The 113,933-nt window shown below is 45.0% G+C and overlaps 10 protein-coding genes and 1 long non-coding RNA gene across 20 annotated transcripts; 8 read left to right on the top strand and 3 right to left on the bottom strand.

The window, feature by feature from the left end:
- Positions 1-771: 771 nt before the first annotated feature.
- On the top strand, positions 772-8,913 carry LOC142899231 (putative E3 ubiquitin-protein ligase HERC4). The gene is made up of 23 exons (XM_076042722.1): positions 772-1,083; positions 1,189-1,309; positions 1,689-1,759; positions 2,026-2,247; positions 2,353-2,444; positions 2,719-2,849; positions 2,988-3,112; positions 3,252-3,328; positions 3,431-3,537; positions 3,651-3,710; positions 3,796-3,901; positions 4,320-4,518; positions 4,940-5,079; positions 5,175-5,288; positions 5,390-5,488; positions 5,766-5,882; positions 6,214-6,354; positions 6,450-6,619; positions 6,762-6,825; positions 6,917-6,987; positions 7,460-7,643; positions 7,736-7,838; positions 8,224-8,913. The coding sequence occupies exons 1-23, from the start codon at positions 873-875 to the stop codon at positions 8,451-8,453; spliced, it is 2,955 nt and encodes a 984-aa protein (XP_075898837.1). The 5' UTR covers positions 772-872; the 3' UTR covers positions 8,454-8,913.
- Positions 8,914-10,357: 1,444 nt separating this feature from the next.
- Positions 10,358-25,388, top strand: snrkb (SNF related kinase b). The gene is made up of 5 exons (XM_076042696.1): positions 10,358-10,824; positions 11,725-12,025; positions 12,254-12,648; positions 20,458-20,599; positions 21,940-25,388. The coding sequence occupies exons 2-5, from the start codon at positions 11,796-11,798 to the stop codon at positions 22,997-22,999; spliced, it is 1,827 nt and encodes a 608-aa protein (XP_075898811.1). The 5' UTR covers positions 10,358-10,824; positions 11,725-11,795; the 3' UTR covers positions 23,000-25,388.
- Positions 25,389-27,407: 2,019 nt separating this feature from the next.
- Positions 27,408-35,906, top strand: pla2g15 (phospholipase A2, group XV). Its single transcript, XM_076042625.1, has 7 exons — positions 27,408-27,712; positions 28,700-28,856; positions 30,012-30,130; positions 30,618-30,716; positions 31,324-31,548; positions 31,972-32,084; positions 34,387-35,906. The coding sequence occupies exons 1-7, from the start codon at positions 27,562-27,564 to the stop codon at positions 34,786-34,788; spliced, it is 1,266 nt and encodes a 421-aa protein (XP_075898740.1). The 5' UTR covers positions 27,408-27,561; the 3' UTR covers positions 34,789-35,906.
- Positions 35,907-36,573: 667 nt separating this feature from the next.
- On the bottom strand, positions 36,574-39,240 carry usb1 (U6 snRNA biogenesis 1). The gene is made up of 8 exons (XM_076042626.1): positions 39,223-39,240; positions 38,968-39,151; positions 38,476-38,618; positions 38,197-38,380; positions 37,794-37,847; positions 37,607-37,712; positions 37,021-37,101; positions 36,574-36,913 (listed from the first exon to the last, which is right to left on the bottom strand). The coding sequence occupies exons 2-8, from the start codon at positions 39,126-39,128 to the stop codon at positions 36,806-36,808; spliced, it is 837 nt and encodes a 278-aa protein (XP_075898741.1). The 5' UTR covers positions 39,129-39,151; positions 39,223-39,240; the 3' UTR covers positions 36,574-36,805.
- An 899-nt stretch (positions 39,241-40,139) lies between these two features.
- On the top strand, positions 40,140-43,928 carry znf319b (zinc finger protein 319b). Of its 4 annotated transcripts, none has more exons than XM_076042639.1 (4): positions 40,140-40,450; positions 40,982-41,042; positions 41,416-41,518; positions 41,634-43,928. In XM_076042639.1, the coding sequence occupies exons 3-4, from the start codon at positions 41,514-41,516 to the stop codon at positions 43,483-43,485; spliced, it is 1,857 nt and encodes a 618-aa protein (XP_075898754.1). In that variant the 5' UTR covers positions 40,140-40,450; positions 40,982-41,042; positions 41,416-41,513; the 3' UTR covers positions 43,486-43,928. The 4 variants fall into 4 exon arrangements, with proteins under 4 accessions (XP_075898754.1, XP_075898753.1, XP_075898755.1 ...); XM_076042638.1 differs by having other exon boundaries at positions 40,140-40,495; XM_076042640.1 differs by lacking the exon at positions 40,982-41,042.
- A 3,894-nt stretch (positions 43,929-47,822) lies between these two features.
- csnk2a2b (casein kinase 2, alpha prime polypeptide b) lies at positions 47,823-56,947 on the top strand. Of its 2 annotated transcripts, XM_076042908.1 has the most exons (13): positions 47,823-49,069; positions 49,376-49,487; positions 49,739-49,840; positions 49,966-50,022; positions 51,033-51,083; positions 51,178-51,237; positions 51,653-51,736; positions 53,290-53,400; positions 53,501-53,602; positions 54,192-54,292; positions 55,613-55,761; positions 55,915-55,998; positions 56,193-56,947. In XM_076042908.1, exons 1-12 carry the CDS (start codon positions 48,966-48,968, stop codon positions 55,989-55,991), a joined length of 1,110 nt encoding a protein of 369 aa, XP_075899023.1. In that variant the 5' UTR covers positions 47,823-48,965; the 3' UTR covers positions 55,992-55,998; positions 56,193-56,947. The 2 variants fall into 2 exon arrangements, with proteins under 2 accessions (XP_075899023.1, XP_075899024.1); XM_076042909.1 differs by lacking the exon at positions 49,966-50,022 and having other exon boundaries at positions 47,824-49,069.
- A 3,653-nt stretch (positions 56,948-60,600) lies between these two features.
- LOC142899349 (uncharacterized) lies at positions 60,601-67,098 on the bottom strand. 4 transcript variants are annotated; one of them, XR_012928726.1, is made up of 5 exons: positions 66,799-67,098; positions 64,798-66,745; positions 64,057-64,696; positions 62,743-62,954; positions 60,601-61,675 (listed from the first exon to the last, which is right to left on the bottom strand). It is a non-coding gene; the product is annotated as an uncharacterized LOC142899349 (long non-coding RNA). The 4 variants fall into 4 exon arrangements; XR_012928727.1 differs by having other exon boundaries at positions 64,057-64,693; XR_012928725.1 differs by having other exon boundaries at positions 64,057-65,152; positions 65,272-66,745; positions 66,799-67,097.
- On the top strand, positions 66,184-88,455 carry fa2h (fatty acid 2-hydroxylase). The gene is made up of 7 exons (XM_076042906.1): positions 66,184-66,495; positions 78,278-78,418; positions 83,210-83,352; positions 83,923-84,023; positions 85,199-85,371; positions 85,443-85,695; positions 86,541-88,455. Exons 1-7 carry the CDS (start codon positions 66,184-66,186, stop codon positions 86,606-86,608), a joined length of 1,191 nt encoding a protein of 396 aa, XP_075899021.1. The 3' UTR covers positions 86,609-88,455.
- Positions 88,456-89,787: 1,332 nt separating this feature from the next.
- ano10b (anoctamin 10b) lies at positions 89,788-98,358 on the top strand. Its single transcript, XM_076042627.1, has 16 exons — positions 89,788-89,930; positions 90,093-90,199; positions 90,834-91,069; positions 91,388-91,561; positions 92,989-93,126; positions 93,663-93,779; positions 93,907-94,023; positions 94,808-95,146; positions 95,377-95,559; positions 95,643-95,698; positions 95,787-95,861; positions 96,554-96,718; positions 96,826-97,017; positions 97,112-97,249; positions 97,339-97,455; positions 97,531-98,358. The coding sequence occupies exons 3-16, from the start codon at positions 90,841-90,843 to the stop codon at positions 97,552-97,554; spliced, it is 2,064 nt and encodes a 687-aa protein (XP_075898742.1). The 5' UTR covers positions 89,788-89,930; positions 90,093-90,199; positions 90,834-90,840; the 3' UTR covers positions 97,555-98,358.
- A 520-nt stretch (positions 98,359-98,878) lies between these two features.
- Positions 98,879-104,010, bottom strand: lcat (lecithin-cholesterol acyltransferase). 2 transcript variants are annotated; one of them, XM_076042628.1, is made up of 8 exons: positions 103,801-104,010; positions 102,778-103,044; positions 101,582-101,738; positions 101,336-101,451; positions 101,110-101,205; positions 100,139-100,363; positions 99,669-99,864; positions 98,879-99,478 (listed from the first exon to the last, which is right to left on the bottom strand). In XM_076042628.1, the coding sequence occupies exons 2-8, from the start codon at positions 102,929-102,931 to the stop codon at positions 99,109-99,111; spliced, it is 1,314 nt and encodes a 437-aa protein (XP_075898743.1). In that variant the 5' UTR covers positions 102,932-103,044; positions 103,801-104,010; the 3' UTR covers positions 98,879-99,108. The 2 variants fall into 2 exon arrangements, with proteins under 2 accessions (XP_075898743.1, XP_075898744.1); XM_076042629.1 differs by having other exon boundaries at positions 103,805-104,010.
- A 1,639-nt stretch (positions 104,011-105,649) lies between these two features.
- Positions 105,650-113,213, top strand: uba2 (ubiquitin-like modifier activating enzyme 2). 2 transcript variants are annotated; one of them, XM_076042872.1, is made up of 17 exons: positions 105,650-105,869; positions 106,598-106,681; positions 106,798-106,868; positions 107,008-107,072; positions 107,174-107,274; positions 107,383-107,504; positions 107,964-108,031; positions 108,165-108,286; positions 108,933-109,032; positions 109,360-109,511; positions 109,839-109,932; positions 110,036-110,148; positions 110,684-110,839; positions 110,932-111,028; positions 111,511-111,616; positions 111,706-111,848; positions 111,974-113,213. In XM_076042872.1, exons 1-17 carry the CDS (start codon positions 105,729-105,731, stop codon positions 112,213-112,215), a joined length of 1,977 nt encoding a protein of 658 aa, XP_075898987.1. In that variant the 5' UTR covers positions 105,650-105,728; the 3' UTR covers positions 112,216-113,213. The 2 variants fall into 2 exon arrangements, with proteins under 2 accessions (XP_075898987.1, XP_075898988.1); XM_076042873.1 differs by having other exon boundaries at positions 111,706-111,790; positions 111,974-112,143.
- Positions 113,214-113,933: the final 720 nt, after the last annotated feature.

Genomic DNA, 113,933 nt, shown 5'->3' with positions numbered 1-113,933 from the left:
GTATGAGTAATGGACTGCAGATCTATTGCAGTTGTTTAACAACAGTTCTGTTAAGGCCAAAAAAAAAAAAGTCCCACAACGTTTAGAATTGAACATCCATACTGATGCTGGCCAGCGTGGGGCAAGGCAACGATGGCAGGGAAAATATGTACATGATAACCAAATGAGCTGAGAAATCCTTGAGCGTGTATTGACGTTCCCTTTCAGCCAAGAGCGCAAAAGAGAATAAGTCTATACATCCACCGTGTGGTCAGTTTGGGGTACTGAAGCAGTCAGTGGATACTGTTGATTCAAGGATCCTAGTTCAGACTTACATCATTTATTGGCATTTAATTAATTATATACGTGTGAGCCTGCAGTTCTGTGTACAATTGTACTGTTCCTGTAACATTATTTATTGAAAGTCACCCAAACAAAGCGAACATATGGCAGACATTCATTGTTTACCCTGCATTTTTTTTTTTTTATTTTTTTTTTTAAATAAAGTGGAGATTAAATGTCAAGTTCATTTTCCTTCACAAATACAGCTGGGTTTATAGTTTGTGAATTTGCACTTGTGCACGTGACATTTGGCTAGCAACTCTGTGTGAAGTCAGGTTAATCAGGAAGAAAAGAAAAACAGAATGCGTTTCATCAGACGTACGTATTTCCAGCCCACTTGGTACGACGACAACACACGTAGCGGAAACGAAAGGAGAGCGGCGTGTTCACTTTCTGTTTCGTTTCTCTTACCTCAGCTGTTCCTCCCCTTGTTACGTTTGGTACGCTTACGTCTTAAGTTTTGTTTTCGTGTCAAAACATGGCTCCAGTTTCGATTCTGGCTATCGGCTCATATAAGTCAGCTGCCGCTCGGGTGCAGCCACTCTGTCGAGATGTTGTCGTGGGGGCAGGACAGCCGGCGCGGCTTTCGGGTCAACGACGACACGGCGGCCGACGGCGTACCCGTCTTCTTTCAACCCGGATATTCTGTACGTGAGCTGGCCGCGAGCCGCGGAGCTCGCGCTTTTGTCTGCGGCGGCGGAGATGCGTTCATGATCCGCGGAGATGAGAGCGACGCCGGGAGGACGGGAACAGTGAAGCACAGTGAGTTTTCTTTTTCCTCTATGTGGAGAATGACTGACTGACAAGTTTGCTTCGTCACTGAGCGAAAACAAAACACTGCTGTCTGTCTGTCTGTCTGCTTTACAGAGCGTGTGAAAGGTTATAAGAAGATTCGGGCCGTGAGTTGTGGCGATGAAACTGTCGTCCTGTTGTCCGAAGGAGGGACTCTTCTGTGTGTGGACACAAATCAAACTTCTCTCGTTCCCAGGTCAGAACCAACTGGTTTACTCTTACCTGGATATGCATTACTACCATTTGTGTTGCTTGCATATACCTGGGAATAAATGCAATGTATTTCATCATTTAACAACAACAACAACAACAACAACAACAACAACAACAACAACTGCTGCTGCTACTACTAGTACTACTAATACTACTACTACGTGTTATGTGCAAGGTGTGGGTTTTAAAGTCTACTTCTAAGAAAAAAAAAATGTGATCGTTTTATTTTATCTTCAAAACAACAACAAACAAGAACCATTAAGGAACAAAACCGTATTAATGGGAGAAGACTATTCATAGTTTATTTATTTGATTATAATTAATTGCAAAGCCAATGTCTGTGATGTTTTCTGATCTTCCAGGACACCTCTGTCCAGCACAAAGGTTGCTCAGATTGCCTGTGGGAGCCAGCATGTGGTTGCCCTCAGCGAAGGTACTGTTGTTTACGAGATTTCTTGAACGAACGAACAAACGTAAAGAGATGTTGCCCGTGCTCACTGCTGTCATAACAACTCTTAGCGGTCTGCCTCAGTCAATTTGGCATCAGTTTGAAAATGCTGTCTAACAAAGGCCATTAGTGGAAGTTGTACAGTGTGAGCAAGGTGCTCATGCCAGGGTGCAGTGTGTTTAATTATTTATCGCAGTGATAATCCAAAACAATATAATTCCCAACCACTTGTCATTGTTGTTTCTCCACAGCTGGTCAGGTGTATGCATGGGGCAAGAACTCCAGAGGCCAGCTTGGTGTGGGACAGTGGGAGCTCTGCACAAGTCAACCCCAACACCTTCGATCTATGTCCCTGATCCCACTTGTTCAGATTGCTGCAGGGGGAGAACAGAGCTTTGCCCTTTCTTTGTCTGGAGGTGTGTTTGGCTGGGGTAGGAATGACTGCGGACAGCTTGGATTGGGAAACAGGACAGGTATGATAAAACAAAAAAATACAAAGAACAAAATTCAATGGCATTTTTAATTGTCTCATGCACTTTTTGTCAAATAAAACCTGACTGATAACAAGTTATCTGTAGACCAACATGTGCCAACCACCATTGATTGCCTGATCATGAAGAAAACTGTTCACATTTCCTGTGGGAGGGACCACACCGTCATCCTCACAAAGGTGAGACGAGAAAGACTGGTGGCAGAAATGGCACCGTCACTGGCAAGCAAATACCCATAAGTAACCTAAGACTCTAGCAACTACGTAGCCATCTGTCATTTTATTTCAATTTGATTGAATTTTTGGTTAATCTTCAGTGTTGGCATTTATCGTAATGACTAAGTCTTTCCCAAAGCATCTGTATTATATATTATTTATAAAAAATAAAAAAAAAAGAAACTGTTCAAAACATCATCACAAATGCGGTGTTTTTTGTGACTTTTCCTTTTTTTAGGATGGTGTAGTGTTTACATTTGGTTCTGGTCAATATGGACAACTTGGGCACAACTCGTTGAATGATGAACTGCGACCTCGACTGGTTGCAGAGTTATGGCGAGCGACGGTCACCAAGATTGCCTGTGGATGGTACAGTGTGGTTACAAGCATAACTGTAGTTCTCTTTTTTTTTTTTTTTTAATACACCTTGTCAGTTAGGCAGTTAACAAAATTACCCAGTTGAAAAGTGAAAGGCTTCTCCTTAAAATGTCTCTTTTTTCCAATCAGGTATCACACATTAGTGATGACAGACCGTAAAAAGCTCTACTCTTTTGGACGTAATACTCATGGTCAGCTGGGACGCGGAGAGGAGAGCCATCCATCAGTGCCACTTCCTGTTCATCTGCCACAAGGTCACTGTTAAGTCCTTTTTGTTAAGGGAAACTCAATTTAGGAAGAAACAGCTAAAACACTGAATGTGTTAAAAACAAATTAGAAGGGGAAACAGTGTTGACTTACATCAATAAATAGCAAGACTTACTGTTTTTTCAGACGCCTGTAATGGTCGCGTGGTGAGAAAAATCTTCTCAGGAGGGAACTGTTCCTTTGTGACATGCTTGTCCATGAAGGTAACAAATAACACAGAAGGTCACGCGTCTGTGACAAATTTTTGTTGTGGGGGGGGGGGGGGGAAATCCAAGCACAGTTTTTCTTTTTTCATTCATCTTCAGAAAGCCAACAAAGAGGCCAGTGTCGACAACGCAACACCGCAGCTTCATGCATTGATCGACAAATGGGTCTCTCAATATGATTCGAAATCACGGACAACTATTGAGCAGTAAGTCTAACGCTGTCAGAATTTTTATACCTCTGATTCATGCATGTGTGTGAAATAGTTGAGTTATTTTATTTGCTGTTTGTTTTTTTTTTCCTCTAAAAATTTTTTCACAGAGAAATCCGCAGCACTTTTTGCTCCGCTTCCTATTTGAATCAATGTTTCCTGGATCAAAGGTAGACAATGTTATGTTGCCTTCACTTATGTTTTTAATTTGTCTAAATTGTATCATTGCACTTACACCAACTGTTTGTCTGACAGAAAAGACAAGCATTTCGGGACCTCTCCCAAGTGCTGCGGCTTGAACTTGCAGCTTGTCCAGGGCGCTTTCGAGAAACTTGCAAAGAACGCTCACCTCCTGTCAGAGGTAGGACACACACGTGTGACTTGGCGCCGGCTTTGTGAGAGCTGTGCATAAAGTTTGAATTGTGACTTAAGGTTAACCCCTTTGGTTAGAGGCCATAAGCCGTTGAGGTGTTTCATTCAGGAACAGCAACATTGCTCCCTGAACTGGACAAGCAGCATTGCACCAAAGATGCAGAAATGCAAAATGTACCTTTGTATACTAGCATGGAACTAAAGTTTGATTTTAAGGTCCACTGACAAAGCAGGTAAAGGCTCGGGTGGTGGCAAAGCTTCTGCATAATGGACCCCTATTATGGGAATCGTTAAATGGGAACTGGTTATGAGTCATAACAGAATTTTAAATATGCAAATCAAAACGAAAGATAAGAAAACTCTGATACAATAAACCTTTGGATCGGTGCGTCATATAATCCAAACAGGTGGTAGCCGCTGCCCTGCAGGTGTTGCACTCTCTTGATGAGAGCCCGGCAGGAGTGGAAGGGCTGAGGATCTTCTTGCTTCTCACCGAGCTTCTGCATGTAACCCAGAGGTCTAAGGACTTGACACAATGGATAGAGTTGACCGATAAGACCGCTGCTGCCATTCAGAGACTTTCTGACAGAGATAAGCAAGTCATAGGTACGACCAGAGAGAGTACTTCCACTTTTGAGATATTCTCTTTCAGACGGTATTTGAAATGAAAGTATTATTATTGAATTAATGAAAATATTGTGAATTGGATTGTTTTCTTGATATATGTCATGCAATTTGAATATTGACCAAAAAAACAGTTCAGAAGTGTGTATATCCCTCACATCTAGGGAATCTAGTCTTCAGAGCTAATAACAACAATAGGAAGCAATATGAAAAGCTATCCCAACCATTGGCAACTATGCGTTCCTAAGCTTTTTTTTTTTGTTAGTTACGTAACGTGGTACAAGCACCCCCCGAAATTGCTTTGTCTGTTAATTGCAAAGAATTATTTTCGTCAGACTCCTTTCAAACCTGCTTCGCTGAGAGTTTCACCAGCACTTGTGTGCTGCATTTTCTGTTGTTGCAGGGGATTGGTGGTACTCGCAGAACCCCACCATCATGCAAAGACATCTCCAAGTGTGGAAGGTGGTCGTGTATAGAAGGCCGACTTTCCCTTACAGCTCTACAATCAAAAATGTTTTGAGAATTTTGGAGTGCATGTACAAGGTAGTATTGTCGTATTCTTTCCCTGTCAAATAAGCTTGTGTGTTCTCCATCACACCCACCTCAATTAACACAGTCCGCTATGCGATTGTTTAAAGGTCAACAGCCAAACGACAGGACGCCCGAGAATCCCTGAAAAGAAATTTGCGATGGAGATACCGCTGTGGACCATTGCACAGGAGCTAACTTTTTGGAATTCAGCAGAAGAACATGTACTGAAAATGACTTATCTAACTGTTTTATGCACTCAACTTTACATGTATTTTTGATACATGTGGTTGCAGCTAATCACTGATGTTTTCTTTTCTTTAAGGACATTGATGACGAGGACTTTATTCTTTTCAACTACACATTTCTCATGGATCTCAGATCAAAGAAAACAGCTTTTGATATGTTTGCTCAATTCACAAAGGTAACTCAAGTCCAGAGCTTTCCACAGGGGAAAACATTCAATCAATGCTGGGTATTAGTGTTTTTGGAGAACACAAACAATCACATATCACATCTCAACACTAATCACATTCATCATGGACTTTTGCAAATGTGATGTTTGGAAAGGTTAATGTAAAAAAAAAAAATACATATCAAAAAGTTTTGAACATGTGTCTGTCTCAACCCAACATGTGAAGTTGTATGTCCATATTAAAACTGACTAACATGGCACCTGAAGACCTGGGTTTTTCTTATAGGCACAATTCATCATCCCAGAATGTTTGGAGCTGCACCTGAGGCGATCCGCTCTTGTGGAGGATGCCTTTGCCCAACTGGCTGCTGTTGATCCTTGCAACTACAATAAGCCATTAATGGTAAACCAGGATGAGGTCGTCACAGCACAATCAAATGAATTCACACTGACCCTCTGTCACGCACATTGAATTGGATTGAATTGAACTGAATTGAATTTCCTTTATTGTCATCATACATGGTGTATGACGAAATTGTCGTGGCATCCTCTATAAACAAACACATTTAAAACAACAAAAGCAAAAATTGCAGCAGCATCCTGTAAAGTGCATAGTCAGTAATAACGTAACGTGAAAGCAGCAGTGGTCAAAAAGAGTAGTTTAAAATTCTGATACAAATAATAACCAATAATAAGTGTGTATCTGACAACAACTCAAACATTGTGCCTCTCAGGTCTTTCTGGATGCAAACACAGAGAGGTCACTTATCTACCAAAAAGACCTTTTCCACCGTTTGTTTGACAAGTTGGTGTCCACTAATCCTGAAATGTTCCAATTCAATGACGCCAAGACCCTGGCTTGGTTCCCAACCACAGTAAGACTTTTTTAATCTGGATGCAGTTTTCTAACCACGTAACTCTCACTTCACGTGGAATTTCTGTGGATCACATTCTACTTTTATTGACCCAGGTAACACCGGAGGACAGGAAAACCTTCTACCTTTTCGGGGTTCTGTGTGGACTGGCTTTGTACAACCGCAACGTCATACAATTACCGTTCCCTCTGGCTCTGTTCAAGAAGCTAGTCGATGCAAAACCGACTCTTGATGACATGAAGGAGTTCCAACCTTCTGTTGGAAGGTCAGTGTAAAACAACCTCTCATCAAAGAAACCTTTCGTTACGTCTTTATTGAGTGGCATTATGTCAGTCTGATAATAGCACTTCATGTACAATGAAAATGTGTCATTTAATCATAACTTACTATTTGTATTGTGTTTTAAGGTCTTTAGAAGAAGTCTTGAACTATGACGATGACCTTGTAGCAAACCTGTACTTGGATTTTACGGTTGGTATTTCACCTGATCAGTGTTTTTTGTTTTGTTTGTTTTTTTCACTTCACTTTTTTAACAGTGTTCTCCCTCATGATTGATTAACAGATTAAATGGGACGGGAAAGAGGCTACACTTGATCCTCAAAATCCTGAAAAGGAAGTGACCAGTCAAAACAAGTAAGAATCGAGAAAATGTTTCATCCGTAAGGGGAAATTTGCAATTTCCATCTTTACTGAATGTAAGGCAATAAGAAATTGGTATGTGAAGCTCTAGGTTAGAGCAACTGCCCTTGAGGCGGACAAACGAATGAACAAAATGAACTTGACCACCTACCTGCCTCTGACACAGAACTTGGCTAAAATACATTAGTGCTTTATTTATTTATTTATTTATTATTTTGGATAAATAAAACAAAACAAAAAGTCTCATGTATGGCAGCAGAATTCTGGCAAATCCATCACTGATAGTTGGTCCTCTTGGAAACAGGACATGGTAACACAGTTGTGTTGCTTTGCTCAGCTGCGCTCTCTACCGTTGAAAAATCACTTATTGCCCCGTTCAAATTCGTTATGCATGGCTTATAAACATATTATCCTTTTTTTCTGACCCTGGCATTTTTTTTTTTTTAAAACAATTCCTCCCAACCAGGAAGGAGTTTGTGGATGCCTACGTGAATCATGTCTTCAACACGTCCGTGCAGGATGTGTTCCAGGAGTTTGAGTCGGGCTTCTTCGAGGTGTGTGACAGTGATCTGGTTGGCCTTTTTCGGCCAGAGGAGCTGCAGGACGTTTTAGTAGGCAAAGACGTCTATGACTGGAACAAGCTGAAACAGGTACACTCAAAATATACAAAATTAGACACTGTTTATTTGAATGTACAAAGTCATAAAACACCTTCTTGTCTATTTTTTTTTTAACTTGTTAGAACACACTTTATGGATTCAACTGTGACGCTGACCACCCCATCATACTGACGTTTTGGGAGGTATTTGATGAACTGACTGAAGATGAGAAAATGGATTTTGTTTGTAAGTATCTTAATTGATCACTGATTTTCATAATATCATGATTGATCATTTGATTATTTTGGGGCTCCTGGAGTTGCTGGTCTGGGGCTGTGGTCTGGGGCTCCAGACTAGAGCCCCAGACCAGCAACAGAGAACTGAAGCAAATTAGTTTGCGATTAGTTTGAATTTAATTCAAATTAGTTTGAATTAATTGAATACATTTGTAGCCCATACGTGAAGCTTACACCGTTTTACCAGACAGATACTGAACTTCACTTGAGTAAAGCGATGCTGAAGTGATAGTATGGATTTAGCCAATCACAAACACAGATAGCAATAGTGACATATATCACCACAAAATGAAATGGAAGAAAAGTAAATTTAAAATCCTCTTTCTCCTTCTCAGGGTTTGTCACTGGTTTCCGGAAGATCCCTGTTTTTGGCATCCAGATTCAGATTCGTCCTAAACTAATCCTGCACGGCTCTCCTGATGAGTACTTCCCAACAACTCTGACCTGTCACTCTATTCTGGAGCTCCCTGGATACTCCAAAAAGAAAATCATGCGAAACAAGTTGAAAGCAGCTCTGAATTCAGAGAGAGTATTCTATGGAATGGCATCTGAAAGTGAATCATAGGGCGCTACCTCAGGGTTATCCGTTTGGTCAAACTTTTCACTGCGACTTCAGCTTTGGGGATTTTTCCAGGTGGAAAACCTTCTCATCTCTAGAGAGATAGATAGATAGACATGCACTCAATACACACACTCAACATTACCTAATTCTATTTACATAAAGTGAATGATTTGGATGACTCTTTACAGAGATGGGGCCATGCCTTGTTGATCTTTTTTAATGGGTGATCAACTTTTTAATCGTTTGCAGGTGCAGGTACAGCTGTTATTATTGTTTGCTTTTATTATTATTATTATTATTATTATTATTATTATCATTATTATTATTATTATTATTATTGTTGTTATTGTTGTTGTTGTTGTTTTTCAGGCAAGTAGATATTACTTGAATGTTTAATGCTTTTAAATGGTGAATATCGCTTGTAGTCAGTGTAACACTCTTATTTTAAAATGATTTGTTATTGTATAGTGAACGCATTAAAATGTGAAACTTCAAAAATATAATCGAGATGTTTGAATCGGTTTTTACGAGGTGTGCTGTGGTGTGTACTTATTGGTTTTCTGTCCGATAACTATCAAGAATTCCACTTGCAATTTTCATCCGTGTCCTGAGATCTAGTTCTCTCTCAGTGTGATTCTCTTTACCAACCACTAGAGGGCATCGAGCACAAACGTGTGACGCCTCCTCGACGTGTGTTGTGTTTCATTTTTACCGTCCACTATTTCGACCTAGAATTTGTTCGCTTACATTGACGTGGAACTGCTATTCTAAGTGTTGAAATGAAATGCGCCGAGTGACGAACTTCTTCACTGGTTGTAGAGAAACGTAGCATCATGTCATGACACGATGAAAGAATATTGAAACTACGACGGAAGCAGTCACGACTAACACAATGCACCAATTTACCAACGTATCACAACATTAAGTTGATTGGCTTCATTAACATTATTGTGAATACGCCGTGGGAATGACCAGAATATACAGTCGGCGTGCATACAAACCAAGACGACGAAATGTGAAGTTTAATCGCATGTGGTAATAACTCTTTCTCGGTATATGAACACCTCAAATGAGCTGAGTTCTAATGGAGATGGGGAAACACAAAGGAAACTGCAAGGAAAACAAAGACCACTAGATGTCCCCATAATCTTGCAGGGTGGCTGGTGAATTGAAACAAAGAGCATCTGGGACGAAGATGAGATCACCGGCCAAGCCGAATGCAGACTTTTGCTGCTTTTAAATCATCATCATCTCACTCCAGAAACAGTGGGAAACACACAGAATGCATCATTTTCTTGAATGCGACAGTGCGAGGGGAACCGCAGTGTGTGTGTGTGTGTGTGTGTGTGTGTGTGTGTGTGTGTGTGTGTGTGTGAGAGAGAGAGAGAGAGAGAGAGAGAGAGAGAGAGAGAGAGAGAGAGAGAGAGAGAGAGAGAGAGAGAGAGAGAGAGAGAGCCATGATATAATACACAGATGCTGGTGTAAACAGACGAACGAACGAGCCAAAATCAACCCGCACTTCCTAAATCATTGAGCCATCACTGTCTGGCAGGCTGAAACTTTACACATCACAGGGAGACGTTGCGTGTCTGTCTCTAATTCAACTATCAGCATTTTAACGTCAAATGTCAACTTTTCATTTTGTTTCTCATCATCCTCGATTATTTTTGCGGCTAATTTGCGCAGTCCGGAAATGTCTTATAATATGTGACGCGTGTCCTGATCAGAAAAAGCCCCACAGGTCACCGAGCCTGCATGGCCTTTGGAGGAACGCACACGTCGTTAGAGACAGTTATATAATATCCTCGGACTTGGCCACTCAACTCATTCAGACCCTTTTATTCCGTCTCTCCCCGCTGTGCTGTGCTGTGCTGTGCTGCGCTGCGCTGCGCTGCGGCTGGGCACGCACGCAAACACGCACGCGGCCGTCTGAGCCGCGCGGGAGCGAGTTCGGAATGCATTGACGTCACAGAAGGGGAGCCGAACACACGCGCCGAGCATGTATTTGGGTTGAGTGGGTGCGCGAACGCGCAGAGAGAGAGAGAGAGAGAGAGAGAGAGAGAGAGAGAGAGAGAGAGAGAGAGAGAGGTGTTCTTCTTCTTCTTCTACTAGTGCGGTGCGGTACGGTGCGGTGCTCCTTCCTCCTCCGCAGCCTCCACACCACCGACCAACCGACCGACCAAGGGATGAAGTAGTAGCGAGGCGCGGGGGAAAGTATGGGGCCGTGCGCGGGACAGCGGACGTGAAGTGCGGGCGAGAGACGGAGGGGAAGGCGGCGCTGACGTATCTGACGGCCGCCCGGGATTCGGCAGCCAAGTGGGAGAAGACGGAGCAGAACCGCGAGCGGCGACGGGATATCTGTTCACGCCGCGCGGTAAGTTGAGCGGCCCGCTCTGTGTGTGTGTGTGTGTGTGTGTGTGTGTGTGTGTGTGTGTGTGTGTGTGTGTGTGACATTACTGCGGAGCTGTCAATTCCAGGTGAGGTTTCTTGCTGCTGGGGGTCTGTCCCCCCCTCGGTACCGTTGAATTAGCAGGTAGCCAGCGGCGAGAAGCACGCGGACAATGTGGCGGCCCATTATGTTAATTGCGTAGAGTTAAAGTACGTCGTCGGCACAGCAGTGTTGACTACAGCGAAGGCTGCTGCTGCTGCTGCTGCTGCTACTGCTGCTACTGTTGTTGTTGTCTCTTGCCATACTGGTGACGCTGACGGGGGAACTGTGAGAAGGAAAAATAACGACAGGTGACAATGATGCGCGATGCTAGCAGGTGAATTTATTATTACCTGGGGGCGTGGGGGGCATATCTCACGGTGACGTCATCAGGCCCAATGCCCCCTGCTGACCCTCTTAAGCCCGAACTAGTGACACACAGACACGCATTTACGAGCACACACAGACACACGCACGCACTTCACATACATACATTATGGTTTCCAGTTGCAGTATTGATCCACGGCCCAGCTTGCCATTTGTGCTGGATGGTTGTTATTTGAGATAGAGATGAACACACACACACACACACACACACACACACACACTCTGCAAAGTAGTGTATCCCACCCTCGGCTGCTCTGTGTAATATGATGTCTTATGCTGCCATCTGGCCCGTTTCATGCTTCATTTAAAACTTGTAATGTACAACAAAAGATGTAAAATGTGGGTCAAATACAGGGCAAATCAGTCACAACGGACCTCATCTTCTGCCCTGTGCGAGAATCGTCGGTTCTGTCATTTTCTTATTGTGTTGTTGTTGTCGTTGTTGTTTTGTCCTGCCAGGCAACCCTCCACCCGTGAAGACCACTGCACCACCATCATCTCCCCTTCGCTGATTTCACTCCATTCCCAACATGGACCCTTCGACGGACGTAGGCTCCGCCCAGGAGCCCAGCAAGAGCTGCATCCCCGCTCGCTCTGACCTCACCGGGCTCTATCACCTGGGTCGAACGCTGGGCAGGGGGCACTACGCCGTGGTCAAGCTGGCCCGTCAGATCAACACCGGTCAGCTTGTGGCCGTCAAGATGATTGACAAGACGAAGCTTGACGTCATGGCAACGAGCCACCTTTTACAAGAAGTGAGGTAAGGGTGAGAACTGAGGACGAGATAATAAAAGGTTGTGGTGTAAACAAGGTTGAGGGCTAAAAAAAAAAAAAAAAAAGGTATTAAGTGTCGGTTGTTTGGTAGATTTTGAGGTCACGTGTGTTTGCAGTTTGTGAGTCCGTTGGAGTCCGAAGCTAAAAATGAAACATGGTTGAACAAAACACATTCAGAACCTTACAAAAAAAAAAACAACGTCTTTTTTTACAGGTGTATGAGGCTGGTGCAGCATCCCAACGTGGTGCGTTTGTACGAGGTGGTGGACACGCCGACCACCCTCTACCTGATCATGGAGCTGGCCGAGGGAGGCGACCTCTACGACTACATCCTCCGCCACGAGGGCGGCGTCGCCGAGGCCACGGCCAAGCGCCACTTTGCGCAGATCGTGCGGGCCGTGGCCTACTGCCACCAGCTGCACGTCGTGCACCGAGACCTGAAGCCGGAGAACGTCGTCTTCTTCCCCCAGCAGGGGGCCGTAAAACTGACGGACTTCGGCTTCAGCAACCTGTTTCAACCTGGAACCATGTTGGCCACCAGCTGCGGTTCGCTGGCCTACTCGGCCCCGGAGATCCTCCTGGGCGAGGAGTACGACGCTCCGGCTGTGGGTGAGTGGCGAGGAATTTGCTCTGAGTTGTTGTCGGCACGGGAAAAAAAACGGAAAGGTTCTTTCTGACGGGGGTTACCAACTTTTCCAGAGACGCCCTTCCCAAACCATCCATCCATTTTCGATACCAGCTTGGTCCTGCAAACTCCACATAGAAAGGTCCCAGGCCGGGAATCAAACCCACAACCTTCTTGTGGTTGTGCCGACCGCTGCACCACCATGATGACCCTTCACAAAAACCAATGTTACAAAATCTGTCAAGCAATATCAACTTTGTAAAAACCCATTTTTATTTCCTGATTTATTCATTAATCTTAATCCCACGACGGAGCAGCCTCAACGTGATTAATTATTCCAGATACTCTATATATATATATATATATGTATATATATATATATATATATATATATATATATATTTCCAATAACATACTTAACCTTGTGTTTACAGCGTCCCTCAAAAACGCAGATCTGTATCAGCTCCCTGCGACGGATGCTTTGTTTTATCTTGCACGGAAGGTGAAGGCTGATATGTTTCATGCGTGCAATCATGCGCGCAAGAATCTGCAAGGCTGTGCGCGTGCGTGCGCGCGCGTGTGTGTGCATGGGATTAATGTGTGCATCTGGGTCAGCCTCAGCCAGAAAGTTAGTCCTGAGCCAACTGGTCACGTTCCGCAGTGAAACCCAAGACCGCAGCTCGCAGCTCGGGCTGTCGGACTGCACAGCACAGCAAGCACTTACACGTCCTTGTGCTGTGTGTCCGTCTGTGTGTGAGTGTGTGTGAGTGTGTGTGAGTGTGAGTGTGTGTGAGTGTGTGTGAGTGTGTGTGAGTGTGTGTGAGTGTGAGTGTGTGTGAGTGTGTGTGAGTGTGTGTGAGTGTGTGTGTGTGTGTGTGTGTGTGTGTGTGTGTGTGTGTGTGTGTGTGTGTGTGTGTGTCCTCAGATAGAAAGACAGATAGCATAGAGGGAAATCACCATGCATCAGTGATTATCTGCAGCCAAGAGGTTGGCCAGCGCTACTGGGATCTGCGCAGCGTCAGAGTGAGAAAAAGAACACTGATGGGTTGTTGTTGGTGGTGGGAGGAGTGGAGGGTGGAGGGGGTGGGGGCTGGGGGGCTGGAGGGGGGGCCCTGCACCTTCTGTCTCAGGGACTTTAGGGGTCTTATCCTCTTATCTGAACCAAGGCTGGATTGTAGTTGGGTGTTGAGGATTTTTTTTTTTTTCAAACATTATTTAAGTGAAAAACTGCATCTTGCCGTGTTCTCAAGGTACCTCCTCCTCTATGATCAGGAAATGTTCTTATCCCAGAGAGTCTACAGCCGATGGCAAGAACTGCCTTTGCAAAAAAAGAAATAAATAAAGAAGGTCAAAGCCAACATAACAACTTTATTTATTTATTTATTTATTTATTTATTTATTTATTTTCATGTTACCTAACAGCGTTGCCTAATTAGCATGCCGCTCTCGTTAATGGGCCAGACGAACAGTCCCTTCACAAATCTTCTTAGAGGGGGGCGGGGCGGGGAGATTCCTCTGGCCAGGCGGAAAAAATGACGCGAAGGCTCTTTGCTCCGCACGTAATCTGCCGTCTGCAGTCGGATCGAACGTGAAAACGCTGACATGTTCCAGGAAAAAAAAAGCGACCTTTTGACTGGTGGGTCACGATGGCTTCTAAAATGTGAGGGTCACAGCATTAAAACAAAATATGTGTCTTTGAAGCCCCACGGTATTTTCGCTCTCTATTGAAATGACTCCTAAACATTGAAAAATGGGTGAAATACAGCTATTTTATGGCTTACTGAACACTAATATAATTTTGTCAACTTCTGTGGGCCGGATTAGGAAGCTTAACGGGTCGCATACGGCCCCCGGGCCGTAGTTTGCCCTTGCCCGGTCAAGACATTCATCTCTTATTGTGAGATGAATAAAATCCCAGGTAATAGGACGGATAAGTGCTTCTTTAACTTTAGGAGGACGCCCCCCCCCCCCCCCCTTCCTGGCTGGGGCAGATTCAAGCAGTGGTGAAGAAACACCTTCATGTGTATTCAGAACTTGGCCGTGACTCACCGGAGTTTCTTTCTGTTTTTTTATTATTTCATCCTTTTCTCCCTGGGTTTCTTCTGTTTCTAAAAGCGACCTCGCAGAGGTGGTGCGCGCGTGCGCGCGCGACTTCCGCGTCGTTACGGCATCCTCGACTTTCTGCCTCAGCTCACCCGCAAGTGCACTTTGCTGTTTTTCAGTGGGCTCTGACATCACTCAACCTGTGGAGACGGGCGGTTATGTCATCACTCTTAAAAGACGTGGACGCGTCCATCGCCTGGCACAAACATGCTGTGTGTGTGTGTGTGTGTGTGTGTGTGTGTGTGTGTGTGTGTGTGTGTGTGTGTGTGTGTGTGTGTGTGATAATCCCGAGCTTCACAGAGGCAGAGATGTCCCTCAGTGATCTCAGCTTAGGAAGGTGACTCATAAACCCCTTTGCTTTGCGCCCCTGCACAAACACAAGCACAAACACAAACACTGACTGCTCTGTTTGGCCTCTTTGATATCGCTGCCCATAAATAGACTCGCTGTTTGGTTCTCACCGCTAGGGCTCTGGACGCCGCATGCGTGCGTGCATCATGTGTTTGGTGATCAGTCATATGATGGGGTCGGAAAACGGCGAGGTCTGCCGGGCTTCTGTTCCATTTGTGTTTTCCTCCCTGGGTTATGTAATAGCCTCCCATTACTGTCTGCGCGCTAGAGCTCCGGGTCGTCATGTTAATGTTAAGACTTCTAATTGGGTGCATGGCTGAGAAAATAGCAAGTAGATGGAGGATTACTACTCACGCTGTCCCTTTCCTAAGCCAAGTGGACTTTTTTTCTATTATAGCGGAGTGATTAAATTAGGCATGAAATGTTTTATTTGTATATTGCTGTGCTTTGCCTGGAAGAAAAATGCAGGATGAAATTGATGGATGTTTTGCGATGCAGAGATTTGCCTCAATTTGAGCAACGAGATTGAATTAGAATGTTGTGTCTGGTAGTTTGGAGTATTTTTTAAAGTAGATTCCTTTTTTTTTTCTTCTTTTGATTTTGTCCAATTTCTCTGTAAAACACTGCAAAAAGGGAAAAAAAAAGTTTTTAGTGTGTTCACACAGAATTTTTGCACATTTGCAGTTCTCTCAATCACTGTTCATTAGACGTTGGTAACGGTTTTCATTAAACACTGAAGTGTTGTTAAGCACACCTTGAGTGATTTTTGTGCACTCGCAACGATCGCAGTGCATTCAAGAAGATCCTTCTTTCACTGAACTGGTCATGATGGAGTTCAATGCAGAAATGAGTTGGTGACCCCAGACCTTTAAACGGTGGTGTGTGTATATCTAGATACTGTAGATACTCGCTCACACATTTACTAGAAGTCTATTCATCTGTTCCTTATCACTTACCCTGCCTCCAGCGCTTGTGGTTGCTGAAGCATATCACGGCCATGTATCAGCGGTGGCGCAGTGGTTAGCGCTGTCGCCGCGGCGGCGGGTGGATGGATGGATGGATGGATGGATGGATGGATGGAGCGGTCGTGAGCACTCAGCCGTCAGTACTCTCCCAGTGACATTGCTGAAATACATTAACTCCATTCACAGTCTCACCTGGAAATGTCTGTCTTTTCTAAACGTGCTCCTAGCCTCTCTCTCTCTCTCTCTCTCTCTCTCTCTCCCTCTCTCTCTCTCACTGCCGTTATATAAAAAAAAAGCAGTTAGCAGAGAAAGCCTGAAATCAAAGGCCTAAAAGCCTTAACTTGTTAAAAACCCGTATTTGGAACATGCTTGGAGCGACACTGGGTGGAAACTATGCACCTGTTTACATTGTAAGCCTTAAATAGCCAATGAATGCCGTCGGGACATGTGGCTATAATAAGATGGCCTGCGTGCGTCAGCTGTAGAGGCTCACGGTGATAAACAGCCCCGTTTCTGCTCCCTTTCTCAAAGTGGACCCAAAGCTCTGATGTCTGAGGTCGGGTCGGGATAGAGCACTCTGTCGCAATGACCAGCCACCGCAGAGTGTTATGTATTGAACCAGAAGCATTAAGTTGTATCCTGAATAATGATTTTCCAGCTTTTGTCTCTGGCCGGCTGCCTCATCTCCACCACTCATGCCGGTGAGTCAGAAGTGGCGTTGCCGACGACGACGGCGGCGGCCTGTTGCCCGGTCGAGAGCCGTCAACAGTTGGATGAAAATGCCTTGTCAGTGTTTTGATATAAACCCCAGGGCACCCGGGCTGTTTACATCAACACTGAGGACTTTGCCCAAGATTCTAAAGCCCTTCAGCAGCGCACCCGTAAGACACGTTGGTTGTTCATTAGAGTAGCGCGGAGAACAATTATCCCCTCTGAGTTAACGCAGCAAGCCCCAAAATAGTCCCGTCGCTTCAGGCGAAATTGGCAGAAAACAAAATGTTAAAGAAGAGCAGCAGCGGCGACTCTTGCTGTATTTTAAGGCCCGTAAAGCCGACATTAACAGTCCAGGGGAAAGCACTTTTGGATATATTTTTGGATTTTCATTAGAAAATTCAAAATTCTGCCTCTCAAAAGAGTTGGCAGTAGTTAAAAGTTTAGGAAATTAGCCCTGGCGGGTCATTCTTTCAAGATGCAAGTGTTTGTGATGAAAGAAAAGCTTTCAAATCTGTTCAACAGCCACACGAAGTGCTTGTCTGATTTTAATTTCGGTGAAAATATGGTTCGTAAAAAGATCGTATTAAACATCTTAACAAATGACTCTTTGGTTTATTGAGTGCAACAGCTTTTGAAGCTAATCAAATGCAGTTTCACCAGACATCATATACACTAATACAGATAGTTCAAAGGTTGCGTAACCAGCAGTCGCATCCCTATCCTCAGTTCATAAATAATTGTCTAGCTGCCTGCCTTATCAGGCTCATTGCCATCCGGTTCCAGCAGGGTTGTACCATAATCACCTACATCAGATGCTGATAGGCTTTGTGTAGCTGCTAGCCGGGGGTCACTGAGCCAGTGAACAAAAAAAAAAAAAGCTGCATTTTTTTTTTGTTGATGTGTGTGAACTTGGACTGCTTGGTTTGCCTTCATGGCCTCTTCTGACATAACGCGGTCTTGGAAATAAGCGGTTTCACAGGGGTTTTTCCTTGTTTTTGGATTTCTTTGGCACCGCCATCCAAAAGACATCCCGGCCTGGTTTCTGTTCTTTTCCAGCAGCACAGCTGAAGTATGAGATCAAACTTTTCCAGCACAAAACCTTTGGATCGGAACCCGAAACGCTTCAGCCAGTTTACCACCATCAAAGTATTTTACCGCATGCGTGCGTGTGTGTGTGTGTGTGTGTGTGTGTGTGTGAAAGAGAGTGTGTGTGTGCTGTCAGCAGGCCACTAATGCATGTGGGAATGTGCAATATTCCTCAGCGAGGAGAGAAAAGCACACACAGCTCCCAGTGGCCTCCACTCCCAGTTGCATAACGCTTTGCCAGACTGGAATGAGCGTGCTCGCGAGCGCGCACGCCCAGTTTACATTGTACGGAGAGGACTGAGGGCTTTTGTTTATACTGTGAAGTGGGGCAGCGGCAGAAGTCGCGCAGAGTCATATATGGAGCTGGACGAAGTGCAGGGCTCCGTTTTCCATGATACAGTGTTTGGCTGGCCGGATCCACTTTGTAGGATTGATCACCAGCTGGGGTTTATTTTTATGTTTCTACTCTTTGGAAATACTTTTTTGACAGAAATTTACTTTTACATCACTGCACGCATATTTGAAAGTCTCACAATACTGCATTCAGATTTCAAACGTAAAGGTCAAGTGTGTAACATTTGGCGATGTTGAAGAAGAGACAGCGACGTCATGGGGTTTACATTTTAGATTGCAGCGTCTTTCACTCTCCTTCCCCCTCCTGAGCTTGCCTGTGAGCTGCGGTGGCCTGCGCACCCAAACCTTGTCCACCTTTCTTCTTCGTTGGTTTATTTGAAGATGCGAGCAGTCGCCCTAATTACGAAAGGCGCTGTCAGGCGAGCTGGATTGTCCACGCCGGGCTTCCTTACAAATATGGCGCTGCGAGATGGTAGCTGACTGGGAGCAAGACCCTTGCTATATGTATATTCTTCTTATTCTTTTATTCTGAGAGTAAGAAAATGGAATGACTTTTGTTTATACTGTGATTTTACACTTTTATTAATGTGTCAATTTGCCAATATAAAATATATATATTTTTTTTAAAGTAAAGTTTTTTCATTAATGAATCATATATTTGACTTGAACAAGGCATGGTTGGGACCCATGCTGGTAACGTCACGCGAGTCATGGCAACGCAAAGGAGGAAATTACGACAATATTTCACATGAGTATTTGATGACACACCGGGACTTCCCCATGACTGGATGAGCCATATGGTGTGTGTTATATTTTGAGGTGCAGAAACTTTTAGCAATCAAAGTGCATTTGAATGGGGGGGAGAAAAAAAAAAAACTTCAGAAACGGTTGCAATGTATCCAACTCGCGTAGCAAAACATGGTAAATGAACCCAGAGTCTGTACAGAGCGTTCCGGCTCTTTTGTTCCAGCGTTTAGGCGAAAGACAAGAAGAGACGGAGGGAAGAAGACGAAGAAGAGAGGGATTGTTCTGAGAATAGCACAACACCACAACAAGCCTTCTGTTGCCATGGTGTGTGTGTGTGTGTGTGTGTGTGTGTGTGTGTGTGTGCGTGTGTGTGTGTGCGTGTGCGTGTGTGTGTGTGCGTGCGTGCGTGCGTGTGGATTTCTTGAATCAGCCTCAGTTCACAGTGTTCTCGGGCGGCTGCGGTCGAGGCAGAGTTCTCGTCGGCCTCCTCGCGCAGGCACAGCGAGAGGAGGGCAAAGAGGGGAGGGGAGGAAGGAAAGGGAGGGGAGGGGAAGGGAATGGAAGGGAAGGGAAGAGAGGACTGTGGAGTCAGCACTGTCAAGAGTGCGTGCGTGCGTTCGTGCACTTTGAGTCCGAGGTCAAGAGCACAAAGCCCGGTGCTCTGCTGCTCTACCCCCCCCGAATATAACCGGACATCCAGCCGTCACTCATGGGCTTTTTCTTTCCTTTGGTATGCTGAGAATTCCCCGCACGTCGCCTGAAAACGGATTCATGTGCGAGCTCGAGTGTCCGGTCGCTGCCGCATATAGCAGTCAGTCGGCTTGAGCTGCCGACCGGGGGGGAAATCCCGTCTCGTCAAAGAAGACGCTTATCCATGCAGCAGGCCCTCAGACTTGTTTTCTTGTCATCGTTGACTGCATGCAGCCGACGCTAAACATTCACACGGGAAGGATGCTTTTTATTCTTTTGAGAAACGGGATGCTTTACACGCGTTCATCGCGTCACAGAATCTGTTTGCATCTTGGATTGTTTGTGTTTTATTTAATCAGGAATGAAGACCGGATAGAAGGCGGCCGTCCTCCCTAGAGCGCCCACAGTGGCCCTGTGTAGCATTCTAACTCGTGGCCCCTCAGAGATTCATTTTAGGAGAGTCTCTGAGGAGATGTAAAAAAAAAACAAAAAAAAACAATGAGAAGCAAAAGGACAGGAAGGCATTTTACAAAGTGGAAAGAGCCACACGGACTTCATTTATTCCACATCCTGGCTGTCGCACTTGTCATTCCCGCACAGCACGGCACAGCTTGTCCCATCCGACACACAGACGTGTGTGATTTGAAGATAAACCAACGTGCCCCGCAGAGTTCAAAATGCGATATTAAAAGGGAGGAGGCTATTTTCGGGCTCGGCATGATGATTTTCTATTTAGGGCGGATTCTTCATGCTTGTGTGTGTGTGTGTGTCCGTGTGTTCCAGATATCTGGTCCCTGGGGGTGATCCTGTACATGCTGGTGTGTGGAGCGCTGCCCTTTCAGGAAACCAACGACAGCGAAACCCTGGTCATGATCCTGGACTGCCGCTACTGCGTCCCCGAGCACGTCTCAGGCGGCTGCAAAGAGTGAGTAGCGTCCGTCGAGATGAACCCGGCCTCTGCTCACTGTGGGATTCACTGTCACGACACAGGGAGCCGGCTGTCTCTGCCCATTCATATAACCTGAACTGGTGGTGGTGTGTGTGTGTGTGTGTGTGTGTGTGTGTGTGTGTGTGTGTGAGAGAGTGTGTGTGTGTGTGAGAGTGTGTGAGTGTGTGAGTGTGTGTGTGTGTGTGTGTATATAACTATATAGATAGATAGATAGACATATATAGATATATACATACATATATATATGTGTATGTATGTATGTATGTATATATGTATATATGTACGCATATATATATATATATATATATATATATATATATGTGTTTGTGTGTATATATATGTGTATACATATACTGTATAAACACATGTGTGTATAGAAATAGATTGAAATAATCAAATGAAATACACAAAACACAATAAATATCAGTATGTGTGTGTGTGTATTTATATGTATATATATGTGTATGTATGTATGTGTGTGTATATATATATATATATGTACACACACATATACACTTATATGTATATGTGTGTATATATACACATTTGATTATTTTAGCCTTTCAAATACAAATGAACTGTCATCTGTGAAGCTCTGGCAGCAGCGTGTATTTCCTATTTTTCAGAGGCACTGCAACACACCCCAGCAAACACAAACTCACATGAGCTCATGTGAGTTTCCTTAATTTCCTGTCAGTCCTCTTCCCTTCCTCTCTGACAGGCACATGCCTTGTTTCTCACCGCAGCATCACAACAGCCTCTTGAAACGCTTACCAGTGAGGGACCACCTGTCGGGCGAGTGAACGAGGTGGCGTTTGGTTCAGCGTGTGTTTCATATGGCAGTGAATTGCAGCGTGAGGAAGAGGCAGCAGCGGCTCAGGGTGTACGCCCTGCTGTTCTTTAATATCGCCTTAAACGGCTTCATCAACCGGCTGCTTTGTCAGGTTACTTTGCAATGCAGATCCTGGAACATCTGACCCGGTGCTAGTCATGCGATGGAGTTAGCGATCTGTCACATGACGCAGCGTCTGAGTTTGGAACAGAACAGAAACAAACCTCCTGGATATCAGGAACTCATAAGGGGTTTTTTATTTTATTGGATGTCATGCGTAAAAGGTGACATCAGGTCATTCGCTGCTCAGTCACAGCTCAAAGGAACAATTGAACCAATCACATTGCTGTTTGCATACCCTGTTGTTTGAGCCACGACACACATAATCCCATAGATTCACATATGCTATATTATCCTAACATGACGCGACAAATGAAAACCGTTGAGTCTCTGAATTTGAACACCTCACTCTGCTTCCCGGCAGCCTGATCTCCAGGATGCTCCAGAAGGACCCGACCCGCCGAGCCCCCCTGGAGGAGATCCAGGCCCACGGCTGGCTGCAGGGGCTGAACGACGCCCTGCTCAGCCCGGAGGCCCCCCCGCACTGGCTGTCTGGGACCATGTCCCCCGGCTCGCCCCGCGCCGGCCTCCCGGAGTGCGGGGACCTGCTGGCGGCCAGGTCGGCCCCTCAGCAGCCTTTCCCGGGACCGTGTCAGCCGGCCCTCAGCTTCACGCTCCGCCCTCCGGCCGTGGAGGAGCCCCCCGCTCCCAAGAGCCTGCCTGCGCTGCAGCAGATCTGCGAGGAGGAGGAAGAGGAGGAGGAGGAAGAGGTGGAGCAGGAGGAGGAGGAGGAGGAGGAGGAGGAGGAGGAGGAGCAGGAGGTGAACGTGGACGTGAGTTTGGGGACGGAAGCTCCAGTGATGTTGGAGGTTGACGTGGCCACGAGCGATGAAGGGGAGGAGCCACCAGCGGGGTTGATGGAAATCATGGAGGAGGGGGAGGAGGAGGAGGAGGAGGAGGAGGAGGATGAGGAAGAAGAAACAGGAAGTGAGGACGGCGAGGATGTGATTTCAGATCAGCCAATCAGTCACGGGCCTCCATGCTGTCAGCTGCTGTCGGAGTCCTCCGGTCAGGAGTCGGAACCCAACAACAACCACACCCACAAACCCCCTCCATCCGAAGCCTCACCACCAAAGACCATGGCTCCGCCCCCAAGCACTGCTGCCCCGCCCCCTCCGACCACAACCGTGCTCATCCCTGGCGACAGGGACCCTCCAAAGGCAGGAAGTGAAGGTGCTGGGGAGCAAAAAGCCGAGGCAGGCAGATTCCAGGCCCACAATGCACCTGGGGGCCGGGAGGAGGCGGCGGCGGCGGCGGTGGCGACCCCAAAGGTGGAGCGGGGGGGCAAGCGGCACAGCGTCAAGCTGCGGGAGAGACTCTTCCACTTCCCGCTGTGCGAGAAAGCTCTGGCCTTCAACCTGCCGTCGCACAACAAGCCCAAGATCCTGCCGCTGGCGCAGTACAACTGCTGCCACGTGCTGTGAGCGGCGAGCGGCTAGCGGGACTGGTTCAGCAGCTAGCGGGACTGGTTCAGCAGCTAGCTGGTGACTGGATGCAGAGCAACATGCGGGGCCCCAGGGAAAGTTCTTCTGCAGTCGCGGAGACTTTTTTTGTTTTCGGGTCCGAGCGTTGCGAGAAGCCTGAAGTGGTGGCCGAGACCTCCTGAAGCACTAACGAGCGGTCCGGCCATCGCGCTAACACTCCAATTCTCCACTGCGGTGGAAGCGGACGAGGTTCACGCCACAGCAGTTCCGAGCCTGTGCTGTTGATGCAGTAGAACTGCATCAACCAGACCTCATTTTGGCGACAGTGGACCGACAGGAAGGAAGGAGGGAGGCAGAGTCTGGAACTGCAACACGTTCTTCTTGAATAAGCTACACTCTCTGTTTCTGTCTGTTTTTAAAAGGTGCCTGTGTGAGTGAGTGAGCGAGTGAGCGAGTGAGTGAGGCCACTTTGTCATTTAGATTATGACTGTTAAAAAAAGATCAGCTTTAGCACTGAGTGTTTCATATGTTCCAACACGCACGCACACTACCGGTCAGAGGTTTGGACACGCCCTCTGTAACGATCATGGTCTTTCTTTCACTTTCACTGTTACGACTATTTGCCCTGTGAATTGACACGGAAGGCATCGAAATTATGAATGAACGCGTGGAATTATGTAGTGAATAAATTAAAAAGCGTGAAATAACTCACACATTTTGTATTTTAGATTCTTCAAAATAGCCACCCGCCGTATAAAACATATTTTAGAGTTTGTATTTACTACATAGTTCCATGTATCTCATACATTGATGTCTTCAGTATGCAGTATGCATCTGCAATGTAGAAAGTGGTAAAGAGGAAGAAAAAGAAAAAAAAATTGCATGAAAAGGTGTCAAAACTTCTGACTAGTATCGCGTGTATGTGTGAATACATACATATATATATATAAATATATATATAAATCTCCTTTGAACCAGCTTCTGCTACAGAGTAGCATGCATTTCCTCTTCCCTTTGCACAACCTGCTCCTGGAAACAGTTTCCAAACCTTTTCCGTTTCAGCTCCGACGACGAAAGACTGAGACTGTTGTACGACCATGCTGTGTGACCTAACGCGATAGGAAATGACACTGTGTAATATACGCTTGGCGAAATGACGCTCTGTTTTCTAAAACGCTACATAGTCTTATTGATAAGGTGACCTATCATGCTTCATATATATACATATATATATATATATACATATATATATTTATATATATATATATATATATATATATATATATTATTCACCAGATCAGTAATCGGGTAGCAGGTCTTCCACGTGTTCTCCAACTTTAAAAAGACACCTGAAGAATTCACCACAGTATCAAAGCTTTTTTTTCTTCTACAGTGCCATTTATTGTTGTGTGGTTTTTTGGGTTTTTTTTTTTTAGATACCAGCCATGAGGGTGATCATCAGACTCAGCGAGCTCCTTTTACGACGGTAGTAGTTTATTTCTGCTGTAATTGCGGCGCCCCCTCAGACTCACTATCGCTGGACGCTCGCTCCCTCTGCGTGTTGGTACCTGCAAAACTGAGCAGCTCAAACCAAAATAAAAATGAAGTAAATATAGGAAACATTTCATTTTTTGTTAACGTGGTGAGTAACTTCTTCGGCAGTCAGAGATACGGTTTTATTTTAGGCTACAGCAGGTCCTCACTGTGTCGTTTTTTTTCGTTTCGTACAACTTGACAGGCATATTAGCTCTGAAGAGATATGTGACTCTGCATGTTATATAATCATAATATACCTCCATATGTCTTGGCTCCGACAGGACATTGTTGTTGTGTAGCTGTAAAGTACCGTGGTTGGGCCCCGCTGAACAGTGAAGTGCACACGGTACCGGCCTCGTTCAAGCTGCTCTCTGGACCAAAAATATTCGGGTTCTACTCACGTGGGTTCCTTTCTATATGGTGTTCTTAAACCACATAATGCCTCTTTGTCGTTTCTCCGCATTCCCGTTTTGCACATTTTCTTTCTGTTCTCGTGAAGGACACTGGAGAAGGCCAAAAAAGCTGGACCACGGGCCCCACGCGCTCCTCCTGCAGTGAAGCGAACGCGGCGAAAACAGTTTTTGACTGGATGCTCGCTGCCTCCAATTTAACAGGATGTAACAAGTCAAATGTGATTACAACTTGCACTCGCTTGTGTTTGCCGTGGAAGCATTACATCTGCGCCGAGAAGGGATTAAATCACGTTAGTTGTTCCTCGGCTCAATGCAGCTAAGTCTCTCAAAGCGTTTCTCTGTCGGACGACCTGCATTGTAACTAGGATGACGTCTCTATGAAGCCATGAAGCTATTTTTTTTTCTCTATTTATTTATTAAAATGGATTTCATGGATAACATTGGTGTGTCGAGTGTGCTTTGATGTTTTCTGCCTCCCCTCGCAACACACACAAATCAGAACCACACACATCAGCTGTTAGCTGTAAAACTTTCCCAACAAGTTGGGGGGGGGGAAACACAATAATTAACTGCTGATTTGCGACACAGTTCTGATGAATCCAACTCTAGTTTGAAGGCTAATGTTGGCATAAAAGCTTGTGATGTTTTTAAGCTAATGTGTTTCGCTACACTTTCTCCAAAATAAAATGATGAAGCCTCCAGGGCTACAAGCAGAAATTTCCATGACGTTACTCTTCAGTATTTGACTCACGAATAGGAGATACATTGACTAAGAGTTGACATTCTGTTGTTTATTTTGCCAAAAGGTATTCAATGCTTACGGTCCTGAGCATAGTACCATTTTTATTCTCATGCAAATTGTTTGTCATTTTATTTTGTAAAAACACTCTTTAGTCTGAATTCATAGTTTTTCTTTTTCTGTTTATGAGTTTGTTTAATGTCACGCAAGCAAATGGGAGATCGTCAGATGTTATGATCTGTGACATAACACACACACACACGTGGTAATATTTTCTAATAAAAGATCTCCATCTTTATCTTACACTAGCAGGCCTGCATCCACGTTACAAGAAAATAAGCGGCTAAATAAAAATGGTTAGGTCTGTAGTGCCCCCTGCTGGTTGAAATACGTGGAAACATCAAGCAGCAAAACACTCATGCGGTGTTAAATCTGCGAGCAGATCATCAAATCCACTTTATCAGTTGGCGAAATACCCCAAATCAATAGAAACCCACTTTGCGTTTCGGTTTCACGCGCCACTTGAGACCACGTGACCATTATTAGCTTAATTGGATGCACTTATTTTCTCAGTCATTTCGTTCTTTAAAACACTACAGTGACTTCTTTTTCTTTTTCTTTTTTGTATGCACTGAGTTGCTTAACAGGACGGTGCCGAACAGCCAACCAAAGTCAAATAGCTCACTTGGTCTAATGCCATGCAGGTCTGTGGGGTCAAAAGACCACTTGCAGGTTCATCGGGATCCCTCAAGACACAGCCACGTCAAATTTGGGGCTTCTAGCCCATGAAAAAATGTCTTCCTCCAAGGTGGGGCGTGACAGAGAAAGTTTGAGAACCACTGCTTCATAGTGTCACGTTGCGTTGTTTAATGTGGTTTTCCTTTTCCGCCACTAGATGGCAACATAATATATTAAATTGTGCACACTGCAGTATTTCTGTCTCGCTATATCAAATCAAATTCCTCAAATACAATAAATTTGGGAGCATCTACAATTGAGCGGCAAAGAAACAAAAAAACATAACAGTGTTAGATGACCTGACTCTGACAACAATAGGAAGGCATTTACACTTACCTGAGGCAGACTGCCAAAGATGTATTAATACTTCATTTGAAAGCTTTACTTGACTGGCAAATGTATGTAAATATGTTTTATTTTTTTAATCAGACCATTACTTTGCTGTTGTTGTTGTTGTTGTTGTTGTTGTTGTTGTTGTTGTTGTTGTTGTTGTCTCCAACAGAACATCTGTACTGATGTTGAGGTGTCACTAAAGCGAAATATAATGGAGGTGATTGTGCTGTTACACCAACATCCAAACCGGAAGATGTTAGGAACACAGTTTTGTTTTGTTTTTGTGCTGCCAAGTAGAGACTCTCATCTTTGATCCACTGGCTTGCATGTGTTTACAAATTGTACATTATATAGTGGGTCTACAAAAATCCGTAAAAAAATTTTTTTTAAAAAGCTGCCAATTGCCTGGCAGGCAACTGACGTCATTTCTAGCCAGGCAGGAGAGGACCAGTCAGATTATTTTTTATTAGAACACACACACACACACACACACACACACACACACACACACACACACACATTTACAGCTTGCCCCCCTTCCCAGTTCTGAAAAAAAATCATCCTATCTTGCGCCCCTGGGTCGATTGTCTGATTGATGAAATCAGCGATCGATTACTTTTGCCTTAACTGCTGAAGTTGTTAGCTTGGTATTCCGGACCCCGTGACTCTCGCCTTATCGACCGCTTTGGCGTGGCGTCAAGCCGTAACATCAACAGAAGAATCTGGGGAGAAACCCACAAAGTTCATTGCAGGTATAAACAAAGATGCAGCCATGAGCTGTTGGCAATGAGAGCTCGGGAGCTATGGCGGCTTGTCACTGGGTAACCGCCTCCTCGACGCTGCTCCGGGTCGGTGTGTTGTTGTTGTTGTTGTCGGCTCGGAGCAGTGGAAGACCGTCGGAGAAATGTGTTGGGGACAACTTCTGTCAACCGTCGAGACCTCCGGTGGTCCTCAGTGAGTACTTTTTTAACCGTTTTTGCTACCTGAAGGCAACGCTTGCCGAATACTTTGTTTGAGTTATTGAACAGGCAAACATTGTGAGACATCTCAGGCAGCTAGGCCAAACTCCAGCCAAATGTAAGCAAACTTACACTCCCGTTTGTCCTTAAACATTACATAAGTGAACCTTACACTAAAACCTGCTATTTTCAAATTTGTCTGTGACCACTTTAAAATTCGGTGAGCTAGTACACGTTCAATTTGTTAATTAGCTTGTTTTTTGTTTTGTTTTTTGGTTGTTGTTGTTTTTTTGTCAATTCAATTTTGTTCTGCTTGGTTGGCCATTCCATGTTTTATTTCTCTTTCTTTCTTTTCTTTTCTTTTCTTTTAAATCAGAAAGCTGTTAATGTAGACGTTTAAATTCCCGTATGAAGAAACTCTCTTGACTCTCACGGAGCTTCCCTTTCTTTATGTTGACATTTATTTGTGAGTTTATATTTGTACGAACAACATGCGAGTTTCTTGCGTCGGCTTGTTGACAGTCTGCAGTCCTCTGATCTCATGACCCAGTTGGACACGAATATCACTCCTTCTCTCTGCAATGTCGCGTTCTCGGGACACCCTGGAAGTCTTTTAGCCAGAACAAAAATAATCTCTTCTTCGCGTGAATTTCATTTATCCAGGTTAGGTTACGTTTGTATTCATCTTTGATGTTATGTACCACCGGGTGGAATACGTTTTCTTCTTTTGAGTTACTTGTAAAAACAATAGTGTGACGCCAGATTTAATACACAGATGTGACTCAATTTCCTGTAGTGTCGAAATAGCCGGAGTGAACTGAATGATACATTTTAGAACGGCGTGTCCCTGTTTTCGTATTATTATTATTTTTTTTATGGGCATTTCGTCGTCCGCATTGACAGCCGTACTACTAAAACCACTCGTGTCACATCCAGGTGCTGCCACACTTCTTTAGTCCATTGTTCTTGCTGCTCACCACAGTTCCAGGTGATCTGGGGAACCAGCTGGAGGCAAAGCTGGATAAACCCAGTGTGGTCCATTACATCTGTTACAAGAAAACGGACACTTTCTTCACACTATGGCTCAACTTGGAGCTGCTGGTCCCTGTGGCCATAGACTGCTGGATCGACAACATAAGGTATGGTTTGTTATTTTCCACGAGAGTTGTTGAATTTCTATTTATAAATGGCCACTTCACATTATAGAGGAAGCGGTTGAAAACATACGGCTTCGGGATAACTACATGCGGCCACGTGGTTGAGTTTTTGCACGCCGTTATCAACCTGTTTTGGTCGATTTGACCTTTGAATTCATCATTTATCTAGATGTCTGTTAACAGATTGATCTGCGGTTTGTTTGGGTCTCTTTATCACGTCTCTTCCGTGTTTTGTTTTTGTTTTGTTTTTAAATTTTCAAGTCAATACATTGTGGTGATAAGTGGGGAAAGCCGTGATCAGCAGTCATATGACCGTGTGATCACATGATCGGGCCTTGATGACCGGACGGCAAGGCTCAGCGCTTATAAAGCACGCACAAAAATGTTTTATCGCCTGTACTTTGTCAGCCAACTGAAATGTTATTAATTGACATTTTGCAGTAAGTCAAGTTGATTTGACGAGACAGTAGTCACTCAGTCAAACAGGCTGATTGAGTGATATAATTGCTGAGCTGTTTGTGGAATCACTAACTCAGAAACTTAAACTGGTGCCTGAATCGTGTGAGTCATCTGGCAGGTTTCCACAAGCCTAGGAGCATAACGGATGCAGTTCAGGTTTATTTGTGAGCCACATTTGGTGGCCTTCACATCTGTGAGTCAGCAGCTTTAAGCTCCCTTGAGTGAGATACTAGGCCTTCAGATTACAATTTAGATTGCAGTTCCTTCCTGTAAGTATTGCCTAAACCTGCAGAGAAGGAAACTGTTGTAAAGCTGTAGCGTTTACACGTTTTATACGTATTCATTTCCACTGACAAAGGGAGTTTTCATACATCCCACTTGGATTCATAAATCAAAATATAAAGTGTGGTGCAGATTGTTGTTGAAATAAACAAAAACGAAACATTTTAGACCATTGTAAAGTAACTGCACAGCTTGCGTTATTTCTTTTCTTGGTTAATTAAGACATGTTGACTCACGACCGAAAGAGAGAATAGAGATACGGAAGTAATTTCTCCACAGGTGGGGAAGTACTTCTGCAGAACATGGGAACTGGTTATCCTTCAAGGTGTTTTTTTTTTTTTTAGTGCGTCTGCCGCACAGCCAACACTGAACTATTTCTCCTCATGATCTGTGTAGGCTGATCTATGACCAACTCTCACGTACCAGCTCAGCCCCACCAGGTGTCAACATCCGTGTCCCCGGGTTTGGCCAGACTTACTCTCTGGAGTATCTGGACCCAAGCAAACGCGATGTGGGTGAGTTCAAGCGATGTTTGTCTTGGTTGTAGGCAGTTAGTTCAAGACGTTTCCCATCTTCCCCCTTCCTCAAGTTCTGCCGCTGGGGCGGAACCCTGGTTCCTGTTCCTGAGGGTTGTCCCACCCCATAAACAACAGGTGTTTTATTATGTCGATAAAGTGAAACCCGCAGCGAGTTGTTACTCGAACAACACACTGGGCGTCAGCTGTTCCCCCACTCTGCCATCATGTGAGCTGTTAGGCTCGCCTGGTACCGGAGTTGTGGGATTAAAATGTCTAGGCTCAGACCTCAAAAATCAACCCAGCAGGTGACGGATCGTTGATGACACGACACGGGCCTCTTTTATTCAGTGAGGGTCTCAAAACAAAAGCCAAACAAAACACCCAAAAGAACTGTGAACAAAATGCAAGATCCTCCACAGTGCACTTGCAACACGCTGAAAACCGTCAAAGTTAACATGATACTGTACGACTGTCTGTCTTCCAGGCTTGTACTTCTTCACCATAGTGCAGGCACTGGCTGAGTGGGGGTACACCAGGGATGACGATGTCAGAGGAGCTCCTTACGACTGGCGGAAAGCACCTAGTAAGCATCCACGCCCACAATGGTCCCTCGTGATTATCCACCTGTTTTCCAACAACTCACATGTTTGTCACATGGGTTTGTTTTGTTTTTCTTATTCTCCTTAACAACAAACATGACCTGGCAGATGTAGCTGCTCCATCAATAATAATAATAATAATGATAATGATATGGTAAATGGTAAATGGACTGCACTTATATAGCGCTTTCCAGCCCCTTCACAGTACCCCAAACCGCTTTATACATATAATGATAATGTAAGTGCATTTCTTTTACTTGCAAATTAGTCCAACCAAAAAAAATCTATAATTTTTTTGCCTTTTTGTAACCAATTTTGGAGGTTCCTGCTGGCCAAACCATAGAATGCAGAACAACCGGAAGCTGGGTCCATCTTTTTATATAGTCGGTATCTAAATATCACGAGTTGCTGGGCCTTAATATTGAGACTATAGAAATTTCCCACCAGGTGTTATTTTTTTTCGAGTAGTCAACTCCTGTTGAAATCAATATATATTGTGTATCAGAGGCAAACAAAGGCAAAACATAGGGAACGCAGGGAACGCAGCAAGTGGGGAACTTTATTCATTCATCTTTTCTCTCCCCGCCACAGATGAGAATAAGGACTATTTTCTGGCGCTGCAGCACATGATTGAGGAGATGTCACACAAGGCTGGCGGGCCCGTGGTTCTCATTGCGCACAGCATGGGCAACATGTATACCCTGTACTTCCTCAACCAGCAGCCTCAAGCTTGGAAAGACCGTTACATCAAAGCTTTCATCTCTCTCGGAGCACCGTGGGGCGGCGTGGCCAAGACCCTCCGCGTGCTCGCCTCTGGTAAGTGCCGGAAGCTGTTATGACTACTTTGCGGTTCCAACTGTCCATCCGGCATTGTGAAAAGGAAAACAAAAAGCTTAACATGTGTGTCACACATACAGAAGATGTCATTAAAAATGGATGCGGTCGTGTCGAACATCCAACAGTTTTTCTCTCCAGCCACCACTGCTTCTTCTAATCGAAAAGCTTGAGTAAGCTTATCTTTGACCTGATCATCTGACCAGACTCTATTGATCAGTACATGGTGCACGTTATGTGAGTCTCAAAGCTAATACGTGGATTAAAGCAGAACTTCGATTAAAGCCAAGCCGTGCTGCCGCGAGAGCCGCCAGGTGAAACTCCCTGACAGTTTTACTTCTCTTGTCTGGAAAGGTTTGGGTTTGCTTTCAGTTCTTTGTACCAGTTCCTTTTCCCTGCACGCAGGTGACAACAACCGCATCCCAGTGATCAGCCCTTTGAAGATTCGCGGTCAGCAGCGTACTGCCGTCTCCACCTCCTGGCTGCTTCCCTACGACCACACCTGGCCCAACGATCAGGTCTGTGGTTGGTTTGTTGTCTCCTCCCCACCCCTATCTGGCCTCCTTTAGGGATAAAGGCCAAGAACAGCCACAATGGCTTTTTCTTTGAATATTGGACAAAGGCAATTATGAACTAGCAATCATGGAAATAACTCTTGATAGATATTTTAATGGATTTCCATATCGTCTGCTGTGTACTCACCCCAACTTTAGCAGCACGGTCAATTACTTTTGAACTGCGAAACGCCAGAATCATCTTATCTTGCAATTCTGTCTAATACAAAAGGAAACAAAGCAATCATTTTGGAAGCCAAGCCGCCTTCTTCTCGTAGATCATAGGTGAGGGTGGGAACGTAGATCGACCGGTAAATCGAGAGCCTCGCCTTTCAGCTTAGCTCCTTCTTCACCACGACGGACCGGTACAGTGACCGCATCACTGCACCGATCCGCCTGTCAATCTCACGCTCCATCCTCCCCTCACTCGTGAACAAGACCCCGAGATACTTGAACTCCTCCACCTGAGGCAGGATCTCCCCACCGACCCGGAGAGGACAAACCACCTTTTTCCGGTCGAGAACCATGGCCTCGGACTTGGAGGCGCTGATTCTCATCCCAGCCGCTTCACACTCGGCTGCAAACTGCCCCAGCGCACGTTGGAGGTCCTGGCTCGATGAAGCCAACATGACCACATCATCTGCAAAAAGCAGAGATGCAATCATGTGGTTCCCGAACCAGACTCCCTCCGGCCCCTGGCTGCGCCTAGAAATTCTGTCCATGAAAATGATGAACAGAACCGATGACAAAGGGCAGCCTTGCCGGAGTCCAACACGCACTGGGAACAAGTCTGACTTACTGCCGGCAATGCGAACCAGACTCCTGCTCCGATCATACAGGGACCGCATCCTCATCCACCCCCGGGGCCTTGCCATCAAGGAGTTTCCTGACTGCCTCGGTGACTACGGCCCGGGTAATGGACAAGTCCTCCCCCGGGTCCCCTGTCTCTGCTTCCTCCGCGGAAGACGTGACGGCAGGATTGAGGAGATCCTTGAAGTATTCCTTCCACCGCCGGACAACATCCCCAGTCGAAGTCAACAGCTCCCCACCTGCACCATAAACAGTGTCGGTGGCGAACTGCTTCCCCCTCCTGAGGCGCCGAACGGTTTGCCAGAACTTCTTCGAGGCCAACCAAAAGTCCTCCTCCATGGCCTCCTCGAACTCCTCCCAAGCCCGAGTTTTTGCCTCCGCTACCGCCCGAGCTGCAGCACGCTTTGCCTGCCGGTACCTGTCAGCTGCTTCCGGGGTCCCACGAGCCAACATGGCTCGATAGGACTCCTTCTTCAGCTTGACGCCATCCCTTACTTCCGGTGTCCACCACCGGGTTCGGGGGTTACCGCCACGACAGGCACCGGAGACCTTATGACCACAACTACGAGCAGCTGCGTTAACAATAGAGGCGGAGAACATGGTCCATTCGGACTCAATGTCACCGACCTCCCCTGGGATCTGGGAGAAGCTCTCCCGGAGGTGGGAGTTGAAGATTTTGAATCATTTTGGAAGCCAAACATATTCATTAGCAGTTATCATTTTAGCTCTTTTTATTGGCAGTAAAACATGGTGGTTGCCTCATTGGCTTTTCGATGGACTGATAACCCCTTCACTTTCTCCACCCTAAAGAACCCAGTCAAAAGTTAGCAAACAGCCCCAGAGGTTAGTACAGGGAAAAAAAGGAAATTGAAATCTGGATTTGGACATAAATGTGTGTCAGTTGAGGGAACACAGGGAACTGGTTGCTAGCGTGTTAGCTAAAAGACTGTTGGGATAACCACCTGTTGGCGGGACTGCAACTATTTTGTTGCTACTCAAAACTTGAGCAAACTAGTTTTAAAGGCTAAATGTGTAATATTTTGAGACGTTTAAGAAGAAGCAGCGACATCAAGTGGTTACATTTGGGATTGCAGCGCTCTTTCACTTGGTGCCCTTAAGGACTCCGTACCTTCCCTCTCCCCACTTGCCAGCGAACTACGGTGGCCTGCGAGCACAAAACCTCATCCACCTTCTTCTTCGTTGGTTTATTTGAAGCGTTCACTCTAAATATAAATACGCAGCTGGATTGTCCACACTGGGCTTCCTTCTCATATATATTTAAAAAAAAAAAAATGTTTTTAAGGGTAGGAAGACCAACTTACTTTTATTGAACTGTGAGTGTACTCTCTTTGACTCTAACTCTTGAGTTACTCTCTCTAACTTTGCTTTAACGCTACCTGGAAAGAAACCAAATCAAACAAGTGAGGTTCCTCTTCCTGTCCAACTCCCCTTTCAGGTCCTCATCCAGACGCCTACCACCAACTACACGGTGTTGGACTACGAGAGATTCTACAAGGACATTGGTTTCCAGGACGGCTGGTCCATGCGTCAGGACACGCAGCCGCTGGTCAACGAGCTCACGCCACCCGGCGTGGCCATGCACTGCTTGTACGGCAGCGGAATCCCCACGTCGGAGGCCTTCCAGTACTCGGACAAGTTCCCCGACGTGGAGCCCACCGTGGTGAACGGCGACGGCGACGGCACCGTCAACCTACTCAGCGCCAAGCAGTGCGGCCGCTGGGCGAAGCTGCAGAAACAGCCCGTGTTCATGCTAGAGCTGCCGAAGAACGAGCACGTGGGCATGCTGCAGAATTACACCACAGTGACTTACATCAAGAAAGTGTTGTTCTCCCCCTGATGCTTGCTGTGTTAAGTGTACGGCTTGAAATCACACGCAGAGTAATTTTCTCAACTGAACTGGATCGTCTCAACCCCGCTGCCTCATTGCTGGTGAAAAGGTATTGACATTTTGTACTATAGCTGCCGAATCAAAGTTTCAACTAATTTTATAGCTGTGATCTTGTTTTGTTTTGGGTTTTTTTTTAATCGCACACTTTGTGTCAACATTTTCTTGTGTATGGCTGAGTAATATTTTGAATTTTGTATTTGTTTTACCAAAAAAATTCCTATCTTATCTACTCGATGTGCCACTTTCTGACTAATGAATCAAATTTCAGGCCTTTCTCTTTACATTGTTCTATGACTCTAGTGCTGAAGCAAACTAGTCGGCTAATACTATTTCGAGTGTGTTTGTCAGGGTACAACAAGCAACAACGTGTAACAGGCATTTTATTGATTTTAACTTCAGTTGATCTTTTTTTTTTTTTTCAACAGTTGAGGGTTTTACCGCCGTGTAATTCAGTTCATTTTAGCAACTTTGAAGGCGTTCAGCCACAGGAAACCTTTTTAATAAAGACACATTCAGGTCTTGATGACGTTTGATGGGCTCATTGTGTTCTTATCGTGTTAAAGTTGGGGGGCAGGGGGGCATCGTGTATTTATTTCTAGATGGAGACAGTGGCAGTTAGACAAAAAAAAAACTCTGGAAATGTTTACCTTGGCCATTCATCACTCAGGCAGTCGAGTCCATTTTCTGGTCTTCTCCGCCAAATGACACAAACATGTTTCACCAGGCGAATCAATGTTTGAGCAACCGTGTTTACGTATAGGTTCACCTTGCACATCCAACACCATATTGTTTTAGTATATGCATTTACTTTTTCAAAGGTGTGACTGGAAACCCCTTCAATGTCTGCATTAATTTAGTGATTAAAAATCCTGAGCTGTGTGGTTCCTTTATGCTTTCGTGTTTTTTTTTGTATACTGTTGAAACCTTCTGAGTGTTCAAGGCCCGTGTGGTTGCGCTGTGCCACCGGGCCCTTTGTCGCCCAAACCGGGGTGATGTTCTTCTATCTCTTGTCAATTCAATGTGTGTCATAAACATGTGCTGCAATCAGTCGAGTAAAACGTTTCAAAATGTCACGTACTGTTGTTGGCTCATTGATTATTGAGTTTCCTACTTCCAGGATTATTGGATTTCAGGACAAAAAAAAAAGAAAAATTATGCACAGGTTTGGGAATGAATTGTCCTTGGTTAAGACCAGACCAACTAGTTCAGCCAGTTGTATGAGCAGCCTTTAATGACTGGGTAGTTTTGATTTGATTGCGTAAATCGTAAGCAAAAACCCATGCGGCCCGTTCAGCTATTTCATCCGGCCTGCCAAACTTAAAATTATATTGATAGTAAGTCGTAAAATAGCTGTATTTCATCCATTTTTCAGGGTTTTAAGAGTAATAAAAAAAAAAAACAGCTAAATATCATCATGAGGCTTCAAAGACAATTTTTTTCTCTTCGAAGAAGGGGGTTCACCAAAACACTCCATCCATCTGCTGCTGCTCCGGCCCCAGCATGTGTCCAATTGTTGGGAGGGGGGGCACATTGCACATTTTCTATTCATCCAATAAACCTCACTTGACGACTGGAATATCACTGTGTCAGTGTATCAGTTGTTTGACAGATCAAAAGGAAGTTGCAGATCCAATCACCCAATGATTTATCAAAGAAAATGATGGAATTTGTCAGGGGTGGCCAACCTTTTTTCATTCTAAAATTCTTCACACAAGCACCTTGTAAAGACAAACATTACAAAACCGATCTCTTTATTCATAACACTTGGCTTAGTGCTTAAACATGACATAGAAAAATACAGTAAAATTCTTTTTTTTCTTATCTGTCACTCAACCTTGATAGTCTTTGCAACATATTTGCCACAATTTATACAACTGACAGTTGGATGTCAGTTGATGGAAACTGACATGTTAAACTACTGGTTTAATCCAGCTGTTTGTCCGTTTTAAGAAGATCTGTGCTGTATTTACTGCTTAAGAGGGAAGCTAAAGGTTTTATTTCCTGTCCTGCAGCGTAGCTCTGTGCAGTCCAGGTTCAGCAGAAACGGATCTTCCTCTTTGTCTTCTACGACTCTCTGCAACAGCCAGAAACATGTGGATAAAAACAGTATCAGAGGACGCCAAGGGCAGGGAGGAGCAGCAGCGATGTTGGCAAACGGAGAGAGCGGAGATGTTTCAGTACCTGGAGCTCCTGAACGCATGTGTTCACCTTTCCAATCAAGTCCCCGACGCACCAGGCTAGACTCACGTGGAAGGATGGGTTCTGTGGATGGAACAGAGTAAATTTCACACGGTGGAGGACAGAGATGGCCGTGTGCAAACGTGAGGTTCATTTTTCAGTGATTTATGGTCAAGTGACTCATCAAACAACCAAAGAAAAAACATCAGTCCTGTTAATGGAAGCTGTATACTGAAATGAGCTTACCACTGTTGACTTAAAAACACATTACATCTATCGTAGCGTCCACCTGGGACACAAGCGGTCCCATTCAAACCATCCAAAGTGCATGTTTGATGGTGCAATTGCATCTGGTTTTTCTAAGTACTATGGGAACTGCAAGAAAGTGAAGCATCACTCACTGACTAGAAAGGTTTATATGACATTTCGCCACTGTTCAAAAACATGGGCGAAGTGAATTTTAGGATTGCACGGCACCTTTAAATGATTACCTCATTTCAGCACCTTCAATGTTTTTGCAAGTCACACCATTATTTATACTATTGAACTGTTGGGAGAAAAAAATATATATACATTTCCATGCACTGACCTCATAGAAAGTATCCAGGCCAAACTCTGACATTGTTTTGTCCACTGTTTGAACCAGGTCCAACAACTGAGCATGGCCAGTACACACCTCCAGTGCCAGAAAGGTCCTGCAGCAGACAGGACAACTATGAGGAACCAGTCACATATCTTACAAATGGCAAATTGACAATTAAAGGAATTGACTGTACCTCGTTCTCTCAGCGTTACAATAGACCTTCAGTCTCTCGGCAGTGCACACAAACCTGGCAACGGGGGAAAAAAAAAAAAAACATAGCTAGAATCAACTTCAAATAACATAGAACCAGATATTTGATCAACTCACTGAACCCTGATAAAAAAAAAACTATCCTTCAAAAAGATGGTGTCGGAATTGGACACTATCACACTTTTCATCTTTAAATTTATTCTTATATATCCTCATTTTTCATTTTTATGGGTTGACATTATGTCAATACAACCATTTATATTGTTAATACTGTATGTGTCCAGTTTTATTCCAGAAATGTAGACCCTGCAAAGGTGAGCTGGGATATGGATTTAAAATCCACTGTTCAGTTCTGTTAAAAAAACAAAAACATTCTTGGAGTAAACCTTCTGCAGTTCAGCAGGCCTTTCCTGAGGCTCTGCGTGAAGGGCTGAATCCAGTGATGTCTCAGCACCACAGTCTGTGACACACTCAAGTGGAACTCCTCCTGCGGGTTCAAAACCACAGCGTGGCTCTTGGCTATAGCGAGCAGCTCCTCCAGCAGCTCTACGAATTCGTCCTCAGGATGGTCTGATGGTGATGGAGAGGTACAAAAACACAGCAATTTCCTATTAGTGCTTATCCTGCAGTCAGCAGACCGGGGGTGGGCGAACGGTCGGTCTTACATGGCAGATAAACGTAGGTGGCCCAGTTGCCTCTCTCGTGTTTGAAGGAGCGAATACGGCCACCGTGAAGACTGGCGTCTTCTGTCTGGGAGTCCACTTCCTCTGGAAACATGGATAACAGGCAACCAGGCAGAGGAAGCTTGCTGGTAATGAGATTTTAAAGAAAACATTCAATACATGCTGCAAAACTTCTGAAGAAGAACGACAACAAGCGCGAAACATTTCCTTCATTACATATCAAGAAACTCTTTGTTTCATCTTGCTGGTGAATTCATGTTTTAATAAAGTTTTGACGCACAATTTGAGAGGAGTTAAGGGGAGCAACCTCAGCAATGGACTTTAAATATGCCACTTTTGTCATTTTTTTCTTTGACTGAGAGCCTAAAGATTACATTAATGTTAGGAAATATTGAAGCAAAAATAAAGGTTTACTGTTGCCCCCAGTGGAAACCACAAAACTCCATTCTCGCTCATGCATGCGCACACGCGTACCTTGTTTCAGGCAGCTGTTTCTCGGTTTTGAGTTTTTTCCTCACTGGGAAACTGTCACCACCAGCAGCATCCTTTTCGGGCCGCTTGGATGACCTGCCTTCGGCTCCGGTGTCCGCCTCGCTCTCCTCTTCCTCCGAGCTGCTGCTGTAGCCCACCAACATCCTTCTTCGTCACGACATGTAGCCTACAGTCAACGACAATGACTTGTTATTCAATATTCTCTCCTTTCAGCGTGTGGAAATTAAAAGAACAAACTTTCTGCGCATGTCTGAGCTACTTACTGTGCGCTATTTCCGCAGGCTCGGCTGCTTCCGGTGTAAACAACCGTTTGTAACCAGAAATTAGAACCCATAGAAACACACTCAATTACATTAAGTTCCCCTTTTTATGTGTGTGTGTATATATATATATATATGTATATAAAAGGGGAACTTAATGTAATTGAGTGTTTCTATGGGTTCTATACTATATATATATATATATATATATATATATATATATATATATATATATATATATATATATATTTATATATATATATATATATATATATATATTTATATATATATATATATATATATATATATATATATATTTATATATTTATATATATATATATATATATATATATATATATATATATATATATATATATATAAAAGGGGAACTTAATGTAATTGAGTGTTTCTATGGGTTCTATACTATATATATATATATATATATATATATATATATATATATATATATATGTATATATATATATATATATATATATATATATATATATATATATATATATATATATATATAAAAGGGGAACTTAATGTAATTGAGTGTTTCTATGGGTTCTATACTATATATATATATATATATATATATATATATATATATATATATATACATATATATGTATATATATATATATATATATATATATATATATATATATATATATATATATATATATATATATATATATATATATTGCTGTATGTGATACGCAGACATCTGACCTATCATCGTCGATCTTCAAACATACACACACATGATTAAATGAAATAAATATTGTGTTTTATTGGCAACAATGAGAAACCAGCTGACAGATATTTTTTGTGTGTTGTGTGAGCCCGCGCTCGTGCACGCGTAGCGTGAGCGAGCCAATTACTATTGGTTTATTCATGTTCCCGTGCGCGGGTACGGGCTCACAGGCTAGCCTACTGCTGCTAGCCGACAATTTCCCAACAAAAATGCACGTCGTTTCGCTGCAAGAGAGGGCGAGCCGCGATCCAGCAACAAGTCCAGGCGAAAGCGATAGTTATGGGCTGATTTGGCAGCTATTACGACGACTTCTCGCCCGAGTAAATTAAACAGAAGAGCAATTTGTCGGGCGACAACAAGGCAGCATCTGACCAACCGTTTGCGGATGAGAAAAGGTTCCCCCTAACCGTATTTTTGACGGACAGCGAGCCTGCTTTAAAACTTGGTAATTTAACCGGATTCGTCTCACGGCTCGGATTGGGCTGTCCAGGTTTGTACATGCGGGAAAATTCCAGCTATTGTTTGCGGCCATTGACTACCGAGCGCGGGGCTACAGCGGTTGCACTCGGGATTTTTTTTTTTTTTTTACCGGCCCCCCCTCACCTCCTAGCATGCTAAGGCTAGCTCCCCCTTTGCTTCAGTGGCTGCGGTAGCTTGTAGCTAGGCTACCTAGGCTAGGCTAGGATACCTATTCTGAATAGCAGCGATCTTTGCCTGGATACGATCAACGTTATGATGCGCAGACGTTGCCTTCCACATGTTTGTTGTTGTTTTTGATTAGTATACCTTTACTTTTGCAAACCCGCGAATTACAGAATAGTTTGATGTTACGCGTCGGCGAGGTTGTTTCTGAAAAGCGGAATATTATGAAATCATTAAAAAAAAAAATAGGACTGGTCGGCTTTGTGCATGTTGGACGATCGCTCCCTGACTGTTATCGTTGGTGTTTTGTTTTGTTTTTCTTACATATTATAAGATGCCTTTGATGATGCAAAGATTCGCGTTTGAAGTGATCTGAGCATCATCGTCGACACCCAGTAAGACCAAATTCTCAAAAATATTTTGATTCAACATGACGAAAGCGCATCAACTTCTGACAGTGTCTTTTTGTTGACTTTTTGAAGTTGCTTTGTGCGAGAACTGTGCTGCAATGTTTTCGTTTTAAATGCCCGTATTGTTACTCAGCTGGCACAAGGCGTGCGATATGCCACTGGCGCATCTCGAGATGCTCGGGATGATTTAAAAAAAAAAAAAATTGCTCAGACGTATCTTTTAAAAGCATGCTGACTGTCACACTCCGAGTGCGCTCTCAGGACCAAAGAGATTGTAGGAATCCATAACTGTATGACAACACCGAAGTTGTGATACTTTCCATTCACTTTGATCTTTTTTTTTTTTTTTTAAATACAGATCAATTTGAAGACTAAGACTTTCTCACAACTGTCTTCAAACTGTACCGCTCATCAAATCACCGTTCAAAGCCCCCAGTGCCCAACACTGCTGCCAAAATGGAGTGAGTATCTCATCCAGACTTCCTGATACATGCCGATGCCTTTTACCCGTCATTTATGTTTGCCTCTCTTTCTTTTTTGTGAAATTTTTTTTATTTAAAAAAAAAACCCACACAGTTGGGCCTCGTCGGCTGCAAAACTGAATCCCTACAGCCGAGCTCGCATGTCAGAGGCCTGGCAGCAGCATGCCGTCAACCCACCTCAAGTTGTCCACGCCATTCCTTCGGGGGCCGAGAACGCGCTGGGCTGCGCCGTGTACGGCATCGTTCTGCAGCCGGACGCTGCGTCTCTGCAGCAGCAGCAGCAGCACGGGCAGCACAGCCAACACGGACAGCAGCACGTGGGCGTTCAGGCGCAGCAGCAGCAGCATGCGGCGCAGCAGACCTCCCTGCAGGTGGGCGCGGAGGGCGGACACAAGTGCGGGGCCTGCGGGCACGACATCTCCCACCTGGCCAACCCGCACGAGCACCAGTGCCTGGTGAGCCAGGACCGCTCGTTCCAGTGCACCCAGTGCATGAAGATCTTCCACCAGGCCACGGATCTGCTGGAGCACCAGTGCATGCAGGTGGAGCAGAAGCCGTTTGTGTGCGGCGTGTGCAAGATGGGCTTCTCCCTGCTCACCTCGCTGGCCCAGCACCACACGTCGCACAACAGCTCCAACCCCATGAAATGCTCCATCTGCGAGAAGACCTACCGCCCCGGCTCCTCCTCCACCTCCACCTCCTCGTCCTCCGGCGGCGGCGCGTCCAGCTCTCACCGCGGCCGGGCCGAGAGGCTGTCGGCGGCCAGCAGCTCGTCCATCCTGCCCTTCCCGTCGGCCCGCGACCGGCCCTACCGCTGCCCCGTGTGCCAGAAGGGCTTCAAGCACCTGTCGGAGCTGACGCGGCACGAGCGCGTGCACACGGGCGAGAAGCCCTTCAAGTGCGACACGTGCGACAAGGCCTTCAGCCAGTCGTCGCACCTGCAGCACCACCAGCGGACGCACAGCAGCGAGCGGCCGTTCGCCTGCGCCGTGTGCGACAAGAGCTTCAAGCACCGCTCGCACCTGGTGCGCCACATGTACGTGCACTCGGGCGAGCGCCTCTTCAAGTGCAACCTGTGCGAGCTGCACTTCAAGGAGTCGTCGGAGCTGCTGCACCACCCGTGCCACCCGCAGGGCTCGCGGCCCTTCCGCTGCGCCGCCTGCGGCAAGGGCTTCAAGCGGCCATCGGACCTGCGGCAGCACGAGCGCGCTCACTCGGACGAGCGGCCGCACCACTGCGACGAGTGCCAGATGAGCTTCCGGCAGCCGTGCGCGCTGGCGCGGCACCGCCGCACGCACAAGGACGCCGCCGAGCGGCCCTTCAAGTGCAACCTGTGCGACAAGGGCTTCATGCAGCCGTCGCACCTCCTCTACCACCAGCACGTGCACGGCATGGACAACCTGTTCAAGTGCGCCTCGTGCCTCAAGGAGTTCAGCCAGTCGGGCGAGCTGCTGCGGCACAAGTGCGGCGAGCCGCCGGCGCCGTCGCCCGACCGGCCGTACCGCTGCGAGGTGTGCGGCCGCGGCTACAAGAAGAGCGCGGCGCTGCAGCGCCACCAGGGGTCGCACTGCCGCGAGCGGCCGCTCAAGTGCTCGCTGTGCGACCGCCGCTTCGCCTCCTCGTCCGACTTCGTGCAGCACCGCTGCGACCCGTCGCGCGAGAAGCCGCTCAAGTGTCCCGAGTGCGAGAAGCGCTTCAAGTACTCGTCGGACCTGGGCCGCCACCGCCGCGTGCACTCGGGCGAGAAGCCGTACAAGTGCGCGCACTGCGACAAGGGCTTCAAGCAGCGCGAGCACCTCATCAAGCACCAGAGCACGCACTCGCGCGAGGGCCAGTTCAAGTGCGTGTGGTGCGGCGAGCGCTACAGCGACCTGGCCTCGCTGCAGGACCACACGGTGCAGCACACGGCCGACGGCGGCGTCTATGCCGTGTCCCAGTGCATATGAGCCCCCCCAGGCGGCGGCGGGGGGGGGGGCCATGTTTGGAAACGGACACTCCTCCTCTCGACGACCGTTTCTGCCGTTCAGTCCCGCGTCAGACTGATCGTTCCAGACCCCCCACCACCCCAAGCTCATCGTGTCAGGGCAGCCTGGGTTGTTTATTGCGTTCTTTGTCCAAGTGACACGTGCAGTTATTCTTCTTATCTTTTTTTTATGGTTAAGGTTTTAATAACGAGACTTCATTTCTATTTACTTTTTTTTTTTTTTTTTTAATTCCCCCTCCCCCAGCTTCCTCGTTCCTTTCTCCTTTTAGGCAGCCCCCCCCCCCCCCCCCCCCGCATTGACGTTTCCTCGAGCTCATGAGGCAATAATCACTGTACTGTCATCAAAGGGAGGCCACAGCTGAGGCTGATTTAACAGACCTTCCTCTCAAACCACCCCCCCCCCCACCTGAAACACCCAAAGTTAACCTCACCTTTACTATTGTTTTCTCCCTAGTTGGTAAGTGTAGTGTAAATTACAGATTCCCCAGTGGCATCCGAGTCGCGAGGAGGATGTGGATGTATTTTAGAGTAGCTCGCCTCAAAACCAAAAAAAAAAGAAAAAAAGATTTGTCTGAAAGAAACAATGAGCCATTCATAGAAAACAATATGAAAAACTAACTGCAATTTAAAGCTTAAGATTAAAAAGAAATGCTCAACGGTAGAATTCACAACAAACATACAAGCTCATCTGTCCAGTTGTATGCAAATATTGTAAGGTTTGTTCGACTGACCCGACTCAACCGACCAATCACTTTCAAGCACAGACATCTTAAACGGAGGTGACAGTTCAGACTTACCATGTAAACAAACAAAAACTTTCAGATGTTTTTTTTTTCCCACCTGCTGTAATTAATTGGAGCCAAATCCAAAGAGTTTCAGACTAGAAATATAATAATGCACGGCTCAGCCAGGCAGTCTTGCCCTCACTTCTTCCTCCTGTCAGTCAAGACTCGCTCCTAACCCTCAGCCCAGCTCCCCCTGCCCTCCTGGATCTCAGTGTCTGTGATGAAGCAGTTGAAGTCCTCAGTCTGTGGGAACAAACGCACCGGGAGAAGTTCCGGGACGCTCTGACATGCACGGAACGGTTCAGAGTGTAAGTGCGGCGGCCGACGGTTTTCACGGGCCGCACCGGTGTTGCGGGGGGTGCAACCTGCTGGGGGCTGAACACAAATCCCCGAGGACCAACGGCGATCGGGCCCCTTCGAATATATACAGCTGTATGGAACCTCCTGCGAGTCCTGTTCCCTCAGAGGTCAGCGCACTTATCGTCCCGGAAGTGTCGGTGTTTGACGACGTTCCCCCCTCTGCCTCGACACACTGTGGATGTTTTGCGTGTTTCACTAGACGAGTTACAAATGGGTGGACCCGCCTTTCTTATAAACCACATGTAAGAACCATTTTTGTATTCTTGCTACTTTTTACTATGTGAAGTGTTTTGACAAAAAAAAAAAACAGACATGTTTTTTTTTTGTAGTCTAAGTAGTGATTGTGATGCAGGGACTCACAGAGAACACTGAACCTGTGACTGTGCGAATGTTTGGAAAAAGAAAAAAAAAAAAAAAAAATATATGAATTTTGTCCAGTAGGGATATTCAGACAAGGGGAATCGTTTCGGTGGGCTTTTTTGTTCTAAACGTGTGAACTCTTTTGATCTGTCTGAGCTGATCACGCAGGACGAACCTGCGCTTTGTTTTAAGTGTTTGCTCCACATTTTGAAAGATGCATTAATCCCGTATTTCCCGCCACATGTTACGTTCAGGGTGCTGTCGGGCCCGTCGGCATCGTGTCGGAGCACATGGCTCCTTTAACCTATGTGAATGCGATGAGATTCAAGTTTTTGCTGTAGTCCGGAAAATAACTTGGTTTACGCGTTTCTGTCACCACCATTGTTCTGCATTTCTGTTCTGTCGCTGCCTCTCTCCACCCTCTTCATTGTTCATTCCTGGTATTCCTGCAGTATTCACAGCTCGAAATATGACAAAATTGAGGCCGTTGTGACTGTTTTATTAGATTTTCCTGTTTGTGATGTATGTTTCTTTTTTTTTTTTTTTTTTTGCCTTAAAATTGGGCCAGTAATATCTGTCTTTATGACGCAAGGTCATGTGATTGGTCAGCCATCGTGTTTTTATTTTCTGAATGTGGCATTATAAAAGATTGACATAATTTTTTTTTTTTTTGTCTTTATTCCTACTGAAAATATTAAGCAAATGTTCCCTATATAGAGCTGAATATCTGTACTCCTCCGGTGAGACAGAGGGAGACCAGCGGCGTGTTGAGAAGCTGCTTGCATTTTACTGTTACACAGAGAAATTCATTGCAAAAATTAAAATACACAAGCGACTGTCTTAGTCAAAAGAATGAATCTTAATGCGTGGTGCTTTGGGCCAAAAAGTTAGAACAGAAGCACATTATTAATTAATGATGGTGGGGACAGGCTTGCTAAAGTTTTAACCACATTATTATTAGAATTACAACTATTATTTTTATTGTCAAGTAGAGTGCTAGCACTCTACAAGTGGCAGTTAAAAGCTGAACATATAAAAGTAATAAAAGTCAATCGGAGAACAAGGTGATGAATGTTTTAAAGAAGGTAAACCACAATTTCTGTAGTTAAAAATGAAAAACTTTCAGCCACGCGGTGAAGAAACACAAGAAATTCTCTTGCTTGTGTGCGCGCAGTTTCAGTTAGAATTAGAATTTTTTTAGCCGACACCTTCACCAGCAACGATTCCGGCACTGGCCCAGCCACCCAGTCTCCTGTTCCTGGAGATGAATAAAATCAGACTCAGGGAGTAAAAAGTATTGCCACGTTTCTCTCGGATCCATTCAACAGAGGCTGTCGCGGATGCTCGGCCTGTTTGAGGCACGATGCTAATTTGAACCAGGTTGACTTCTGATTGGATGGGTCAGAACAGATGGCAGGGCTTCTACTCCCTGAAACTTCTTCTACTTTCCTCTTCCTGTGTGCAGCTCAGTCAGAACGCTGGTGTCTCCTGTCCCCATGCATGTTGGTGGTGCTCCTCCATGTTCTGACAGCATTGTTTTCAATCATACTCATTTTTTTTTTTTTTTTTTTACACACACACTTTCTGTGGATTATGTGAATGACGTTGGGGAAAATAAAAAAAAATGTTTGTGGCGATGTATATGGTACATGTAAGCTTGTGTTACAATTATCTCTATGTATGTAGCTTTGAACTACACACACAGTACTAGCAAATAAAACATTCATTTTCCTTAATAAACTGCAATGTGTCAGTAGATGTTTTCAGCGGGAAATCAACGGGGAGCATCCTTGCGTTGGGAGTTCTTTTGATATTGGTTACCTTGTCTTTAAACGTATTATCCCGCTCACGCATGTGCGGCCACAAATCAACTCTACTGGATCTAGGCCACGCGTGGGCAAATTACGGCCCGGGGGAAGAGATGCGGCCCGTTAAACTTTTTACTTCGGCCTTGCCATCCATTTTCTACTACCACTTATCCTGCACTGGATGACCTGTAGCCTATCCTAGCAATACTGGGGTGAAAGTGGAGTAAAGCTATGGGCGCAAATTACCAGTTCATCACGGAGCCAGAACCTATATTAACTACAGTCTTTAAAATACACTTTTAAAAAAAAAATACATTTCTATATAAAACCCTTCAAATTTACCAAGGTGGTGTTCACAGAGGGAAAAAGTGAAAAACACCAAAGCAGGACTGTATCAGATCAACAGGTCTATCTGCCTTAATGATGAGATGAAAATCTTTTTCAGCGTAATAGCAACAGAGGTTGTGCTCCCACCTGGAGAAGAACACATACAGTGATAAAATTGTGCAGAAAACAGCAGTCTGGGCAGTCATGGCAGCACAAAAGAAAAAGTTGATTCTTGCTCAGACAACATATCCTTTGATATCGGGTGTATTGGGTGAATCTAAAATACTTGTCTACCTCCCAATGAAAACACCCAGATTAAAGAAACTTCAAAGGACGAGCATTATACATACGTAACCAGCTTTACCATTAATAAGAGTGACTACATAGTTTTGTTAGCACTTGTTTATAGTCCTTTTTTTTTTTGCTTTTTGATTTATATCATGAAACACAATGAATTTAATTCTGTAAAATTATAGTACACAGTGAATATATAGCCTGTTAACATTCAGTCATTCATTCATTCAGTCATTCATTCATTAGTTTATTGCCTTTACACAAGTGAGTTTTGGGGTCAGGCTTAGGGGTTGGGATATCTGTTCCGGTCTTAACACACCCACACCACAAGAGGCCGCTGTATCGCATCTCTTCTAGTCGAGTTTTTCACACGGTCCTCCTCGCTGTCACCCCGGCGGCCAGCTGCTTTCACATCCGGGCGGCTCGCTTGCTCGCCTTCAATCGCAATCCCCTTTCCCAGCGCTCTCGACCGGGGAAGGTCCGCCCGCGGCTGCCGAACGAAAGCCCTACCCCGTCCCTACCCCCTACCCCGCCCCGGCGGCCCCAAACTCCCGGCACCTCCGTGGTGGGCGTCCGGTGCCGGGCCGCCAAAGGCGTCGCTTCGCAGCTGCGCAGCGCTTTTTTTTTTTTTTTGTTATTCCGCACATGACGAGGGCTCCGCCGACGGTGGCAGCGCACGGAGCTAAGCGCTCCCCGTCGGTGCGACATCTCCGCGCTGAAGTAGCATCTCCGCTTTACGGTAGCTAACAACGTCGATCCGCCGCCGCCGCCGCCGCCGCTGCTGCTGCTGCTGCTCCGCCCCCTCCACCACAACCGATACCGTCACTTCAACAGCTGATTTACTGCTAACGTTGGACCTCCGAGGGCAACCAACCCGCGCCCCTCACCCACCAACCCACCCACCCAGCGCCTGACCATCTATCTGACGGCTAGCGGACGAAGCCCACCCTCTTCAATCGCTTGACGTTTCGGATTTTTTTGGGGCCCGCGCCAAGAGAGGACCTCCAGAGTTTGAACCCTCCGTGATATTTTAACCCCACCGACCCGGTCTCCACCCCAGCGGTGGGTCTTTTTCTTTTCTTTCTTTTTTAAGGGGTCCGTTTCCGCTTCTACTACCTCATCACCCGATGCCTCCCCGTCCCTGTTTGTGAAACTCTGCGGGCTTCCCCGACCCACAATCACCGAGAGGAACCGCCGCCGCCGCCGCCGCCGCTGCTGCTGCTGCTGCTGACGACAATCCCACCGAGGAGCCTCACTTGGCGCGGGCACTGACTTCGGCGTAACCCCCCCGCTGGTTCTCTATCTCTTCAGTTTAAACCCTCAGGAAGCTAGCTGGCTAGCCTGTACTCGACACCCACACACACATACACACACACTCAGCGAACCCAGACTGTCGCTGTGGTGAAGCCCACCACCAGCCACCACCAGCCACCACCAACCACCAACTACCCACCCACCAGGCGACTGCAGCACATCCCCTTGACAGCGCCCGAGCCTCGGCTCTCGCCATGCCGGGTCCCGTGGCCGGTAGCAAGTCCCGAGTCTACGCAGACGTGAACACGCTGAAGAGCCGGGAGTACTGGGACTACGAGGCCCACGTCCCCAACTGGAAGTGAGTGGTGACACCTTTGGCACGTTCAAGAGAAACACATAGGATGTTATTGGAGTTATTAGTGCAAAGTCTCCCCTTCGTAGTTCACACGCAGCTTGTTCCTGCCCCCTCTCTATGTTTAACCTCCCTACACACACCCACACCCACACACACACACACACACACACACCTTCTGCGCTATCATCCATCCATCCAACCAACCATCATCCAGTCAGACCCTCACCACCAAACTGAGCTCAAGCCATCTTCTACCGAAGCGTTCACACTTGTCCCCCCCCCCCCCTCCCACCTCGTCTGTCCCCATAGCAACCAGGAGGACTACCAGCTGGTCCGTAAGCTGGGCAGGGGCAAGTACAGCGAAGTGTTCGAGGCAATCAACATCACCAACAATGAGAAGGTGGTGGTCAAGATCCTGAAGGTGAGTTAGAGCAGCTACCCCTCAATTCCTCAGTTACTAGTACCAAGCGTGTAAAGTGCTTAAAAAGCTCTTATCAGTCACTTTAAATCATTTGCTTGGGACCTATTTAAGTTTATATATTAGCTTTTATAAACTGGTAATAACGTGACATCAGATTTTCCTCGTTGAAAACCTGCTGTTTTTCTAAACCCCTCTCCTGTCGTTATCTCCGCTCGTTTTTTTTTCTCCCCCTTTTGCCTCCGCGGAATCAGCCGGTCAAGAAGAAGAAGATCAAGCGGGAGATCAAGATCCTGGAGAACCTGCGCGGTGGGACCAACATCATCCGGCTGGTGGACACAGTCAAAGACCCCGTGGTAGGTCCCCCACCCACCCACCCACCCACCCGAAGGAAGACTCGCTCGGCCAACGTTAAAAATGAAATGTTGTTGCACTGTGCCGACATCATCTCGCTGCCTCAGGTTGGCTCGTATCATTTCAGATTATACCCGACCAACCTGTGGAGTCTCATACACAAATGGGTTCGTGTTTATCCAAAGTGAGGCTTTTTCGAGAGCATCCTGCTGGGTGTTTTTTTTTTTTCCCTCACTAGTGGGGGCCTGTTCTTTGTATTTTTGGTGAATTCTTTCTACTTATTTCTACTCAGGGTCGACTGCCAAAACTGGTGCAAGTATTTTGGGATGCAGTTGGCACGAGCAGCCAGCATCGCTCTGTAGTGCAGCTAGTGGTCAAGAAGCAGCAGTTGTCGTCGCTGAATCGCTGTTCCCTGTGCTTGGGCTTTATGGAGTCTGATGCTGTAATGTCGTCTGAACAAATGACTTCAGATGAGCGATGTCTTTTTTTTTGTGTGTGTGCGTGTGCGCGTGTGTGTGTGTGTGCGTGTTGTGCGCACCCACCTGCTTTTCTCTCGATCTAGAATGTCACTCACTCCTCTTTTAACTCGACATGTTCTGCATCACTTTTCTGTCGTTCATCAACCTCAACCAAAATCCGGCTCTTTTCGCAGCGACCGTTCACCTGCGTCGCACTGGACGTTTAAAAAACTCAAGTAAGCCAACGATGGGGTTCAGACGATTGTGGGTTTCAGACTGATTTGAGGTGGGCCAATCACGTCGGGGAGGTGCTGATCGTTGATCATGAGTTGCACGCTGTGAAACCTATCGCCTTGGCCTGAAGAGAAAAATTCTGGCTTTGTTTCTAATCTTTTTGGTTATTTGATTCAGTTGTAAATGTGACACTTCACAAGGAGTGTTATTTTTCTATTTTGCTACAGCTGTAAAATAATAAATGAAACCTCCCTCCCCCACACTGGGGTGTGTAACACAGTGGTGGGAGCGGAAACGTGTGCTTGTGGTTGGTTTTTAATCCACTTTCATTCACTGTCACCTGTTCGTCGTCGTTCAATCTGTAACTAATCAGACAGCCAGGTCACCCCCCCCACCTCCTCTCTGTGCATTGTGTTTGTTTTGAATGACTTCTCCTCTTTGATCCCACCCCTCTCCGCTCCACCCCGCCCCCATCTCTGTCGCCTCCTGGTGTCTGCAACAGTCCAGAACTCCGGCGCTCGTCTTTGAGTGCATCAATAACACAGACTTCAAGGTACAGTCCGCACGTTGGCTTTCTCTTCTCGCGCCACATTCGATGTTCATGTCCCAGCCGTTCATTTCTCCCTTTGCTTCCCCCTCCCCCACAGGAGTTGTACCAGAAGTTGACAGATTATGATATCCGTTTCTACATGTACGAACTACTGAAGGTGGGAAATGTGCAGTATTGTATTAGCAGAAATGGCACTGAATGAAAAAAAAACAAACAAGAAACAGGGCTGTCAGTCGATAAAATGTTTTAATCGCAATTAATCACAGAGAGTTAACTCGCGATTAATTGCAAATTAAGTGCAACTTTTTTACTCTGCTCTATATGTAACTTAACAAAAATATTTATTGTGTTTATTGCTCCTAACCATTGAGGTTTACAACTAAAACAATTCCTTTTTACGCCTGCGGGGTGAACCAGGCGTTAATCGCACGTTAAAAAAAACGTGTTAACTTCGACGGCCCTAAAAAAATTTTTTTTTTTTTTTTAAAATCCAACATAATTGACAAGTTTTCATCCAATAGACTATATCTATCCATCTATGTGATGCTTTTGTGTGTGTGTGTGTGTGTCAGGCCCTGGACTACTGTCACAGTATGGGAATCATGCACCGTGATGTGAAACCACACAATGTGATGATTGACCACCAGATGAGAAAGGTAGGTTGCGCCCATGGAGTTTCTTCCTCTCCCCCTCTCCCTCTTTTCACACATCCACTAACACTCCCATCTAATCCCATCTGCTGTTTCAGCTCCCGCCCTTTCTCTCCTTCCAACAGAACTCTCTTATCACCATGTTGTTGCCTCGCACCATATTTAAAGAGCTTTGCCTTTGTGTGTTTGCTCAAGAGTGCTTTTATGCATCACTCGCAATACGTTGAAATACGGTCTTGAGTGAACGCCGCGCAACCTTTTCAAAGTGGACTTTACAGAAAACAACATGGTTCTGGGTGTAAAGCAAACGCTAAATTTCTCCCTCAAAATATCAGCCATTTCATTCATTAGCGTTGTCACACCTGGCGTTCACTGCTGAGATTTAAACACTAGCGGGACCACTGTCTTGGTTAAGACCCCTTTCCAGCCGCGGCTAATGACGTGGGAGCAGGAATGCCCGCCACTGCAGCTTCAGCACAAGTTCAATGAACGAATGAATGAATAAAAATCAATATCTTGAACTTAAAAATAAAACAAAATAACACAATTATTGAAAACCACGTTATATAAAACAAAAAACAAATGCGGTCATCGATCATCTCTAAAACGTTAAAAACGGAGTAAGAAGAATCCCATAATACACATGTACGTATTTAAATATAGACATGTATATTAGCCACATAACCCATATAAAGTCCCCCCTTGCTGTATATCAACCAGGCATCATGGAACTAAGTTGCTAACGTAGTTGCCAACAGCAATTAGTTAAAGAGCAAACAGGCTTGTGGTGCTGACCGGGATGACGGGCCCTTAGAAATTGGACCAGCGGTTGGTTCATCGGACCAACTTGAGGATGTTCTGACCGCTCGCGGGTTTGTCGTCACACGTCCGCGTCTTCTGCAGTGCAGCATGGGGTTGGTGTGGTTAATTATAGGCCCAGAGTACAGCAGATGACACAGCAGGTCTTGGCTCGGCTTCCTCGTGATTGGCAAGCTGCTTCCGCAGCGTTTTCTCACTCGCACCCGGCAACATCAGCTGACGGTTGTGAATCTGCGTCGGCCGGTTTATCCCCAAACGCGATCAGCGGCCGCTCGCGTCAAGGAACGCCCCGGGTAGTGCCCGTCTCGAGGTGACTCGTGTACCGGGTGGGCGAATTCCTTTTTTTGTGTTGCAACTTCTGTGGCGATGCTCACATGCTGGTCGGAAGGAGGGCTTTGGATCGACAAAATGAGATGAGGCTTGAAGATGAGCAATCGCCAAAGATTTTGTTTCCGTCCAGTGTGTCCCTCCCAATTGGAGTTTTCCAGGGGGCAACATTTAAACGTTGAGCTCAAGACTGCAATTCTGTCTCTGCCCACTGGGGGGCGGCAGCAACTCGTGGTGTACACCAGGGGTCACCAGCCGTTCTGAACGTGAGAGCGACTTCAATTGGCGCCGAGTCACGTGAAAGGCAACCAGAAATGTATCGTTTTTATATTGTCGTAAAAAAGTGCAAATATTTAGAGATCATTGTTAGGATTGAGTGAAATTTCACCATCCCGACGCTCTGTGTCTGGCAGCTACGCCTTATAGACTGGGGCCTGGCGGAGTTCTACCACCCGTCACAGGAGTACAACGTCAGAGTGGCGTCGAGATACTTCAAAGGCCCGGAGCTCCTGGTCGACTACCAGGTAGGAGCGCTCTCTCTCTCTCTCTCTCCTCACCGGGTCCGTTTTTGTAGAGGCTTTGAAGAGAGCAACTTGGAACGAAATGGGCCTGGTTGCGTTTCAGATGTACGACTACAGCCTGGACATGTGGAGTTTGGGCTGCATGCTGGCCAGTATGATCTTTCAGAAAGAACCCTTCTTCCACGGACAAGACAACTATGACCAGGTGCGTCTCTCAGCACTCTGTGTGTGTGTGTGTGTGTGTGTGTGTGTGTGTGTGTGTGTGTGTGTGTGTGTGTGTGTGTGTGTGTGTGTGTGTGTGTGTGTGACAGTGGTGATGTGGGTCACTTGGACCTGCCAGAAAGTCTTAAGGAAAACGGTGCGCTGGTGTCTTGCACCACCTTTGTAATGGAATTGGTCAGGGCTGTGTTTCTCAACTGGTGGGTCGCGACCCCAAAATCGGCACGTGGAGCTGTTTTGATTGGGTCGCGGCTTTGTGGGCAGTTTCCCTTGGAATAAAGGGATGTATTCAGAGAGAATATGCTGGGCGTTTATTCTGCAGGACACACAATTCAGTTCAATATTTTGATTTCAATAATCTATTAACTAGACGTGATAGAAAACGGCAATTCTAGCAATTCTATTTTTGTGGAATAAATATCGGTCGCCACTTTTTTTTTTACTATAAGGGGAAAAAATGAGAACCTCTGGGTTTGGTGGAGCTGCGACTACACAGGAAGAGGGCGCTGTCGTTCGATGGAGATCTACTTGCTCTTGACGTCGGTGGGCTTCTTCTCCTCCTTCTTTTTCCCCAGTTGGTGAGAATTGCCAAAGTGCTGGGAACAGACGAGCTGTTTGGATACCTGCGCAAGTACCACATCGAGCTGGACCCGCGCTTCAAGGACCTGCTGGGACAGTAAGGCGTCTCTTCACAGTCATCACCCCGCCCACTTCCCCAGCGTCCTCACTGCTAAAATGAGAAGCTAAGAAGGAGAAGCGACAACATGCAGTCATCTGTGTTTGTATTTGTCTTCTTGTTGGAGAGTCAACATCAGCGCTGCTTCAAGCATTTAATATACAGTATCACCTGGGTTGCATGCTCAAACCCCTTGGTGGTCAACAGCAAAGAGAATCTGAAGTTTCGCCACAAACTATATTTGACTAATTTTATTTATTTGTCAAATTTTGACACCATGATTTCGCTTCTAGATTGACGCTTGATTGATACCAGATGTTCGAAAAGCAAGTTGAACAGCAACAAAAAATACATTGCAATTCCAGAACGACACTTTCACTTTCCATTTTACTGGTGATTCAAATCAGGATTTCCTCTCCAAATAAAATTTGTTGTATTCCCATCCTACATTCTTGGCACAAATGTTGCATTTTGCCATATTTAGATCCACCTTCACGAAGCGGAGCCACACTTTGGACTTCTTTTGGCACGATGCTAATTTTCACCCCTGCAAACTATTTAAAAATGAAAACTTTGAGAGCCATGTTTCCATGAGGCTATTTGATGCAGATGAATGAGGCTGTGAGAGGTGTATTTATGTGTATTTAAACATTTACTCATCTACATGCAGCTGTACGTTGGCATACACAAGTTACTTTGGTAAGCTTATGTGCACAAGTCAAATTTGCGCATTGGTTTGAAAAAACAAAAGCCACCTCAAATCAGCGATACAAACTTTATTGTTGGTTAAAGGAAGTTGTTTTGCGTTTTGTTGTCTCCTCCTGCCCACTCAAGTGTGTAATATTTGGAGATTTTGAGAAGAAACGGCGACATCATGTGGTTGCATTTTAGACTGCAGTGCTCATTCGCTCATCCTCCCTCTCCTGAGTTTGCCGGTGAACTACGGTGGCTTGCACACAAAAACCTGGATACCTCGTCCACCTTCTTCTTCGTTAGTTTGCTTGAGGACGCGAGCTTTCACCCCAAGTACGAAACAGCAGCTTACTCGGCACAAGACCTGTGCTCTGTGTACATTGTAGTATATAATTAATAACCATTCCAAGGGTAGGAAAACTGATTGACTTTTATTGCACTGCGAGGACACACTTTTATTCATGTATTTATGGGCAGCATAATAAGCTTTTACCAATATAAAAATCGTAAATCAGGCCAAATATTACACACTGGACCTTTAAGTTCGTAAAAATCCCCAAATTAATTTTCAAACTGCAGACATTGTGCCTGGGAAGTGAGACGGATGCTGCTTGTGTGTGTGTGCAGACAGAGCAGGAAGCGCTGGGAACAGTTTGTGCAGACGGAGAACCAACACCTGGTGAGTCCCGAGGCTCTGGACCTGCTGGACAAGCTGCTACGATACGACCACCAGCAGAGGCTGACCGCCACCGAGGCCATGGAGCACCCCTACTTCTGTAAGCCAGACGCACTCGGCAACAATGCGGCGGCAGCCTGCTCCGATCGTTGCGGTTCATATTAGCTGTTGTTCATTCACCGGGATTTGCACGCCGGCGCTTGCTCAACCGACTTGAGTTTCATCTGCCGCTCTCCCTCCGTCCCTCCCTCAGACCCGGTAATAAAGGAACAATCCCTGCAGAACTCCGACAACAACATGGTCTCCAGCGGCAACACGACGGCGCGGTGAAATGCAGGTAAGGACGTGACACGAGCATACACACCAACGCTAAGAATAAAAACGATATACACCTTACGAAGACACAATGAACCTCATGCAGTTAGTCTGCGTATCCGTCCCCGTGCCCTCTACCACTTCTTCCTCCTCCTCCTCCTCCTCCTCCTCCCCTGAAGTGACGCCTTCTCTCCGTTTCTCCTCCGTCCCCTGCAGGAGCCGAAGGAAACGGATGTTTGTTACCTCAACTTTGTACCCAGTTGTGACAGTAACTCTGACAAGTGTACAGTGGCAATGGATCAAAGTAACTCTGAACAGTGCAAAACACACACACACACACACACACACACAGACACACACACACACCTACACCCTACACGCACACACACTCAGTACCGATGCAAGCACATTCTCTGTACTACACAAATGCGGACATGTATACAATCGCTCCTCCTCCTCTGTATCGGTCTGCGACTGGCTCGTCCCGGTCGCTTCCTGTCCAGCAGCCTGACCTGGCGAACTTGAAGCTGCCCCGCCCCCTCCGCTCCCCTCCGCTCCCCTCCCCCTCCCTCCCCCCCAGCTCAGTCTCACGTAGGTCGACAAGGACAAACTACTTTTAAAAGACATTTAAGCCCCGCCCCCCTCCGTCGTCATGTCACCCCCCCCCCATCCCCCTCTGCTCGCATCAGCATGGAGAATGAACAGGATCGTGAGCCTGCCCCTCCCTCCACCGCTTGCCCCTCCCCCACCCGCCCCGATCTGTTTACCCATCTGTCTGTCTGCCATCCCATCATCCTGTACCCTGACAGACAGACAGGCAGGCAGGTAGGCAGGCAGGCAGGCAGAAGGAACGTCTTAGCACTACAGTTCTAAAAGCGGCATGGTGGACTCTCTCTAGTTATAATGATGGTGATGATATTGATAATAATAATGATATTAATGAAAAATAAATGATTTTTATTTAGATGAAATGTCTCTGCGTGGCGAGTGAGTTTCTTGATTTTTGTAAAGATTTTTTGTTGCCGTGTGGCATCGATGTGTCCATCGAAGGTGTATGTATGTATATATGTATGTATATATGTATGTATATATATATATATATATATATAGAAATAAGGAAATAAAATATATATACAAATTTTTTACACACCTAAAGATGATGATGGATTCACACAAAGCTGATATCCTGGGAGGAAAATAGGCTCAGATTCCTTTTAAAGCACAGCCACTCCACAGTGCAATGCTATTATTATTAATTTTTTTTTAGACCAATTAAGTGAAATCGGATCATTTTTAATGGCACACCTGGCGTTATCTCACGGCACAGCGGTTGAGAAACACTCGCAGTGCATCATTAATGCAAATGCATGAGGTGTCCCAAAGACGTTTTTCTGCACCACCGTGTGCACGCACGGCCAGGTTCAGGCTCACCGTCGTCTTGTTTCACTTCAACTCTCTTTGCCAAAGCCACTCGAAATTCTCTCTCCATTGAAGGGAGAACTCACGACCGGCTGTGATAAAAAGTGCGGCAGCCGCACAGCTTCCGTTGTCGCTCACGAGTCTGCCGCTGCTTCCTGTCATTTCACAGCTAACCTGCGGCCGTGGCTCCACCCGTCACTTTGAAGCGGCGGACGAGTGAATTCCAGCTGATGATAGTTTTTCTTGCTGCTGTCTTTCAAGGTTAACGGTTCGCCACTTTGAAGAAAGGATCACTCAAAGGGCTCGCAATACGTCTTGATAGCAGCAGGGAGGTTCCCCTGTGCTATTGTGCGTTTGACCTTTGTTGTCGCGTTACTTTTTTTTTTTTTTTTTCCTTTGGCAACTTAACACTTGTTTATATATTGTGTACCCCAGTGTTTTGCAAATCTTTTTGAGCCACGGCACAAGGAACACACAACCAAAAGTATTGAAATTACTTTTATTGTACTGCAAGGACACACTTTTATTCATGTATTTATGGGCAGCATTATAAGCTTTTACCAATATAAAAATCGTAAATCAGGCCCAATATTACATTATTAGCCTAATAAAGACAATATAGTCTATGTATTTCTACTCACTCAGTCTGATCAATAATTTACAAAGTTACAATTTCTGAAGCAAAAAAAAAAATGGATATACAAACACAATCAAGACACTGATATAGCAGCATGATCATTATTCTGCTTTACTGAATGATAAAAAGTAACAAAAATTTCAAAGATTTTTTCTTTTTAAATTGGCTAATGGTTTGACGTAACTTCCGTCAACCCTCACCACCCCCACCAGAGTAATGAAAATGTTGTGGATGACACGTGAACCGGAGCAGGACACCTGCGCGGAGCACTTGACTTGAGAGACACCAATCAGCTGATGACCCCGTGAAAGCCGAGCTCGGCCTGAGAGGAGCTGACGGACGAGTGGAGTGATGGATGTGGGTGGCCGCCTTTGTTTTTGTATGCAAATACTCTTGTTAAGTACTGCGGTTGGGTCCGACGGATCATTATCCGGTTAGACCTTGAATCTCTGAAACTTACTTAGCCCCGCTTACTGCCGCCGCTTCCACATGAACACACGGCCCTCACTGTTTGTTTTGGTCTGTCTTGACTGATGGGGCCATGATGGGTTCTAAAATGTGACAGAGGGGGCCGGAGCAGGAGCAGATGGATGGAGTGTTTTGGTGAGACCCGCCTCATAGGAAAAAAAAAAATGTATGATGGGATAAGTAGAAAACGTGGTTTAATGTCAATTGAAAATGAACAAAAGCAAAGTTGCAGCGAGATATCTATCTTTGAAGCCCCACGACATTTCACTCTTCATTGAAATTACTCTTAAAGCTATTAATGTCATCTCTTCAAGTTCGGCGGGCCGGATTAAAAAGCTTAAGGGCCGCATATGGCCCCCGGACCGTAGTCTGCCCGTGCCTGTTCTAGAGTTTTGCTTTTTTTTTCATGGATCGCTGGACTGACGTCTGAATGGTGAAGTTGATTTGCAGAGGTAAGTTTACACTTTGCAGTTTTTGAGTCCTCATGCTACAGGCCGGCGGTTTGCGCACACGCACAACTCGGACACACACCACAGAGCTGACTTGTACACTGCCCTGTTTCAGATTGAAGTATTTTTGCTTGTTTGGCTGTGACGTTGAAAAGGCGGACTCTTGGAAATCCAGCCAACGACTAGTACAGTGTGAAGCATCAAGTGGTAGACTGAGGAAACAACACCTCATTTCTTAGAACACAGAGCCAGTCACAATTACAGTAGTTTCCTTTGGGCCGCTCCAGTTCCAATATGCAGCATTGCACACCTTAGCCTTTAACAGAGGGCCATCAGTAAAATGAATAAAAATGAATGAAATGCCCTCAAATCTCAATCGGTTGGATGGATTCACGAGTCGTCTTTGTTTTTCAGCCTGCTGTTGCTGCCGGCGGCGCCGAGTATCAGCTTCCGCGTTGTATAGAAACCAGAGCTCCAGCTTCCTGTCCCATACAACCTGACTCCTTGCTCACGTTCAGGCACACCTACCCCCACACACACACACACACACAGACACAGACACATATATAGAATGAGAAACACATACCAGGGTGCACAAGAACACTCCTTGAGTTTTCAAAGCATCTGGACCATGAAACTTTTAACAGCCCGACTTGTGTGATCAGCAGTGGCTACTGATCACAGTGCCGCCAGTCTGAGGTCACACACACACACACACACACACACACACACACACACACGTGTGGTCACCTGTTGGTGTGTTTTTTTCCACAGGATACAAACAAACCCAAACCCTGTGACATTCTCCAATGGGCTCTTTTCCATTTTACCACCGCAGCACACGTGGCACTCATTTCATTTAGTGCACGGCCTTGCACTGTGACAAGTTGTGACTGTTGCAAGCTTCAAACTTATTTCAAAGTTCAAATTATATTCATGAAATAATTCATTTCCGTCCTTCCTCGAAATCAAACCCCATTTTTTAGAACATTCACACGCTAAACACGCATGCAAAAGAAAAAAGAAGAAGGTGAAATCACAAAAACTATCAGCTGCTCATTTCCAGTGTTTGCTCATTGCTTTGCAGCGCGGCAGTCACTCACAGCAAAAGGCTGCTGGTTTTTCTTCCTTACAATGAAGCTCTCATCTCAGCTGACTGCGCATTCATGCAGGTGTTTCCACTTTCAGACTGTGTTTCAGTTTCAACGAGGATGCAGCTCTCTAATGATAGTGTGTTCCTCTGTCTGTGGACAAAACAATCTGTCACCTCGTTGGGGTCATGCAACGGTGAACACTCAACTTAACGAAGGAATAACACACTTCCTCAGTCACTTTCATCCGTAGATGTCACATTGCCGCAGTTAGATAGAAAACAAACTGCTTCCTGAAGTCCAATAAGACGAAAATCAGGCGCAGCTTATTCAGAGTGAAGCGTTTCTCTTTGCTTTTGTCACCGCTTGGACTGAGACTTGTGTGTTTCATGTGATTTATGTGTTTATCCACAAAAGATTCAGAATCTTAAACTGTCGTGTTCAAGTCTATTGATTGGCAGATTCAAATGTGCATCAGCAATAAGCTCAGTAATTTGGTCCATGTTTGTCTTTCACTGTCACAGTAGCTCAAACCAAGACATCATGAAAGGAGGAACAGATTCTTTGTGATGTTATGGATTTTTTAATAGACACCGGGGAAATTCACAAACACAGCACAACACGTGCAACGAATACGTCAGTTGCCTTTGAATTGACTTGAATAGCTTCACAAGTTCTCTCGAAACCTTTTCAATTCCTTATGCATTTATATCATTGATATTAGGAATTGCATACAATTTACATTGGACATTTTCTGAACGATGTAAGCATGTGATAATAAACTGGCAACTTGTCCAGGCTGGAACCCAGCCTTCGCCTAAGACCCGCTGGGATAAGACATGCTTAACGGTTAAATACAGAATGACAGCAGTTCACAATCACTCGGAAAAAGTTTGCCGTCTTGATTTTTACTGCACAGTTCTTCTAGAGGTGCACGGGTGAAGGTGATGCTCAACCAGCCATCGTAGAAAACAACAGCAACAAAAAAGGGAACAGCAAAGAATGACGGGAGAGAATAAAACACTCTCCCAGCTAAACAACAACAAAAACTTAAAGGTCCACTGTGTGAAATGTTGACAGCACGTTTCGTGTTTATATATGCTTGCTCTATGTATATTCTTAAATGTATGAGGACCGTCCTTGAGGTAGGAAAACCAAATGACTTTTATTGTACTGCGACTATACACTTATTTATGTATTTCTGGGCAGTCTGTTTAGCTTTTACCAATATAAAAATCATAACTCAAGTCAAATTTTACACACTGGACCTTTATATCATGAGAAACTTTCAAACAAAAATCTTACATTTTAACGCCCCCCCCCCCCATCCCCCCCCCCCCATCCTGTCCATTTAAATTAACAGGGACTGAAAATCAGTCTGCTGCTAACGCGGCCCCCCATGTCAGGAGCATTGTGCAGTCAGAGGGTCGGTGGCAGTGTCGCCCCAGAGTCACTGTGAGAGTTGGAGGTGTGTTGAGCAGACAGCCTCTCTGCTAGGCTGGAGGTCACTGAGTTGACCTCTGGGGTCAACAGACACGCTTTACGCTGCGTTTGTGTCTCAGGCAGCTGGGACCCGACTTCTTCTCCGCCTTGGTTCCGGGAGACGGCAAAGTGGGAGGCGGGGAGGCCTGTTTCCTGTGGGAGAAAACGCACACACGCACACACACAAAAGCAGAGACACAGGGGTGGTGAGATGAGACGAGGAAGCGTGATTGAGCGATGGTCCTGCCGCTGACGCGCCAGTGATTCATTATTGATGGCCGACTCCGGCGGCCTCCTGTTGACGGGGGCCGCTGCTGTGATCACACTGCAGCAGCCGCAACCTGCGCAAACCCGTTCCCGCGCCTTAATAATTCATCGGCTGTACGCACAAACACACACAAACAACAACATGACACTTTTGATTGGCCACGTATTGATTGTGATTACTCGTCGGGCTATCGGGTTACAATTCAGAACTGTGTCACGAACAAACACGTAGAAGGATGCTTTCTTTCTACCCGTGGTGATCTCAATGCACCAGGAGTCACTTTTGAGCAGATGCAACAATTGCAACTTGCATTAACACTTGTCCTAAACTTGCAAGCGGTGCTGGACTACACCCTGGACAAACTGAAATTTGATGAAATTTGATGAAATCTATTAAGATGAAATTTGGTGAAATAACAGATACAGGACATAGTCCTCTACGTCAGTCTCACACATCACATAAACACATCTTAAAAACCACATTATATACAAAATGTACAATGAATAAAAATAAATAAGATAGATGATTAACCACAAAGTCAGGATCACTAACAGCCGTAAAGTCTTTAGCCAAGCAGCATGGATTCAATCTGGTTTTAAAGGAATTGACAGATGGAACCTGCACAACCTCCTCTGGAAGTGGAAATAATCTTTTAGAAACATGTTTATAACATGTTTATAAAAGATGTTTATAACATGTTTATAACAGTGTGAAACTGAATAATTTTGTATGACACATTTGACATGATCTCACAGTGCACTAGTGTACCCAGATACTGTCAATAGTTTACAAAGATTTTTTTTCTCAATTCTGCCAATGTATTTTATTTTGTATTTTACAGAAGACAATTTAGAGTTGCCAATTAGCCTAATGTGCATGTCTTTGCAATGTGAGGGAGAAGGCGGCACCACTTACAGTAGATAGATATGTAGATAGTGGAGCTTTTCCTCACCTGCTGGCAGCAGCAGTCTCCCTTTGCTGCACCTGCTTCATCCTCTTCAACAGGCAATAAATCTGTCTCAGCGTCAGCTTTGGGGAATGGTGTGTCAGGCGGGGTCGGGGCGGGCAGCGAGGACCCCGATATGCAAAAAGAGACAGGTAGGCGGACCTGGGTCCTTTCCCAAACAGCTGCAGGGGCTGACCGTTGGCAAGGCAGGATGCAAACTGGTTGTCGTCAGAAAAAAAAAGGAAGAAAAGGGAGAGAGAGGTTGGTCAGTTGTCTCAATCTGCCGTTTTAATCAGGCACAATGGAAAGACGGGGAGCACAGCACAGAAATTGAACTAGAGAGCAGGTCACGGACGAGGACGAGAGTCACATCATTATCTAGATTATTAGATTTGTTAATATATTGTTTCATCATTTCAAGGATGTTCACAACATCCATACATGTCAAATTTGAAGTATCACTTCTCAAGATCTTTCAACTATTCTATATGTAAATAATAGATTTTCTGTGATATATAGTATTTTCTTTGGACTTGTTCACTACACTACAGGGTAACTCACAACATCCAACTCAAAAGACTTTAACTTTGACATCATCCTTCTGAATATATTTATTTGGAAGTTGAATTTTAACTAAAGTGATCTGGTTGACTTAACTCAAACATTCAGCTTTGCACTTCTGCACGGACAAATTAAAATGTACTTTTAACAGTCCTGTAATAATCTATTCTCCTGGACGCCCAGTGCTGTAGATCAGTAGTTAAGGTCGCCATGGCAAAAGTTGTCCACAAACACGTGAGTGAAGTCAGAAAATTGTTACGATTTTTTTTGCTCCCAACAACACACACTCACTCAGAAAAACTAGGACCATTCACACTGCGGCAATTCATCTCAGTAGATTGATTTACAGGGGCGACATTTGATCATGTAGATTTGCCTTTCTAACATTGTCTTCTCTCTCTCTCTCCCTCCCTCTCTCTCTCTCTCTCTCTAACACACACACACACACACACACTGAGAACCAGCTTAGCTCTGTCTCCAGCACATAACCACCAAGTTTACTGCACACATGTGTAAACACATTGAAATCCAGTCGCCCCCCCCCCCACAAAAAAAAAAAAAATACCCGTCAATTTCCGTATCCGTCGTGCTTCCCATTGTTGGTGCCTTGCATGTAACATTTATCTTAAAATCATTATCTTAAGCAATCAAAGTGGCCTTGCATGTCGTAGCCCAGACATAAAAAACCTATTCCCCTTCTTATGAATAATTCTTAACTGAAGATGCACACGGTGATCACATGCATCGAAAGGTACTCACTGGGACGACGGTTGCCATGGTGCGCTGTAGCTGCTCTGCCAAAAAACCAAAAAGAGAACTCTGAACTGTTCAAGTTTGACTCAGGCTTCTTATACTTGTCTTCATTTCCAGGCCAAATTATGGACCAATCGTCCTGGAGCGGAGAGAGATAACCCCGCCTACACCTGACATCACAGCTGTGAGGTCAGTACCACACACACACACACACACAAAGCCATGTTTCCTCAGGTTACACTGACGCGGCCCATTATTGAAGGCTCTTTTGTTGCACAGAGTATATTTTTAGAAGTGGCGTTACTTCGGGGAACAAGTCAAAAGGAAAAGAGGAAAGAAGGAAATGAGGAAAATATAAACACAAACAAGAATAGAAAGGACTAAAAGGCAGGAATGTGACATACCCTGACAATGCGGTGCCCCAGTGCGTTAATATAACATTACACATCACTGCTGGGAAGACAGTTAATCACTAACTCTGGTGTGTTTGTAGTCCAAACAGCTGAAACAGGAGAGGAGCGTAAAGTAACAACTCATCTGAAGTTGGTGTCGTTATTTGTATGAGTCAATACTGGTGATAAAATCTCTTTTAATTCTTTTTATATTCAACTTGCTGGCAAGTAATAACTGATGACAGTCAAGCCTGCTGGGTAAAAACAAAGAAAGAAAAAAAAAGTAGTAATAAGCTCAGTAATTTGGCCAATGTTTGTCTTTCACTGTCACAGTAGCTCAAACAAAGCTATTCACCTGAGGTGGGCTGATGCCAAGTTTGTAAACAATATATTAGGAAACATATTGTGGTGCTTGAACTTTTCCAACTTCATTGTTTCGCTCAGGTTTATTCCCTCTACCAAAGTGCTGAAAGAAAACTTTGAGTGCACGTAAAGCCATTTTACACCCCATGAATTCGTTGACTTTCATTTTCCCTCTTTCAAAACTTTGCCCACTTTTGTTTCGCGTTACACGGTCATCCAAAAAACGCAAGAGGGCGCTCTCGCATTGACCGTTATTGCCTTCAAAATGACCAGGAGTTTATGATGTCAGCAGTGTTTACGGGTGTTCAAGTCTTGCGTCGTAGTTGTTTATATATCTTTCAGGCCCTCTGGAATATGAATGCTAAAAATGATAAACAAATAGTAAAACATGCTGAATCACAAATGAATATGAGCGGGGTTTTTTGGGTTGTTTTTTTTTTTTGCTTTGCTTTACCGCTGCACTCACCTGCGGAAGGCAGGCTTTCCGACGTGACCCGAACGCATCGAGCGACCTCATCTGTTCGGTTAAGATAAGGCTGTGTGTTTATTGGGTGCTTTTGTACACACACACACAAAAAAAACACGCCATCGTCTTCCAGTGGAAACAGGTACTAGACTAATCCACGGATGAACAGTCGAAGAGGCAGGAATACATCAGAAAATCAGCGACTGTTATTCCAAATATCTGGTGTTGAGTCGTTTCACACGGAATCAATAAACAAATAATGATATTAAAAAAAAAATTATAAATCGCCAGACACTTGTTTAAAAGACAACGAGGAAGATTCGATTAAAGGCTATACCCGTAGTTTTAACCACGAAGCAGCGATGCTCAACATTTAACAATACTCAGCAAAAGTGTGAGAGGATTTGTTGTTCCGTGCATTGCCCTTGAATTTTAATCCTGTATGTGCGTTTATCTGCATTAAGACATGACGTTGTCTTTACTCGCACCCTGCAGCGTTTTCAGAGCAACAGGTGCATCTGGATGCGGTGCCGCGTTCAGGGAACGTTTCGCAATCGGTCATCGGCCATTGTCCGGGCTTCATTACTCCGCTTGATAAAACAAACGATAAAGTCAAACAATAACCAAATGAGGAAACTGTTTAAATGTGGTGAATTTCTCGGGCTTTGAAAAAGCCCCGTGTTGCTGCTTCGAACGACACGTACGACCGTTTTTACGAGCCTATCGAAGGACCGCAGACCCCGCCTCCTCCACCACCGCCGCCGTCCTCCAGATAGTTATTAAGTTTTGTACCCTCCGGATATTAACGGCGAAGTTGCACCGCCAGCGCGGTAGTCAGCTCGACGCTCCGGTCCTCCAGGGAGGTGACTCCGCTTTCTCCGCCGAGTTTTGCGCCCTTGGCCTGCCAGGTGGATGCCCCGCACGCTCGCCGTCAGGATGTCTCCGTCCACGGCCCCCCGGTACTTTACGGAGCGGGAGGTGGCCCGCCACCGCACCAAGGACTCCTGCTGGGTGCTGCTGGGGACCAGGGTGTACGACGTGACCGCTTTCCTGCGGATGCACCCCGGCGGCGAGGCGCTCATCCTCCGGCGCTCGGGCGAGGACGTGAGCCGGGTGATGGAGGGACCTCCGCACCGGCACTCGGAGAACGCCAGGCGGTGGATGGAGCAGTACTACATCGGGGAGTTGATGGGGGACGGCGTCGGCGTCGAGGACGAGGCACAGGTGAGTCGAAGCGCACCTGTAGCTAGCTCGCCCGACCTCGGGGTATAGTGAACAAACACACGTCCAAAGAGAGCGTTTACAGAGAAAAATGAGCCTCAGTTCCAGCCAAAGGTCAATAAAAGTAGGACTGCTGTCATTTCCCTCTGTGACTTTATCAGTTTTTACCCTCTTTAATTGTGGAAACAGTGGGAACAGGCAGTAGCTCCGCTACAACTTTACACCTGTTATTATTCCGGAAGTTTCCATCATTCTCACCCCCCACCCCACACACACACACACACACACACACACACACACACACACACACACACACACACATACAGCTTTGCCCGAGGAGATAAATATTATCTGCTAGTGCTGTGTGAGTCATTGCATACTTGAAGATTTGGCATTCTTCATAGCTAGCATTTGGAATGCTAGCTATGAAGAAGTAGTGGAGTTAGGGGACGAGGAGAAAAATGACACGCAAGAAGAAGAAGATGAAGAAGAAGAAGCTGATAATCGTGCAGTGTCTGTTAGAAAGGAGGGAGGGGCGCACAGGTGATGGGGTTGGGTGGTTGCAGTGGTGTGTTAATGAATGATTCAACAAGTGTGTGTGTGTGTGTGTGTGTGTGTGTGTGTGTGTGTGTGTGTGTGTGTGTGGGAAAACAGGTTTGTCTTGTCCCAGTTGAGATGGAAGAGAGTCCCGAGTCAAACCTTTTTTTTCTTTTTTCTTTTTTGGAAGGGAAACACAAACCTTTCCATGGCTGGGGGGTGGGTGGATGGGTGGTGGTTAATCCCACCCCTCGTTGGGCTCTCTGGCTGTCTTTACCTGTGTATCCACCCACCCCCCCCTCCCATTGTATCAAACAGGAAAAAAACTCAGAGACTTTGCATACATCTCCTGTCAACAGAGATGACATTTACATGGCTTCCCTACTTTTCTGCCGTGTGTCTGCGCGGATGTGTTTTTTTGCCAGCTGCAGGAATTGTACTGCGCCGTACTGCACTAATTAGCTGAGCTGGTTCAGATACGGCCTCCAGTGAAGGCACTCAGGGCGGCGACTGATCAGAATTTCCAGTTGATAGTGCATATGAACTAATGGTTTCTCAGGTAATGCACAAAGGTTATAAAAAGCCCAAGATGAATTCTGTCTTCTCTCTGAAAATTATGTTCTTGAAATAGTAAGGAACAAAAAAAAATTGAGCGCATTAAAGAACAAATGAATGTGAATTTTAACAATGGAGGTCAAGAGGTGGAGCCCACGAACTGAGCCCCGTGGACATTCCAAAGTTGCTAATGATTTATTGCCCTGACTCTAAATGTGTCCTCGAGGTTAAGCAACTAAACAAATATAACATCGTTCTCTCTCTCTCTCTCTCTCTCTCTGAAGTCACATTGTTCTCTGGGGCATAATTTAAATGCTATTGTTTTTGAATTGACTTACAAATGGCAACCAAATACCAAAACCGCAAATGAAACGTTCCGCTGAGAGGCTTTCGTTTAAGCTAGGAGCGAAACGAAAACAAAAACAAAACAAAACGAAAAACAAGCACGAGCTAAAGGCCATCTGTGGAGTTGTGTCAGATTTCTTTTTCCTGTTGACATGAACTTCAGCTGGTAGGCAGTAAAATAGGAGCAACCAGCATCAGTTAGACATTGAGACACAATTGTCAGCCCCCATCCTGCCATATCATGGTGTTGGGGGGGGAGTGGGGGGGGGGGCATAAAACAATATGTGATATCATTGAAACATAGATGTGGATCTCAACATCCGGTGTCTTTTTTCCATGTTTACTGCAAAGCAATGGCTCCTAGCTACACAGAGTGTTATTTTATTTGTAAAAATGATAATCATATGGGTAATCAGAAGTGATATTTTGGGTCGCCTTACAATTCCTGGGCTGTGCCAGTGCTCTCAGTCGCCAAGGTAAATCAATTCAATTTTGACACCGTAGTAAACTTACCGCGTTCCATAGTCACTCTGATCGATGTGGAATAGTCAAGCAAGCAAAGCTTATTGTGACTAAATGGTACAGGACAGCGCTTGTGGAGATGCTGCCGGGACTTAAACCTCTATCAATGAGGGTCCAGTGACACAATCGCAGAGGTTGATGGAAAGATTAGAAGAAACACTAATCTCCTGTTTACATTAGTTGTAATTGTACACTAGATGTTTGGTCCAAGGGAGGGGTATTTAGCTGCCCATTGTCTTGATGATTGACACTTTTTTTTTTTAGAGGTTCTCTGCCTTTTGCACTTTCAGAAATCATTAAGTTACTGTCGAATAATTTGAAGATGCTTTGGCTCAATGCGTTTATCTGGTTTAAAACACCGGCTTTCAAAGCTTTCAGAAACAAAGTCAGGGAGATACATGTTTCCTCCTCACTAGACTGTAGTCACAGGGTTGTGCCTTACATCTCATAACAGGAACGGCACTAATAAATATGAAAGTAGAGCCTTTTACGTTGTTTGTTGTCAGTGCCTGGTGTCCGTCAGAACTGTTGTGAATCGCACTACCTGGGAAAAACAATGCGAGTGATCCAAACACAGCAGGGCGTTTGTGAACGAGCGACTCCCATTCAAGCTAAGATCAGTGTGAGAAGGCTCCGCAACCCAGACTGTGAGTTGGTGTGTGTTCCTGTTCGTGCGCTTGGAGGTTTACAATCAAACACAAGTGATGTTTACACCGTCAACAAATTGGACTGCTTTAAATAAGGATGTTGAGGGTTTCCGCTCGGCCACAAACTGCCCTTAACGCCTCCACAGTTGTCATTATAAATCCACGAGGCTGCCATTAGAGGATATTTGATTCAAAACTTAAGTTCAGGTGTTTCCATGACCAGTTTTTTGCACTGTAACGTGAAAGGGTGGAGTCAGTGGGAGAAAAGGGACATTTTTGTATTTGTTAATACAAATATGTGGAGCACAACCCCGTTGTTGTTTCTCCAACAGAGAATTAAACATCTCTGGAGCCCTCGGAAGACCTGGGGTGGTCGCCGCTTGCAGACCTCTTCAAGTCTCACAACAGAAACTCGTGCTCTTCTGATCTGTGACCCAATCACGGGCGCGCCTTTGGCTTTTCGCTGTGCTTTTCAGCCATCTTGGTCTGGACAAGCGTTGAGCGATCGAGGCTTCGTCCATCGCCGACGAGGACGTGCAATTCCATACGTTCAAACTGCAGCTCTTTCTCCTTTGGGAACACACTTGACATGGAAATGGATTCCGCAGTATGTCCTGGAGAATGCAGCTCCAACGGGCACATAGTGGCCGGATTGTTTAACTGAGTGGAATCACAATTTGAGCGCACGTCAGTGAATGAATGAATGAATGAATGAACAACAGCGACACTATGGAGGAGCTCAGGGAGGAATGGCAGCAGCATGGACACCAGTCCAGGCTTCTTGGGAGTGCTGGGTAGAGACTTTAGAGGGGATGAGTCAATCCAAGTACAGGTGAAATTGAGAGGAGATTGCTAGGAGGAGGAGTAGGAGGAGAAGGAGGAGGAGGAGGAAGAGGCATTGAACGTGGAGGTTGTGATGTAGGCTGCAGATAAGGAGCTGTGGGTGGAATGCAGGAGGGCGAGTGGGTCACGCTGCTCCAGCGGTGGAATGTCAGACTTTCACCGTGCGTGGGTCCCTTTTTTTTCTCTTCAATGACGCAATTGTCTTTCATCCCAGGGCGAGAGGCGAGTGGAGAGTGAGTAGCGGTGCGGCGGGGCCACGGCCACGGCCACGGCTTGCACAAAGTTCAACGTTAACTCGAGTCGGTCAAAGTTAGTGTTGCAGTACTCGAGATTGGTCTTGGTCTCAACGCTACTCTTTATGGGTCTCGGTCTCGACTCTGAGGCCTTTTTTTACTCTGTCTTGTCCTCGGTCTTGGACTGGATGTTGCTGCTCAATTCAGAAGCAAACTTGAATTTAAAAAAGATACTGGTCATTTTGTTCAGTTTTGTTGTTACTTTTCTTTGATATTTACAGTCTTGGTCTTGTCTTGGTCTCGAACCCCAAATGTCTTGGGCTTGTCTCGATCTCGATACTCTCTAGTCTTGATAATGTCTTGGTCTCGGCCGGTGGGGTCTTGACTACAGCGCTAGTCAAAGTCACCGCGGACCTTCACGTCCCCAACCTGAGAGTCACTCGCCCGTTTAGCCGCCACGTTGTTTACCGCCGGTCACCATGGAGGCTGCCGACATGGCAATAGGCGCTCAGGTGGAGGGCCACAGGTGCTCCCACACCACCACCCACCCACCTATTACCGCAGCAACGCTTGGGAAGGAGAGTGAGAGAGAGAGAGAGCAGGCTGGATGGGAAGTTTCCTTCTTGTATGATTGGCGACTGGCCTTTCATTGGCTGGAGTGACGGGGGAAAAAAAATCAGTTAATCTTCAAACCTGTTTGCCTCGGCCACTTGCGCTGCGTGCCATTCACAATCTTTGCACCATCTTGTACCTTGGTTTCGACACTGGTTCCAGAATGAAACTTTTCTTGATACCGGCGGATACCCCCAAAAATTGCATTGCCATTACAGCACAAAACCTTTATTGTCCTGTTCACTGGCGATTCGAATCAGGATTTTCCCCAAATCAAGTTTGTGGTATTCTTGGCCCCACAATATTATTAGTTGAAAAGAAAAAAGAAAAGAAAAAAAGGATTTCAGAACATTAAATATGTGGCCTTTTTTTTCGCGACAGCTCTTCTCCGTAAAAAAAAATATTTATTGTACTGAAATGACGTCGTAACCGTAGAAGATAAGCATTTTTGGTGCCCAGCAGGTGTGTTTAAGGAAGGTCAGATTTAATTATCGTACCATTCCAGTGAATGGGGAGGAAGAGGACTGTTTGCATTGTTGGGTGGAGTTCTGTGGACAGGCGCTTTCGCCGACGCTGCGGACCGTGACAAAGCAGAAAGCACCTCAGTACCGGTGGTAGTCAGCTGATCGAGGAGCACCTGGAATTCTCAGCAGAAACCAATCTGTGTGTGTGTGTGTGTGTGTGTGTGTGTGTGTGTGTGTGTGTGTGTGTGTGTGTGTGTGTGTGTGTGTGTGTGTGTGTGTGTGTGTGTGCGGCCTGCCGTGCCCCCCCCCCCCGCTGTAGTATTTTACAGACTACTATAACCGCTCTGTAAATATGTCATTTTACTGCCACTTCAGCCTTAACGACCTTAATATATGTGGCAACGACACCACAATGTGGGGCAGCAGCAAAACATACTGCAGATGCATCGCATTACATCTGTTCATCTGATCATCGTTGATGCCAAAATAGAATTGTTCGGCCATCAGATCTCAAAATACAAGACTTGTTGTGCGCTGTTGCGGCGAGGTATGTTTCAAACATTTTTTGGCTGGTTTTTGCGCAAATTTCCCCCGAGGGGCTCGGACTCGTGTTCAAGTCCAATTTTTGCTCCGGAAGAAACCGCAAATACGCATGTGCAAATGTATCCATTAGCTTCAGCTGTATATTAAGCGGTTGTCTTTTTCTATTTTCAGACTGTTTTTAAAATGCAAAACGCGAATGCAAAGCTGAGGTCAAGTTGTCAGCCACTGACCGATAAATGCCCACTCAGATGGTAGATTGACACTTTTTTTTATTTTTTTTATCGCCCCATCTGTAGCTACAGCAGCATGTGCTCCTTAAAGTTTCTTTTGAATTCTTTTATTTTATTTTCAAAGTCTATGTGGCCGTCTAGAGGAACTTTGCGCACGCAAAATTAAATTTCCTGTAAAGGATTAATAAAGTACATCTAATCTAATCAAATATGTGAGTAGATGCAAAGCCCGTTCACGTCATGTGAGCTGGCGTGCAAACATATGGCTGCACCGTGCAGCTAACGTGTAGAACAATATGTCTGTCTGCCTGGGCTTGTTTGTTGCTGTGGTTATGAGGCCTTGAATTCAGTCTCTCCCATCTGTATGGTAACGCGACACCTTTCCGCACGAGCTAGCTGGCTACACGGAGCCTCTGATTCTGGCAGCGCGAGACACACACACACACATATACACATGCACGCGCGCACACACACACTGTCTCACACGCTCCACTGGATGGAAGGAGAGAGACGGAGTAGGAATCTTGAGTCCGCGTGAATCAGGTTTGACTGGTTCTTGGAGTTGGAGTGAGCTTGTTTGTCTGCGCACACGCACACGCACACACACACACACACACACACACACACTAACTCATTCTTTCCTATTTTGGGGATTAATAGAAGAAGTAGTTCCTGGAGCACAACTTGAGGATTCCTCGATTTCACTCTCCAATTCGATGTCCTTGTCGAACGGACCTGGGAAGATGGACGGGACTCGGCGCGTCTTGCATCGTCACTACTCGGTGGAAATGTTTACATTCTCTTGTCATGTGTTAAGTGAATGCGATGACAGGAGGGCGTGTTGTTTAGCTTGCGGGGCAAAAAAGACAATTTGTTGTTTTTGTCCAATTCAACTCGACTCGCAAGCGCCTGCCAGCGCGAGGAGCTTCAAGGCAACCGAGGTGACCGGAGTGTTTCACCTCAAACACGCAGGGAAATGTTTTGGAGTCCCGCAAATATGCTGAAATATTTTATCAACTGGATAAATGCAGGGGAGGCAGAACAGAATAAGTGTAGCACGCAGCAGTTTGACCAGCCTGTTGACGGTGATGTTCTCAGTGCTAAATCAGAAGGTCAGGAAAGAGCATTAAAAAGGACTTAAAGCCTTAAACGTTTGTGGGCCCTTTTTAAATGAGAAGATAAACTGCTCATTGACTGGCCCCCAGTGTTATGTATATAAACACTGGGGTCATTGTTTGACTGCGAGTTGATAAGAGTGAGAAAACCAATGGTAGAAACATTCCTCAGTTCGTTGAAGATTGACTCCCAGATGAGCCGAGGATTTAAAGTTTTGATCATATGCTAAACGGATTGATTCAAATTTTTTGAGTTTTATTATTTTGTTTTACTCTAGAAAGTAAAGTTTATCAAAGCCTCGTGCTCTCTCGTTTGCCGCGTTTTCCTGTGCGCCCGATCGATGTCCGACACAAATGTTCCGACATCACGGATCGTGTTTGGTGTCGTTGAACTCTCGTTGGTGCTACTGAACTTCAGGCTGGCTGGAACAGCAGCACGCATGCTTGATGTTGGTGTTGGTCTCGGGTTGACTGGGTCTTTGAATAAACAAGAATCCCGTAAGGTAAAATGGGAAAAAGGGGCTACAGTACCAGCAAAAGTGTTCATGTAATTTACACATGCGTTTACACGTCAGCGGACGTACGGGGGTCACGTGACCAGTTCACGTCAAGTGAGAATGGCGCGTTATGTTTGGACGGAGGAGGAGACGGAACATTTTTTTTTGCAAGTAATCAAAGGGAAAAATATCGCAACCATTCTTGACAGCAAACGACATCGAAATGCAGATTTACATTAGGAGCACTAAAGGGAAATGACGCCATGGTCTCGCGGGACGAGATTTGACGAGAACTATGGCTCGTGCGCTTCCACTCCGTTCGGTGGAAACACCTGGAAATCGCAATTGTACTTTGTCGAAACTTATCGACGTATCGCTTTTATTTTGAAAAAAAAAACTGTCATGGAAATTCAACTAGGGTTGCTTCCCGGCTATATCCATTGGTATAGAAGAGTGAGGACCACTTGTACCTGCACTGACCAAATGGCTGCTCTCACTGGCTGCGTAACCTGAAACCAGAAGGGTTATGAAAACTCTTTGCAGCACAAAGGTCATTGGCAGAGTCGTTGCCTTTGATGCTCCATTGTGTTACCTCCACAGATAACAAAACACAACTGACCTGCACTACATGTAATATAGATGTGTGTGTGTGTGTGTGTGTGTGTGTGTGTGTGTGTGTGTGTGTGTGTGTGTGTGTGTGTGTGTGTGTGTGTGTAAAAAAAAAAAAGAGAGAAGAGATTAGACATTAAGGTTAAAGGATTATTTAGAGTTCGGTGGTGTAACTTTCAAGTCATGATTCAGGATAACAATAATATCTTTAAATCGTTGTTTGCCTGGGAAAACCATCGGAAGCTGTCACCGTCGCCACCGCATCCGAAAAATGTTGAGATGGTGCACAGCATGGACTTGGTTAAACATTTGTTATGCACTTATTCAGCCTGGAGCTGCAATAAAATGAACCTGCTTAAACGGAAGGGATTATTGCACGCCATGTTATTCCAGTTATAATTATGTAGAAATTCCAGTCGTAATAATAATTAAAAAAAATAAAATTAAAAATAATATTATTTTCATTTTATATTAGTATGCTTATATTTTACGAATTTTATTTGAAAAAATATCTATAATTTAATATTGTTATTAATTCTGATCCAATCCCTCCACTCCAGCCTCCCTCTTCCTCCCCCCATCCTCCTCCTCTGCAGCAGCAGCAGCAGCGGATGGAGTCTGACTAGTTTCTGTGTCACGATGGTACCAGGCCACATCGCCGCCCTTCTCTTGCCGTCTCCTTTGTTTGTTGTCTCCCGTTCTTCCCCGTCACTCCTCCTTCTGGGAGAGGCCTCTCCTGATGTCAGCCTTGTTGACCCAAACCTCACCCCCGCCCTTTTCTTTCTTCCGACAGAATTTCGCTACAGTCTTTCCACCTAATTGCCATGCAAACCTTAAATGGCGGTCCAACAGTGGCCTGCTGTGCTGGGCCGTCTTTGCAGGAGAAAGGTGGAATCACGTCTTGTTAAACCATTTAATGGTAATCAAAGCAAGTTTTGCCAGAAGATATGATGCATTTTCTCCCCAAACGTTTTTGGAAACGTTGATTTCTCACAGGTAGATGGGAGAAATCACTGTGAAAACACTGCAACAAAAAGAAAAAGCGCATTCCAGGTTCTACCAGTCCTCGTTTCCCCGTCTGCACAGCCCACCTTCTCACAACCAAAGAAATTTAACCTGAATTTATAAAGATCCTCTATATGTAACTAGCCTTATGCCATAAGCTTATATTCAACAATGCAAATAGCATGCAAAAAAATAAAATGCGTCGTTGTGAAGTTTACTTATACGCAGATGCAGGTTTGATATATTTTGGAAAAGTCACTCTTTCAAAACTAGAATTATTATTATTTTTATCTTTTTATGAGATGGTATTTTTTATTTTCAATTATTTACAACATACATTTTCCCACTTCAAAACAACACAGAACCTGGGCCAATCAGAACCGTAAACTTAATAGGCTTCAACTGTCTGCCGCTGCAGCACATGTTGAAAAGGACTTTTCAGCATGAAGATAACACATGCGATTACAATAAAACCGTCAAAGCCTGTAGGAAACCTATAGAGATACCCGCACAACCAATATCTACGAATCCAGTGTTTATTTTCCAGCCATGCGAGTCCGTGCCTACAGCGGCAATACGAAAAACTCCTCAGGCTGTTGCTGCATGTGGGTCGACCTCGTTATTTCCCCCCATCTCATCCCTTCCCTCTTTAAAGATTGCATAATAACTCAGATTGACTATAGGCTGGATACCTACAGCTCTTTGACAGCGCCAATAGTAACAGCATACACCAAAAATATATCACTTTGTTTTCTGTTGTTTTAAAGACATTAGACGGTCACGTGATGCTTTAATGATGTAGCCTGAGCCATGGGATTTTCATGGCCATTCTTTCCATCGTCAGCTCCCTGCAGAGAGGCTCTGCGTTGTGCAGGGGGAGACGGTTTGCCTTATTTAATTATCATGCAGTCGACAGTGCATATGCTTGTGTGCGAAAGCGTTCGCCTATTTGCTGCGACGTGAGGTGTGTGCGTGTTTGCGTTACCCGTTTGCAAAAGCCGCCGAACAAGGGAAAGCTTCATCATTGTTTGGCAAATACCCGCTGGGCGTGGCAGAGAGTGGAAGTGAAAAATGCAGCAAATATTGAATCACAGCCCATATTGGTATATATATTTGTCAGAATATAACCCAAAAGATGATTTGCAGTATTTTTTAAGTGTTTTTTTTTCCCCAGCCTTTCAAATACCGAAGCGCTCTCAAAGCTTAAAAAACAGTGAGGTCATAATGACAACAGCAACCTTGCATTACTCACTATGTCGCGTGAGGACGGTTTATGACTGTTGCGAACACAGAGGGTGTGTCGCCGTATCATTGCTGAGATAAAACTTTTTATGTTTAATTTACGGTCTTGAGTGGTTTTATCTTGCTGAGCACAGACGTGGACGGAGGGACAAATTCGGCAGACTGCCTGCCTCACTCTTGTGTCCCTGTCAGAACACACGCCACCATTAGAATCATGGAATGCAGCACAATTATAATCTATCACAACAGGCTTGAACGGACCACACCAGATATATATTTCTTTTCTTGTATGGTGCTCAATTTCAAAATAAAATTGTCATTGCTCAATAACATTTCTTCGTTCGACTTCCAAGATGACAGAGTTCCCAGTGTTATCTAATTTAAAATACACCTTGTGTTTTTATCTCTTTTTAAACGGTGTTTTGCAGTATTTATATAGTAGAGTTTAGCTGATGTCTTAATAAGGTGATAATTGTAATTTTGACATCAGCGATCAGTGAAAAATACAATAAGCTTATTTAGTCTTCACTGAATAACTCATGTGTCCGACTCAAAGTCAGACCATAATTGGAAGTGTTTTGGTGTAATTGTGGCTAAAGATGGTTGATCTGGTGGCGCCGTGTCACTTCCAACATGGGATGGCTCGTCTAAGAGGGAGGCGGGCAGCTTAATGGGGGGGTGGGGGGGTAATAACCTTGCCTCCGGCGGTGTTGAATTGCTACATGTGCATGCACGGCTCTGAAACCAACCAGCTTATAAATATTTCACTTGAACTGATGGGAGCTTCACAGCCTGACAACTCTGACTTCAGAAATCTATTATGTGCTGGACAAAGGGATGGCAGATATTTAACTTGTGTTACCCTGAGAACTGAAGCGTTTGCATTATTGTCATTTTTTTGGATCATGATAGAGATATAAACCAGTTTCTCTGTATGCATGACGCTTTTACTTCTTTTCCTACCATTATAGGAGTTTCTTCTTTGTGTATTTTTTTTTTTTTTGAGCGGGGTGTGGCATCGGGTCACTCGAGTGGCTGTTTCTACTGGGCAAGGGCAGAGGAGCAAATGTTTGATAAATGATAACGCTTGACCCTCACCGCCTTGTAAAGTGTCTGATTTGTGGCCTATTGAGTTACATCTGAACTCAGCGGTGTGTTGTTTAAGTCTGAAATTGCCTGCTGGGGAAAAAAGCAGGAGGAGAGATGACGGTGTTCACTCAGTGGATGCTCAACATTAAAACAATGTTGCCAGTTTCCACTCACTCACACATTTATATTGAATATTACAGCCATCCTAGAGACGTGGTCCTTGCTGTTTCATTTCCACATGCGGGTATCTTGTCCTATGTTACTCTGTATACCTTTCCTTTTTTTAACTACAAGTTGTTTCAACCACCTCATAGTGGACTGTGGACCATGTATGTGGCCTGGGACATGGTTGAAAATCAGTAACTGATGAGTAAAAAATCATTTTAACAGCCCGTCTCTTGGGTGTTTGTTTGGCATTGGCTGTGGAATGACATGCAATGGTGACAGGAACCTTGGCTCTTGCCCACCGCACCACCACCTCACACCACCGCACCTCCCAGTGATCAAAAGTTGAGGTTTATCTGGAATTTGAGAGCAACCCTCAAATACAGTGTGTGGTGATGAAGCTGTTTGAAAGATCTGGCAAATCAAAGAGCAACACCAGCAGGAACCAAATGACTGTATTTAAAATCCTCATTGCTTCTCCCGTTATTTCCTCAGTTACTCACTCACTTGCTTACTTGTTGTTTTTCCTCAGACACTGAGGGAGAGGAGGGCTCCCAGTGAACGGACAAAAGCGCAAATGGCCCAAAGCACAACAGAGACGAAGCTGAAAGAGGACGACGACGACGACGACGACTCTCCAGCCAAGCTCTGCAGCTCTGTGGACTTAGACAAGGTGCGTGCATGTGCGCATTGCGGTGGCTTTAGCGGCAGAGGAGTGACTGGCCATCAGGTTATTCACCCTGCCGGATCTCAAACGCATCCCTGTGCCCCTCGAGTCACACATGTAAAACATATTTTTGTCTTTCCTGTTATTTAGAATTTAGGCTAAAATTTGAGCCGTCTATCGTCACTGTTAGCATTGAGTCGCGTCTGTTTGCTGTCAATTTGGTTGATACAGGAAAATATTTTTTTTTCTAATTTGAAAGCATTTTTTCTTTTATATGCAACATGCATGGAAATTTGGAAGACGATCGGACAACCCGTCTGTGCTTTTATTTGAACTTTTCACTGCCACTTCAACCAGACAACTGTAGCTCCTCCAGCCATCCAACAGGTGCGAGGGTGCGCAATTACTTCCAGTGCAATTTCTGAACTCGCAACCCTCAAATACGACTGTGTGGAAGGATCTACGCTGCCTGCATCCAGTCGCCTTCTGCTTATCTTCTTCTCCCTTCTTGCTCCCCGAGAAGACGATGAAGAAGAAAGAAGAAAGAAATCCGGCTGGTTATGGAATCCATGCAGTTCTATGACCGATTGAAAATGATTATCTGAGGGTGTCAACATGGACGAGTAAAAACCCCTGAACCGAAATCTTTAACTCTTGTCACACATAGAGCCGCCGATACAATACAATACAATGCAATTACCTATTGTTGTCAAAATCAATCAAAGACTGGACGCTTAAAGCCACCTGATATGTCAATCACAGCCCTATCACCATTACTGTGTGCATATCTAATGTCGTCGCAGCCCGGTCCTCATCATGTCTCCCAAACAGGCTATTGTCCTCCCTCGTACAACAAGACACGTTCGCCCATTGTGCGCGTGCAGTTGCGACGGAGGAAACTGTGTTTTCCATAACGTCCTCTGCAATGCACAGCGATGATGGTTTCAACCGGCCCACCTCGTTCGCTCTGTTGCCAGGCACCGGTCCAGCGAGTGATACGCGACTGAGTGTCGTCTCTCGAGTCCCCAGGACTCGAAGCAGCTACGCGGAAGTGTTCACCGCCCTTTGCAACGCTGCAAACCTGGGGTTTTTAATCCCCACAGCCCAGCCGTCATTCTGACTCCTCTTTACAGGGCGTCAATTCAGTTTGACACTTTGATCCTGTTTTTATAAGCCAGTCAACCATAAAAATCCATTTTCTTATTGCCACAAATAAAATTGCTTTGCCAGAGGCAGCTGACATGGGGACAATCGAGAGAGAGAGTCGGGGTGAAATGTACACGCTGCTCATCCAAGAGAAGTTGAGAGCCTATAGGATTGGGGGACCAGGAAGGTTTAAGGCTCAAGCAGCACAGAGAGGGGAAATCCAAAGGGAGACAATAGGGCAGGAAGCACTTTGGGTTGTGAAAGGCAGGCGTGTGTTTGGTCTGAGCTCTCTCTCCACTGTGGACACACAGGGAGTGCCATTGAATCAGATGAAATAGTAACAGCTCCACTCGGTGAGAAAAATGGGCCACGTTTACTCAGTTCTTTGTCGTTACTCAAACCTTTGCTTAGCACTGTCGCGAGCTAGGCTACTGCTACTGCTAGCGGGAGTATCATGCAGCACACTCCCCCTGGGCCCAGCAGTGCGTTGTTTTTACCATTACCTGCGGGGAGGCTAGCATGAAAACGTAAACTGTGGCTTTCATACCATTCTGTATCGTGGTAGTTCTTGAGATGTTACAAGAGGTTCGTTTCCCGTTTTGCTTGGGACTGTTCTCCGACATAATTTGCACTTAGCGTTAGCCTGTACTTTGTCGGACCTGAGGTAGCCGAACCAATTCCAAATCACCGAACTGGTATTGCCTTTCTTCGCCACTATTTCATCCTGCTGGACGTTTTCAGATTCCTCCTCACCCTCGGTGTCAGGGGTACAGTTCTCAGGCACATTTTGGACAGTTTCTTCACTTCCCTCGACTTCTGATTGCTCCTCGCTACTCATTTCTACATGTTCCTATAACTAGATTTAGCGGACGGCTGTGTGTGTCGCCCATCTGAGTTGTTGTGAGCGAGAGGAGGCGGGTGGAGGGAAGGAAGCGCGCCGTTGTTTCTCTGCTGGGATTGGCTGGGTTATCGAAATAACACCTCATGCATTTATCATCGTTATCGTGGAGTTTTTAATCGCGATTGTTATCGTAATCATTTTATCGCCCAGGCCTATTTAAAGTGGTCACAAACATTTACCCACATGCTGCACGAGCACTGTTCCGTCCAGCTCAGAAGTGGATGTTTCAGCAACACATCCAGTGAACAAGAACTACATCAGTTTGGTCGTCTTTTGTCCCATTAACGATAAACACCGACAAAATAAATCTCATTTGTTTGTGTGCATTTGATGCAGCCAAACTTTTTGAAACACACACAATAAAATTCTTTGTACGTTTATGTCTATGTAATGACAATAATCAGGATCGAGGACAATTTTTAAGGGTGTCTGAAAACAAAAAAAAAACTGAAAAAAATGTGTAACAGTAGTTGCAACGTCAACCCATAATGTCATCTTGCCAAAATGTGTAAAAACACTGTGGATGGGTGTGAGTGCAAATACACGTTTGTCTCTGCACGTCGGCCAAGTGTTGAACTGCGAACTTGTCGATGGTGTGATGTGCCTTCACCTCACGACTGCCATGGCTTTCAAAACCTCCCAAATAAGAACTTGTGTTGAGATACCAAACATTAAAACCCTTGACTTGCACAAAATGACAGTGACGGACATAAAACTACCTGTCGCTGCACATTATGAACATTTGAACTAGGGATGCGCCAATACCGATACCAGTATCAGGTATCGGTACTGATACTGAGGTTGACAATACCACCACACAGATACCAGTTGTATATTGTATCGATTATTAGTGACAATTAGTGATGAGGAAATACTGTATAATTAAATACTGTATAATTGCTCGTCTCATTGGTTCATCACCCGGTGCCCCTCTGTATTTCGCACACTGATGTTTACCATTTTGATCAGCACGTAGCGACGTCACAATGACTTCGACGTCAACCCGCGTGATGCACGTCACCTGATGGATCATTTCATATCCCTGCTGCACCGTCAAATGTCTTATTTTCCATCTTGTGAGACCTCACTTCTTCCTTTTCCAAGAAACAAGAAGAAACACAGTGTTACTGAAAGGAGAACAAAGTGGTCTGCCACAGGGTAAACGGTGGTGACTTTTTGACTGGCAAGCTGACCCATTGAGGAAGAACATAAAACCAGAATCTGGAAGCAAAATCTTCCACAGTGTGAGTACGGAAGGTACCGAGTGACTCACGCGTGGTCGTGAAAGTGCGTGTCACACTGTTATTCACAAAGTGAAAATGGCTGTTCAGAAAAAAAAGCACAAGAATAGATTTGTTTTTGGTTTTTTTTGTTTTTTTTACTGTAGTCTCCTTGTTCTGAAAGTCTAGTTTTAGCAAGGTCAACCATGCCCATTATTACCATTAAAACCCAAAGTAAATTGCTTTGCTGGGCCGTGGCGCGTGTGCAAGTCATGATTTCAAAGAAAGAAAAGCAGAAGAGGGAAGAGGAGGGCAACTTTAGATTAGATTCAATATTAGATTCAACCTTATTTTCAATAAAATACGGAGCAACGAAATTCAGTTAGGTATCCAACCAGAGCGCTTAGCGGTGAATTAAATCCGACAAGAAAAGAACAAAGGCGTGACGTAGCGAGTGTAGACGGGGAGGAAGAGACGGGCGTCAACCTCTCACCCTTTTCTCTGTCACCAGTTCTACTCACGCAATGCATGATGCAGCATGATTACCCAACGGGGAGCAGAAAGAAGCTGGACTCTTTGGATTTTTTGCCTGCGTGGTAATATCTAATCCCTTCCATCTAATCAGCGTGGAACCCCTGAATCTACAGGACAGTGGTCTGCAGAGGTGTCGTAAACTAGATTACACCGCGTGCGCAATTATCTGGTCTTCTCCAAATCATCTGCGCACGGCGTGCGTGGCGCCGTCTTGCCGGCCTTGATTGCAGTTCATTCGTCAGTACTTTTACATAAACGAATTGCGCTCAACATGGTTTCAGAAACAGCAATTCAAAATATGCTCTTTCTTTCCCCAATCAAACACACAACAATCGCTTGGGTCAAACACTAAACATTTAGTTTTTGTATAGTTTTAGAGCCCTTGTGCTAATTGCCTGACCTAAACCCTGTAACAGCCTGTGGGTGTTACAGGGTTTAGGTCAGGCAGGTCAGGTTCGTTTTTCCCCTCCAAATCTTTATTTGAAATCTAGTAATGCGAACACGGTATAAAAGCACGTTGTAAAACGCATAATCGCGCCACAGAGAGGTGACTCTCGGGTCAGTTGGCGTTGTTTCTCTCTTCCCACCCCCCCCCCACCCCCCACCCCAAAAAAAAAACGTGTTGCGGACGTGTCCCACGTGAGGCACCTGAGAAGGCTGTCGTGAGCTGGCACGGTCCCAGTCAGCCGCGACCTTTGAACTCGGAAGGTGGAGAGCGATTCTGTGAGACGCGGCACCTCAGATGGAGCGATGCAGTAAAATCAAACAAGTGCAGCCACTTCCTGGTCCGAGCGGGCTTCAAGCACTTTTATTCAGCTCTCTGCTGCCACCTGCTGAAATGAATAGTGTCCCGCAACGCTACTGTTGGTGCACATTAGTGATGGGGAATTGGGACCGGTTCGTTGGCAAACGACCCATCACTCGTGCATAATATTCCCCGTCGGGGTGTCGCTGAGTCTGAACCCGCATTGTCTCTGTCTGACCCTGACCCTCCAGGACTTGGTGGACTGGAGGAAGCCCCTGGCCTGGCAGGTGGGACACCTCGGAGAGAAGTACGACGCCTGGGTCCACCAGCCAGTCGACAGACCCATCAGACTGTTTGGAAACCCCCTCATGGAGGCCGGCACCAAGACCTCCTGGTTCGACACAACACCTCTTCAAAACCTGCAGGGGGGGGGGCTGGGGGGTTGGGGGTGGGGTGGGGGGGATGAGTCAGAACATTACAGGGAGGACAAGATGAGATGGGCAATGTAACTTTTTGTGCATGCGCAAGTGCTTACATTGAAACTGCTATTCAATCAGACTTCATCCTCACGTATTTATTTGTCTCAGACCCGCTCTCTTATTTGTGCGCTGCTAAAGTTTCAAAGTATCACATACAGGCCACCGTGCTTTCAATGCCGTTCAAAACTAAGATGAGATTCATCTCATAAGAAGTTAAGCAGCAGACTAGATTGGTTACATGATGCCTCCAGTCACATTTTCAGCATTGCTTTTTCTAATCACTCTAATCGCATGAGCACCATCGGCTCTTCGTGCCGGTTCCAGCTCCTCTAAAAAAAGAAATACACTGCATCGCTCTGACGTGCGGAAACCTCCTCGCTCTGGGATGAAGCGATACATCCTGTCAAACCCCCGACTGCCTCAAGTCTCACTGGATTCCTCGGCCCTGGCGGTGATGAACTGTGTTGCTGCGTCTCCTCCCACAGGTACTGGGTCCCAATCGTGTGGCTTCCCATTGTGTTTTATTTAAGTTGGTACTGCTACACCACTCTGGCACAGGGGACCTCCAGGATAGCTATAAGTTCAGGTAACACACACACACACACACACACACACACACATTCATATGTTGCCTTGACTAAATGTTAGTTATAATTAGGGCTTTCAAACGATTAATTATTAACGATTAATCGCGATTAAACTCTGAATTTCCAAAGTTAACATAGTTAAATTCTGTTATTATCTTTCCTTTTTACGTCCATATTTATGTAATGTAATTCTAAAAAGTATGTCTCAATTGGGAAACAAATGACCACAAAGAAAGGATTCCCTTTTGTGTTTTTGTTTTTTTTCTGACGTGCATTTAGACCCACTTATTGCACACACATTTTGCTGACTGAAACAAAACATGACCTCAGTCATAAATCCAAAAGAAATATGTTAGGAGGGTGCAAAGAACACTTTTCTTTTATATATAAACACAAAGAACCACAAGGAAGATGGAAAACTGAGTTCTGCCCTAAGCTGAATCGTGCATCTCAGGCAATGTGCTCCAAAAATTAAAGTGAAAGTTAAACTTTGCCCTCGCAACGGCTACTAGGCTACTACAAGTTTCGGTTAGTATACCACGTCCGGTCGGGGGGGGAGGGTAGTGAAGTGTGGTTGCTTCCTGTCTGTATGTGTTGAAAGTCATCGCTACTGCTTGAGGATCTTACTATGGGTGAATGGAAGCGGCAAAAAGGTTTGTGATTAAAATGCGATTAAAACAAATCCAGCATGTTATGCCTTGCATTCAATCTCGTCGCATTCAATGCATTAATGCCGGACAGCCCGAGTCATAAGATTTGCGCAGGCTAGCCAAAAGGGTCGGTTCACGCAATAACACAAAGACAAGCATGTGCGCATGCACACGAAAATGATACCCACCTGCATAAGTGATCTTTGCTTTCATGTTCATGAAAATACCTGCACGTCCACCAACCCCCGACCTCATCTCTCCACATTCTCACCTCGTCAGTCATCCTTTCAAAGGTCAAGTGTGTCATATTTGAAGATTTCTAAGAACAAACAGTGACATCAAGTGGTTACAGGAGGGGCAAATCCCTCTTTTTTTCTCTCTTTTTGCACGATCAGGACACGGAAAAAAGCCAGATTTTACACACTGTGCCTTTAAATGTCCCGGTTGTCTGTGATTGTCACCATCTGTCCTTGTGTGCACGTGTGTGTGTGTGTGTGTGTATGCGTGCGTGTGTGTGTCCTCAGACTTCTCCATCCCGATCCACAAGTACATGTTCCCGCCGCTCTTTCTGCTGGGCTGGTTCTTGTGGTCGTTTGTCGAATACTGCATCCATCGCTTTGTCTTCCACATGAAGCCCCCCGCCCACAACTACTACCTCATCATGCTTCACTTCCTCCTGCACGGGCAGCACCACAAGGTAACACACAGACAGATGCATCGACACGGGTTCCCCTGGTGCGGTGAAACCAATGAGCCGTCTCTCCGCAGTCTCCGTTTGACGGCTCCCGCCTGGTCTTCCCGCCCGGCCTGGCCTCCCTCGTGGTGGGCAGTTTCTACGTGCTCCTCCGCCACACGCTGCCGGAGATCCTGGGGATGAGCGTGTTTGTTGGCGGACTGTGCGGCTACGTGGTGTACGACATGATCCACTACTACCTGCACTACGGCTCCCCGAAGAGAGGGTCGTACATGTACAGCCTGAAGGCCTACCACGTCAAACACCACTTCGAGCATCAGAGATCGGGTGAGCAGGGCGGAGATTGTTCCGTTCATTTTTTTTTTAATCCCTCCCACAACTTCTCACTCAGTACGTTTACACACACACACACACACACACACACACCGCTTAAAAGTGTGTAATATCTGGAGCTTTTGAGGAGAAACAGTGACATCAAGTGGTCACATTTTAGATTGCAGCGCCCTTTACTCAGTTCCCTTAAGGACGCCGCGCCTTCCCTCTCCTGAGCTTGCCATTGAACTACGGTGGCCTGCGCACCCAAACCTGGATACCTCGTCCACCTTCTTCTTCGTTGGTTTATTCGAAGACGCGAGCGTTCACCTTAAATGCAAGACATCCGTCAGGCAGCTGGATTGTCCGCACTGGGCTCCCTTAGAGCTATGGCAGTGCAAGATGGCAGCTGACTGGGAGCAAGACCCTTGCTCCATGTATATTCTTATATATAAATAATGACCATTCTAAGGGTAGGAATAATTACTTTTATTGAACTGCAAGTATACACTTTTATTAATGTATTTATCGTATTAATTCGATTTAATCGGACTTCTGTCCGTGTTTTAGATTTACTAACGGGAATGTGTACTCCTCCTCAACACTAGGGGGCGATATGCGTAATTTCAGTGTGTCGATATGGCCTCCCTTCTCCGACTAAGGCGTATTACATGAAGGAGAAAAACTTGAATTCTAATGGCATTGTCTTGGGTGTCTTAATTGGCGTTGGAGAACTCAAGTAACACATTTACATGTATTGCGCTTCACTTGTCCAGTTGTAGTCGGATTAAGCAAATACTTTGGGTTTTTTGTTTTTTTTCAAGTGTGATGTAAACCTACTGAATATCTTCTTTGCCCAGGTTTTGGAATCACTTCTACGTTCTGGGACTACCCCTTCAACACAGTGATCCCCGATGAGAAATTCTAGCACACACAGAGGCTCTTCTGAAGGGCCACAGGACTTGTAGACCACCTCCTCATGCAGTAACCCTGAAGCCCCTCAACCAGCTTTCACAACCAGGGAGGAGAGTCCCCCCCCCCCCCTCCCTCCCCCACCTGGCCGCTGCACATAATCCATGCGGACACAAGAAAAATGAAATTAAAAGGCCGCTCTCTGATTCCACTCAGCGACTTTTCCTCGCTAGTCTGGATCCCAAACATCCAAACTGTGATCACGTCTGCACTACTGCGAGGCCTCCCAGTGCCATTTGTAGAACCGAACCGTCCGTACTCCTCAGTCTCCTTCACCCACCAGCCAAATCTTCGTCTGATCGATCGCCGTCACATCGCCACAATGCACAGCCGGAAGGGGAGGCCAGGACCAGAAACGAGAGGGGCTTAGGGCCAATTCCAATTCCTCCCTTGACTCCTCAATTCACCCTAAGTTTAGCAGTTTGAGTGCAGACGCTCCATTTCATCCGTCGGAGCTCTACAGGTCCACCGTGGCTGTAGAATCCCACGAGGCAGAATTAAAAATAACCACCCGGAGACAGTCAGAAGGCGGGACGGGGGGGACGGAAATGTGCGCGTTGCGAGCGCTACGTGGATTTTGTCTAAGCTTTTTTTTCCAGAGTGAGGGAGAGTACACAGGAAGTGACGGATGGAAAGTGGAAGTGATAGAAGACGGGCGGTGAGTGTTGAGGGAGTGTTTCTAGAGACTGAGTGTCAAAGAGCCCCGAACTGGTAACTGACTCAGGAAAAACAACTTTCTTTCTCCTTTTCCCCCGATAACAGGTTAGCAGGCAAGTACACCAAGATTTTGCTGACCTCACCAGGCAGTCCTTCCACCCCCCCACCCCCCACCTTAACCCTCACAAAAAATATAAAATAAAAAAAATGAGAAATAAAAAAAAAATCCAATTTGACTTGATGGGTGTTACTGCAGAATGCTCTGTACTGTTAATCATGTGTAAAACTGCATTATACTGATCCGAAACCCCTGAGGAGAATATATTTTTGCAGGTCTCTCGTCATATTTCCTGTTTAATTCTCGGCGTCACTATCGATGCGACAAAGATGTAGAAATTATTTTGTATTTTGTAAAATGCTTTGTACAAAAAAAGAGATTGTCTAATTGCGTGAGTTTAAAGCTATCGGAGGAAAACTGGCGTTTTTATTGGGTAGAATTAAAAAAGAGAGAGATGCATTCACATGCAAAGAAGAATGATAGCGTTTGTTTAATGTGTGTGTTTGAGAGAGAGAGAGAGAGAGAGAGAGAAAGAGAGAGCTGAGGCATGAGGCGGGTCAGCCAGACTTCCTGCTTAGGGGATCTCCGTGTCAAAAGTCACGTGGTCAGTGAGGTGACCACAGTGGGTTTATTATTCCCCATTTTCCCGGGATTAAAGCAAAAATGGTATTTCGGATCGATTCCTTTATCCCTAATTCCTTCCATGTACGAGTCACTAATAAATTTGGAACTGGACACAACCCCCACCCAGGATGATGATGGACGGGCCATCTGACAGGACAGCAGGAAGTGGTGGTCATGACTTGCAGATACTCAGACAGTCTCCTCTATTGACTGGCAGAACAAACCTACTTGGTTTGGTGCATTCGCCCTAAAGAAGGGAGCGCAACGAAAACGTGCTCCGACAGCAAGCACACTGTTGTTGTTGTTTTTTTGGTTTTTTTTTAACACATTTTTTCTAATTTAAAAGAAAAAAAGCTTCTGCAGAAATGACTGATGCAGAAATGTGATTCTATGCTATGCAGCTGCTTGTTTTCTTCCAGCAATAAGAATAAAATCCTCAGAGTAACCTTTTAAAAAAAACAAAAGGGCTGTTTGGTTACCAGGATGTGCAGACGCACGACTTTGTCTGTCTGAGCAACTCTGCACGTCCTGCAGCTGTTGGTGGATGATAGCAGAAAAGGTGTCACGGAGAAATAGTTGCTTCAACATAAACTGTTTTTTGCTTTAGATGGAACCAAAAAATGTTTTTTTTTTTAATGTTTGTAACAACTTCCAGTGATTTTGGCGGCTGCATCAGAAAATAACTTTGCCCGGCGAAATGACCAGCGTTTATTTATGCCTATTTATAAATTGGATAAAAAGGTTGGGTTTGATTCTCACAGTTGATTTTTTTTTTTCTCGTACACAGTGTTGCGGCATTAACTGATATCCCTGCAATCTGTTTACCATAATGTCTTCGAACTTTATGTCGAATGTCTTAATCCAGATGTGTTTGTAAATAAATGTCTGTATATTTCTGACACCACGTTGTGCTCTGCCTCTATTTTATACAAACATTTCCTGAATCAAAGAAACACCGACGACCTAAAGATGCCGGATACTGCATTTAAATAAAGTTTTCAATCCTTTCAGTGACCTTTCTCTCTGCATTTCAGTGCATGCTCAGACTCGCAGACACATTTTTAGGGAGGTGCTAAAATGCTTATGGCACAACTGACCGTGCAAGGTTTGCCAAAAGCTTGCGTAGGATTGTATATACAAAATCTGTCTGTGTGAAATTGAAGGAGCGTTACTTTAGAGCAGTGTTTTTCAACCTTTTTTTAGCCAAAAAAAAAAAAAAATGCCATGCAAGTCTATGGGGGTCAAAAGTCACGACACAGTCAAGACACAGTCACGTCAAATTTGGGGCTTCTAGCCCATGAGGAACCCCGAAACCCTAAACCTAATTCCAGCAGTAAACCTAACCCTAACCCTAATTCCAGCAGTAAACCTAACCCTAACCCTAATTCCAGCAGTAACCCTAACCCTACCTAAAGTTAGTGAAATATTCATTTACAAAATATTATAGATTTTTCACTATTTATTTACTACAAATAAAAATGGTATTAGTTTTGTTGTTTTAGTTTTTTCACGGTGTCTAGGTCATGTGCCTGAGACTGTTGTTTTGAACTGTACAACATTTGGCCTGGAGCATCTTTACACAAGTGTGGGAGACAGAACGAGAGAGAGAGAGAGAGTGAGTGAGTGGTGAGCGAGAGAGAGAGAGGGGGGGGGGGGCAGTTAGGGAGAGGGAGAGAGAGAGAGAGAGAGCGCACACATGTTATTAACACAGTTGAAACCCAGTAGTAGAGGCGGGTGGAGCAGCAGGACCCTGGGCTGCAGCAGCAGCGGCAGCTACTGCAGGCAGGCAGGCAGGAGGGAGGAGCCTGAATACAAAACCAAACAAGCCTTCCACACCCTGCAGTCTCAGGAAGTTCCTCCGCATTCTTGCTGCACATACACACTGACACACACATACACACAGGCAGGCAGGAAGGTGTGAGCAGTATCACCGAGCAGGGTGAGTGAGCGCACAGATTGAAAAAGCTGTCCTTTCATGAAATCTACTTCATTTTGTGTCTTTACTTTCATCTTTTTTTGTGTTTTGTGTCTGCGTGTGTGTGTGTGTGTGTGTGTGTGTGTGTGTGTGTGTGTGTGGGTGTGTGCGTGCGCCTATATGCAGGACTTTGGAGGGGGCGTGTGGGGCCTGCTGGCGGACAGAAACCCAGAGCTTCATCCCTTTTCGCCGAGACAGATGTTGTAAATCTCGACAGCGTCCCGCCTTTCACCGTACGTCGTCTCCTCTGCGGTCGCCGAGCGTTAGGGTGTTGCATAAGCAGGGGCAGTGCCCACCGCTGCCACTGTCCAGCCCGTGCTGCAGCCAATCCTCCCTTCTGTTGCCACCCTGACCGTGGTGCAGCTCAACAAGAGCGTGTCAGCGTTGTGGCTGTCAAGGAAAGGAAAGAAAAAAAAAAAACCCACAGCTTCCTCCTCGCGAGAAACGATAACGTAGCTGAACTACCAGCTCGAGGGCCTCATGCAGTTCACACGGTCATCACGACGCTTCGTCTGACATGCTTAGCTAAGAGGGGCAAAACCATTGTTGCTGATGCCATGACACAACTGCCGACTGACTTTCCTGCAACTGTACATGTTAACAATGGAGTTCTAACAGTTTCATGGGCTGTACCAGCGATGGGGAAAGTGCTTTTTGTTGTTCGGTGAAGCTGGTGAACACAAAACAAGTTTTTCACCTCTTCTCTCATTGCTTCTAAAATATGAATTTAGCTAAAAAAGGGACTGTTAATGTAAAAATCCTGTCCAAGTCTATGTCCAGACCTCTTGTGTGTGACCGTCACTGATAGGGTAATGCTGTAGAGCTGCAGGGGTCATCTTGGGTACTAATGATAACTTTCCTTCTCAGTCTCGCCATGAGCAAAGCAGGAGACTCGGGAGGTGGTGGCGATGGAGTGGACAAGGTTCCGGCACTCACCAAGTTCAGTTCTGTATCCAGTGGACCGGGCTGGACAAAAGTCAGCTGCCCCTGCTGTGTGAGAGAGCGGGTGGAGCCGCTGGTTCTGGTGAAGCTCGGGGGGAAAGTCTGCCCCGACACCAAGAGGTGGCTCATCAAACTGATAGGAAATCCTCAGAAAGATGGAGGTAATTTATTCAACATTTGTATTTACATGTATGTTGTTGCAAGGTTAAGTCACACAGCTGAGGGATGGACCCAGGTACTCCAGGCCAGGCTCAAATAACAAGTAATGCAACTCTGAACACCAAAAAGCGCCTGGATCTACAAGTGTAAAAAGCCAAACTAAATTGTTGTCAGAAAAATAAATACTCAAGTAAAGTTCAGACACCTGTACTTAAGAAATCAGTACTTAAGTACAGTTACAAAGCATCAGTATTTTGTTACTTCCTACTTCTTCCTGGATGGAAATCGACCAATCACGATGCCTCTCTGACTCACAACAGGTGCCGCGTTACTGGCCCATCCGGGCGAGGACGCCACCGGTGACATCATCGTAGTGTCGGCCCCACGCTGCACCTTACTACGAGCCACCGAGGAGTTTGGCCTCTGTAAAATGTACAACAATGGCGACATGGAGGCCTTCTCTTACAATGACAGAGACAACTTTAAAGACTCTGGTATGTTGTTTTTTTTTCTGTTTTCATTTGGCATGACATAAAAGATATAAATCCATTTCAAACCGAAGACAAAATGGACACAATTGATCTATTCAAGAGAGGAAGGGTTGGCGAGCGGAGCCATCTGCCAGGGAAATTATGACGATCCCAAGCATTGGAAAACACTGGGCTCAAAAATGCAGAGTGGAACAAGGATGGATTTCAAGGAAGGCTGGAAGGCTGGTGATCTTTCACGTGAATGATGTGGTTTCGGCTCTCAGTATACCCAATAGCAGACGGCTCCATGGGACTGGAACACTCTCTACAATCAACTTGCAAATGAATTCCGCCGCACTTGAGCTACGTCATAAAAGCTCTTAACTGTTGACACAAAGAAGACAATCGCTCTGAGGCAGTTGGTCATGAGGCACCAAGTCCAAAAACCAAAGGTAGCAAGCAACCTTTGCACCTGAAAGAGGAAGCAGTCAAATGCCAAGTCAAGCTTAGTGAGGCCGTTGGATATGCGGGTGAAGCAGAATACGTTTACAGGCACATGCTGCAGTAAAATGAGTTGTGGAACATCGGCCTCTAACTTTCCAACTGCCCTCCGCAAAGAGATATTCCAACCCTAACCACAACCCTATTGAGTCTAATACCCTGTTCCCACTGGTCAAAATCTGTTTGATCCCACTAACAATCAGCTTTTGAGGGCAGCGGTAAAGGGCCACTGAGCCATGTTGGCTGGAGTCATTCCACTCTATAATCAACATGGGTATTTTCTGGCACACCTCTGAACTGGTGCCCAGTGGAAACACATCTGGGTGAATTAGCTATACAACATAGCATATGTTGTATGGGCTGTAACTTCGGCAAGTCTTTTCCATCTCTCCGTTCGCCTGCGTTCCACTAGCACTAATTTTAACTAACAGCAGTATTCATTTGGTTTTATGCCATTTGCCCACGGCAGAGGCCGTTGCTTATGGCTATTTATATCGGTGGAGGTAGGGCAGCTGTTCCAATGAGAGGTTCACGTGCACTGTCATGCACAAGCATCCTGGCTTTGTAAACAAGATGATAAAATGAGTATGATATCAGGGTTTGATATCAACTGACATAAAGAGCATGTGATGCGACGCTCTACCACAGGAGAAATAACAGACACCTTGAAAGTAACATATTGTTAGCCGAATAGCTTAATTGCCTAAGCAATTGCCAAATTGCGATATCTGCCTAACTTTACCGATTTGCTTGCTAAATGTGTTTTTTCTTGTTTTCCGAAAATGTTCAAATATGACTTAGGCAGCCATGCTATTAACGATATTACCCCTTCCAGGGACGACATCACCCTAGTTCTTCCACCGAATGTTAGCATACTAGAATGTCGGGGAATAATGAGTTACTTTCCAAACTGTGACTGTGCTCTCTGTGGATGTCTATGTGTGCGACAGACAACATGGAGGTCTTCCTGACCCTGGCAGAGCGACAGTACTTTATCAAGTATGTGCTGGATGGTCTGCGGGCTCAAAGAGACCTGAGAATACCTGGCCTGCCTGACAGCCACACACTGCACCACCGAGACAACATCTGTGAGTGCTAACACTAGTTTCACCGACTGATTTTGAGTTCACTTTCTGTTTTTGGGGCATCCAGACAGTCTAATGGAATAAAAACTAAAGCTAAAAGCTAAAAGTATTGCTATACATATTGTTTGGACTTGGCTTAACAATGTCTGTACAGATAAATGTTGAATTGGAAAAGATGCAAAGGAAATTAAGCAACTGTGTTCATAATTATGTCATTTGGAGCACCACCTGAATGCTACTTCAGTCTCAGCCAGCCCATCATCTTCCTGAGCTAACATGCAGAATACGCTCGTGAAACAATGAACCTAGTTTTTGCTGACTACGGCGTTTCTGAATACCATCTGATCAAGGATTTGCTTCAGTCAAGCAGCAGCCGTAGCGTGTGTGCTGCAATATTTATATACGTGAATGCGAGCAAACAAGCATGGCTTGCATTGTTTACCAGTACAACACAGTGCCAATTCAGCCCCGCACTCCACAAGTCACTTTGGGTTTACAGCCTTGCTGAGACGCAGGAGTTAAACTTGTTGTTGTTGCAGGGCAGAAGCTCCAGTCAGCTGGTGTTATTGTGGACATGTTCCCTCTGCACAACCAGGAGAAACTGAAGAGTCTCTGTGAGGCCTGGTACGCTGGGAATCAGTTGTCTCAGCCACTAGGTGAGGGGATGCACATGGAAAATTTGAAAGCACAGCAGATGCTTGCCTGTTTCTGCTTCTGTGTCCTGCTTGGAGCACAATTGAATTTGGTCAGCACTCACACCAGACACTGCACTGCTTTATCCAGATTCAGTCAACGAGTATTTCGGAAACCCTTTGGCCTACTACTTCAGTTTCTTGGATTTCTACACCTGGTCTCTGCTTCCACCGGCAGTGTTGGGCCTGGTCATCACATACTTCTCTGGTAGGTGTGAAGATATATTCATTTATTTATTCATATTCATTTAATTTCTGTTGTATTGTATATTTTGCTTCAGAGACATAGCGGGAACACAAAGTGCCATTATTAATGGACGTTATGTAAAGTTAAAAAGGCTGCTCAAATATTTGCATGTTGCCATTCAAACTGTTAACATGCTAACTTCTGTCCATCAGAATGCATGACAGATGCTCCAGGGAGGCTATGAAAACAGGTTATACAGCTTATGGATGACTGTTTTTCTGTTTTTACATAACAAGAATTCTTATATACCTATTATACCGCAATCTATCCAGATAATGCCAGTGGCAAATGTTCTTTATGTAGATATTTAATCACAGCTAGTTAATGATAACTGTTACCAAAATTATTAATAACAATTTGCAACCAATACCTTTGTCGACCTACATCAACGTAATATTTTGAATGTTGTGAAGTTAAAGTTCTGGTAAGTCCACATAATAATCACAATTTTACCACTTCAACATTGATAGACTTCATGCATAATAATGCTATCTAAAAAAAAAAAATACGCAACTCATAAAGAGCTGACTACATATCCTGTATTCCATACAGAATCACCAAAGACTTACGATTACTATTATTTTTTTTCCAAGGATACAGTGCATCTTGATCCCATATTCAGTACTAACAAAGGGTGTTGATGTTGGCAAGAAAAGCACTGTGGGGCACAAGCTACATGAAAAAATAAATTGGTGTGTGAAACGAAAATCAAAACAACTGATCATGAGGTTCTCCACCCTGGCAGGTCAGGCCCAGAAGGACATAGAAGAGTCCATTTCAGGCCCACACTATGAGAGGGATGACGATGAGTCAGCATCAGCATTCAGCGGGCACGTGGTCCTGGCTGTGTTCAGCATGATCTGGTCCACTGTTGTCATGGAGCTGTGGAAGCGTCGCAGCTCCTCCTTGTCCTACCGCTGGGGGACGCTGAGGCTCACTGAGCGCTATGCCGAGCCCCGCCCGGGCTTTCACGGAGAGCTGGGGGTCAACCCAGTGACGGGTCGCGTGGAGCCAATCTTTCCAGAGTGGCAAAGGGACCTGCGCATCGCCCTGGTGTCACTCCCAGTGGTGCTACTCTTTCTAGGTATAGCTTTCCCTACAATACAATATACCCACAATTCAAAATACAGTCACCTTCCAATTTATAAAATGCTAACTATTTATATATAATTACAGTGTTTGCATGAGATCGATCCGAATTTCCTTTCTAACTACAGCTTGCTTTAGCCAGAGCCATATGAGCTAAAGATACTAATGTCAACAACTGATCAACCGTCACAAAGTCCCCTTCTCTCCTTGCGTGTCTCTCTGCAGGATTTGTGGTCGTAGGGATGCTGTGTTTCTACTGGGGGGAGGCCCAGGTGAAGGAGTTGTTCAAGGACTCGGATTCCATAATGTCTATGATGTGGCTCTACGCTCCCTCGGTTCTTCACGTCATCTACACAAATGTGCTGGCCACCGCGTACAGGGTCGTGGCTAAGGCTTTAACAGATTTCGGTAGGAGGAGTTGAGGTTATTCATCGTCATCTTGGTGTTGGATGTGGGCTCGCTCTCGATCCACCTTTTCTCTCGTCCTTTAGAGAACCACAGAGAGGAGTCTGCTTTCGACAAACACCTGACCTCCAAAGTCTTAGTGGTAAATACCTCCTCTCTATTCCCCCCAGATAGATCATCCTTTAGAAAAAGAAAAAATCCAACAGACTCTGTTCTCTCTCTTTTTGCAGTTCACCTTTTTCAACTACTTTGCGGTGCTTTTCCACATAGCCGTCTTCAAGCAGGATGTGCCTTTGCTTCGAAAGGTAACAGTGAACAGTCGTGCCCTTCAGAAGAACTTCAGGGAAGCTTGTTAACATGTCACGTTCCATTGAAAGCCGGTGTTTCGCATTACTATCCAACTCCCATTCTGATGACAAAGTTCAAAATGTGAGCTAATGTCTAATCAGTTCCAATTGCATTGTGACATTGAAATCGAATAAGTTTGCCTATTTCGACTTCCACCCATTCATCCATTCATCCATCCATCCATCCATCCATTTATCCATCCATCCATGCATCCATCCATCCATTTATCCATCTTCATCCATCCATCCATCCATCCATCCATCCATTCATCCATCCATCCATCCATCCATTCATCCATCCATCTATCCACTCATCCATCCATCCATCCATCCATTCATTAATCAATCCATTTGTTGGGGCACTGGTAGCTAGGGAGGTAGAGTGGGTATTCCAATAACAGCCATCCAATGGGGATTGGTGGTTTGAATCCTGCTCCATCTTAGTCTCTGTCATTGTGTCCTTGGGCAAGGCACTAACCACATTGCCTCCTACAAATGTCTGTGGATGTTTGCTGGTGGCTGGTGGAGCTGTTTGCTATATATCGGCAGCCAGGCTTCTGTCAGTCTGCCAATGGCAATTTAGCACAGCCTCGGACGGATCGGGTATGATTGCAAATTCTCATAATGGTATTTTTTTGTGTTTCTCCAAGCGACTGTCATCGCTGCTAGTCATGAGCCAGCTGGTGAACCAGGCGACGGAGGTGGTGGTCCCGTACCTGGTAGATCGCTTTGTCAATGCCTCCAACCGGGCAGAGAGTGAAGATGACCCACAGGAGGACAAATTCAGGAAGCAGAGCACTTTACCTGCTTACCCGGTCAGTGTGCAGACTTGTTCACAGAAGTTGATTTGAAATTAGTCTGGAATATTGGGGAGATTTTACGTGCATCTCAACAGTGACTTTGTTGCTTTGTTTTGTCACAGGGCTTGTTTGCAGAGTACATTGAGCTCTTGGTGCAGTTTGGTTATTTGAGCCTGTTCTCCTGTGTGTATCCGCTGGCGGCCGTGTTGCTGCTCATCAATAACCTCACGGAGATCCGGTCGGACGCCTACAAGATCTGCCAACTCTTCCGTAAACCTTTCTCCACCCCTGTGGCCAACATGGGCGTGTGGCAGGTCGGCCAAATAGAAAACACAAAACAAGCAAACCTGAGGCTAAAGATATATACAGTATGACAGGGAATGAGTGAACGCTATCACTCTCTTGCAGATTGCCTTCGAGGTCTTGAGTTTTGTCTCGGTGATGTCAAACTGCTGGCTGCTGCTGCTGTCGCCGCAGCTACAGAATTTCTTTCAGGAGCGCAAGTTGAGTCCAACGAACGCCCTGCTACTGAGTGTCTTAGTGGAGGTAAGCTGCGATAGCAACGTTCTGTCAAAGACAATCGCGCACGTGTACGTTCTTGTCTCTGTTTCTCACCACCGCTGCTCTGTCTGCAGCACGTGCTGATCTTGGTTAAATTGATTTTGCGGATACTGATTCCCGACGAACCGGCCTGGATCAGCAAAAAGAGGGACCACATTGAGTTCATGTCCATGCAGGCCTTGAAGCAGCAGGTTTGCTCTCAAACCTTCACATTTGAATTTTTCGATATTTTTCTGAAGCTGAAGAACTTTATATTTGTCTTTTAGAAGCTGCCGTCGAAAGACTCCTGACTGCATTTCAAGGGTTGGGGTGCCGCTTCACGCTGTCATGTGTTGAGCACTGCTACAACCAGAAGATAGAGGGCCGAAGTACCAACTTCAGTGTTTATTGCTTCAGAGGAAAGTGAAGCCTCCTGCAGAGAGCTCACTTCATTGATCTGTGCCTCTAACGCTCGCTGTGTACACTTCTGAAGTGTATTGGCTGCATCGTACCCAACGACATAGAGCTTCAATTATGCACCAATGTTTGTTTTGTGTGAAAACTGCAAGTGCACTTTCAACAGTGGCGAAAGGAATTGTTTGTCTAATATTAGACAGCAGATGCAATGTACTGGTTGTGCCTTTTAAAATGATTGTAAATTGAAACGGGACTGGTGACCGAGCAGTCGAAAAAAGGGTTCGAATCAGGGAATTAAAAAAAAACAAGAATTCCAAACTATGGTACAAGTGGACAATCTCACCAGGTGAGTAATTTATCATGACGCAGATGGGAAGAAATGCATTTGGAGAATGATTGCACAACACCAACAGTATTAGGACTGCAGATCTACTCAACCCAACAGAGCTTCTTCTTTTGCATCTTGGCCTACACCTGCTGGTATGACATTCGTTCACTTATTAAATAACTGAATGAGTAAAATGTCTGGAAGCTTATGATGTGTTTTTGGCAGCTAAAGATAATACCTGGTGGACTTGACAATACCGTGGTGACTTAAAACTAAGATAAGAAAAAGTATTTCAGCATTCACTCATTAACTCATTCAACTCAGCAATCAATCAATCAATAAACCTTTCAGGTAGTGGTGACCGTCAAAACCGATGTCTTATGTTCCCTCCCTTGATGATATCACTCACTCCTCAAAAATCAGTTTGTGGCATGCGTGTGTGCGTGCGTGCGTGCGTGTGTGTGTGTGTGTGTGTGTCTGCCAATCTGTTTATCTGGAGAACTTAAATGCATTTTCAGTTGCAGTTTTCTGATCATGCAGAAACCATGCCCCTCATCATGCCCCTTCCCAATTACATTACGTGTAATTCTACATCCAAGTCAGCAGAGGGCACTTAAGGGCACTTTAGTGGGACTTAAGTGAAAGAACATTGCAATCTAAAAGGCGACCACTTGGTGTTGCTGTTTCTTCTTCAAAATCTCCAAATATCACACGCTTAACTTTTAAATTGAGTTGATGTTAGGGATGTATTATAAGATAGATAGACATTAATCACAATTTTGGTTTCTTTAAATACTTTATTTATCTTTCAAAATTGAAATCATGGAATCAAAAATTCAAAAATCCATCTGGAATGTAACAATTACTTCATCATTCTTTTAAAACAAACAAAAGAAAACGGAATTCCTAAATTCACATCATGTATGTATGTGTGTGTGAATGAATATTAGAAATACAGAGAGCAGCACAACTGTCAAAAAACAACAAAATAATATTTCTTTAATAGCAAATTAATGTGATACACTGACGTGCATTTATCCCTGCATTGAAGTTCTAATGTCACATTACAGTCACATCAAAATACACAGAGCTGGAGTAGCTTTAGTGTAGCATTATGTTTTTAATTAGGAATGTCCCTTTTTCGAACATCAACCTCCGTAGGCGTCTCTGAATGGCCCTCCAGAATATCCTGGATTATGCTGAGCACATTTTCATGGAAAACTATATCCAAATGCGTCAGCCCTCGGAACTCTGTGACATGAACTGGCTTCTCCTGCTGTCCTATCCAACGTTTGCAGAGACCCATGCTGAAGCTACTTACGGTGTCATCCCCATCGGCATAAACGTAGTCAATAGGGTCGACGTTGGGGAACTCCTCATTATAAATGTGGGTAACTGGAGTTGGGAGTCCTACACCATACATACACCACACTTCGACACCAGGGGGGTCGAGATCTCCAGTGAGATTCTTGGTGTCTTCCCACATGTACCTGGAACAAGCAAAAATGACTTTGTGAGAAAAGAGTTTGTGAAATGTATAGACACAAAACCAAAAGGTTCAAAATTGTGTAGTAATTAGTCTGATAAGACTCTGATTGGACAAAAAAAATGTATCAAAAGTTATTTGTAATTTGTATGGCACAGTCAAGAGTGCCTCTTAACAACAAACTACTGCATTACCAGCCATCCTCATAATTGATGTCTCTGAAAAGGCGTTCGTAGTCCTGGTTTGTGTAGTTGTAGGTTGGTGTGGAGATGAACACGTGGTCCTTTGGCCAGTGTTTGTCAAATGGAAGCATCCAAGGATTAGTCATGGCCATCCTTTGCTCCTCTCGGATCTTGATGTTGGAAATCATTGGGATGCCATCATTATTTCCTGAGGTAAATATAAAAAAGAATGTAAAGTTTATGCAAAAGCCATAATTTTTAAGATTATGACAATTATGACAGGAAAAGACACTTTTGCAGGAGCTATTTCTCGTTTAAGTTTGAAGCTTACATGGTTTTTTTTAAGGGGCAGAAATGTACAAAATGTACTCTACATTGTGTTTGCTCAGTAATAAAGATATCAAAGTAAAATCACAATTAATTTCAAGAAGTGCTTTTTTCATTTCATAATAAGAAAGAGAGAGAGAGAGATGCAGCGTCACCTGAAACCAGAACTTTAAGTGGTTTCACAGCACCACCCCATGGAGCTCCAAGGGAAATAAAGCCCTTGATGTACTTGTCCTTCCAGTCCTGAGGCTGGTGGTTCAAGAAGTAGAGAACATAATGGCAGCCCATACTGTGTCCCACGAGGTACACAGGCTCCTGTTCCTTTTCATACGTCTCTTCAACCAGGTCCTGTAGCTTTGTGAGGTATTCTGCATTCTCATCTGTGGATGGACAAGTGACAGGACCACCTATGAACAACTGTTACCCCTGTGGCATAATTCAATCTGTGTGATAAGCTCAGCAGCAAGGGTACTCTTGTAAACCCACAAGGCTATGTCTACAAACTTTCCTTGGCGTAAGGAGCTCGCGGCTCCTAGTTAAAGGTTCACTGTGTAAAATATGAGGATTTTGAGAAGAAACAGCGACATCAAGTGGTTACATTTTAGATTGCATGGTTTCTTTGCTCACTCTACTTCTCCCAAGCATGCCAGTGAACTACAGTGGCTTGCAAACACAAACCCGGATACCTCGTCCACCTTCTTCTTCGTTGGTTTAATTTGAGGATGCGAAGCGCGCTGTCAGGTGGGCTTGATTGTCCTCACCGGCCAGAAGTATGTCAGCGCAAGACTGTACTGCGAGTGTCAACTTTTATTGATGTTTTATGGGAGGAATATTAAGCTTTTTCCAATTCGAAAATCCTAAATCAAATTTTACATACTTTTCAACGCTCTGCATCTATCTGGACTCGGGACTGACAAGATCCCACACATACACAGATATGTGTGTCCCCTTGAGTCTACAGTTTGAGATGACCTGGACTGTACTCACTTACACAATGCTTACAAATTAACCTACTTTACAGTAACGTTGCATAACATTTTACTACGTTGCTGTGCACAATGCTGTGCGCCACACGACAACATTGTCATTCTTTGAAGACTCATGCTCAGTTTGGAATATCACTCACTGGGTGCTAATCTCCAGTCGTAAGGCGCTCCTCGGACCGTCTCATTTCGGGTGTAGCCCATGTTCACCAAGTGTTGCACCATTGTGTGAAAATACCCTGCAAAAAGCAACAACAACAACAAAAATGGAATTCGTGCACGAACTTACTGTGTTCAATGCAGTGGGGAAGTAGGTTCCATAAATCTTTTTAACATTCAATTCTGCCAGCTCATATGCATTTCTCTCACCAGCCAGTTTGTTAGGGTCAAGAAACTCAACGGAGTGTGTCTGCCCAAATCCTGGCGCCCGCACCTGCACCCCGGGTGAGTTTGATGACCGCCGAGTTGTCCTGTTGTAAACGAGCCTTTTGCACAAACATATATACACCCATATCAAGTAATGTAGGTCAAAAACGTCCTGGAGTTAAAATAGCAATTAAAAAAAAAACAACAACATATATTTTCATGCAATTTTATCCAGTCTAATTGCAATACCTGATGTTATCAATCCAACAGTCAACACCTAGAGGCAAGAGCATGTTGAGGTCAATCCAGAGGGGGAACCAGCTCTCTGTTTTTCTGAAGCACAGCCAGTTGACCACTGTTGGCTTGTCTATTTTGGCTTCGAGCTGATTTCCCAAGTTACCAGGCACTGCAGAAAAACACACAGTTAATCACTCTCCAGTGCAAACACTGTATTATTTACTACGGTTTTACCTTTTTTGAGTTAGTAAAAAGTCCAAGGAATCAAATCAAACAATGTTGGACAACATTGCTGTTTCAAATTGGCCAATCAATGGTACACACGCAGGAAAATATTTCTTATTTATTTGGTGCTCTTTTGGGTGTACATGTGGAATGGCCAAGAAGGTAAAGTGGTTATTCACAGTTGCCTCCTGCCAACTACACAAAGTAATGTAAAGCTCTAAATGTGTCCCCTTCCATTGTTTATTGAAGTTATCAGCTTTAAATTTCTTCATTTCCACCCACAACAAGGGAACCTTTTACTGAGAAAAAAATCAACAAAAGATGAGTGGGAATACAGATAAGTAAGGTAAACAGTTGATACTGGGTAATGTGACCTCCTGGTAGCCTCCACATCAATACATTTCAACAGATGGATGGGTGTTGAACCACTTGGCCATAAGGTCTGTTTTGTTTTTTTTAAGAACGCAACCAGTTAGTCACAAAAGGTTATCTACAACATCTGTCTCTGTATCTACAATATCTATAGTATTTCCATCCATCCATCTTCCATCCGTCTTCTATACCCGCTTATTCCCGAGCTCAGGGTCACGGGGGTCTGCTGGAGCCTATCCCAGCTGTCTTAGGGCGAACCTATAGTATTTATATTATATAAAATTAGCTAAATCATGGTACAATATAAAAGCTGGACCTCACTTCACAATGTTCACAACGGCACCCCTCCATATGTACATAACAGTTTTAAGATGCGGTTGCCTACGTGGGAAACACAGCTGGTCAAATAATATCAACATTGTTTGTTTGTTTGTTTGTGTGTGTTATATGTGAAAGAATGAAAATGTGTTTTCCCCCTTGTGCTTATGTGATGTGATGACGAAAGTAACTGATAGGATTGGTTCAATGAGTTACAAAGTTTGGTGTGTGTGTGTGTGTGTGTGTGTGTGTGTGTGTGTCCTTGAAGGCTAAAAAAATATCCCCGGACTTACCAATGATGAGCGGTGGAGTGTGATTACTCGCGGGTGGTTTCGTTCTGGCCTTTGGCGGGAAGACAACGTTGATTATCCAGAAACCCGAAGATTGGTGAAGCCCCAGCAGGAAAACGGCCAGAAACACCGAACACAGATGTCTCACGGAAGCCATGTTTCACGTCTGGCAGCGACGTCCCCCGCCACTGGTTGGCGGACCGCTGGAGGTGGGAGGAGGTGAATTTGTGGTTCGAGTGGCCTCCCCGGCGACTCTATGAATTACCAACTCTGCCGGGGGGGATGAGTAGAGTCACAGTTGGTTATTTTTTAGATCCCCTTTGGATCCCTTTAAATTAGTCAAAATGTCAGCGGCCCACACACGCAAACACTCCCCCGGCCCATGCGCTTGGCAGGAACAAATAAAATGTGTGTAATCTGGCCTATCGACCCATGTCAGTTCTCTGGATGCATTCACTACGGCATGTGAATGATTGACAAGGAGCAGACGTAAATACATTCCGTTATCCAATCAATCACAATGCCAGCAAAAACTGCTATATGTACTGCAGCTGATTTGATATTTTTAATATCATCATGCAATGGTTAGCACTGCCGGCTCGCAGCATAAAGGTTGTGGGTTTGATTCCGGGCCTGGTACCTTTCTGTGTGGAGTTTGTGTGTTCCCCTCGTGTCTGCGAGGGTTCTCTCCAGGTTCTCCTGCTTCCTCCCACACTCCAAAAACAAGCATGTGAGGTGCACTGGGAACTTTAAAGTGACCGTAGGTGTGTGTGTGTGTGAGAGTCCAAATGGTTGTTTGTCTTTGTCTCTATGTAGCCCTGTGATGAACAGGCCACTTGTCCAGGGTGTCACCCTGCCCCTTCGCCCTATGACAGCTGGGATAGGCAAGCCTGAGTTCAGCACGAAGCCAGGATTGAATAATAATAATAATAATAATAATAATAATACTAATAATATTTTTGTTTGTTTTATTTATTTATTTAAACAGTCAGATATATAAATGAGAATGTTCAAGGTGTCACTCACGTGCTGTACAAGAAGAATCGTCAACTTCAGGGCCCTGCCGTGGGCCAGCTTTCGGCTAACGTTTGATGAATCCTGGCCCGTTTTATTTGTTTACGGTCGGTGGTTTTGGTTAGAAATAACCAGAGGGCGTCGTCTGTTAGTTAGCACACTGTCTGCGACACTCGGCGAAGACGAGCGGAGTCGGGAGAACAGAGCGGTTCGTTCGTGCCGCGACCGCCGCTATTTTTGGAAATGCATTTCAGTCTCCGGTCCGCAGGACCCGGACAATGCGTAGCAGGCGGGGCGTTCAGGTTCCAAGCAAATACCTCCTCCTCGTCACGCTGTGAAAGGGAAGAAGAAAAACATTAATTAGTTGTACAATGAGGGACACGCTGGGATCAATTGAACAACAACAAGTAAAGGCTTAACTATGCTGACAGGAGGCTGTTTGAGGGATTCATAAAGTCTCCCTTGAAAAGAATAATAATAATAATAATAAATTAAATACCGTGGAAATAGCATCAGGAATTATGAAGTTTCTTTGTTATTGTGAAGGAATGATGTAACGCAAGGGTTATTAGACTGCTCAAATGGTTGAAATAATCTATTGATATACTCATTTACTTCATGTTCATTTTATTTCTAATTTAAGTCGTTTTTATTGTTTTTATTATAGCATGTTATGGAGGTGTGGGCGACATCATACTGCACAGTGAGCTAACTGGGCTGTTATCGTCATCAGCAAAAAGAAGCATTCCATCACATTAGCTGCTGTTCTTCTGTGGCCGTTGATAGTAAATATAATAAAAGTAGTGAGAATATTCATTCTTCAACTATCCTTCAACAAACCTAAAACATCCAAATGGCAATGTGCTCTGCTTTGACAGCAGCCATTTTAAAATGTAGCAGGTACACAGGGGTTTTGATTAATTAGAGGTAATGAAGGTTCCATGTAGTGAAGCAGAACCGCCACAGCCTCGTGACTCTTTGACCCTTTATTGAACAGACGATGAATCCGTGTCAACAGTAAAAATCCATGTTCAGCTTTTGTTCTCCAGTTTGACATATAGATCTGCTTACGCCTCAACAGTTGAGGTTACCATAGAGCATCAGCTACAGTTCTGTTTCTCCTTTGTCCGATGTCAGGCTCTCAAATTTTGATCATTGCCATGCAGTCTATCCAAAGTATGCATGCAGGTCTTGATTTTTGAGCCAGACTTTCTGCCGTCAACCTAAAACGATAGATTTGCCAGCACACCATTTATATGTGCTAAATAGTCTGGGTGATTGGTTACAGGAATTGCATATGAAAGAATCATTTCAGAAACCTCTGCCATGTATATTCTTTATGCACTGGTCTATTCAATCAGAAAATAGAACTTGTCCTTGTACTAGAGAGGACACAACCTTTGAAAAAAATAAAAAAAAAATAAAAAAATACAGATACAGATACAGATACAGAATTCAATAATAATCAGGAACGCAAGAAACTAACAATCAAATTTTGGATGAATGAACGAATGAATGATGTTTAATTTGTTTTCCTTTTGTATTTTTTGTGTTTTTGGCTGGGAAATACTACTTATCTATTCAATAAGTTTGAATCACCACTCCAATTGGAGCTTTTTATCAATGTTTTTAATGTTTAAAATGACAACGATGATGGTATTTTTGGTGTGGTTGCATCAACCACCTGTTCAAATAAATATATGTTTTGTTTGGTTTGGTTTTACTCCACTTCTCAAACGACTGCGTGAAACACAACTGCAATGCGCATTAACATCGTAAGAGGGCGCCACGCAGCAAAAATGGGCAGAATATGACCGAGGAGTTTGAGTAACCCGGAAGTGGGTGTGACTTGTGTCTGAAGAAGAAGAAGAAGAAGAAGAAGAGGCTAACTGTTAGCCACCCGGGTCTGAAGGCTCTGGTTCTGTGTCTTTCCGATCACCATGGTCCAATTAGTGGGTTCTCTCCGAAAGGAGCTGGCTGACTCCCTTTCCACCTCCAAGGTGCTGGTGGTCGGAGCCGGGGGGATCGGCTGCGAGCTGCTGAAGAACCTCGTCCTTACCGGCTTCAAAAACATCGACGCGGTCCGTAACAATTGCATTTGTTTGTATGTGTGTATGTCTGTTAGCTCGCTGGCTATCATGCTAAGTCTTTTGTGCTGCACAGACTTCGACTATGGAGCCGTGTGAGATACGGCCAAAGACTGTGACGTGGTATTCAAGCTCGGGGGGAAATAAATCACGGGTCTTCATGTCTTCTCCGAATAATCACCTTTGATATCGTTTGCGTTGCAAAATTGAAAGGGGCCCAGCTACAAAAGAAGTCAGTGACAGTCTTAACGCCGCTGCTGTTTGGCGCCATTACTCTTCGTGCCGGCTAGCGAGTTGGCTACATTCATTCACATAAATGAACATTTGTTCACAAATCATTTTAATGCCATTGTGCATCCGGAGAGGAAATTGGATACAAATCTACCAAGCACTTCGATTTCCAGGGGTTTTTCTTCTTTTATTTATTTCAGACAGGCAAATGCTTTTAATAAAATCCTAGTTATTTCTGAGAGACCTGCAGGGGTTTACTGAATAAACTGTAAAACCAATGGTTATAAATGCCCTAATAACGCTCACTTAGTTTACTCAGGTTGACATATACACATAATTGGCGCTAAGAACAGAACCTGTACCTGTACCTGAGCTGACACCAAAAATGTTTCCAAAAAAGAAATTAAAAATACCAATAGTAGAAATATATACTCTCTACCAAAAATATTTTTATCTTACTTGTTTGTTGTTGTTGTTGTTGTTTTTTTCAGATTGACCTGGACACCATTGATGTCAGTAATTTGAACCGTCAGTTTCTCTTTCAGAAGAAGCATGTCGGCAAGTCCAAAGCACAGGTATGCTGAAGCAAAGGCGTGCACACTTTTAATAGTGGCATACACACACACACACACACATCTGAACTGTGCCTGCATTTTTTTGGGGGGGTTAACCTGAGCTGTTTTAATTGTAGGTGGCCAAGGAGAGTGCCTTACTATTTTGTCCTTCTGCAAATATCACTGCCTATCATGACAGCATTATGAAGTAAGACTTCTCTTTTGTTTTTTTCTAAACGTCTCATTTGCTGAACTGTTGCCTTTAATTTGTGACAACAAGCTGCCATTCGTCTCTGTTCTTTTTGTTTGAAACTGACCTCGACTCTATTTTTGTGTCCACACATCAGCCCCGACTATAACGTGGAGTTCTTCAGAAATTATGCGCTGGTGATGAACGCTTTGGATAACCGAGGTATTCACACGTGGCCATAAACCTTGTACACTTGCTGTTCCTGTTGTTACATAATGGCCCATGCTTCAAATGAAGAGATAAAACCTCGTTGTCTCCCCCAGCTGCCCGGAACCACGTAAACCGGATGTGCTTGGCTGCAGACATTCCTTTGATTGAGAGTGGCACAGCTGGATACTTGGGACAAGTGTCAGTCATTAAAAAGGTAGAGCTGTTGCATCTGTTGTGTTTCTTATTGTAATATCTCTTGTCATGATATTCCTGTCACGTTGATGTAAATATTTGCCCGCGTGGCTCTTTCATCGATATTCAGGGGCTGACCGAGTGTTATGAGTGCCAACCAAAGCCCACCCAGAAGACTTTTCCAGGATGTACTATCAGAAACACACCGTCTGAGCCGATTCACTGCATTGTCTGGGCCAAGTATCTTTTCAAGTGAGTCTGTGTTGTGAACTGACTGGAAACGTGAGGTATGCAGGTCAACTAATTCTAGTTTCCTTTGGATTGCGCGTGTGACACCAATCAGTTACAATGGGAATGTGGATGTGATTATTATTTAATTATGATTAAGTAGCTGGAAGATGTACAATGACCTGCATAATAGAGTAAGTCCAATACAGATGTTAATATGTAATAGAACAGCAATAATACTGATATAGCTATTTGATACCGTCTCAAAATATTAATACAATCTACTAAATGAAATCCTCATATTACTACTAAAATATATTACTGGAAAAATGTGGCTTGATAATCAGAAGAGTAACAGTTACATAACCTGCATTGAAATCCATTTATTAAAACTGGATCAGGACTTATTAGAATAACATGTACCGAACATCATTTGTCTTTTTCTCCATTGCTAACCCAACTGTCTGACTGTCGTCATTCTAGTCAGCTGTTTGGGGAAGAGGATGCTGATCAGGAGGTGTCGCCGGACACAGCAGACCCTGAAGCTGAATGTGAGTGGAAACTTTTGAACGCTTTGGATACTTCACAATATCTACATCGTTAGATTACGGCTCAAACCAGATTTACATTAAGACCTGTTGATTGTTGTTTAGGTATGTTTCAATTTTTGTGTCCTGCAAACAGGGAATCCAGAAGACACTGCAGCGCGCGCAACGGCCTCAGAAAAAGACGGAGACATCAAGAGAGTCTCAACCAAGGACTGGGCACGCTCCACAGGATACGACCCAGTCAAGTTGTTCAACAAGGTAACAGAGAAATGTGTCCAAAAATGAGTCTTAAATGCTTTGAGTGGTGGAATGCCAGAGAAAAGCGCTAATCCAATGGTGAAAAGGTTAAAGACCTGGGAGGGTTCTCGTGATTTACATATAATAAAAGGGTAAATGGATCCGTAATCAAAGGTCAGGTGCACTTTATATGTACAGCCAGTGTTAGCGATGGCTTCATGAAGGCAACCTGCATTTATGAACTAAGAAAAAGAATTCTGTTTGAAGTGCTGAGTGCTGTTTGTATCTATAAACCGAGTAGTGAGAAAAGTGGAAAAAATGTGGGGGGTTTTCCCCCTTCTTTTTTTACACATAGAAGTTTACACAATTGTTGTTGCCCAATACAATGACCTCATTTCCAAATTTAGAGGCATACTGTTTTGTCCTCACAAAAATAAACTAGCTTATGATCTGTGATTAGTGTGCAATGCTGAGCCATTATTTCGCTGCAGCTGCTATCGTCTGCATGCCTGGAACCAGGTGATGGACGGCAACATATGTACATATAATAACATATTTTTTTTAATTTTTGAGTGAGTTCAGTCAGCACTTTACACGTAAATGTAGTTATCACAGATGCTCAGGAACAAAATATAGACGATCTGCTCTGCTCCCCACCTCCCCCCAGCTCTTCAAAGATGACATCATGTACCTGTTGACCATGGACAAACTGTGGAAGAAGCGGAAAGCTCCTATTCCTCTGGACTGGCAGCAGCTAGCCAATAGTGGTAAGCCATCATGTTTGTATGTGTCTTAATGTTCATGCGCAAGTCTAATAACACAATGCATTTCCAATAAAGAATCAAAATCCAAACGTTCATTGCTGTCAGTGAAAATGCAAATTTAGTAAATTGCATTAATAAGTGGGAGGTGCTGATTTGGCCATATCTCAAGTCACATATTGGATGTGTAGATGGTTTGACCAGAAATATAAGAGGCTTTGGATCTTTTTTTTTCTTGGGTTTGTGTTTTTGTTTTTTGGTGTGCAAGTGTTTTCACCGTGGCTGCCTGACTTAAGAGTTAATTCATCACCACGTTGTGTGTTTTTCCCCCAGCTTGCCCTAAGGAGGACACTGCAGGATCAGGTTTAAAGGACCAGCAGGTTCTGGGCGTTTGGGGCCAGTGTCAGCTTTTCCAGCACAGTGTGGAAACTCTCCGCTCCCAGCTGCAGGAGAAGGGAGAAGGAGCAGAGCTGGTGTGGGATAAGGTAAGGCAGAATAAACAGATAGAGGGATGGATAGATAGATTTACTTTATTGAGCCCACATTGGGAAGGTACACTGTTGTAGCACTGAAATAACAGTATATAAAAAAAATCAACTATTCAGTAGTTACAAAAACACTCAAATCAATCTATGTACAACAATAAATAAACATGTTTTTGAGAATACATAGCACCTTTCATACGGTAAAAATTAACATTTGCAGAAAATAAATATTTACAACCCTGCCCTTCCCACCATGCATACATAGTACATACCCATTCCATCTCTTCAACCACCAGCCACCTAACCAATAGATCCTCTCTTTGTCAGGATGATCCTCCGGCGATGGACTTTGTTACATCTGCAGCCAACCTACGAATGCACATCTTTAGCATGAACATGAAGAGTCGCTTTGATGTCAAGTGTGAGTTGTCGCCCTGGTTGTGCAGGAAGCTTGTATCTTAATGTCCACTTCTTTCAAGTGCACTTCCACAGCCGGGGCTCACTGGTTGATCTGCTTGTTTCAGCCATGGCAGGAAATATTATCCCCGCTATCGCGACGACCAACGCTGTGATTGCCGGACTTATTGTCCTGGAGGGACTGAAGATCCTCTCTGGGCAGATTGAATCCTGTCGCACAGTAAGTTCAGTCTCTTCGGTGCTCGGCCACAGTAGGCGGTCAATGGTATGTGTGTTTTTTTTGTGTGCCATTGATGTAGCCTGCCACAGGTCCTCCCCCCTTTTCCCACAAGCAAAATGACAGATGGGAAGACAAATAAATCAAAGATGTAGGTCAGAAGAAAAGAAAATCCCAGTAAGGGTGATACAGAGTGCAGCACTTTTTAAAGGAAGTATTTTCAGTGTCATCTTTATGTTAAAATAGTTTCAATGAATAACTTGCTAGCTCATAAAGCATGCCAGAAAGTGTTTAGTTCATCCCTTGTGTTTATGTCTATCTGCAGAAAATTAAAATAAAATTATTTGTAAAGGGGAGGCTTATTTGAGTGGTCTTCAAGACTTTTTTTTGCATTGTGTTCAGAAAAAAATCCCCTCCAGGATATGCTGGGTTTTTTATACCTAAAGCTGTTCGAATGGGAAAAATCATTCCAGAGAAGAAACCTGCAAACTTTGTTGATGCTCCTCTCACTTTCATGATAACTTTCTCTCCCCACCAGATCTTCCTGAACAAATGTCCCAACCTCAGGAAGAAGCTGCTCGTCCCGTGTATCCTGGATCCACCCAGCGCCAATTGCTACGTGTGCGCCAGCAAACCTGAAGTCACAGTGAAGCTTAATGTCCAGAAAACCATGGTCCTTACTCTGCAGGACAGGGTAACTCAAGGCGGCCGTAGTTTAACAGCTTTTAGCAGTCAATGTAAATGTCCTGATTTTTGTCCGTCGCCTTGTTTGCCTCCTGTTGGCAGATCCTGAAGGAGAGGTTCGGCATGGTGGCCCCAGATGTTCAGATAGAGGACGGGAAAGGCACCATTCTCATCTCCTCGGAGGAGGGCGAAACGGAAGGTAAAGGGGGGGAGACTTATTGTGGACGAGTAGCACAAGAACGTGGACGCGTTCGAGTCGCTCAAAGAAGAAGCAGCAGTTTGAGCTGTCGACTTCCTCTTCTTTGGTGGCTGAAAGTGTCCCTGCGGCATCGTAGTTCCACTTCCTGATTTTACACAGACAGCCTAGAGTGCAGCGCACAAAAGTAAAAATTCTGCCGTGTCTGAGAAACTGGTCCCTCAAAATGCAAAGCAAGGGTAGTTTTATTTGTAACGGTATCCTATCAGTACAGACAAACGCATCAATTGTCTGGCGGTATCATTTATTTGCCTCGGGTGAACTGTGGAGTCGGCGAGATGGTTTCAGAAGCTGTAGATGGCTTCTGGGGGAGTCCCATTTGTATGGTGCTTCGATCGAATGTTATTTGTATTTACGTTTTAATTGATTTGTAAAATAAACTGAAACTAAACTGAACTCTGTACTTTTCTTTCCTCGCCCCACAGCCAACAACAGCAAATTTCTCTCCGACTTCGGGATCCGAAACGGCAGCCGTCTGCAAGCCGACGACTTTCTCCAAGACTACACCCTTCTCGTCAACGTCCTGCACACGTACGTGCACGACCGTGCCCAAACTCCTCCCCGTTCGACGTGCTAGCTGTTTAACAACCTCTGCCCATCTTCTGCTTCCCCATCGCCAGCGAGGACCTGGAGCGGGACGTGGAGTTCGAGGTAGTCGGTGAGGCCCCAGACAAAGCCCCGCCCCCGCAGACCCCCCAGGAAGAGGTAAACAGCATCACCAACGGCAACAAGGATACGGCAAAGCCATCCACATCGTCTAAAGGTCATTATGGGGCAACCATACCTCGTTTTTTTTTTTTAGTCACTAGTAGCGTCAGTAGATCACGAACGCGCGGATAATCCGTTTGCTTGCCGCTCAACACTCTTGTCGTCTGCCGTGATCTCCAGCACCTCCGGCTGCGGACGACGACCTGATGATCATCGACTCTGACGACGACGACGACGAGGAGAAGGAGGCGGCAGCGTCTTCGGACCCCGCAGCAGGAGCGGCAGGAGCAGCCGGCGCCACGAAGAGGAAGCACTCGGACGCGGAAACGGGAGAGACGTCCACCAAGCGGGCGCGGACGGACCGAGCGGCCGGCGACGGCGCAGATGAGGACGACGAGGAGGACGTCATCGAGCTGGACTAAGCTCTGAAGGAAGGAGAACTATTTGAACGCTTCCCACCATGTTGACTGAAGACTGACAGTAGGCTTTAATAAAAGAAAAGAAAAAACCCACACCTCTTTTTATGAAGAACAATTTCCTACCCTGGTTTGTCTTTTGTCACGTTGCCCTCCGCCATCCACCCCCCCGATCTGTTTGTGTATCAAAACTCTCCACATTCTCACGACGTGATCCTGTAAATACATCCTGCATTATCAATTGTTTCAAGATAAAAACACCCAATTCTGCTTAGTTGTTTTTTTTTTTTTTTTTTTTTTACACTCTTCGCTGACCCCCTTTGTATTGTTCTCATTCAGTGGTCAGTCGTTATGAAAACAAAACTTGCATTTATTTTGTATTTTTTATATTCATACTGTAATTCTCATGCTACAAAAAAATCTGGCTGTTTTGTGCTTTGGAGTAACGTTAAAGGAAAAAAAAATTAAAACAGCAAAATGTTAATGCGGGTGTCTGAGTTGCTCGTGGCTGTGAGGTGGTAGTAATGCAGATGTCTGTTAAAGCACAGGGACGCTGAATTTTGAGAGTTATGTGTTTTTTCCCAGGTTGCACTGGGGCATGTTGGCTTGCTACCTCTTTACAGTTCTAATTCCAGCTGCAAATCCGTCACCATGCCCCCTCCTGTGCCTCTGCCGCAGTGAGGCATCGGGCACCCTGTGAATTTGCCATTGTAACCCAAAGGCGGAGCGTCGGGGGTTTATCCAGGTGGTAGTAGTTTAATGTTACACTTTTCAAGTTTCTTATTTTGATTTTAGTATGACTGAGTAAAGAGGTCACGGTTAATGTAACAACGGGAGTGAGGAGTCGTCGATGCAGTTTCACTCGCATTTAAGACGCCCTCTCCTTCTGTTCGCCCCTGTAACGGTGTCAAAGTATTTCATGTTTCATTGTGAACACGCGTGTTCGAAGACTAGGGTTGCCCATTGGACCAATCTTGGTGAAGACAATAAACTCAACCAACGCAGGTGCCTCCTGTTTCTTTATCTCCTTCATCTTTGTCGTTCGTATTTCTGTGTTTTTGTGACAGGTGCAGGTTCTCCAGTTCTTCCTCCTGCATTCCAAAGGCAGACAATACCAGCCCTGTAATTAACCAACTTTAACCCTCCCTGGATGGATATTGGCACCGTCTTCTAAATTACAAAAACATGCATTTAAGCATATTGCATTATTTGTTTTTTTCCCCTGGTAGTTTGTAACGCACGTGTATATGAACATTTCCTCTGGAATAACACTGCTAAATCACTTCCTTGGTTCACCCCTATTCCTCCACTGACCTTAGACCACTTACTACTTACTTGGGTTTGCCAGGAGCTGGTTGACCTCTGCGTCTAACAGTACAGTGCAGTACTGTCTTGATTCAAGTATGGAACAGCTGGGGGTGCTGTAACCTGGCCTAAATTCTTCGTCAAGACTGGTAAACTAACATCAAGGTAGTTTTATCCTGTGAGAACCACAGTTTTGCTGCTGTTCGATTGTAAACACTTGTTTGAGGCGTAAAATTATGTTTGAAATTATTATGTTGCACTTATATAAACTATATATGTGCATATATGCTTCCTGGACAAATCATGAGTTGACTGCATTGCTCTGACTGCCTCAAAAGATGTCAAATAATTCAAAAACAAAAAATATAAAATAAATAATAGAACAACTGTTTTGATTTAGGCAACACAAAATACTCAGC

This window comes from Nelusetta ayraudi, unplaced genomic scaffold, assembly GCF_046127955.1.
Source record: "Nelusetta ayraudi isolate G7.1 ecotype Tasmania unplaced genomic scaffold, CSIRO-AGI_Nayr_v1 ptg000071l, whole genome shotgun sequence".
Lineage (NCBI taxonomy): Eukaryota > Metazoa > Chordata > Actinopteri > Tetraodontiformes > Monacanthidae > Nelusetta > Nelusetta ayraudi.
This window is presented reverse-complemented; position numbering and strand designations above follow the sequence as displayed.

Coding starts and splice junctions, on each gene's coding strand:
- snrkb (XM_076042696.1), top strand. CDS start 11,796: ATGGACCCTTCGACGGACGTAGGCTCCGCCCAGGAGCCCAGCAAGAGC. Junction 12,026..12,253: donor CACCTTTTACAAGAAGTGAG/GTAAGGGTGAGA, acceptor CTTTTTTTACAG/GTGTATGAGGCTGGTGCAGC. Junction 20,600..21,939: donor GTCTCAGGCGGCTGCAAAGA/GTGAGTAGCGTC, acceptor GCTTCCCGGCAG/CCTGATCTCCAGGATGCTCC.
- ano10b (XM_076042627.1), top strand. CDS start 90,841: ATGAGCAAAGCAGGAGACTCGGGAGGTGGTGGCGATGGAGTGGACAAG. Junction 94,024..94,807: donor GGTCATCACATACTTCTCTG/GTAGGTGTGAAG, acceptor CCACCCTGGCAG/GTCAGGCCCAGAAGGACATA. Junction 95,560..95,642: donor TAAGGCTTTAACAGATTTCG/GTAGGAGGAGTT, acceptor CTCGTCCTTTAG/AGAACCACAGAGAGGAGTCT.
- fa2h (XM_076042906.1), top strand. CDS start 66,184: ATGCCCCGCACGCTCGCCGTCAGGATGTCTCCGTCCACGGCCCCCCGG. Junction 66,496..78,277: donor GCGTCGAGGACGAGGCACAG/GTGAGTCGAAGC, acceptor GTTTTTCCTCAG/ACACTGAGGGAGAGGAGGGC. Junction 78,419..83,209: donor GCTCTGTGGACTTAGACAAG/GTGCGTGCATGT, acceptor CTGACCCTCCAG/GACTTGGTGGACTGGAGGAA.
- usb1 (XM_076042626.1), bottom strand. CDS start 39,128: ATGTTGGTGGGCTACAGCAGCAGCTCGGAGGAAGAGGAGAGCGAGGCG. Junction 38,381..38,475: donor CACCTACGTTTATCTGCCAT/GTAAGACCGACC, acceptor CATCACCATCAG/ACCATCCTGAGGACGAATTC. Junction 37,102..37,606: donor GCCTGGATACTTTCTATGAG/GTCAGTGCATGG, acceptor TTCCATCCACAG/AACCCATCCTTCCACGTGAG.
- csnk2a2b (XM_076042908.1), top strand. CDS start 48,966: ATGCCGGGTCCCGTGGCCGGTAGCAAGTCCCGAGTCTACGCAGACGTG. Junction 51,737..53,289: donor TTGACCACCAGATGAGAAAG/GTAGGTTGCGCC, acceptor TGTGTCTGGCAG/CTACGCCTTATAGACTGGGG. Junction 53,603..54,191: donor GACAAGACAACTATGACCAG/GTGCGTCTCTCA, acceptor CTTTTTCCCCAG/TTGGTGAGAATTGCCAAAGT.
- lcat (XM_076042628.1), bottom strand. CDS start 102,931: ATGGCTTCCGTGAGACATCTGTGTTCGGTGTTTCTGGCCGTTTTCCTG. Junction 101,452..101,581: donor TGTTGGATTGATAACATCAG/GTATTGCAATTA, acceptor TTTGTGCAAAAG/GCTCGTTTACAACAGGACAA. Junction 99,865..100,138: donor ACTTAAAGTTCTGGTTTCAG/GTGACGCTGCAT, acceptor TATTTACCTCAG/GAAATAATGATGGCATCCCA.
- LOC142899231 (XM_076042722.1), top strand. CDS start 873: ATGTTGTCGTGGGGGCAGGACAGCCGGCGCGGCTTTCGGGTCAACGAC. Junction 2,248..2,352: donor TGGATTGGGAAACAGGACAG/GTATGATAAAAC, acceptor AGTTATCTGTAG/ACCAACATGTGCCAACCACC. Junction 6,988..7,459: donor GAAGTGACCAGTCAAAACAA/GTAAGAATCGAG, acceptor CCTCCCAACCAG/GAAGGAGTTTGTGGATGCCT.
- pla2g15 (XM_076042625.1), top strand. CDS start 27,562: ATGGCGGCTTGTCACTGGGTAACCGCCTCCTCGACGCTGCTCCGGGTC. Junction 28,857..30,011: donor TGCTGGATCGACAACATAAG/GTATGGTTTGTT, acceptor TGATCTGTGTAG/GCTGATCTATGACCAACTCT. Junction 30,717..31,323: donor CGACTGGCGGAAAGCACCTA/GTAAGCATCCAC, acceptor TCCCCGCCACAG/ATGAGAATAAGGACTATTTT.
- uba2 (XM_076042872.1), top strand. CDS start 105,729: ATGGTCCAATTAGTGGGTTCTCTCCGAAAGGAGCTGGCTGACTCCCTT. Junction 108,287..108,932: donor CAGTCAAGTTGTTCAACAAG/GTAACAGAGAAA, acceptor ACCTCCCCCCAG/CTCTTCAAAGATGACATCAT. Junction 111,849..111,973: donor GCCATCCACATCGTCTAAAG/GTCATTATGGGG, acceptor CGTGATCTCCAG/CACCTCCGGCTGCGGACGAC.